General features: G+C 59.4%; 18 protein-coding genes across 18 annotated transcripts in view; 9 read left to right on the plus strand and 9 right to left on the minus strand.

The window, feature by feature from the left end:
• Positions 1-3,197: 3,197 nt before the first annotated feature.
• Positions 3,198-15,735, minus strand: BESB_046480 (uncharacterized protein; the record flags this gene model as incomplete). The annotated part of the gene is made up of 2 exons (XM_029363099.1): positions 3,198-5,994; positions 6,398-15,735. 2 exons carry the CDS (start codon positions 15,733-15,735, stop codon positions 3,198-3,200), a joined length of 12,135 nt encoding a protein of 4,044 aa, XP_029220465.1.
• An 853-nt stretch (positions 15,736-16,588) lies between these two features.
• Positions 16,589-24,326, plus strand: BESB_046490 (Met-10+ like-protein; the record flags this gene model as incomplete). Its single annotated transcript, XM_029363100.1, has 14 exons — positions 16,589-16,663; positions 17,187-17,737; positions 18,336-18,471; positions 18,546-18,696; positions 19,013-19,117; positions 19,502-19,638; positions 20,058-20,165; positions 20,492-20,547; positions 20,866-20,921; positions 21,435-21,562; positions 21,853-22,303; positions 22,858-23,033; positions 23,414-23,467; positions 24,231-24,326. 14 exons carry the CDS (start codon positions 16,589-16,591, stop codon positions 24,324-24,326), a joined length of 2,280 nt encoding a protein of 759 aa, XP_029220466.1.
• A 1,606-nt stretch (positions 24,327-25,932) lies between these two features.
• Positions 25,933-28,337, minus strand: BESB_046500 (uncharacterized protein; the record flags this gene model as incomplete). The annotated part of the gene is made up of 2 exons (XM_029363101.1): positions 25,933-26,396; positions 26,786-28,337. 2 exons carry the CDS (start codon positions 28,335-28,337, stop codon positions 25,933-25,935), a joined length of 2,016 nt encoding a protein of 671 aa, XP_029220467.1.
• Positions 28,338-31,791: 3,454 nt separating this feature from the next.
• Positions 31,792-42,600, minus strand: BESB_046510 (uncharacterized protein; the record flags this gene model as incomplete). The annotated part of the gene is made up of 11 exons (XM_029363102.1): positions 31,792-32,591; positions 33,125-33,261; positions 33,501-33,609; positions 33,920-34,004; positions 34,247-34,707; positions 35,048-35,155; positions 35,369-35,471; positions 35,987-36,103; positions 36,592-36,670; positions 36,912-36,981; positions 37,491-42,600. The coding sequence occupies 11 exons, from the start codon at positions 42,598-42,600 to the stop codon at positions 31,792-31,794; spliced, it is 7,179 nt and encodes a 2,392-aa protein (XP_029220468.1).
• Positions 42,601-45,895: 3,295 nt separating this feature from the next.
• BESB_046520 (uncharacterized protein) lies at positions 45,896-50,400 on the plus strand (the record flags this gene model as incomplete). The annotated part of the gene is made up of 3 exons (XM_029363103.1): positions 45,896-49,640; positions 50,060-50,114; positions 50,382-50,400. 3 exons carry the CDS (start codon positions 45,896-45,898, stop codon positions 50,398-50,400), a joined length of 3,819 nt encoding a protein of 1,272 aa, XP_029220469.1.
• Positions 50,401-55,452: 5,052 nt separating this feature from the next.
• On the plus strand, positions 55,453-64,956 carry BESB_046530 (uncharacterized protein; the record flags this gene model as incomplete). Its single annotated transcript, XM_029363104.1, has 4 exons — positions 55,453-61,599; positions 61,824-62,984; positions 63,745-64,215; positions 64,729-64,956. The coding sequence occupies 4 exons, from the start codon at positions 55,453-55,455 to the stop codon at positions 64,954-64,956; spliced, it is 8,007 nt and encodes a 2,668-aa protein (XP_029220470.1).
• Positions 64,957-65,902: 946 nt separating this feature from the next.
• Positions 65,903-71,898, minus strand: BESB_046540 (atypical MEK-related kinase (incomplete catalytic triad); the record flags this gene model as incomplete). Its single annotated transcript, XM_029363105.1, has 8 exons — positions 65,903-65,984; positions 66,562-66,663; positions 66,897-67,032; positions 67,632-68,693; positions 69,202-69,295; positions 69,832-70,104; positions 70,612-70,695; positions 71,296-71,898. The coding sequence occupies 8 exons, from the start codon at positions 71,896-71,898 to the stop codon at positions 65,903-65,905; spliced, it is 2,436 nt and encodes an 811-aa protein (XP_029220471.1).
• A 1,713-nt stretch (positions 71,899-73,611) lies between these two features.
• On the plus strand, positions 73,612-77,173 carry BESB_046550 (gamma-glutamyl hydrolase; the record flags this gene model as incomplete). Its single annotated transcript, XM_029363106.1, has 5 exons — positions 73,612-74,116; positions 74,484-74,626; positions 74,909-75,064; positions 75,457-76,637; positions 76,837-77,173. 5 exons carry the CDS (start codon positions 73,612-73,614, stop codon positions 77,171-77,173), a joined length of 2,322 nt encoding a protein of 773 aa, XP_029220472.1.
• Positions 77,174-79,001: 1,828 nt separating this feature from the next.
• Positions 79,002-86,984, minus strand: BESB_046560 (uncharacterized protein; the record flags this gene model as incomplete). The annotated part of the gene is made up of 3 exons (XM_029363107.1): positions 79,002-81,847; positions 82,421-84,035; positions 84,558-86,984. 3 exons carry the CDS (start codon positions 86,982-86,984, stop codon positions 79,002-79,004), a joined length of 6,888 nt encoding a protein of 2,295 aa, XP_029220473.1.
• Positions 86,985-93,083: 6,099 nt separating this feature from the next.
• BESB_046570 (uncharacterized protein) lies at positions 93,084-96,730 on the plus strand (the record flags this gene model as incomplete). Its single annotated transcript, XM_029363108.1, has 7 exons — positions 93,084-93,347; positions 93,630-93,717; positions 94,025-94,192; positions 94,468-94,533; positions 95,034-95,230; positions 95,359-95,848; positions 96,051-96,730. 7 exons carry the CDS (start codon positions 93,084-93,086, stop codon positions 96,728-96,730), a joined length of 1,953 nt encoding a protein of 650 aa, XP_029220474.1.
• Positions 96,731-98,498: 1,768 nt separating this feature from the next.
• Positions 98,499-99,611, plus strand: BESB_046580 (uncharacterized protein; the record flags this gene model as incomplete). Its single annotated transcript, XM_029363109.1, has 1 exon — positions 98,499-99,611. One exon carries the CDS (start codon positions 98,499-98,501, stop codon positions 99,609-99,611), a length of 1,113 nt encoding a protein of 370 aa, XP_029220475.1.
• A 2,234-nt stretch (positions 99,612-101,845) lies between these two features.
• On the minus strand, positions 101,846-107,400 carry BESB_046590 (uncharacterized protein; the record flags this gene model as incomplete). The annotated part of the gene is made up of 2 exons (XM_029363110.1): positions 101,846-103,780; positions 103,840-107,400. 2 exons carry the CDS (start codon positions 107,398-107,400, stop codon positions 101,846-101,848), a joined length of 5,496 nt encoding a protein of 1,831 aa, XP_029220476.1.
• Positions 107,401-107,471: 71 nt separating this feature from the next.
• BESB_046600 (uncharacterized protein) lies at positions 107,472-107,819 on the minus strand (the record flags this gene model as incomplete). Its single annotated transcript, XM_029363111.1, has 1 exon — positions 107,472-107,819. One exon carries the CDS (start codon positions 107,817-107,819, stop codon positions 107,472-107,474), a length of 348 nt encoding a protein of 115 aa, XP_029220477.1.
• Positions 107,820-108,604: 785 nt separating this feature from the next.
• BESB_046610 (uncharacterized protein) lies at positions 108,605-110,914 on the plus strand (the record flags this gene model as incomplete). The annotated part of the gene is made up of 3 exons (XM_029363112.1): positions 108,605-108,613; positions 109,041-109,214; positions 109,475-110,914. The coding sequence occupies 3 exons, from the start codon at positions 108,605-108,607 to the stop codon at positions 110,912-110,914; spliced, it is 1,623 nt and encodes a 540-aa protein (XP_029220478.1).
• Positions 110,915-111,234: 320 nt separating this feature from the next.
• BESB_046620 (tetratricopeptide repeat-containing protein) lies at positions 111,235-113,852 on the plus strand (the record flags this gene model as incomplete). The annotated part of the gene is made up of 3 exons (XM_029363113.1): positions 111,235-111,789; positions 112,249-112,383; positions 112,773-113,852. 3 exons carry the CDS (start codon positions 111,235-111,237, stop codon positions 113,850-113,852), a joined length of 1,770 nt encoding a protein of 589 aa, XP_029220479.1.
• A 2,298-nt stretch (positions 113,853-116,150) lies between these two features.
• Positions 116,151-121,235, minus strand: BESB_046630 (OTU family cysteine protease; the record flags this gene model as incomplete). Its single annotated transcript, XM_029363114.1, has 5 exons — positions 116,151-118,358; positions 118,697-118,878; positions 119,156-119,246; positions 119,552-119,608; positions 119,925-121,235. The coding sequence occupies 5 exons, from the start codon at positions 121,233-121,235 to the stop codon at positions 116,151-116,153; spliced, it is 3,849 nt and encodes a 1,282-aa protein (XP_029220480.1).
• A 3,611-nt stretch (positions 121,236-124,846) lies between these two features.
• On the minus strand, positions 124,847-131,276 carry BESB_046640 (histone lysine acetyltransferase GCN5-B; the record flags this gene model as incomplete). The annotated part of the gene is made up of 8 exons (XM_029363115.1): positions 124,847-125,143; positions 125,469-125,825; positions 126,221-126,462; positions 126,832-126,961; positions 127,239-127,523; positions 128,074-128,171; positions 128,732-128,880; positions 129,421-131,276. 8 exons carry the CDS (start codon positions 131,274-131,276, stop codon positions 124,847-124,849), a joined length of 3,414 nt encoding a protein of 1,137 aa, XP_029220481.1.
• Positions 131,277-133,363: 2,087 nt separating this feature from the next.
• Positions 133,364-136,191, plus strand: part of BESB_046650 (putative Ras-related protein Rab2BV) — a gene marked incomplete at both ends in the record, with an annotated part of 3,078 nt that continues 250 nt past the window's right edge. The window contains 5 exons of the mRNA XM_029363116.1: positions 133,364-134,075; positions 134,419-134,601; positions 134,989-135,054; positions 135,620-135,711; positions 136,019-136,191. The exon at positions 136,019-136,191 is cut by the window's right edge and continues 250 nt beyond it. Of these exons, the coding sequence (XP_029220482.1) occupies positions 133,364-134,075; positions 134,419-134,601; positions 134,989-135,054; positions 135,620-135,711; positions 136,019-136,191 (1,226 nt within the window). The remainder of the gene's footprint in view (positions 134,076-134,418; positions 134,602-134,988; positions 135,055-135,619; positions 135,712-136,018) is intronic.

Raw genomic sequence — 136,191 nt, forward strand, 5'->3', positions numbered from 1 at the left:
AAAAGACGCAAGGCAGAGGAAAAAAGAAAACTCATGCAGAAACGGAAAAATCGAGGCTCAGGCTGTTGACCAGCCAACTACCGCTAGACGCGGACACGCTGCGTCAACACGCGCTGCGGCTGCGCGCAGGGTTCGGCTGCCGACACAAGAGAAAAGTCGTGCAGAGACTCGCGAGAAAAGGCCGACTACGAGGGGCCGACAGCTTGAGAGGCCGGAAAAGGCGAGAAAGACCTTCTTCTCCCGTGCAGTCGCGGATCGGATTGCGGTCAGACTTCGAGGGCATTCTTTAGAGTGTAATGCGTCACAGGCAGGGTCAGTCCTGTCCCTCGAGCGCGTCCGTGCTAGACTTCCAGATCGGTGGCGCATCCTTTTTCAGCGCCGTCAGTGTAGTGAATAGTCGGTTTTGACGCAAGACAACTGTTGGAGCGCTAAGACGGGATGATTGAGCACCCGTTTGCCCCCCGCAGGAACCCGTCGGCAGTCCCTTGCCTGGATTCACCGGCCGAGTGAATCCATGGCTTTGCAACGGAGGGGATGTGTTTGCCCCCGGAGCTCTCTCTGGGTATTCAGATCTTCCTGCGTTCTAGAAGCGCCGGCATTCAAGCAGTGAGAAAGACAAGCGAAGCAGGGGTGAAATGCACTCGATGTCTGCTGTTTTCGGCGGTCATTTGCCGACAGTGCCAGTCACTGAGGTTCGAGAGTTTGTCCGGGCCTCTCGTCGTCTTCACGAGGAGGCTGTCTGCCTTGTGGCTTCTGCGTGCTCGTTTTGCGTGTTGAATTGCCTTCTCAGATACCGCTTGCTCAGCGGCCATTCTATTCTTCACAAGCACAGCAGACTGTTGAGAAGAGTCACTTTTGAGAAGCGCGTGGTCTCAGGGGAAGGGCAGGCACAGGTGGCGGCCCTTCCCCGGTGGCGGGTCTTGCAGGTTCTTTCGGCGAGCCTGGAGCAACAAAATTTTGGGTTGAATCTAGTCGGAGTCAAACGCAGAGGCATAGTAGCCCACAGTACACAATCAAATGACTGCAGCGGCTCACAAAGGTCCGTTTCGCAACAAGTTCCATGATCACGCGCACAGGTCACTCAGGCAGCTCAGTCCAGCAGCCGTCGATTTCAGGGACGGAAACTGCGAACCGCAAGTGGATCTACATACTCGTGAATTCCAGCGTCTGACACACTGCGGGACTTCCATGGAACGTCTGTTCACCGATAGTGCTCGTTTAGCCATCTCCGCGATTCACACATTGGCGTAGAACGCACGGGGCGATCAAAACTGCGCACGCCTCCTACAGACTACAGCACAGTGGAAACACAGGAGTGTCAGAGAACCCCGGACTCCATCTCGCGTGCAGTTTGCTTCTTCAGGAGTTCCCCTTCGCGCATTTCGAGCTCTGTATCGGAATCTATCTGTCGCGGGGGGAGGCTGATTGAGCAGCTGGTCGCCACCCAGCAGCGGGTACTTAGACGTGTACGGCTTCAACTGCTTCATGCAGCCTTTGCCTGTGTCGCAGTCGTGCGATACAAACTCGAGGGAGCTCTGCTTTTCTGTGTTCGTATATCTCGTGGATCACTCCAAAGCTTTCCGGCACTACTTACGTGTAAATCATACTGCCGGAGGAGAACGGACACACGTGCGCGCATAAATGCGTCTGGGAGGCTAGTGTGCATATTGCACATGCTCTCAACATCGTGGTGAAATGCAGCGCGTAGATCCCGACTTTCAAGCATCATCAAGAAAAGACATACCTACGAGTGACATACCTACGAGTTTGAGCGGCCTTAGCTGCACACTAAACCCGTGCTGCCGTAGGGGAAACCCCGACCCTTTCAGGCTGGCGCTGGGTATGACTTAGACCTTGGCGCTCGCCGTGGGCGACGGAAGGCTACCTCCGAAGTGAAATGTAAGGTGATTCGCAGAACGTGCCTACAGGCGTTTGTCCGCACATAAAACTCTTGCGTGGACTTCCACTCGGCTGCCTGGAAGCTTGAGAACCACCGTCGGATGAATCCATTTACGTACGCCTTTCAGTACCATGAAAGTTAACCAAGGAATGCGCGCGAGGCGACTTGTCCTGCAGAATAACGCTTGGTATCCATGGACGCCATGGACCTACACATGTGCATGGGGGCAATATCCGCAGCTGCAACTTCGTCGTCCTCTACATCATCACTTCACTGCTTCGCGGAAAGGGTTCGCAGCTATGGACATGATCAGTCCATGTCGACCTCGAGAAAACTGATTGCGGACAGGGTTACCTCCGTGGAGAGGCCAGATGCAACTCTGGAACAGTCCGCACTCCTCACAGATAGCTCTGGAACTTCAGCCGTGTAGAAGAGACACTAAGTCATGAGAACCAATCTGCGCTGACCCAACCAAGGGATTCCGATTTGCAACAGTAGAAGAGAACGGAACACCTCACACCGCAGAGTATAAATCGAACCCAAGTTCAGCTACCGGCGAACGGGCAGCATCACTACAAGTCGGACTACGGTTCCTTTTCCGTTTCTGTCGTAAGTCTAACGAACACACATACATATCTAACTACTGTCGTTGTATATACTCACTTCCCAATACAGACGAGCTTTATCAACAACTGCTCTTAAAAACACCGTACTGGCTCTACGCTGAGCCATAAATGAATCCTCGCTTGCATGCACATACATTAGCAATGTATATACCTACGCAGGCGGATTGTCTGCGGCTGCGCTTCCCCCTTGTCTCCGTTGAGCTCCACAGCACGCGTGGCGGACTCCAAGGCAACTCCGCTGAGCGACCTTCACATCGAGTAGAGAAGACGAATATAACGCGTCTACACAGAGAGTTGACCACGAAGGTCACTAACCTCGGGCTACGCTGTTTGGATCAGTGGCTCGCCGAGAAAGCAAATCTGTATGCACTGGATCCGCACTCAGCGTCGCTCGTTCACAACGAACTTGGGGGCATAAGGCCGTTCTCTTCTTTCTGCAGCGTTCGAACCGTGGAGCGAAAAAGGGTCAGACGCAGCTGGATTTATCCCCCTCATGCATGTGCACAAGATAATACACATAGAGTGGGTATACTTGTATGGAGATATGACCTGTCCTTGTTTCTGTTACACAGAAGAACATGTTGACTTTTCGCGACGAACCATACTCTCTGACTGTATCAAAGGAGAACAGGAACGGGACTAAAAAGCGCGCAAGGAATTCACTCGAGACGTTAGAACTCGCTAACAAAAAATGCCTGTTTTCCCGCACCGACAGCGACTGCGACTCTCGCCCGTGCCGACTGAAGAGCGCGAAAGGCCGCCTGTGCACCTGAGAGCGAATTTCGCTGACCCTCGGTTTCTCCACACACTTCAGTTTCCTCTCTGTCTCGCGCTTCGGCTAGTTTTCGTTTCTTTGGCGCTTCTTCGTACCCGCCTTCGCCTGGTTGATTCAGTCTTGAGTCTCCGAAGGTGCACAGCAACTCCCGAATCTCGTCTCGAATGAATTCGAACGATTTGGTCTTCTCGGCGAACCTCTTGTCTGAGAAGCATGCGCCATCCTTCCACCACAGAGGCAGCGAGTCGCGATCCAGCCGCGCCCTCGCGAGACTCGGGTGCTGCTTTGTCGTTATGCCTTCGCTGAGCTCAAGGCATCTCTTTTTTCCGTCTCCGCCGTCTCCGGGACGCTCGGCCGCGTCCTCAGTCCCTTTTTCTGCATTTTCACGCGGCGCCTCAGTCGCGCATGTCGCGTTTTTCTGCAGGTGTCTGCTTCTGTTTCCGCACGACTGCGTTCCTGGTCTTCGTGCGCTTTCTTCGCGCTTTGTTGCTCCTGAGAGACTGCTCGCCTGCTCGTTTTCCGCATCTTCGGATGCCTCTCCCGCGCCCTTGCTGGCGTCGTTCTCCGCCTGCTTGCGTGCGCTCGCTTCCGCGTTTTGCCTAGGGCGGCGCTCGGGCTTCTTCGCTGTAGGACCTCCCACATCCGCCTGCGCACCTGACTCTCCCGCGCGCCGCTGGCCTCGCACTTCCGCAGTGCGGAGGCTTGCTTTCCACGCGCTGCGGTGCGCTGGCGAAGAAGACGAGAAAGGCGCTCGCGACAGAAAGGGGAGAGAGATAGGCCCGCTCGCGACGTGGAGGAGGCGAGCAGACGCGGAGAAGTTGAAGATGCCGAGAGCGGCGTCATGACTCTCAAACTCAACATTCTGGAAGACCGCCCAGCGCAGAGAGTCCGAGACACTCGGCGCTCGAGCTCTTGCAGCGGCGGCGCCAGACCCTGGCGGACCCGAAGAAGGCGCGCCAGAGGACGACAAGCGCCCAGACGGACTTCTCTCGTCGCTTGCGGGGGTCGCTTCTCTTTCGTCTTCGCTGTCTCCCGCCTGAACCAGCCACCACCTCCGGAGGCCGTCTTCTTCAGTGTGCGCGCCGGGGAGGCCGGTCGCGTCTCCGTGGCGGCGCCCTGCGCGGACTCCCCCCGCCTCTCGCCTTCGGCAAAGATCTGCGCCCAGAAGAATCTGCCGGTACCGCAGCAGCACGCTGCAGCCTTCCCCGCCTCCCTCGCGTATTCCCTCGTCCTCCCCAGCCTCCTCCAGAGCGGGCGCAGAGGCAGTGAGCCTGTGGGCCGGCGCGTTGCGCCAGGCACCACGCGCTGGCCTGATGCGCGCTCGGCACAGGCAGCCTGCAGAAGTCCATAGAAAGGCGACAACTCCGGAGAGCAGCGCGCTTCCCCGGGATCCCCCAGACGCGAGCAACGAAGCAGACGCGGGCATCGAAGGAGGCTGGTGAGCCTCGAGGAGAATGAGGACGCCGACAAGGTCGTACATCATCCCAGGCACCACACCGGAAGGCTCGAGAGGCGGGATACATCGCCCACCAACTGCTACCCACGCGCGCCAAGACGCTGCCTCGCCCTCGGCGGGCATTCCGTCTCCACGCTCCAGCGGCTCATTTGCGGCAGAGTGGACTCCTCCACTTTGCTCTTGCCTTTCTCCCCTTCGCGCCGCTGAGCTGTCTTGTCCCTCGCACGCGTCCAGCTGCCTTTGCCGTCCAGCCTCCCGCACGCTCTTCGCCTGGCGCGCGAGTGCCTCGTCGCCTCTCTCCCGAGACTCGAAGGCACTTTGTTCAGAGTTGAGTAGAAGCGCGAGCCGGTGTGCCTGTGAGAAGAGAGGAAGACGAAACAGTCCGAGGCACACGGGGGCTGGGGTCCAGGCCAGACAGCGGCGAGCCAGCGAAGAGAGGGCCCTTTTCGCGTTGTTCTCTTTCGGCGTCTTCAAAGCGGTCGTCGCGTCACCCGCCTTTCCAAAGGACGGCCTTGAACCGACTTTGTTGAGGCATCCTTCTTCTTCGATACAATCACGTGCAGAACCTGCCGCCGTTTTCATCAGTTCCTTCGCGCCCTTTCCTTCGTCCTCCTGTTCCTTCGCTCTTCCCTCCTCTCTCTTCTCTTCTGTGCTCGCCGCGGCGAGACCCTGAATCATCTCCTCTGTGTCGCGTCCGCCTTCCTCTCGGCATCTCTTCCGAGCATTATCCTTCAAGCTTGCGTCGCCGCTCGATGACTGACTGACGGCCGATTTCCTTCCTCTCGTCTGCCTCACCGGTTGACGCCTTCTTCGCTCTTCTTCACCTTCGTTTTTTACCACCTGCGGGGAGGCGACCCCCGTGCGAGACGCTCCGTGGCGCCCTCGCTGGGACCTGTTCCCGGCGTCTTCTGTCGCTTCAGACTTTTCTGGTTTTCCGTTCTCTTCCTCGATGTCTTCGTCTTCCGCACTCGCTTGCTTCCTACTCTCTAGGAGCGACGCGTGACTCGAAACCGGAGAGCAGCCGCGCACCGAAGGCGGAGGCAGCGAGTGCGGAGTAGCAGCGCGCAGAGGGGAACACCCACTGGCCTGCATCGGCGAAGCTGCAAGCGAGTTAGAGGCGCTAAAGGCGCTAGAGGCACGCGACAGCTGCAGCAAGTGAAGCTCCTCTCGGCAGGCGTTCGCAAGCATCGACAGCGGCAACGCAAATGGAAGCGGGCGAGAGCTTCCCGGCGCCACGCTGCACACCGGAAGCGAATCCGAAAAGGAACAAGAGCGACGACGTGACAGAGGGGAAGACGGCGGAAGAAAAGACGACAACGAAGAGGACGCAGCCGAACGCGAGGGCGCCAGGCGAACGACTTGACATACAGTCCTGGAGAGAAAGCGATCAACGCAAACACCCGAAGAGAAGCTGCAGAGACTGAAGACTCCAGGGCGTCTCGCTTCTCCTGCATCAAATTTCGACCGCGAAAGAGGCCGGCACTGACTACGGCAGATTGCTCAGGACTGCCGTTGCCCGGCAGCAACTCAAGCTACATTTCCAGACTACACAGAGATACAGAGGCAAAGAACACGCGTCTTCCTCGCAGAGCCCATTCTCCTAAACGTCTTTGCCTGACCGCTTGCCCGTCCGCTCTCACCGGTTCGTTCCATACATCCGCAGCAACCGAAACCGCGCGTTGCCAAGCCAAGTAGCTCGCCACCGCTTCTCCTCGTCTTCGGCGGCAGCCACGAGGTCGCCCGGGCTTCGAGCGCTTTGCAGGCCCCCCCGCGCCTGAGCGCCTGAGGCGCAGGAAAGGTTCGACAGCTTGACTCTCTCTCCCTCTTCGAGGTCCCTCAGCGCCGTCTCTTGTTCGTCTTCGGCTCCGCCGGCGTAGAGCGTCAGCACTGCGAGACTCTGAAGGAAGAGTTGCGCGAGAGGCTCCGCGGCCGCCGCGCCTGACGCCGGAAAGACGCACCGCGCAGCCGCCGGGCTACCTGCGCCTTCGCCAGCAGGGGCGCGCTGCGGGAGAGGCCCTAGGAGCGGCAGAGGAGCGTCTGCAGAGTCGCGGCTCGCCTCGAAGTCTGCTTGCCCTCCGGCCTCGAGAGGCGCCGCGCTTCTCCCCGCGGCGGCGCCACCCGCTGCAACTTGCACGTCTTGCTTCGTGGCGTCTTCGGCCTCCACCGCGGACTCGAGGGCACTCTCGATGTCTCGCTGCGAGACAAAGAAAGCGGGCGCGCTTGAATCGACAGGGATGCACGGGGAAAAGGACGCCGACGCAGCAGCACTTCCATCAAAAGCCGAGAAGGCGGCAGAAGAAGAGGACCCGAAGGGAGAACTAGACTGAGGACGAGAAGAGGCAGACTCTGGAGACAAATACGAAGAGACTGCAGCAGGCACGAGTGAAGCCGCGTCAAACGGCGAGGACAAAGGGCGTTTTTCGACAGAAGCCGCGGAAGCAGAGACAGCCGGCCCCTGTGCGCCGTGTGCAGACAGAGAAAGGACGGAAGAGGGAGGAGAAGGCGCGGATGACCCCGGGGCCGCGGGCGACGAGTCCAGGGAGGGAGAGCCACGGGCGGAAAAACTCGACTGGAGCGCGAGGGCGGAAAGCTTGAGAAGAAAAAGAGTGTCGAGAACAAGAAATTCAATTTGCGCTTTGCCCTGATTCAAAACCCCTTGCCGATCCGCTGACCAGGCGTCCGCCAGACGCCGTTCTTGCCTCTCCAAATCTCTCAGTTCCTCTTCGTCTTCGTCCTTCGCGTCGTCTTCAGGTTCCTCAGCTTGCGTGCTTCGTTCAGACTCCATGCTGATCATGCGAGACACCGGCGCCGCGGCGCAGGCGACGCTGTGGGAACTGCCCTCTCTGACTGGCTGGATCCCGTTTGCTACACCGCCAACCAAACCCGCCTGCTCTTCGCGTCGCCGCGCGGCGCAGACCTCTGACCGGGCTTTTTTTCTTTGTCTGCGCTCGTCGAGTTTCATCCTCAGCGCGTCGATGCGCTCTCTGAGGCACTCCCACTCTTCCTGTCGCCTCCGCCCCAGAACGTCTTCTTGCCTTTGCTTCCAGGCGGAGAACTCGGATTCCGTCATCACCACGACTTCTCTCCCTCCACTGCTTTCGCTGCCATCTGCCGCGTCCTCTGCGTCTTTCTCCTCCGTCCCGCGTCGCTTCCCTGAGGCTTCGGGTCGCGCCGGCGCCGAGCAACTCTCTTGTCTTCGGTCTCGCCAGACGCGGTACAGGAGAGGCCCTTTCCGCAGGATAACGACATCAGCCACCGACACCTCGCCGGTCATTCCTCGCCGAAGCGCCTTCAGTGCGTGCGGCACGCCGCGCTCCTCCTCCTCCGCATGCCTCCGCTTCGGACGCGCTTCTTGCTCCCCATGTCCGCCACGCGCTTCTCCTTCCTCGCCTCTCCCCCCGCGCCAGCGACCGAGCGGATAAGCTGCGCGGAGCAAGAGGCCCGCGGACGCGGCGGGCGACAGAGAGAAGGGAGAGTTCAGAAGAAGAGACGCAGAAGAAGAGGCAGCTGACGCTGCCGACAGCAGTGCCGGCGCGGAAGCAGAGACGCCACGAAACAGAGGCTCACGAGACATCAGCCACGGCGGGCACAGTACAGAAGGGGAGGAGGTCACGCACGCGAGAGAAAGAAACGGAAAATACCGGCGAGCAGGAGAAAACAAAGGCCGGCACGTGGAGGCATGGAGAACGAGACAAGCAGACGCCGGCAGCTCCAGAGGGCAGCAGGGCTCCGAGAGCCCTGCGAGCGAAGCACCCTGGACGAAGATGCGATGAAACTTCAGGCGTGGAAACTCGCGCGTCGCCCTGCCATTCCTATCCCCGGCATGCGCAGCAAAGAGGCCTCGCGCGTCTCTGCCGCGCCCGCGAAAGACGCGCGCGAGATAGAACGCGAGGAACGAGTCCGCGACTTTAGCCCGAATGACGTACCGGCCGTCAGACACCAGGAGCGCCAAGTTTTCGTCTGGAGCCGAGGACGGCGGCAAAGGCGCCCGACACGAAGACACAGAAGAGCCGGGAAAGGAAACTTGAAGGACTTCGAGGATCATCGGCGTGGCTGGCGAGAGATCGCCTTCGCAGACTTGACGCAGAATCGAGCTGCGCCCGTTCGCCTCCTCGTCGACGCGCCGCAGGAGCGCGCGGAGGAGACTCAGCGGGCTCGGGGGCCGCGGCGGAGGCGAGCCGGGAGCGAAGACTGACGAAGGAGACGCAGGACGACTCGCCTGTCGCGCGACGCCTTCCGGGTCCGAGCGTGAGTCAGCCATTGCCCGCGCGCATCGTTGGAGCCAGCGCTGCGAGGCGTAGAGCGAAAGTAGCGCGTAGTGGTGGCGAACCCAGGCGCGTGTGAAGCGTCCGCTTTCTGTTTGAGACAAGCCTCGTCGCTGCTGCGCCTTTGAATCGCTCGACGCCGCCCGCGCGTCCCCTGCTCCACAATTAGGGAGAAGCGACAGAGAGGCCAAAAGCGACGACGGGGCGGCTCGAGCGAGCGCAGCCGACAGGAGCGAAGGTAGAGAGCTGCCCTGGCGCTTTGCCTCCCGGCTCGCCTGCAAGTAGGTCTGCACCATGCAGTAGCACTCGTCGGCGCCCGCTACTCGTAGGAGGCCTTCTTCTTCATCGCCGTCGCCGCGTGCTTTACTCGAGTCTGCGGCAGGGACGTCACCCGTCGCTCCCGCGGCGTGCGCAGGAGCCTCACAGGAGAAAACAACAAACGCGCGCGAGGCGTCCAGCGAAGCGCACCGCAGGGGGTCGACGCTGCGGCGAAGAGCCTCGGGGAGACAGAGCAGCCAGCCACCTTGCTGGATGAAGAAAAACGCGAAATCGGCGACGCCGCGACGGAGACCGGAGGAGGACTTGCGCGGCAGAAGCGAAGAACGCGGAGAGGCAGGCGCCGAGGAGAGAGAGGCCGTGTGGGAGTGCGGAGGACGGGATCCTGAAAGGGACGACCGGAGGGCAGACAGAGGAACAAAAGACGAGGAAGCAAAGAGGGCGCGCAGGGCGCAGGGTACGACTACGGTGATGGATCGCGCGTGCTGGCCCCAGAGCCAACGAAGCAGCAGACGATTTTCGCAGAATGAAGAGTCGGCGCAGAGAAGACGCGAACGCGAAGAGGAGGAAGGCACAGCTGGCGAAGAAAGGCCCGAGGGAGAACTTCTAGGTCCCTCGCTGAAGGCCATAAGAGAGCTCGCTGGCTCGAGTCCCTTGCTGACGCAGATATCGTTGGCAGTGCCCGCGAGACTTCCGTTCTCGTCTTCTTGCTCGTGCTGCGGAGTGGCCTTCGGCGCAGAGTCGCCCGGCCTCGCGCCCTGCGCTTTCTCCACCTCCGCTCCGCTCTGCCTCGCTTGCGCGACGTGCTTGCCGCCAGGAGCCGCCCGCTGCGCGTTCCGCCGCGGAGCCTTGAACTGTCTCCTGTCTCTCGGGCTCGCGCCCGAGCGGCCCCCGCCGGCTCCCGCCTCCGCGACGCGCACCAACAGGCCCGAGGCCGGACCGCGCCGGCGCAGGAGTCGCGGCGGCGGCGCATGCAAGCAAGACGATGAAGGCGAAACATAAGAGGGGGGAGAGGACGAGGCTGACGAGGAGGAACAGGAAACGGACTCGTTGTTGCATGCAGGCGCCGACGACGCTGGCGAACCCCTGCATGCGACCGGAGAGTCAGATGAGGTAGCCAGCTCTGCCGAAGAACCAAGACAGGCTTCCGAAGAAGCAGCGACGGGGAGCGAGGGACAACTAGCCACAGAGGGCACAGTCAGAGACACTGCGGGAGGAGGAGACAGGTTGTGGGGCGAATCCACCGACGCGGGCTCTCTTGTCTCCGCGTCGCGACGGCTGCAGCCCGCGACCTCCGCTCCTGCATCGTCGCCGCCCGCCGCCGCAGCTCCTCCAACCCCCAAAGAGAGCGCCGGCCTCGGGGACTCGAAAAAACATGCAAGCTCATCCACCAACTTGTCGTCGATTTGCGATACCACTTCTCCCGCACCCATCCACTTGAACTCCCGCGCATGCCCAGCGGCATGCCCTCCGTCCAGCCCGCTTCCTCCTACGCCACCGCCCTCGCTACTATCGAACTGCAGCAGACGTTTCGCCCGCTCACGCGCCTCCTCGCTAATCGCCACCGACCTCCCTGACGCGAAGCGGAATCCGGCAGACACCGGCGGCGCGTCTCCCTCGCCGGCATCCACCGGCTGCCTCGCTTCCTGCATGCCATTCACGGCGCCCTCTGCGGCAGCCGCTCCTGTCAGGCCACTATCGAACTGCAGCAGACGTTTCGCCCGCTCACGCGCCTCCTCGCTAATCGCCACCGACCTCCCTGACGCGAAGCGGAATCCGGCAGACACCGGCGGCGCGTCTCCCTCGCCGGCATCCACCGGCTGCCTCGCTTCCTGCATGCCATTCACGGCGCCCTCTGCGGCAGCCGCTCCTGTCAGGCCACTATCGAACTGCAGCAGACGTTTCGCCCGCTCACGCGCCTCCTCGCTAATCGCCACCGACCTCCCTGACGCGAAGCGGAATCCGGCAGACACCGGCGGCGCGTCTCCCTCGCCGGCATCCACCGGCTGCCTCGCTTCCTGCATGCCATTCACGGCGCCCTCTGCGGCAGCCGCTCCTGTCAGGCCACTATCGAACTGCAGCAGACGTTTCGCCCGCTCACGCGCCTCCTCGCTAATCGCCACCGACCTCCCTGACGCGAAGCGGAATCCGGCAGACACCGGCGGCGCGTCTCCCTCGCCGGCATCCACCGGCTGCCTCGCTTCCTGCATGCCATTCACGGCGCCCTCTGCGGCAGCCGCTCCTGTCAGGCCACTATCGAACTGCAGCAGACGTTTCGCCCGCTCACGCGCCTCCTCGCTAATCGCCACCGACCTCCCTGACGCGAAGCGGAATCCGGCAGACACCGGCGGCGCGTCTCCCTCGCCGGCATCCACCGGCTGCCTCGCTTCCTGCATGCCATTCACGGCGCCCTCTGCGGCAGCCGCTCCTGTCAGGCCACTATCGAACTGCAGCAGACGTTTCGCCCGCTCACGCGCCTCCTCGCTAATCGCCACCGACCTCCCTGACGCGAAGCGGAATCCGGCAGACACCGGCGGCGCGTCTCCCTCGCCGGCATCCACCGGCTGCCTCGCTTCCTGCATGCCATTCACGGCGCCCTCTGCGGCAGCCGCTCCTGTCAGGCCACTATCGAACTGCAGCAGACGTTTCGCCCGCTCACGCGCCTCCTCGCTAATCGCCACCGACCTCCCTGACGCGAAGCGGAATCCGGCAGACACCGGCGGCGCGTCTCCCTCGCCGGCATCCACCGGCTGCCTCGCTTCCTGCATGCCATTCACGGCGCCCTCTGCGGCAGCCGCTCCTGTCAGGCCACTATCGAACTGCAGCAGACGTTTCGCCCGCTCACGCGCCTCCTCGCTAATCGCCACCGACCTCCCTGACGCGAAGCGGAATCCGGCAGACACCGGCGGCGCGTCTCCCTCGCCGGCATCCACCGGCTGCCTCGCTTCCTGCATGCCATTCACGGCGCCCTCTGCGGCAGCCGCTCCTGTCAGGCCACTATCGAACTGCAGCAGACGTTTCGCCCGCTCACGCGCCTCCTCGCTAATCGCCACCGACCTCCCTGACGCGAAGCGGAATCCGGCAGACACCGGCAGCGCGTCTCCCTCGCCGGCATCCACCGGCTGCCTCGCTTCCTGCATGCCATTCACGGCGCCCTCTGCGGCAGCCGCTCCTGTCAGGCCACTATCGAACTGCAGCAGACGTTTCGCCCGCTCACGCGCCTCCTCGCTAATCGCCACCGACCTCCCTGACGCGAAGCGGAATCCGGCAGACACCGGCGGCGCGTCTCCCTCGCCGGCATCCACCGGCTGCCTCGCTTCCTGCATGCCATTCACGGCGCCCTCTGCGGCAGCCGCTCCTGTCAGGCCACTATCGAACTGCAGCAGACGTTTCGCCCGCTCACGCGCCTCCTCGCTAATCGCCACCGACCTCCCTGACGCGAAGCGGAATCCGGCAGACACCGGCGGCGCGTCTCCCTCGCCGGCATCCACCGGCTGCCTCGCTTCCTGCATGCCATTCACGGCGCCCTCTGCGGCAGCCGCTCCTGTCAGGCCACTATCGAACTGCAGCAGACGTTTCGCCCGCTCACGCGCCTCCTCGCTAATCGCCACCGACCTCCCTGACGCGAAGCGGAATCCGGCAGACACCGGCGGCGCGTCTCCCTCGCCGGCATCCACCGGCTGCCTCGCTTCCTGCATGCCATTCACGGCGCCCTCTGCGGCAGCCGCTCCTGTCAGGCCACTATCGAACTGCAGCAGACGTTTCGCCCGCTCACGCGCCTCCTCGCTAATCGCCACCGACCTCCCTGACGCGAAGCGGAATCCGGCAGACACCGGCGGCGCGTCTCCCTCGCCGGCATCCACCGGCTGCCTCGCTTCCTGCATGCCATTCACGGCGCCCTCTGCGGCAGCCGCTCCTGTCAGGCCACTATCGAACTGCAGCAGACGTTTCGCCCGCTCACGCGCCTCCTCGCTAATCGCCACCGACCTCCCTGACGCGAAGCGGAATCCGGCAGACACCGGCGGCGCGTCTCCCTCGCCGGCATCCACCGGCTGCCTCGCTTCCTGCATGCCATTCACGGCGCCCTCTGCGGCAGCCGCTCCTGTCAGGCCACTATCGAACTGCAGCAGACGTTTCGCCCGCTCACGCGCCTCCTCGCTAATCGCCACCGACCTCCCTGACGCGAAGCGGAATCCGGCAGACACCGGCGGCGCGTCTCCCTCGCCGGCATCCACCGGCTGCCTCGCTTCCTGCATGCCATTCACGGCGCCCTCTGCGGCAGCCGCTCCTGTCAGGCCACTATCGAACTGCAGCAGACGTTTCGCCCGCTCACGCGCCTCCTCGCTAATCGCCACCGACCTCCCTGACGCGAAGCGGAATCCGGCAGACACCGGCGGCGCGTCTCCCTCGCCGGCATCCACTGACCCGTGTGTTTGCGGCTCGCAGGCAGTGAGCGGATTCCGCAACGGCGCGGAGGGACTGACGCGTGCGGCGGGGAGAGAGAAGGACAGCGAATCGTCAAAGAAGGCGAGGAAACGGCGCGGAATGTCCTCCGAGTTCTTGTGCCCGCTTGCCTGAGGGAGGCAGAGACTCCTGGCGCTGCCACTTGGGTTGCCTCCGAGCGGATTCGAGTCGAACAGCTTTCTGTCTACAGCGAGTTCCGCCGCTCTGGCGACGGGGGGGAGAGACGGCGACTGGGCGCCCTCGCCCGACCACCCTCCGCCGCCTACCCGGCATGCGGCGACGGCGTCTGCATCGCTAGGATCCGCTTTCTGCGTCGTCGACTCGTCTGCGATGTTTTGCGCAGCGGCAGAGGAGAGACAATCTGCGCGCGACGCGGGAGACGGCCGAGGCGTCGCGTGGTGCGGCGAAGAGCCTGGAGCCCGCGCATGCAGCGAAACGACAGAAGCACAGGCGGAGGGCTGAGAGAGGACGTCATCGAGATCGTCCAGCTCGAAATCCACGCATGCCTGAGCGTGCAAGTCGCCAGTCTTCTCTGCTTGCGCAACAACGCTGGGGGGCGGAGGAGGGGGGTCAGACTGTCGGCTCGCTGCCGCAGACGCGCGTGAGGCAGCATCAACTGAAGAGGAACGCGGCAGCGAGCTGGGAGACAAACTCGCGAGTGGAGAAGAAAGCATGGGCGGCGTCGCTGCGGAATCGAAAGCAGACAGTGGAGCCCGAGGCGAGCAACAAGCGGCGGCGGACGGAGAAACTGCCGCGCGGGTTTGGCTCCCCCGCGACGGCGTCTGTGCGGCGCGGGATGCCGAAACAGGCGAAGTCAAAGGGCGGGAAGAAACAGGCGCCGCAGCGAGGGAGCAAGATGCCGCGGAGGAGCCCGAAGAGGCAGCCCAGGGGGCGGCCGCATGAGGCGCGCGAGAGGGACTCGCGACAGCAGGAGTCGCGAGAGCCTTTACGGGTGACGGAGTTGCAGACGAGGCATCGGAGGAGAAAGACGATGACAGCCTCCCGCCGAGCCCAGGGCTTTTCTTCGGCGAAGGCGAATTGAACTCGCAGAGGACGCCTCCCTCGAGCAGGTCATCCAGCAGAGAAAACAACTGACTGCAGGGCGACGGGGTCTGAGTCTTTAAAGGCGAGGAGGAGCCCGCAGAGGACGCCGGCGAAGACGCGGAGCCGCTGCAACTGGGAACGCCAGTCACACAAGACAAAGAACGAATCGGGGAGGCGCTGGGCGAGGAGCTCGAAGATCCCGAGAGAGGAAACGCAGAGGGCGCGGACGAGGCCGCAGCTGTAGACCAAGACGAAGAAAGATGCGATGGAAGACCACAGGCCGTACCCGGAGGGACGGCCGATGCATCAGTCTCCTTCGACCGCCACAGCGCCGCTGTGCTGTCGGCGCGGGTCGCCGACGAACAGGGCGTGACGCTGCGGCTCTGGCGGTCGACGAAGGAAGCACGCGAATCGGCGGCAGCGGATGTGGAGGCAGGCACGGGGTCAGAAGGGGGCGATACCGACGTGGCTGGATATTTCGAGACAGGCGAAGAAGCCGCGTGAGAAGGAAGGCTGGAGAAATGCAGGGAGCGGAGAGCAGACAGAGACTGCAGCGGGAGAGGCCGAGGAAAGGGCGAACAGGCAGACGCGAGAAGAGGACTGGAGGCGCGAGGCTCAGCAGGGAGGACACTGGGGCCGCTGGAGTAAGGAGAAGTCGCGGCGGCTCCGCTGCGGGGGAGAGCCTCGCGCGACGCCGCCAGCGTACCGTCGAGCTCGACAGCAGAGGAGAGGGGCTTTGCAGCGCGGCGGGTCGTCTCCTCGCGCACTTCGTGTGGCGGGAGCCACAAAGGAGGAGGCTGCCTCGCGTCTGTGCGAAGCGAAGCGCACGTTAGCAGCTGCGTTTCGAGATCTTCGCCCTCCTCTTCATCCTCCTCTCCGCTGTCCTCCTCCCCCTCCTCGTGCGCCCAGAAGATCTGCAGACCGTCCATGGCGCTTCCGCGCGCGTTCAGAGAGGCTAGCGCCGATAAGCTGCCTGAGGAGACGCGAAACAAGAAGACAGAGACTTAACGAAGGAGGCGAAACCAAGACCTCGAGAACGCAAGGCAACACACCCGCGAGGCAGAAGACCCCACGGAGGCGGAGACGACTCGGAAAAGGCCTCTGCGGGGGAGGAGGGAAGCTCAGAAGGAGAAGACGAAAAGACAACAGAACACAAGAGAAACAGAGGGCAGGAAGCACAGTACGGAGAGTCGCGCGGCAAGCTGTCTCCGATTCAACCCCAGAAAGGGCTCCACAGAGCTACTCGTGCTGCGCCAAGGCGCAGGGATGTGCATTCACGTCTGAATTCAAGCCCACGCGTTTGTTGGCGACGACTCTGAGGCTTTACGAGTTCTCTTGAGAGGAAATTCCGCAAATATGGCGCCCTGTCCTCTCAGGTCTTCGTCCTTCGTCGTGTCTCTCTCTCACGGACTTGCTGTCAGTTCATCGAGGGTAGTCAGGAGCGAATACCGTCCACTAAAACCCAGCATGGTTGAATGCGCAACGAAAAACTTCATTTCGAATTGAGACAATCGAGAGAGAAGAGGAAAGAAAAACACAGTGCGTACAAGACAGACTGCTAACTAGCGCACCATCTCCATCCCCTACAGGGAAGGTGTGCGCGATGTTCGCTCGAAAATCGCCTGCACGCGCATGCGAAGGAGACATTCATCTACGTGACCACGAATGAATGTCTCCTCCGCTGACGTTCCCCGTATTTCTTTCCGTTTCCTTCTCGGCGTACGCTCGGTCTGTGGCTCCTCTGTATTTTTTGCTTTATCTCTTGAGGGCCTCTTTCGGCACATGTGTGAAGATCGCCCGCGCGGGTTAAAAGGCCTTCTTGACAAATCAACTCATTCATTCTCCGATCGCGCCTTGGTCAGGTGACTGGCTCTTCCTTGTGATCTTCATGCATTGCTGTTGTTCTCCTTCTCGTCTCTTCTCCCTCTTTTCCTTCTCTCTCCTGTGTTTCGTCGTCCCTGTCTCTCTCATCTCTCTCTCGACTCCACGCACGATAGAAGCAACGCGGCTTCTAACTCGAAATCCCTCTGCGTTGAATCCGTCGCTGTCTCCCGTCTCTGTTTTGCGGTCTCCTACTCGCACCGCCTTACCTCCACTAGCTGACGGAGAGCCTACACACAGCGGTCGACGACGACTCCCTCGCTCTCTCTTCTCCTCACTCTTTTATGGGCCGTTCCTGCTGACCCGTTTTCGCGATTCGTACCTCTGCAGAGCGAGTCATCCTCGCGGGAGAGTGGCTCGCGCCTGTTTTGGCTTCAAGACCTTCTCCTATCTGTGCGCTTTGCCGTCGTTATGTTTCCCTTCCCCCGTCATCTCTCTTGACTCGTTTGCCGCTCGATCGTTGCCGCCGAGTTCAAAATTCTCAGCTGCGTGTCCGCAGGCCTCCGGCGCGACGCGTTCGTTTTTGCATCCTCCTCGAATCTCGTGTCCTCTTTGTCCTTCCTCTGGGTCCCTCTCTCCTCAAACCTTTCGATCTGGAGGCCTGAGTGCGGCTGTGACCCCTGCACATCTCTCTTCTTCTTCCCCTTCTGCCGTTGCGCGTGGCGGCATCGCGCTCTCGTGCACTCCCGACCCTCTCTGCAGCGAGTGCGAGGGAGAGAGACACTCTCAGGAAGGTAGTAAGAGGTCGTACTTGCAGCAGATTGCGATTTGCGGCGACGAAGACGAAGCTGCCTCACGCGGAGATCCGGCAGGTTGGCAAGGCCATCGCGAAGAAAAAGAGGCGGGATTTCGCAAACCAGTCGCGGAGATCTACAAGAACATGGAGCGCGTTGAGAAGGTCGAGATGACGGAGGAGGAGAGGAAGCGGGAAATTGAGGAGGCGCGAAAACGCGCGGATTTCAATCCAGACGACATCGGCGAAGACCTCGAACTCACCTTCGTCCGCGTGCCGGAGAAACAGCTCCAAGTCGTTATCAAGAAAATCAAAAAGTGAGGTTTGCAACACACGAACGCAGAGTGGCGAGTCGCGCTGGCAGGTGCAGCTTCGGGTCCTGCGTAGTGGAGGCTTCGGTTTTCTGCACTCAGGCTAGAGGCATGTATCCATGCCACACGAATCGCCGAGAGAATCTGACTCTCCGCGCTGCCTCAACCTCACACCTCGCAGGCTTATCTCGCTTCCGGCGACTCAGGCTACTTTCTCTAGAAAGTGTGTGTATAGATTGACTCCATGCCATATTCTATGTCACCCTATATATATATATATATATATTTACATATGCATGTGGGGCGTATCATGATGTATAACGTGTAGGCCTACTATGTGTAAGTATATATATATATATATATACATACTATGTAAGTATATATGTATATGTAAATACTAGCTCATGTACGCCTTCGCATGTGGATGTTGACGAGTAAGTTCTTCCATTTTCCAAGAAGCCCCTCTGGCAATGTGATTTGTCGGCTCGACTGTCCAGCCTGCCTACCGTAAAGCTCGCGTGTTTTTCCGGTTTTTTCCAGGGTAGTTCACCTTTTGACTCTCCCATTTTTTGCCGCTGACCTCCCCGTTTTTCACTTCTCGCAGGTTCCTCTTTCATCGCCGCAACTTCCGCCCGGTTCGAGAGGAGGGCCTTTCGTCTGCGACAGACAACGTCCTTTTAGAGAAGCCAGGGGATAGCTATCCCTTTCCGCCACCTCGGGGCGGCGACCAGCATGCAGCCGCAGACGCCGACTGCGAGAGGAAGAAGCCAAGAGAAAGTAACGGACTTCCTGAGTCCTCCGCGGGGGGCGCGAGCCCAGGAGAAGGCCCAGACGATCAGTCTGCCGCACAGCCAGGCCGAAGGGGGGGGGAAATGAAGACGAACATGCGACGAAGCTGGGAGAGACGAAGGCGAATGGCGCCAGCAAGATGAAGCGAGTCTATCTCTCTGAAGAAGTGGATAAAGGTGGGCTACGCACATCACACAGGCGAGTCTCTTCAGTGCGCGAATGAGGGGGACAGCGGCACAGAGAGAAAACCCGAGACGCGAGTGTCGCCGTTCGACTCGTCTCTGGGGTCTCGTCTCTGCAGCTTTCTCGACTCCGCCATTCCTTCTCTGTGGAAGATTCTCCATGTCGTGTTTTTGTCAAATATCCTTTCTTCGTGGTGGAGGCTCTTGTGTTCAATTCCAAAGGTCGTTCGTACAGAGTTACGGCTCGTTCTTGCGTCTAGGGATAGTGCAACAGGCTTGAGGTGTGCCGGTGTTCCATCTTTTTTTTTAGATCTCTCGCAGCTGCCGGAGACTCTCCGTGCGTGGCTGCTGTCCGAGGAGGATTTCTCTGTGGGCTGCGAGAAAGTGCGACTTTCTTACTCGCAGCTGACGGCAGGTGCGTCTTGGAAGAAACAAGGTTATAGATTCCGAGGACGTTAGCGTCCTCCTCTGCAGCGCACCAGCTGGTTTCAGCCATGACACCAGATGGCTGAGGCCGCACATGAGTTTGGCGGTATTCCGTGGGGTCGATCTCTCTCTTCCGTCCTCGCCTGCGCGCGACCACGCTTGCATTTCAGCGTCGCCCCCCTTCGCGGCGGGCAGCTTCCACCCCTTCCGTTGCTCTACCGCATTCTCCCTGTCTGTTTTTCTCGTGTTTGTCTCATCGAGGCCCCTGGCGTCAGCAGCGCAGTTTCCTCTGGTCTGTCCCCCGCCCTCTGGCCTCGAGCCTCTCACTGCCAGTCTGCGTCGCGCCTTTTCCACTGCTTTTTTATCTCTGTAGAGGAGGCGCTCAAGAGACTCGTTCCTGCCGGCTTCGAGATGCCGCGCCGCTACGAGACCATCGGGCACATTGCGCACCTAAACCTCCGCGACCACCTCCTCCCTTATCGATTCCTCATCGCCCGCATCTTGCTCGATGTAAGATGCGTAGCTTTCCGGGCCCTGTCTTCTTTCTCTTTCTGCGGTTTGGTTACCTGCTGCGCAGCTACTCGCGCTCTGTTCTCTGCTCCATTTCTCTCTCTGGGCTGCTGCCGTTTTGAGGCACTTCTCTCTATCCCAACACGTTTTGCTGCATGCAGCAGCCTCCCGCTACATGCACGGGCGCTCCCCTCTGTGTTTTCTGTCGGCGCGCGTCGGGTTTCGTGTTCCTTTCTCCCTCCGCGTAGCGTCGCGTTTTCTGAACGCCGCCTGATGGCAGCTGTTTCGCGAGTGGAGAGAGACATAAAGGATGAGCAAGAAGAGAGACACGGGCAGGGAGAGAGACAGGGAAAAATCTGAGAGCTGGCTCTTGTATTATGTGTAGTTGTTCCTTTCTTGCTTCTGAGATTGTTGATTAGAAACAACTGGGCTTGAAGACAGTCGTTAACAAAACTGGAATTGCCTCGCAGTGGCGCGAGCTGCAGTTCGAGCTCCTGGGCGGCGAGCCTCGCTACGTGGCACGCTTGGTAAGGATTCCACGCGGCGGAGGATAGCGAGCCGCGCATTTTCTGCCATCACACGCACTCAAAAAAGCAGGCGAGGAGAGGCAGCACGCTTTGAGAATGCCTGCGCGTTGTGTTTTGGTGTCAAGAGTCTCGCTCGCTGACTGAAATGCGTTTTCGTTAGGATCAACGCCGTCGGACCCGAACCGCAGCTGCGCATGCGTTGCTGGGATCGCTGGTCATCGCTTCTTGTTTTTCACGTTATGCCTGCGTGATGAATGGGTTCAGCTGGGCGTGCCTCTTATTTGCGTCCGTTTGTGAATTTTATGTTTGCGCCTTTCCCTCCGCAGAAGGAGAACGATATGCTTTTCGAGATTGACTACGAGCGCGTCTACTGGAACTCTAGGTGAGCACGGGAGGCGAACGCGGGACTCGCCCTCAACCCTAAACCCTGACCTCCTTGAGTCGAGCCGTATTCAGATCGAGTTTTGCAAACGCGGGCTACTTCCCAACTCTCAGCCACAGGAAGTCATGGTTGACTCAGCACACGGCGATCTGTGCAGCGCGGCGAGCGCACGAACCAGACCGAGTCGCCACGCCACTGGGAGCGTGGACTTGGGTGACCGCGGAGAAGTTTCGTTGTGTTGGCTCTAATCGGGCGATGCCTGGAAGGCATTTACTCTGTTAATGACAATCACGTCTGCGAGTGTGTGGTATCTCACAGGCTGGCAGCTGAGCGCGAAAGAATTACGGCTGAGGTTCCGCAAACGTCGATTGTGTGTGAGTCTGCGGGGCCGATGCGCGCTAACTGGCAGATTGACACGCGTCTGCTTGTCTGCTTTTCGCGGCAGTTTCGAGATTTTGTTATCCGGTTCCCGCGCGTCCATCGACGCGAACGAGTGCCGGAAGCCGCGTCAGTTCTGGGCAGTACAGAGTGTTGAGCGCTTCGCAAAGGATTCGATCCTTAGGCTTTCGCGGTCTCCTTTATGCATTTAGAAGAGACGCACTGAACCCTTACCGCTCTCTGGTTTCGACTCGTTTTGCCCGCGTCTTTGCCTGTGTCCCCAACGCGCCCCGCGTAGTCCTTTTGGAGTTCCACTCTGGCGCTCCGCGCAGCGCAGCGCTCCAGCTTATTTCCCTTCTTGCGCCGATTTGCGGCGTCGACGCTGAGATTCGGTTTGCTCTCTTCACGTGCGCTCTTTTTTTCTTCTCGTTCCTTTGGCGCCTTTGTAGGCTCGCGCGGTGACTTGTAGGTCGGAACTTCCGTTGTCTTTTTGTTTCCGTCTTCTGCAGTTGACTGCTTCGCCGGCGCGGGCGCGTTCGCGCTCTTTCTCGCGCAGAGACGCGAGTGTCTCGTCGTCGCAAACGACGGCAACCCCAACGCCGTTGATTGCATGAACAAAAACCTCAGCCTCAACAAGGTAAAGCGAGACCGCGAAGCTGTAGTTCCACGCTTTTTGCCCGGCTAGACTCTCCGCTGCAGGCTGTTACTCGTTAGCAGGCTATCGCTCCGCCGTGGGCAGTCCTGCGGAGCCGCATCGCTTGTCTTTCGAGATCTGCGGCTGTCCTCGGCTGCTAGCTGCTTGTATTCATTTTTCTCTCGTTTCGCCAGGGACCCTGCGGTTGCGCGCCTTCATCCTTACAGCGTTCGGGCCTTTTTCAGGTTCGGACCCACTTTTTCCGATGTGTTTTCTTTTTCCGCGCGTACTAGGTGCCCGAGGCGTTGCTGCAGACCTTCAACCTCGACGCGAGAGCCTTCGTGCGGGAGGCGGCGGGGTCCCCCGAGAAGCTCGCGCGCCTCGTCCGGCTGCGGCGCCAAGTGCTGGCGGAGCGTAGGATGAGGGACACGGAGACTGCGCAGAAAAAGAAGGAGAAACGGCGAGAACAAGAGGCAGCGAAGGCGAAGGCAGAGAGCGACGCGGGTTCCGAATCCAACGTAGAAGGCGCGGCAAAAAAACGCCGTACAGGAGAGGAGGAAAAGGGAGAAGAAGGAGGTGGCGCGAGCGAGGCGCAGGGGGAGGCATCTGACGGAGTCTCAAAGGGAGAACAGAAGGACGGCAGGAAGCACGAGGAAAATCTTCGAAGCGGTGAAGACAACGCAGGCGAGAGAATCGAGGTCCATTACCTCATGAATCTGCCAGAGTTAGCCATCGATTTCCTCGGTACGTGGCTGGCAGCGAAGCCTTTCCGCCGTGGAGTCAACCTCCGCGACGCTTGAAACGCCCCGCTCTCCAGGCTCTATTCTGCTGGACAGCGCTAGTCGCCTTTAAACCCTGCGTGCATATGCATGGTCACCTGTAAACGCGATGTGACTGCATGAGGTTCACACGATATTGCGAAGCTACGTTTGCTGTGGTTGCTTGTATGGGTGGCTTTTTTGCCTCTCAATTCACCTCGCGCGTGAAATGCCGCGTGGAACAGCAGGCACCGCTGTTCGTGTAGCCACGCATCTAGCAAAGCCCGACTCTGTGACTCACCTGTGCGTCTACTAACACACGTGCATCCACCCGTACATGCGTACATAAATGCATGCACACATACATGCAGACGTACATAAATACATGCATTCATACGTGAGCATATACATATATGCCAACAGCCTAGGTCCACAGCAGGCCACTTCAGGATTGTCTCTCCCGGGCGTTGTCTGTCGGGCGGCGTCGTTGCGCTCGCATATATTCCGTCTCTGTGCTGGGGTAAGTGTGCGTTTCACCAGACGTCTTTCCAGGTCTGCTGGCGGACGCCACCGCCCAGGGAGAGGGAAAGCCGGCAGATGTGCCGGACGAGGAACCGCTGACTGCGGAGGAAATCAAATCAGCCACAGAGCGTCTGCGCCACCGCGTCCACTGCTACGGCTTTTCGCGCTCGTCGCCTCCGGAAGTCGAGCTCAAGGTATGTGGAGATTTATCCGCTGGCGTCCCATATCTCTGCATACTTTTTTGAACGCACCTGTGCATGCATGTGTGTCTTTCACTAACATCGTCTGTTCAGTCCACCTTTGAAATTTGTGAGAACTTGCTTCTTTCCGCGTGCAGCAGCTCGGGTCCGAATATGCTCGTTTAAGAGACGCCGTCGCACGCCTGTCTGTGCATTTAGTGCGCTGTGCAGAAATATGGGATGCGCGAAAGGAATCTCTCTCGTCGAGGCACCCACAACAGACGCAAGGCACATGCCTACTAAAATATATATACATATATCTGTATGTATTCAGGGGCACCGACAAAAACCCTCTGTGGCTCAGAATAACAGATTGCTTGTTTGTGTGCGCGCAGCCGCGGGTGGAGAAGGCCCTGGGTTTCTGGCCGGCTGATATCGAAATCCGAGAAGTGAGTCAAGAGTCTACAAAAAACTGGCGCCTGGGTGCTTTCGGAACGCGAAAAATATCCCCTTTACGCAGAAAGACCACTACTTCGTGTACTATTTTAGTAGACTGCGGCAAGACGTGATACTCATAGGTGTTGAGCAGGACATGTTGGAAGGATCTCCTTCTTTGAGCGCCTGTATTGCATGCAGCTTCAAAAAGGTAGCTAACAGAAGTTTTGCAGAAAAACAGGTTGAGGAAGTCCTTCCCTGCTTGATACGCGTAGCTGCGGCGGGAGCCAAATACTGCTACACTCTCTCGCTGTCGATGCTGGTCTTAGCCTCGACGCACCAAGTCTTTTTTTCTGCCTCAGTGTGGTTAGGTTGTACCACCCTGAATTAATGATGCTAGATCTTCCCTACGCCCTCCGCTTTTCGTGTCTCGCACGAGCTGTCCATCGTGTTCTACTGTTCTCTTTCTCTCTCTCCATTCTCTCTCTCTCTCTCTCTCTCTCTCTCTCTATATATATATATATATATATATATATATATATATATATATATATATATATATATATATATATATATATATATATATATATATATTGTGATGTGGGCATGCGCATTTCCAGCTCTTTCTCGGCTCGCCTTCCTCTGCAGCGACGCTAGATGAAATAGCGTGGCTTCGTGGGTGTCTGCATGCGCATATGCCTACATGCGTAGGTCGCTTGGCTGTCGGCGTTCCTCTTCATTGCTTTATTTTTTATCTTTGTTTTCTTTCCTCTGCAGGTTCGTGATGTTGCACCGAACAAGCGTATGTACTGCCTCACGTTCGATCTGCCCCCTTCTTTCTTGCTGACTTCGCCTTCGTCTACCTCTCCCTAGAAGTCGCCGCTACGGTAGCGGCAGAGGGGACCCGTGACATTCCGTTATTTGCTCAAAATGCTATTGGGCACTGGAGCCGTCGTCGTTGCTGCGGTGTGAATAGCTGGATTGCCGGTTTGCCTCGGTGCACTTTATTTTCTTCCCATTTTCGCGTCGCTTCTCTGCCTTGCCGTCGTCCCAGTTTTTCTCGCCTCGTCGTGTCCCCTTGTTCACGGCGCTGCCTCTCTCGCGGCGTTGCCGCCCAGTCAGGTGAACAAAGGAAAAATCTAAATCAAGCTACAGCACGTTCGAACTCGTTCGCTTTTCGCTTGGGTCGCATTCCGGAGCCACACAACGTCATTTCCTACCTCCGCCGCGTTCGCAGGTACACTTGGATATATATCTATATGTATGTAGATTTATCTTTACAATAGTAAAAAACTATATAATATACATAAATATCGTAGTATTTTATACATGTAGAATCTACAACTCGCGCTACATAACGTGGTAATACCCCTACAACCGCTACGTTTGGAGTCATAAAAACCTTATCGGCATGCTGTAGGAAAAGCGCATTTTTCATAAGCTCAGCTGGATCAGTCCGGAGGGACTAATCAAAGGCTTCACATATATCTGAGCTCAACTTCAGTAGCGTACGTCGCGTCCTCTGCCGCAATAAAAATAACGACCCGTCATATAAATATATATATATATATATATATATATATTCAGTTTTTCCGTGACCAGGCCAGCAACCTCAAACCAGTCGGACAGTGAGTAGCTGTCCGTCGCCTCGTCTGGGCGAGCTGAACGAAGACAGACAGACAAGCCCTGTTTATTCATTCATGTAGGGTTGAGGGATTACATTCCTGATAGAAATGCGACTTGGATGCTAGGGTGCGTCCCAGAAAGCAGGCAAAGGACCGAAGTTCCTCTGCAAATGATCCTCTGTCCCTGTTTGAAGACTTAGTCACCTTTTGTCGCGGATTTATCTACGGCGAGGGGGCGAGGCACCCCAGACGGCCCGCCGGGCCCAACAGGGGACTCTTCGAAGGCAGCAGGAGAGCCGTGAGGGGATATCTTGGATTCTGAAGCCTGTGTGTTTTTTCGCTGCGTGGCTTCGGCCTAAGCCTGCCCTCATTCCGAACGTTTTCCCGCTCAAGAGCCGGTGCTGAATCGCACTAAGAGTGGAGCTTCTGTTTCTCCCTCCCGCTAATCCATTTCGCCTTGAACCCGCCGCCTCGTGGTAACACTGCATCCGTTCGGCGCGAAGGCTAGCAGCACCGGAAGCGAAAACTTGCACGCCATCGTTTTCCCGCGGAAACGCACGCTCGGCAGAGAGTCCGTTGCGGTCCCCACAAGCCTAGGTGTTTCGTTTCGCGACTTCGCCTGTCTCCTTGAGGGCGCGGCAGGCGTCTGTTGTTTTTTCACATCCACAGAGCGAGTTGGAGCGGCATGGCGCCGAAGAGAAACACCACGTTTTCTCTTCCGGGCTGCACGACAACGCGCGGCGCGCTTCGTCGCATCTGTCTCCGGCAGAGAACAAGAAAAAACTCATAAGTCACTCCCCTCAAGGCTTTGCGTTCGATCTCTCGCGGCTGCCTTTCAGCCATCCCGCCCTCTCTCAAGACGACCAGATGCACGGGACGACTGTCTCAATCACCTCCTGAGCTTTATTCCGCAGGCCCTCCTCCTTAGAGCACCGGCTCAGCAAGGTCAAGCCATCCAGCCGCAGAAGGCTGTTGCAGCACCGAATCATGCAGGTGATGTAGCCCGGGCGCGATCCGCTGAAGTCTCGCTCGATGTCCTTCAGCATCAGCGCCAGCTTCGTGAGGATCTCCTCGATCTCTTTCTTGCTGCCGTTCGCGACCTCGCTTGCGCCCTTCGCGTCGGAGCCCGTCGCCTTCACCGCCTCCTCCGCGCCGTCGCCCTCTGCCTTGTTCTGCGCCGCGAGATCCTCCTCCTGAAGCAACTCCCCCAGCCTCTGAAAGAGCGAGCTGCAGAGGTCCTCGTAGCGCTGCTGCTTCTCCGCGACATGCGGAGAAGGCTGCGGCACCTGCCGCGTGGAAGCTGAGGAGGCGAGAGACTCTGCAGAGACGCATGCGAAAGACAACCCAAGCGGCGAATAAACTGCGAGAGAGACCCCGCTTGCCCACCACAGGATGCATACGCTACAGAACAAAGAGAGAGAACAAAGGAGAGCCTGCTGGAATGAATGCCGGAGGTACAAGCACGATGGAAGAAGATGAGACACGAATAGAAACACGCCCTGGAAAGCTCGCAGAGAACCCCCCCGAAAAAATAGCGACGCGAGAGAAGAGAGTGGGTCACAGGGAGCAGCTGGAGCATGCCCGGTCAAATACACAAAAGGAAAGGATCAAAGCTGGAAGGCAACAGGGCTGCAGCGCCACTCGTGAGCCCATGAGCTACGGGACAGCAGGTCTTTAAAAGCACGGAAACCTCAGAGAGGGATTTACCTGAGCTGTCGCCTCGCTGTCCAAAGACCTGGCGCGCTGTGTGGTTGATCACTCGGGCGCCCTCCGCCTCGTCTCCGGAGAACTCCGACCCAGACGGCGACGAGACGTCCATCAGACTCTTCTCTTGCGGGCACACATTCCGGTTTCTTCCGCAGTCTACCGAGTCTCGTCTGGCTTCCATTCCATGCACGCAAGCCGCCTCTTCGTCTTCATCGATCTCTTCAAGGCGCCCGTGGCTCTTCCCCTCTCGCCACTGTCGCGCTGCGCTGCTGTAGGCGCACTGGACCGCCCTGCGGGAGCTGAGCCCCCTGCCTTCGTCCTGTTCATCCCTCCGTGCGCTGTGCCTCGCGCCGTCTTTGAGCGGCCTTCTCCGCAGCGCGTGGTCACGCGACGATCCGCAGGAGCTCGAGAAGCTCGGCTCGCGCGCGGCGTCCTCTGTCTGCCGGTAGGCGCTCGCCCCAGAGACGTGGCGGACTCTCTCAGGCGCCGCGGCGTCGCCCTCGCAGCAGTCCCCCGCGCGCGCGCGGCCACGCCCTGGAGCGAGGAGTCTCTTGTTCCCTTCGCGCACCGTTTCCGCCTTTCCTGATCGGACCATGGAGTTCGTCTGGACGCGAAGGATGACGAACAAGACGAGGAGAGAGATGACTGTGCAGACGACGGTAGTCACCACCACAGTCAAGTGGCTGGTCGCCGGCTTCCGCTCCTCTCTTCGCGCTCGCTCGTCCTCGCTTCTCCGAAAGGACGCGAAATCGTGGGAAGAAGACCCGGCAAGGCTCGATTCCGCACTTTCGCGAGGTCGGTACGTCTCCCCAGCTCCACTGCCCTGGACGGCAGACGAACCCAGCGGAGGTAGCGACCGCTTCAGAGCCTCCTGCACGCCTTGCAGTTCGCGCAAAAGCGACGCCAGGGCCTGGGGATCCCGCGCGAGTGAGCCGCCGCTCTGCTGCGCCAGGCGGTAAGCCGACAAAGCCTCCAGAAGATGCAGGTCTGCGACAGAAGGCGGTGGCGTTGCCTCCCGCCCGTGGTGGTCGGGAGACGCGGGTGAAGACGCGGAAGGAGGCGTTGGACGCAGGAGCCTTTCGAGGTCTTGGAGGACGCGATTCAGCTCGCGCTCTTTGTCTGACGACGACAGAGTGCTGGGCTCCGCAGCGCGAGCGGAGAAAAGAGGCTGACGAGGCGATGGGAGCTGCTCGCACCCGAGGGCTACCAAGAGAAGGGCAAGACACAGAAAGGTGCCAGACCCGCGAGGACGCCGGCAACATCCACGCGGAACAGCCCCCGTCGAGAGAGATCCACACACTGGCGGGGAAGCAGAGGCGAATTTACAAGGAGACGGCATCGCGCGGCAATCCCTCTGAGAAGCGCCAAGCGAGTCAGACGAACCCGCCGCGGATAACGCACCCTGGCAGAGCGAAGGAAGACATGACGCAGAAAGAAGCGAGGGCGAGACCGACCACGAAGAAGCTCGCAGACGCCCCTCCGCGTTTCGGCGGTGAGAGTCAGAGGGAGGCCCCAGTGTGGATTCCGCACACACCCTGGTCGGCGGCTCCATCGCGGGAAAAGCGAGTTGCCAAGAAAAGATTCATGCAGGGACTCTCAAGAACCATAACCGTAGCGGCCGCACAGCCGATGCGAGCACGCCACGGAGCCACGGAACCGACAAGGAGCGGAACGGATACGAAATCGCGGGAAAAGATGGAATAATGCACTAGAAGGGCAGCGAGAGCGAGCCGGGTACGTGAACGCCAAAATTTACTCCTTGCGGGCGCCAGCCTGGGAGACGAGATCCAATACAAGAAACAATACGTTTGTACGGCGAGAACAGCACGGTGGTGTATCGGCAGAAGCGGGGGAGAAAAAGAAAACAACGGAGGAAAAACTCGCGTGAAAGTGATGATGACGCGAGAGCGGCAAGAGGACCAGGGCAGCACTACAACAGTGGATATGCAGATCGGGAAGGCGGACGCTGAAGGCCACCGCGGAAATGACAACAGCGGGAAGAAGGGAAAATTAGGGGCGAACGCGGGGAAAATGTGAGAGAGCAAGACATGAAGCACCGCGGTCGCGAGCGGCGCACAGCAGGAGACGAGGGCAAGGGACGGAAACGAGGGAGCGGGGATGCAGAGAATGAAGCAAATGTCAGAGCCAGGAAAGGCAAACGACAGAGAAGTGAATCGGGGAACTGGCGGGAGGACAAAGGGAAAAAGGAGAGAAGAAGGATGTGCGTGAGCAACAATCGGCGAACGCGTGGCAGGCCACCGCGCCGACTGGAGAGGTAGAGCTTCGATGCACGGACTCGCGGACCTCTGCTGTGCTAACCGTTGACACTTCCACAACGATTGTTTCTCCTGAGAAGAGGAAAGTAAAATAAGCACAACAGGGCTGCTTCTTTCCAAGAGAGGTGCCTAAAGTCGGGATCGGCCGCTGGCTTCTGTCTGGCTCGGCGATTCGCGTGCGACCTCGCGGTGGGGTTGCGCTGTACCTACAGCCCCGCGTGGTGTCAGCTCCAGAGGGCAAGCGGAGGAGAAATGAAAAAAGGGAAAACGACTCAACCGGTCGTCGCCCAACCACACAATCTGCGTGCAACTTAATGAAAATTCTCACCAGGATCGTCGGGAACCTCAAACTTCGCGGCGGACGGGAGGCTTCGCAGCCGCAGCTGGGGAGGCGAAGGCAGCTCGACGCTCGTAGGGCGCTCGCTCTACCCTACCCAGAAGTGACCTACATGCGCGCTAGTTAGCGCAAAACAATGCCCAGCCCATTTCCTGCTGTTGTACTTCGACGGGAAAACGAAGAACATCGACGGGGGAGCACAAAGAGCCGAAGTTGTGCCTGCCTGCGGTCCCCAGTGCCCAAGTATTCCGAGTCACTAGTGACGGGCAATCATACTGAGCGGAGACAGGATCGTCGCACCACGCAGCAGGGGTTGCACACACTGAGCGTTTGCTAAAGCATAGTGTTGAACGGACTGAGAATCCATTGCGTCCCGGGTGTGCGCACAGGCCACAAGCTCAGTGAGAGGACTGACGGTCGTCCGACATTATACAGGGACACATGCTTCGCGCCTCGTCGCGACACACCGTCACGTGTGCAACTGCGTTCCGCAGCAATACTTTTCCATCGCAGCAGCCTGCGGTTTGGGTGACTTCTTGAACAGGAGTTGACTCCTTGGTGTCCTGTGTTGCCTGGTGTGCATTATGCGTCACTGGATTCATCCACAAACGAGCTTTTCTGTGTTCAGAGCCGCAGCTAGGCGACGAGTTACACACCTCTGTACACAGGAAGACTGAAGAATTAGGAGAAATACCTTCTCTAGCCTGGTAACAACGCAGATGGTGGCAAAAAAAGGAGTCAGCCGCGAGGCTCCGGGACATTCACTTCACGACATGCAGAGACGTGCACGTACATACGCATTTAGCCTGCGGGCATCGCTGGGCACATGCCCAGTGCCGGCTGTCAGTTGCGAGACTACAGGAGCAAAGCGTTCATTCGCTCTCGTCCATGGGAACTCTAGACAGTCACCGAAGACAGCAGAGGCTTCAGCAATTTTGTTCGCAGGCTGGTGGCTCTCTTTCTGACTGGACTAGACCCGCCATCCGCATTCTAGCACTGCACTACCACACGCGGTCCTCGGCAGAAAAATTTCGAAATCAACAACGGATTGGGGCGGCCGAGGCGACTCTCCGATTCACAAGCGCTCGTACAAGAGAGCAATTGAACCAGAATAACGCAGCCCGAACGGGCTCGACGGCTCCAATCGCCTTGCCAGCACTACGTGTTCTGCACAGTAGGCCTCTCTCCGCCTCAGGCAGCCTCTTCTCCTCTGAGTCTCTGCTTCGAGTTCTGTACAGACGCACGCGAGTGAGATGGGGAGTCTGAACGTAACTGCGCCCAGCATCACGTTTCAACCAAAGAGGGCATGCGCGAAGGAGACAAGCGACAGAGGAGGGTCCAAAGAGAGTGAAAAAAAAAACGCCTCCCAGTGGGCACTGTGCAGGCGGGAGAGGCAAGAGACGAAGAACGCTCGTGGCTGCTCAGGTTGTGGCAGGCGACAACCGAGCGGAAGGTAGGCTTATTTCGACTCCTCACGCGCAGCGAATGGCGCCGCTGTACACGGAAGACTCGAGGACGCCACAGGCGACGAGCGTGGGAGCAGGAGGAGAAGCCAGGCGACAAGCCTCAAGAGAATGACGCGGAGTATGCGAAAGAGGTCGCTGAGTCGAAGATTTGAACGCAGGACGCCAGCTCCACCGAGAGAAGAAGAAAATGAAGGTAACGAAGAGACGCTAACAGGGGGGAGCACGTCGTCTCTTGCCTGGAGAGCGACATAGACGCTTCTCCGAGCCAATCGGGAGCTTGGTCAGCTTCGATTCCGTTAGTCTCGAAACCGCAGCAGTGTCTCCCACGAAGCGGCTCTCCAGCATCGTCCGTCGTAATACCGTTTTCATCCATTTCCCCGCCAAGGAAATTCATTCTCCCTCGATTGTCTCGTGTCCCTTCTGCGTCCGTCCGGCAGGCACGCTGTTGCTCCGTCTCGGTTTGGGTCCCTGCCTCGTTGGCGTCCCCATGGAAGAGATGGAAGCGCAGGTCTCCATGTCCTTCACTGAATATTCGCGCGCTCAGTTGCCGCGTTTGCCTGTTCCCGTCGGTGCGGTTCTCGCAGTCTCGGCTCTCGCCAGAGTCCTCTGTTTCCGTCTCATGCGCCTTCTGGGAATTGTCACAGCATCTGCCTCTCGCCGAGTCTTCTGTCCATTCTTCTTAGGTCCAAATTGCCTACGTCGCTCGCTTCCCCGTCCTGTCGCTTCTCGTCTGAGATGCCTCCAGTCTTCCGCACATCGCACGCCGTCTGCCCTCCAGCGTGCCGAGCCGGTGTCGGCGACTTCACCTGAAACAATGCGTAGAGAGTCTTCTGCTCAGCCGAGGGATCCTCCGCTTCCCGCAGCGACTTTCGCTTCAGCGTGAGCAGCAGACGCGTTTCTCTCCAAGTCGCGTTTAAGCTTCTCTTATCAGTGTCCCAGCATGCCATCGGCGAACCAGATTCCATTTACGGTGAACACGCAATCCTCCTCCAGCGCTGCGCATCGCGTGAGCGCTGCGTCGCTCTTGAGCTGCGTCTGCTCCGCCCCGCCTGACGCGACGCTCTCCACTGCGCGCCTCCACAGGAGCCGCGCGCGACACTCCCGCGCGCGGAGGGCCTGTTCGCAGACGGGTGTAGGGGAAGCTGCCCAGGCGGCTGCGGTCAGCGGGCTGGATCTCTGCTTGGGACGCGCCGAGGCGGAGGACGACGCAGACTCCCACGAACGACGCAGCAACCGTGCGCCACAGGGAGGGTCGAGGGGACCTGGTGAACACGAAGGCGAAAGCGGGCGAGCCGCCAGGAAGGGAGAAAGCGCCCTAGAACAAGACACGCGTTCTGCAGGAAGCTCCCAGAGGCGTGGCTGCGGGGGGGAGCACGGGGCGAAGCGCGCAAGAGCGGAAGACGCGGATGACAGGGACGCAGATGAAGAATCCGAGAGAGTAGCCGAAGGCGCCGCGCAGAAAAGCAGCGAGCGACCAGAACCAGACGCGGATGTGAGGGCAGAATGCGAAGCGCGCGGCGACGCAGAAGACGAGGCGCGGGCAGAGGCTGTGTGGGGACATTCAGAAGAGCGACGGCAAGGCCTCTCCGCAGCACAGGAAGCGTTGGGCGCGAACAAGCGCCCAACGCTGGCCTGACGAGAAATCGGCCCTGCAGCGAAGGAAGGCGGCACGTAGTAGGGATACCGACGACAAGACACCGGAAAGAGCGAAGAGACTGCAGGTTCATCTGCAAAGACCACCAAACGACAAAAACAACACCACCGTGATCTGGCGATCGCGGTGCAGCACCGGGACGAGCGACATACGAATCAACGAACGTCGCGCTGGAGAGACATCCGTTAGAATGAATACGCCGCCAACAACCGTAGAGTGCGCAGCGCGGCTGCGAGAGGGGTTACGTTTCAGCGAGCCGCCAGCCAACTGCGCGTGCATCTCGAAGAGACAGTGAACTTGCGCTGGAGCTATGCCACGAGACAGGATTACTAGGAGGAACGAAGACGCGGATATGAGGCCGTATATTCATGCCCTTTCGAGTGGGTTAGCGCCTTCCTCCGCGACCGACCCCATGTCGGTGCGCGACACTTCGGAAATCGTACTCTTGTTCTTCCAAGCACGCCCGAGCGCAGGTTTGCACGCGCGCTCACATAAACAGACGTCTATTTGCCCGGATACACTATAGATCCGCATCAACAATCGCGGCGACAGATGCATCGCTCGCGCCTTGCGCAGCTGTCTAATTCTTCGACTGCGACTCCTTACGGGAGAGGAAAGCGCACGAGTGCGGCGGGGTGTGAGGAGTGAAGCAAAGCCTGAATTTCTCTGCTCCCTGGAACGCGCCCATTCTGGCGTACTGCATCCCGAAGCTACGCGCCTCGCCGGTTGCAGAGAGATGCATGCTGAACGAGTTGTAACGGAAAGGAGACACCACCACACACAATACCGAAAAGGCTATCCGCCGCCCCATCAACAACACAGATATCCATTCATACAGATATATGCATCGAGATATCTACGCGTTATAGATGGGTTAACCAGCGCACGACGCTACCTGTGCGGGACGCTGTGCTCACGACAGAGTTCACGAGGGCAGTCGAGACGCTCGAAACCGGGTAGGATGGAGAGTGAACGAGCTTACGAAGGCTGAAGATGGAGGCAAGCAGTCGCAGCGTGATCGCCCACATCGAAGTAGGACGCGCCTGCCGGTAGGGTCTGGAGTGCTGTTAGAAGTCGATGCGTTAACCAGCCTGAGCGCGCGCGCGGACAGACAGCCATAAGGGTACGAAAAACTCGGTGCGAATCGTCTCCTCTGCGCTTCGCCTTCGTGGTGTGCGTCTAGAGTATCCTCCACGGCGCGTGCCCCCTTCATGTATGTCGGAGGTTTGGCCGCCCGCCTGCGTCAGCCGATCTCTTTTGTTCGCTGCTCCGTGCGCCTGCTTGCCGACAGACTCCCGCCTCCCGCTGCTGCATGGCGAGAACCGAGTTTTTTATGTGGCGCTGCGCGCACTGCGCGGGCTTCGATTCCAGTCGTTCGCTCGCCGCCGCTCTCGAACGCACCTGTCGGCCTTTCGGCTCCACGCAGCAGGACCTCAGCCGCCGGCGTCTGTTCATCGGGGATGAAGGCGAAGACTGACGCTGTGCTCTGCACGAGCACCGGCAAACGGAAAACAAAGGGAGCTCCGATGCATCGAGCGTGCTGCTCTCCTCTGAAGTGCGTCCACAACTCGTTGTGAAATGGGGCCTTTCCGCTTCCACGGAATTCGCGTTCGTGCGGATCCCCGGTGACTGCCGCGTCTCTGCTGCCACCGCAGCTCACTGGGAAGGCAACCAATTGATGAAGGCAGGTGATGTTGGGGTGACACTTTTAGCGAGTCAGGGCCTTACTGAATCCTTGGTGTCGGCCTGCGCTGACCCCAATGCCTCGGAAAACCTCTTCGCCGAAAGCAAAAGCGAAGGGACAGCCTCTCCAGCCAGCGCGTGGAGCGGCCGACCTTGACCTTCAGAAGAACGCGGCAAGGGGCTGCAAGGAAAGACGCCTGCACTCTTGAATCGCGGACGATACTGTAGCCCGCGGGCTGCAGGCGGCGGAAGGCCTCTATGTGGCGGGCGCGCCGAGCCCGCCGGAAACGCCGACGACGAGGCGAACGGTCCAGAGGCAGCGAACAAGAGGGACGAGCCAGCTGCATTCGAATCCGGCCGAGAAAACGCAGACGACGAAAGCAGGGTGGACGCCTGAGAAGCAGCCGCGGATAAATCGTTACGGACGTCCTGAGCCGCATTCCCACTGGAAAAATCCGTTTCCGTGCCCGTCCGGTCAAGCTGCGGGAAGGCGCCAGCTGGCCTCTCTGCAACAACACGACAAAGCGTAGACAGGTGAGAGGGGGCAAGCCATGGCACGCGGCATCTGGAGGCGCCTAGACATTTACTCTGCGAGTTCGTCTCTTTCTCCGCTTGCCAGGCGCTGCGAGGAGAGTGCGGAGAAGAAGTTCAAGGCGCGAGCGGAGCGCCGAGAGCGACGCAGCACAGCGACCACCACCGCGCAGAAGACTAGTCTGATCAGTGGTATCGTCCTTGAAGTGAGCATCTATAAGACAGGATGCGCCATCGGCCTTTTCTGGAGAGTATATACGACGAATTGGACTACTGGTTTAGACCTTCCATGGAGAACATGCAAAGTCGGCGTACCTTGAGCCGCTTGCGGCGATAGGCTCTCGGCCGAGAAGTAGCAGGACGCGAGGGACGGCAGCAGCAGGTGCGCTTGACCGCAGTCGAGAATCAGACACACCTGAACCCCTGAAGACGCAAGGCACGCAAGGGTACACAGACACAACACTCAAGAAACCGAGTTTAGCTGCAGTTAGACTACGAGGGCTTCGTGGTCCATACGAGCAGCCCACCGCGCTCAAGGCTGCGAACACGCGGCTGTACGCATGCGCCGCATCAGGGCCTCTGCAGAGACCAGCGAGTGGACGTTCGGCTCTGTCCCTGTTTGTCTGCAGACCTCACCAGGAGCGACTGCGGAAATGAGATGCCTCAACTCGGCGCCCGCCAGAAGGCGCTTCGCAGAACCTCTGTCGGCGCAAAAGTCCTCAGGCAGCAGAGCCGCCTCCTAAGAAAACGCGAAAGAGGAGAGCGAAGCGTTACAAATGAGCACTTTGCGTCGGCAACGTTATCACAGCAGTGCATGTGCATGCACATATTTAGATATACTCGGGTTGGATCTGTTGACCCCACGCACTGCGGCTGGGCGCACGCACACCTGGAAGCATTCATCATCCGTTTAGACTCGCAAAGCCTCGCTTCCTTCTCGGCATAGTAACGCTGCGAGCAGAGGCGCCACGGGGCGTCTGCAGCCCGTCGCGCGCGGCACACCTTCGCTTAATGAAAGCAAGACGCCGCGTCGCCTGTCCGCCTTTTGAACACCGCGGGAGAAACTCGGGAACGAGACGACTCTGCGCCTGCGCTGCGACTTGGTCATCGGCGTAATGGGAGCGGTCACGAGTTCGCGCGCGTGCCTGCCTATGCCTAAACCCTAAACGCGGAGAGGGACACGTGGCGTCTTTGCTACAGACGCACAGCGAATAAAGCGGCGATGCGAGCGAGCCAAACACGACACTTGCTTACGGGGAAATGCGGGGCGAAGTACGGATGCTCGGGCGCCAATTGCACTCCGCAGCCGGAGAAGAAAAACACCAGCACGTCGCCGGCTCGGCCGTTCTCGACGAGCGCTGAAAGGTGCTTCTGAGACGACATAGCGGACGCAACGCATCTGCGGAGTCTAGAGAGTCACCTCTGCTCGACACAAAAGTGTGGGCGGAACGACACACCGCGGAGACGTAAAGCTGCATCGAAAAGGGTTCCTTTCAGCCGCAATTCCCATACACATATGCATTTACATATACCAGAGTTCGTGTGTGAAAACCCCCCGCCACACGAGTGCATAGAGAACGCTTCCTGCGCCGCCGCGGCAGACGGGTGCGGAGACGACGGGAATTCACCCACCAGGCATGCATGCATATCACTTTCTCAAATGAAACGCCGAGGATACATGCTCGCGCACAGTTACTGGCCGGTTCGTGCGCGTCGTGCTCCGCCGTCCGCTGCTGCTTTGGCTCGCTCGTGTGAGTCGCTGCATGCTGCATCCATCCGCCGCTGGCGGGCACTGGGCGCGGGCGCGTCGCCCATGCCCAGTGCCCGCCAACAGCATCGCACTCAGGGACGTTTCTCACGAGGATATTGGTCTTTGTTGGAGAGTGAAGTGTCTCCTCCGCCACTGCCGCCCCTGCGCGCGTCTCGGTGTAGAGGCACCTGAGCCACACAGCCGCAACCGCTCGTCGTCGCAAGAGGCGAAGTCGAAGATTGCTCACTTTATTCCCGAGCCCACAACACAGGAGAGACATATTCGCAAATGAACGAAAGGAAAACTGCTCCAGTAGACGCCCATGCAGCAGCGCCGCGAGGGAGACGCCGATCGTGCCCGTTGCGTTCTAGACGAGATCGTCTTTGGATCCCTGTTCCTTTCGCACATCCACTCGCCCTCCCAGTTTACCTGACGATGTCGAACCCGAGGCTGTAGCGAAGCACATCCGCGAAGGCGAGGCAGTCTGCGACGGCCCCCTCTGCGAGAAAGAACGAATAAGAAATCACCAAAATTGGGGGCGAAGGCTTAAGGACGTCTGGAGTTAGCTCGTCCCCTATCTACCATATTAACCGATAGGTTTATTTTTTACGACGCAGTCCCGCCCGAGGAGGGTCCGACGGGCCTCAGCGGCTACAGAGACGATTAGGCGACGAGACCTGCAACAGCTCTCCTGCTCGACGCAACTGTTTTTGAAGCGAGAACAAGACATGCACCACCAGCAGTCGCTCTACGGGACGTGCCTCTTCAGTGACCCTTCTTCTGGCATGTATCTGCGCCTCCCTTGCGCCTCGCTGCAGGCCCCCCGCAAACCCTCGGCGATTAGAAGGGAGCGCGTGCACTCTCAGGGACAGCCGCCTTGCATAAGGTCATGTCGCTGTCCACAGACCAGTATTCTATAGATCGTGGAAAGCGCTTGCAGAGATGGGAAGCGAAGGTACCGGAGAGGCGTGCGCGGTGCGGCGATGTGGAGTTTGTGGCGTTCCTCACCGAGTTCACAGAACGTCCCGATATAGCTACAGCCGACACACAGGGCACTCTTTCTGGGGGGTCTGTCGGCGTCTTCGTCGGCGCCTGCGCCAGCACCAAACCAGCTCGAACTCTCCACTCTTCCGCTCTTTTCCCTGCCTGAAACCTCGTAGCGAGACGTACGCGCAGGCCCCCCGCCGTCCGCGACGGCCGCAGCGGGCGGTTTCGTCAAGAGTGAGAACTCCAGGCGCTCGATATCCGGCACATCCCTTCCTCTTTCGCTCAATGAGAAATCATGCAGGATAGCGCTCGAAAAAGCTCTCCGCGGCGTGGTGTTCCCCTGCGGAAGCTGCGTCTCTCCGCGCGCGCGTCGCCTCTCCAGGCTTCTCTCGAATGGAGCGAATGCCGAGGCGAATGTGCAAAGTTCACCCGTAAGCGATACAGCCTCACTTTGGATTTTCAAGGAAGCCAAGTGTGCCCCGCTTGCTGTGTGTGTGCTATGTCGTATCTCAGAAGACGCAAGCGAAGACGCGAGAGAGGCCTCGCAGCCGTAGTTCTCTTGCAGTGTGTTGACGCGCACGCCAGCCGACGCACACACGGAGCTCGATGAAGCGGAGGACCCGCAGAGAAACCCACGAAAGCCTGGCTGCGAAGGCGCGGTTTTCGCGACCTCAGACAAAGGCGAGTCGCCTGTAAAAGACGACGAGGGTAGTGGAGACCGCGCGTCTCGAGCCTCGAGCGAAGGCCACGAAGGCCGGCAGCACCAGGGCGACTCATGCGATGGCAAGCAGGAGCGCGGAGAAGCAAGTTTTTTTGTGCTTCGTGTGCCCGTCCAGGAGCCTTTCTCTGTGAAGAAAAAGTGCGCGGGATCCGCGTACTCTCCGCTCGGAGTTGACGAGTGCGGATTCGACGCCGCGACCAGAAAGTCGGTCTCCTCTCCTGTGTTGTCCGCCTCCGACGTCGATGAAGCAAGACGAAACTGCAAGGTGCCTGATGCGACCTGCCTCACGTGTTCTGCCTGCGCCCCCGCTCGAGGCCTCGCGCCCTGTTCGCCGGGGGGTCTGGAACCCCCCCTTTCGGCACTCCCTCCCTCGAGCCTTTGTCCTTTCTCGCTGGTTTTGTCTACTGCGGATTCTCGCGTCTCCATCGTCTGGTCACGCTCGCTGCCTACGCTCGCCGGCGGCTTCAGGTCACACGCTAGACGATCTGCGCTAGGGACGACTCCACTCACGCGGAAGGCGGACGGTGACAGAAGATGTGGAAGGCTTCCGGCCGGTTCCTCCTCTCGCCCTGGATCAAACACATCCAGTCTGTCTTTCTGCATCGCGCCTTTTTCTCCCCTACGCACTTGGCACGACGCAAACGCATCGAAAAATGCGCCTTCGCGCCCCAATTCTTCTCTTCTGCCTGGCGCGCTGTTTCCCTCTCTCGGTGCCCCTCTAGACGCCACATCAGCTCTCCGCGCTCCGCGCGCCGCTCCCCCTGTGTTTGGCGACGGGTCCTCCGCAGCCTGGTTCGTCGCCGCTGCTGGGCTTGTAGGCCCCAGCCGGATATCAGTGTAGTCGGGTTCTCCGCAATGCCCACACTGCCGCGAGACAGACGCGGCAGGCCTCGCAGAGGAACGACTGGAGCGCCGCGGCGGAGCTCGCGCGCGAGGACGCGGCTCGACGTAACGCTCTGGGTCGCTGGGCTCCGATGCTGCCTCATCGAGTCCTCGCTTGCGCGGCGTTGGCGACGAGGGCCCCCACGTCCACTGCGAGTCGGGCGAGGTGGCGGGTCTGCAGCCCGCCGCGAGGAACGATGGAAGACGAAACAGGTGAATCGAACCCGCACTGTCGCGGAGGAGTATTTCCTGCTCCCTTGCGCTCGCGCCTTCGGAGCCCCGCGCCTTGGCTTCTTCTGCGCCTTCTTCCCACTGCTCAGGAGTCGTCGGCGTGAAGGACCGGCGCGCCGACGGCGGAAGAAGGCTGAACGAAGGATACGGAGTGACAGAGAGACAGGGCGAAGACGTGACGCAGGATGGGTGCGACGCAAAAGACTCGAACACCGGTCGCCGCTGACGCCCGCGAGGGCCCCACGCAGAAGGCGGAGGAGCGGAAGCCAAGGAAGCAGAAGACAGATGAGGCAGATCAAAGGAGGCAGCTGGGGTCGCTGATTTTGACGCCGTCGTCATTTTCGTTTCTGCGCAGACCGTCCGCGTCTCCACAGATGCGTCGCCTAGCTCCTGTATTCTCAGCTGCTGCACCATTCGTTGTTTTTCTACGTCGCCTGGAGACTCCTCTGGAGTTGAGAAGACGCCAGGCCTGCTTTGTTCTCCAGGAAGTAGCCCGTCGCTCCACAGCATTTCCTGACACTCCGACGAGGTCAAAACCCGCGACAAATCCGAGCCGGGGCTCTCTCGGTCAACTGCGTGTTTCTCCTGCGCAGTGTCTGTACCCGCGGCGACGCGCCCGTCGCCACGTCGGAGCGACTCACGACGCCCAGGTGCTGCCTTGAGGGTAGTCGCTGCTGCATCGAGTCGAGGGTCAGCTGCAGAATCTGAACTCAGTCCTGACCGGCGGGTCCCAACGTTTCGCGGCTGTCTCCAGTCTCCCGGTCGATCGGTTCCGGGAGCGACAGAGGCAGAGTCTACCTCGACGCTCTGCGCGTCTCGTCCTCCTCTGGCGCCTCCTTCGCATCCGTCGTTCTTCCCCTTATGCCTCTCACGTCCACTATCCTGCGCGAGCCGTTCCCGCTGCCTCTCGTTCAAATCCAAGGCGCTCGGCATGCGCGCCGCTGTGCCTTCTGCGAGGCCTGGACGCTTCCTTGCTTCGGCTCCCGAGTCGAGCTCTGCCGCCGACTGCGGACTCGCAGGCGCCGCACAAGGTGTCGCACTGGTGAGGACACTTTCACGTTGTGTACTCGTCGTCTCCTCCGTCGCGCCGCAGATCCGTGTCAGGCTGCGTCGCTCGTCTGTAGTCACCCCTGCCCTTGCCACGCATCGGCCCACTTTCGCTAGCCCCAGGCCTCGCGTTTTGGCGGCTGCGGGGGCGTCACCTGACCGCCCGCGCCAACCAGTCGACGGCAGCAAAGGCCCTCGTGTGCGAGTTCGTCCTCGCTCGGTTCGCGTGTCGGCTAAGCGCTCTCTGAGCTCCTGCGCGCTTGCCTGAAGGTCGGCTGCCGCGTTCTGTGTTTCCTCCAGGTTCTTTTGACTGCCACCTTGCCGCCAGACAGGGGCCTCGCGTGTCTCCGGGGGGCACCTTGTGCATGCCCTCAGTTCGTTTCCATTGCGCGTCAGGCCTTCCTGCGGCCCTGCGCTGCGTGTCCACGGTGTTGGTCTCTGACCGTCTTGACGGTGGTTCTCCATCCACTCTCGTCGACTTGCAGAGGTAGGCTCCTTGGGTCTGCCGGGTTTACCAGGGTCGCGCCGCGCGTCGGCATCAGCACTCGTCCCGTTACGGCGCTGCCGCGGCTGAGGCCGAGTCGCCGCCGGCTGTGAAACGAGCGCAGGCGCGGAAGAGTGCGACCGAGCGTGTGGGGGGCCCGCGGAGACACCAGCGTAGGAGCTGAGGGACAGCGAGCGAAACCGCGGCGGTGAGTGGAGACATGCGTCTGCCTGCGCTGTCTGGCCTTTTGTCGTCGCCCTGGCGCGTTGCTTCTGCTCAGCAAGGACGGCCTCCTGCGCGCGGGGGGCTGCGCCTTGCCGGCCGACTGTGGTCTCGCGGGACCGACACGGAGCGGTCGCTGCTGTCTCTCTCGGTGCCTGCCCGCCATCCAGAGAGCGAGGAGGCGCAGGCGTGTCCGCGAGTAATACGTGGGCGTTCCGGAGAGGCGGAAGATGCGGCGCAGAAGAACGAGCGCCGGCAGAGGATGAAAGACGGGAGCTGGTTGCTGAGGGTTTTCCTGAAGGTTTCACAGGGCGCAGCCCCGGGAGGCCGTGGTTCGCAGGCGTTCGGGCGTCTCCTCGGGTGGGGAGCGCGCTCGGCTTCTTGGCAGCAGTTCCGTGAGCAAGCGCAGCACGCGGTCGCCCAGACGAAGCGCGGGCATAGGCCCCGAGCGCTTTCGGCGCCGCTGAAAGCGCCTGCGAGGAAGTAGCGGCGGGTGGGGCTGCTGGACCCTGCGAATCGGGTGGCAAAGAGGCACAGATGCAAGGAGACGCAGGATCCGAAGACGATGAGCAAGGCGAAAGCCGGGCGGATACAGGCGAGCACACGTGGGGGGGCATACGAGGCCCGGCCGTCGGCGAGGTCACAGCGAGCGGCGCTTGAGCCAGCGCCGCGCGTTCCGCCTGCGACACCTTCGTCGCGGGTGCAGAGTCGTCACGAGCTTCTCGCGACGAGAGAGGAGCATGTGTATCCGGCCAAGGCCACAGAGACTGGCGTAGATTGAACCGTTTCGGGTTTCCCAAGACGGTAGACGCAGAGGGGTAGATAGCCTTTGATCCCAAGGGACGGTCTGACGAATTGGCTCGCAATCGCGCCTCCCCGCTTCTGTCGTCGTAGAGCTGCTGTCTCCGCTCTGGCTGGTGCGCGGCCTCCTCGCGGGCAAGTGGGCCGGAAGATATCGAAATCTGGGAGCTCTCGCTGAGCTGCTCGCCGCCGAGTTGTTTCCGCACACGCACACCCGAGCCGCAGGCGCACAGCAAGGCCGCTCTCTGCTCACAGGAAGGGTTTCTATTTTCGCGCAGTGAGATATGCAGATGACTATCAGGCGCCCGATTGCGCTCCGGGAAGCAGTCTGGTTGGCAAGGGCGAGAGGCTCCGTGGAGCGCAGGACAGGTTGGAGGCTCGCGCGTTTGGCTGCTTTCCTCTGTTGACGTCGGGCAGCTTTCCGCCACCGCAGGGGAGGCGACGACGCAGGGCTCCTCCACGACGCGGACTTTCCGAATTCCAAAAGCCGCGGCAGTATCGGGTTGGAGTGAGCCAGGAGGCGTCCTCACCTGGGGCGACGCATTCGAGGGGCGTGGCAGTGGGCGCCAGCAGGCGTGAGGCGACAAGTGGATAACTGGAGGCGTTCCAATCGATCGAAAGGGCGCGCCTGGTGCCTGCGAAGTTGCAGGTGAGGCGTGGAACAGGTTCCCGCCATGGCCTGGTGTAGGGACGCCCAACTGTTCCCCGTCGCCAAAAATGGCCGCAGTCAGGCGCGCCAGCATGTCGAGCCCGCGCGAGCAGAAACCGCCTGCGGCGCCTTCTCAGCAGAGCCCCGAGTGATGGAGAAGGAGCGCAGCAGCAAAATATCGAGTTGCAAGCCATCCGTGCAGCGGCAGCACTTCGCGGAAGCCGAGCGTCTTGGGAACTCTTGTGGTTTAAATTCACTCCGCCGCCCTCTACGGCATCCTTGACACTCCACACGGACTCCGGTGACTCGGCTGTACCGAACAAAAGGAGGGAAACAGACCAGAAGGATGCGGGCTCAGAGGGACCCGAAAGGGGACGCGGCTCAGGATGGGGCCAAGAAGGAGTCAAAAAGTCTCTGTTCCTGCACAGCGACCGCGGCGCCGGTCTCGTGCTAACGCACACTGCGTGGCGGACGCTGGCCTTCCGCGTCCGCCTGGTTCCGAGGAGAGTCGGCAGACCAGAAGCGCGCAAGGCTACTGAATCGAAAGAGATCCCTGAAGAGCGCTTCAGGGTCACTTTGCAGGATTTGCAAGTGAAGAGAGTGGGGTCGGAGTCCAAGGTCTTCTATGCTTCGGGCCATCCTGCCGCCGGCAAAAAAAAGCTGCGGAGGGAAAAGAAGCAGGCGGACGCATTGCCGGGCAGGCCCACAAGGTCCCTCCACGAGTGAAATCCCAAACCGCAGAAACGTGGTCATTCGACCTCTGTGTGTAGGGAACCCGTAAGTTGGACGAGAGACCGTCGTCACGGACAGACTCCGCGGATTTCGCGGCCTGCAGAGGACTCGAGGCGCTGTTCCCCCATCTGGTCACCCGGGAGTGTGACGTCCCTCTTCGAGGAGGTCACTGCGACCGCGCCGAGGACCGGTTTTGCCCAAGCGGCAGCAACACACGAGAAGCAGTGAAGAACAGGTTTCCATTTGGCCAGAAACAGCAGACACCGCAGCCCGGAAGCACCCCGTGACCTTCCAACCGTGCGAATGGCGCCACATGCACCGGGTCACTGCAGTACCTCTGCGAAACGCGTCGACTGTGGAGCAACACCCCGGGGACATACCTCGCACGATGCTCGTTCGCCGCCAGATATTTATACGCGTGTCGCCACGGACAGGCAGCGCACACACCTCTGTCCTTATCAAAGATACCTCTGACCCTTTCGTCGTCGCCTGTTTGACACGCACGTCCTGTCGCTACAGAGGATACCCGCATGAGGCGTTCATTCGAGGCCGCGCCTACTATAGACTAGAGCCGTTATCAAGATAAATTACCAAGATTAGAGGAAGAAAGATCATTTCTAAAGCATGAGCGGTATGCGGTGGATTTCTCATCGCCGGTCGGAGTCTACCCGAGAGACCCCCCCTTCTACGTTGCCGTTCTGGCTCGACGCTCCGCGTGGGAATCCATCGGGTCATGGACAGTGCCCTCAAACTTACATGTTGCTGTTGGAGAACAGAGTATATGTCACGCAGGTTAGGGGAGACGCTCTCAGAGAAGGAGAAGCAGCTGCCGATGTGGGTACGCAGCTAAGCGCGTTTTCTTCGGCAGCATACGCAACTGTGGACAGCAGGAGCCTAGTGTGCCGAGAGGATGTATGGGCTGTAGAATCGCAGCACGCCGTGTGAGTGACGGCTGTGCCTTTTTAAGCAAGCCCAGCTGTACTCGTCCTCTCACTTCGAAGGCAACAACTGGTCTGATTCTGGAGGCCTTCGTACTAATGTGGCGCGCGGCGAAATGAAGCACTGCTTGCTGCGCACGAGAAAGCAAAAGATGCACAGGGAATCTTCCCAAGGCAAAGCTATATACGGGCTCTGCTCGTAAGGCACACGGCCAGGTATCTCGCTGGTCGCCTACCGGCGCTCAGATTCCATCTCATTCTACTCAGTCCTCTTTGTGAAGTCCTCTGCTGTGCGGTGGTGGGATACGACCCTTGTGCGTCGAGGACTGTCCGTCGGCAAGCACAAGGACAGTCGCCCCACGAAGTGTCAAGGGACTCATGTGTGTTACTGGGATCAGGAAGGCCTTCCAGAACATAGAGGTCTACTTCCCATACCAGGAGCCGCCCTCTACAGTTCCATTGCGAACCAATACCGGGTTCATGGACACTGAAGCTGCCATCCACGCCTGGGTGGCACATTAGAGTTAAGGACGTTCGTAATCACAAATGTCTTTCGATGGCCGCTACAGCATGTTTTATGTAGACCACCTCATGTCGCAGTTTATACTCTAGCAGTGTTTTTAGTCAGATTGGTTACCGTCTACTAGGATACTCGCTGAATCCACGCGAATCACCTTCTGGATGGAGAGACTGAAAAGGCAGCGTCAGAACACAGCGGTAAAGCGCTATGCCGGGCAGTGACCACATATTTGTGTGTTTCGGCTTATAGTCCGTGGCAGATGTTGCCAGTGACTAGGAAACAAATCTCTTCTCTCGACTCTCGCTGCCGGGTAGCCTGCAAGTATGCGCGTTATGGTTTGCCGTAACGCAGTGGTCCTTCCGAGCTAGTCCGCCGATCGCTAAAAATCAAGCATTTTTTTCTTGCATTCAAGCTCTCTGCCTGCTTTTGCGCGGTGACCTCTTTTTGCTTAGTTGCGCGGGACAGGCGTTGCTGTCCGTTTTGCTGCATGTGATGCTCGCTAAAATCTTTCCGTATTTCCACGGGATACTCCGGTGGAACTGGACAAGTGACTAAATCAGTGCTTCGTCGTTTCAGGCGCTTCAGTGAACTCTGATTTTTCGCCGTTTTTTGCCGGGCGATTCCATGGAGAAATGGTCAACGGCGGGTGCGCCAGCTTTAGAGAGCGAACGGAACAACTTCCAAGTAAAACCGAGCGGCTACATGCGCTGCAGAAAATGAAGTGTGACAACGATTCCCAGCTTGTGCAACTCGTCTTCTTTCCAACATGCTGCTTTGGTTGTCAATGACATTCCGGTTCTCGTTCCCTGTGTTGCCGTATTCGCATCGCAGGACTGCCGCCCCGCGCTCTTTCCCGTTCTCCAACGGTGAATATAGGACTGGCTGAAGCCGTGCGCATTTTTGCATGCCCGAAAGTCTTCCTCGAGGCCACCTCCGACGGAAGTGTTACTAAACGTCCATCTCAGGCGTCACGTGAGTCCTTTCTGTACGGAAACCTCCCGTGTGTCGACGCTTGGGCGGAAGGAAGGAGGCGGTCCGCGTTCGGACGCAGCTGGCGTGTGTGTTTTTCGGGGGGCTCCCTCGTTCTGCCTGTCCTTCTGCGGACTTGTGCAACGCAGACAAAGGCTGCATGTGCATGCGCACCTCTTCTGTGCCATTTTTTGAGCCGTTGCGCCCCGCGATTCTCTAGCATCCGCCCGATGCCTTGCAGCAGCAACGATACGGGAGCGGGAGGCAGCTGGGTGGAGACTTGCTCGCCAGCCGCGTTTCTGATCTCCCCCGTACCTCCTCACAGCTCCAGCAGCAGAGAGCGCCCGGGTTCGTCTTTAAGAAGCGTGCCTGGGGACGGTCGGCGCTCTTCCGCGCGTAGCTCCATATTTCTCTCCCGGGTAATTTCCTCGCAGCCCGCGCCGTCTTCACCTCCTGCGGGCGCGCCTTCTCAGATCGCTGCGTATTCGCAGCCAAGTCAGCACTTCCCCTCTCGTCCTCATTCGGCGTTGGGGAAGGCGGGTCTTCCTTCACAGACGGGCGCCAGCTCTGCGCCTGGGCAGCAGTCCTCCTTACAGAATGCTGGAGCCGCAGGAAGATCCCTGGATGTGTATTCAGCAGCCCCGGCGGGTGGCGAATCTGCCTTACTCATGAGCCGAGAGCGCGGAGAGCGAGACGGTTCTGCTTCCGGGGGCAGTGCAAGGGTGAGAGATGGAGGCAGAGCCATGCAAAGTGACTCTTCTCAAGAGGTTGTGCCTTCCGGCCGTAGCCTCATGCAGGCGCCCTCCGAGGTCCGCGGCGTGTCGTCGACCGGCCTCTGGGCCTCCACACAGTTCGAGGAGTCCGCAGCTTCCCCGACTCGGCGGCCAGCAAGGAGAGACGGCAGTGCCGATGCGGGGAGGGACGGAGGCGAGACGGAGGGCGAAGCGGCAGGAGTGGTGTTTTACACGCCTCTTTCGTCGCCGCTCAAAGTCTATTCGGCCTCGTCGTCGCGCGACCATACTTTTGTTCTCTCTCCGCGGGAGCCCCCGACAGACCAGGCGGTGAGCGCGGCGGCGGCGGCGCCCGGAGCGCCCGCGGCGGAGGCACAGCGGGAGTATTCGAGGGAGTCGAGTGCGGGATCGGTCGACTGGAGCGCGATGTGCAGCCGAACATACACGCCGAAGCTCGGGCTTCTTCAGAGGTGCTACGAGGAGACAGATGCGCGACAGGACGAAGAAAACGACGATGATTCAGACGTGTCCATTTCCTCGTTGCCCGCCTCGAGCAGTGATGCTGCTTTCGCCTCCAGACCTGCCGTGCCCTCTACGTCTGCGCCCAGTGCCTGCCGCCTGCGCGGCAGGCACGCCCGCGGCGACGAGGGCGGCCAGGTGTACAGACAGTTGCCCACGGGCACCTCGAGTCGACCAGTCCTCCGCCACCCTTGCCAGCGTCCTCTCTGCTGGAAGCGAACGCGGAGACTCGAGGAGAGGCCTCGGGACGTCTGTCCCGTTGACGACTCGTCGGCGGTGCCTTTTGAAGAGAAGAGGCGGTCTCTGGGGCGGCGGGGGTTCCAGGAAGGAGTGCGGTGGGCAGCGAGTCGCGCGGGATACGGGGACGGTGGTGGAGACGGACGAGATGAGCAGAGTGCGAGAAACGCAGTGAGCGGGCGGGCGAGAGCAGAGACAGGCGCAAGCGACCTGTCTGTCACCTCTGCAGGTCGTGATATTCGGGGACGGCCAGCAAGGGCAGGTCGTTCTTCAAGCGCCTCCAAGCAGCTCCAACGGCGCGTTGTCGGCGAACCGTGGTCGGAGAACAGGCATTCGTCTGCGGACGCCGATGCGTTTTCCTGCGAAGAAGGTTCCCCGCTGTTTGTATCTCCCGTTGGCGATGGCGCTCTACAGGAACCGGATGAAGGCACAAGCCGCGGGCTCCCTACGCTAGGGGCCGCGTTCCCCACTGGTGACGCTTCTGCTCTCCTGGCTTCAACCTCAGCCTCTGCGGGAGAGGACGCTGTCTGCTTGCCGGGCAGAGCTGAGGAGACGTCGCGCGGAGGCGAGATGGAAAACGCCTCTTCTCCAAGAGGCAACACGGTCGCGCGGCCTCTGCGGACCGGCGTGGCGTGTGACTTCTTCACACCGGGCGACCAGGAGGAAGAGAGGGAGAGCAGGAGGCGCGTTTCTGCGAGGAGACTGCATCCCGAAAGCGGCCGGACGGAGGGAGGCGCTGAAGAGTCCCGCCGCAGAAGGTCGCTGGGGCCCGAAGGCTGGGACAGCTTCGACGACGAGGACAGCGAAGCGTCCGAGTCTTCTTACCGGAGAAGGCCTGGATGGCAACGCCGTCTTCCTGCGCGAGAGACAGGTGACACTGCGGCCAAGAGGGGCCCTGAGGCGCTTCAGGCCGGTCCCTTTCGGACTCGAAGGGACGGGAAGCCTCTACGGCAGACGTCGCCGAGTCGGTACTCGTGGGTGGAGGCGGCGTCTGAGGACGAAATTGACTACGAGGATAGGCGGCTTCCGAAGCGACGTCGTTTCTCGCTGTCGACTCTGGAGCCTCAAAGCTCGTTCGAAGAAGACATGCCACCCGCCGACGCGGCGTCGCTGCCCTTGCCTTCGGCCTCTGGCCCTGCAGAGACAGTCTGCTCTTCTGAGTCCTCGTCAGCACCTGCGGCTCTGCTGCACGTAGCTTCTTCCTTGCCGCTCCCTGAGCCTTCGCTTTCGTCTTGCTCGGTGTCTCCTGCCTCAGCGACCAGCAGCAGCCTCCACACCGCCAAGGCGGACTCTGCCGTCGCGGCGTTGCTGGCGGCCCCCCCGCCGCCGCCGTCGCGTCTGCTGCGCAAGAGAAAGAGACAGAGCGCAGGGGGCGTCGCGAGGCGCATGCTGCTCCACGGTCCGGGCTTCGCGGGCGCCCGGTTTCCGTCCGCAGACGAGGCGACTTTGGTGAACAGTCTGGGCACCGCTTTGACGGCGGAGGAGACCCTCGAGCTTCGTCAGCGAGAAGAACAAGAGCGTCTGAGGCGGCAGATGCTGGAGAGGAAACGAAAAGAGGAAGAAGAATGGGCGGCTGCAGAGCTTGCGCGACTGCAGCAGCAGAGGCGGGAGGAAGAGAAGAAGGCAGCTGCGCTGGCTGCCGCGGGAGCTGCGAAGGCGCGGGATGCAGGAGCAGCGGCGGCCGCCGGGACTTCATCTGCCTCGCCTCAGTTTGTCTTCGGTGCGCGCCGGCCGGAGGCGGACAAAGCCTCCGCCGATTCGAAAGCGTCTGCAGCTCTGTCTGGGCTTTCTATGGGGAACGGGCTCGCGGGTGCGTCTCCAAAGAGTTCCAACCTCCCCATTCTCACGTTGTCGAGCAAGGCCCTGTCGGCGCCTGCTGGTGGGCAGACCTCATCCGCTTCGCCTGCCAATGGCCTCGCGTCATCTGTAGAGAAACCGGCCGCCCCCACCACGGCAGGGAGCACAGGCACGGGGAATATTTCCATCCCAGTTCTCGCTCCGGGGCAAAGGAGACCTCGACTGACAATCATTCGTTCCTCAGCGAGCAGCGGAAACCAGAGTGCAGCTGCGGGAGGAACCAGTGGCGCGCCTGCCGCTGCGGCCGGGCCTGAGGGAGGCGTGGTTTCCACCTCTTCCAACAGCCGCGCTCCGGTCTTTGGCAACGTGGGCGCAAATTCCTCCGTGGCGCTGCCCGCCAAGCCTGCGTCGGGGGCGGACGCGGGATCTCTCTTTGGCGCGGCTGGCGCAGGTGTCTCTGCAGCAGCCCACCGCCAAGCGTCGCCTCTGTGGGGGGGGAGCGGCGACCCGGGCGGACAGCCTGCTGCATCGGCGGGGGCCGCTCCCCCAGCGGACGGTCTTCTGCCCGGCTTTGGGACGGCAGGCCTGGGAGTTGCCGGCGGCATCGCTGCGCCAGGAGCCGCAGCCCCCTTCGGAGGGGGGCTCGGAGGCGGATTCCAAGACGGTGGACTGGCGCCTGCTGCTGGAGGCGGTGAGCAGAGAAAACGCGCAGTCAGGGACACAAAAACAGGAACAGTGGTCTATCAAGTTAGCGTGCACATGTCAAGTTCTCACTGGCGAAAGGGGTTGATGTGTTCAAACACGGGCACTGATGGAGCAGGGAGTAGCGAGTGTCCTGGGATTTCGTCTCGTACCTCATGTATAGAACTGATACATCGACGTACCGCACAACCCGGTAGCTGCATAGTTCGAGCCGCCGGGGTTTGCGTAGGGGTTTTGTGTTACGCGTGCATCCATCCCGCCGCGGTTTCTTCGTGGAACTGCCCGCGCCATGTTTTGAATGTTTTTCCAGTGACTGTCGTGTGATGGTAAGTGGCAATGAAGATATCAGCTGCGTGGGCACAGCAGGTTTTCACGTCGTCCTGTTTGTGCCCTGGTGGTGGTGTGCAGCAAATCCCTTCGCTTTTCAGCGCGGCGGCCGAGGAGGTCGGGGCGGCCGAGGCAGGTGAGTCTGCAGATTCAGAGTTGCGTTTCTCAAGATGAATTCGATGCTCACAGCGTGTGTGGCTCTCGATGGGCGCTACCTGTCAATTCGCGCGTACGTGGTGCTGGCTGCCGGTCGGTGAAGACGCATCCTTCAGTGTTTCAAGGGTGTTGATCAGATGGCGCCGTGTTTTGTCGTCAATTCCTAAAGCGGTAGAGTGTCGCTCGCTAGGAATCGTTGAGTTTGGTGCACGATGCATCAACGTGTGGCGCGTGTTTTTGTTTTCAGAGGAGGCCGGAGGCGGTGAAGCGAGGCGAAGGCTCTGGACTGTGCACGACCTTGTGTGGCGGGTGTTTTCTTCTCTCAAGGTTTTCTGCGTTTCGTCAAGTTTCCCCTGTTATCCATTTTCGTTTCATTCCTGGCACTCCTCTAGCACGATGTTCATCTGCTTGTTGAGCACGAGTTTTCCTGATGGAGCGTGGAGCGTTCTTCAGGAAGATCCAACGGAGTCATTCACATGTATCTCGCACTGCACAATAGTTGTGCCACTGTAATGAGAAGAACACGATGAAAGCAGTGACATATTTTCCTGCGAAGAACAGGCTGTCTAGGAACTGCACCCACGACTGCGGCGATGTGTTGTCACAAGCTTCATGAGCTCGCCCCTTCACTGCAGCGGCTCCACTGACAGACGGTGACACGCTCTGCACTAAGTTTATCAAGAAGGAAATATCTGAGAAGACATGGAACGTATCTCAGCACTTCACATTGTTTTACGCCACTTCCCCAAGCCTGGCAAAGTGGAACTGCAGCGTTGGTTCAGCTTTGTGAAATGCGTGTTGAGAGAGCGCTACAAGTAACATAGATGAGCTGCAAAAAAGAGCACCTCAGCACCTAAAGTTATGCAGCGCTTCGGTTGTCTATCCAGTCACAGCCCCTGTCGGGTGGTTAATGATGACGTCCAGAGCATGGTGCTGAGATCCCAGCTCTAGTTTTCACCGCAGGACTGAACGGTATACAGTGCCGTATGGGAGGTGGGTACCCTGGCTCTGTTGTCATGGTCTCCTGCTATGTAGTGAAGCACACAAAGTGGCGTCAAGGGGCTCGGAAACCACCCACGTTCTGTTGCCCAGGCTGGCTGTTGAAATGGTGGTGTCTTATGTTGCCACCGGCACGACAGTTCAGCACGCAAGCGTGTCAACCCGTGGTCAGTCGAGAGGGAGACGGCTCCAGGGTCACACACTTTATCGAATCACTTTCCTCATTGTTACTCCGCAACTGAACTATCATATCCGTTGAGCAACTGCATGTGCCGGTTCATCTGACTATGTTTCGGGGCGGTCGCAGGCTTCGTGAAGTCCCAAAACCAAACTAGCTGAGCCCTGAGGACGACCAGTTGCCGTTTCGTCTCGACGTTACCGCGGAAGTTTGCTGACACTCCATACAGGAAAGTGGAACCCGATCGGCTGCGGCAATGTTGCGCGTACGGATGATCAGATAGAAGAGCACGTGGTTGGTATCTCATTTCGTTTCATAAGCCGTTATTTCTCCGCACCTGGAGCAGACCTATTGAGCGTGAGGGTTACTGTCGTGCAAACTCTCACCTCAGAATAGAGCAAACTCAGGATCAAAAATATGTGAGTTTTGCCACAAACATCCTCTGGCCAATTTCTCTTTTGAGCACTTGACTCCGCGCACCTGCATAGAGGGCGACAGCATTGTAGACGAGCATAAATTGAGCTGTGGCAAGGAGGCCAGCGCCGAACGCCGTTGTGACGTAGTCGACGATGTAGCGAGCGGCAACCATGGTGGCGGTTAGCCGTCTACATGCAGCCACAAGAGGGTCAACTTTCACAGCACCCCTGTTGCTACGGGGCTGTCTAATTCTCAAGTTAGAAACTTCGCCATTTCCAATTCTGTCGACCAATCGCACGCTAACACATACACGCTGGATGAAGAAACAATGCACCTATCGTGGGCTTCCGAGTCGCCAGTCGGCTTCGTCAGGAAGCACCTCCTGTTATCTGCCATCCTGACTCGCCTACCACTGTAGGACCTCCCACGCTTGCTACAGTTAAAAATTCGTTCTCTCTAAGAGTATCTTCTTCTTACAAGAGTTTCTAAAGAATAAGTCAAGTCACACAAGAGCCGGCGTGTCCCATTCAGACGCCCGAGGTATGGAGCCGCCAGAGCGTGCCAACCCATGGGGAGCTATCGTCGTACCCTATCCTCAATGCAGTTCGCCCATATTTACAGCCCTGTCGTCTATCTGGAATCAAGAGGAAGTAGAATCTCATTGGAGCAATACTCAAAACCACTCCAGTGAAATGCAAAGCGTGGCGGCGGCAAGCGGCTCACACGGTTGGTGCCTCAGATGCGCCTCGTCCGGTGATGGTCTAGTTCCGCCATTTAGAAGAGCTAGGCCTCCTCCAAGATATATCTGGGAGAGAAGCTTGAAAAGAACAAACAGTAGCGGAGCAAGCTCGCTATGCGACTCGAGCTGGCATGGGAAAGATGGCACTTTATGGGAGGGAGTCCACAAAGATGGAAGGGAGCGCTGGAGAGTACCTGCGCCTAGTCGTACGCCAGATCCGTCACACCGTAGGGACATATGTTCAAGGAGGAAGATGAGATATGCTACACCAACAGAACAGATTCCTTCGTTCAGTTCATTGTTAGGTGAGTCGGGAGACGTGCCGGAACCATTTCAAGCTCGTAGAAGCGAGCGCGGTGCGCGGAGGCTGCGGCTGTACTTAGGGCCTATAAGCCGACGCCCGCCACTCTACGATGAGCGAAAGCTCATCAAACTTAGATGGTCGCTAGCCAAGGACAATCCATGGCGCACGAGCCAATGGGTCGACGAAGGGCACGAATCCTGCGAAAACCCATACAGTATCCCCACATAGAGACCGGCACGCTTCTGTCAACTGTGTCATCCGTTTTCGGCGTGGGTGGCCATTTTGAATATTCAGCTCGTGAGCGAGTGTCCGAATGTATGTATTAAGACTCCCCAGCAGTGCAGTGTCTGAAGCCAAAGAATCTTGCCTACATCGATTGGAGTCCTACTGATCCACGTTTAAAGCTCCTCATACGCTAGTGCTCCGAAAAATCTCTTCAGTAGAATCCATGCAGCAGACATGGCGGACATGGAATCTACTGACGGGATTTTTCGGAGCACTAGCGTATGAGGAGCTTTAACCGTGGATCAGTAGGACAGGCACAGGCTTTGCGGGACTGTGGGATGCATCACATCCGCGCACATATTATTTGCCGCGGGCGTCCAACGGAGCGAAGCAACCACACCCGAGGTCCGACTAGGGCAGCTGCCTCGGATTTTGGTTGGTCGGCGTAGGTAGCCAGACCCTCCCTACATCTCATCGCCGGCACATGTCCCAGTATGAGTATGGTCAGTTTGCCGAGAACATGTAGAGCGCCTAACACGACTTGCTCAACACAACTGCTCTTTTGACCGCACCCCACCTGAAGCCAGCGGCGACGTTATTGCCTCCCCTACATGCTCAGCCGTCGTGTACAGAGGCCCTGCAAAGCGACACCACCAGAGTGACAGTGCCCTTCTCTGCCTGGCTCAGATCTTGTACCACTTTGGAAAACATGTTGGGCGGGCGATGGTTTTCGGCATCAGAGCCCGCCTTGTCGCTGCAGAGTGTTCTGCCTCCCTCTCAGCTTTTTGGCATAAAGATGCCCATTGCACACCCTAAACCCTATGTTTCTAAAACTAAGGTATATCAGCCGTCTTTGCGCTACTCGTCTCACGTTGGGCACCACAGTCCTCCTCTCCGCGGGCAAACCGCTCAATAGAAACTGCCGCTGACAAATTTAATGCCTGCATGCGAGCCTGAAGGGAGAGGAATTATCGGATGCTTTGTTTAAGGCATGCGGTCCGTGGCGGGACACGAACCATGGACAGACTTGCCGTTTCTGTCATCGTGGTCTGAGATCCCTTCCCGTCAAAAACTGGAGCGCATTTTTATTGGGTGAGTAATCGGAAGGCAGGCCTGCCCGGCGATGCGCTCCAGTTATGTAGAGTTCCGTGGAACTTCCTGCATGCCTTGTGTAGGCGTTTCTTCGAGGAAGAGCACATCTATTGGTTGTTTTCAACACTAGTAGGCACTATGAGCGTGAAATTGAGATTTCCTTCTATGCTGAGTGCGTGTGCGCCCTGTGAGAAGTGGCTGCGGTAACGAGAATCTTCCAACAGGTTTCCCTGGACGTGTGAGGAGTATGCGGAAGGTCCACGAGTAGGTCTTAAAGTAAAGGAGAAAGTGTGAAGCTCACAACGGTCTACTGAAGATATCTGTGCGAGAAGCCCTGATATACGCAAATGTGTATGCATATCAAACAAATGCGAAGTCACCCCACAACGTTTCGCATGCGCTAAATTTGTCCCGTGTCACCAAGGAGAAATGTGTGCCTTTCAGCAATTCAGTGGTCGATCATCGCAAACACCAGGATTTTGAGAACTTAACTCTCCGTTTGCCGCGCAAATAAACTTCAGCGGCCCTTAAAATGATCATACCTACCGATTTCAATTTTGCAGAAAAACAGTCGGTTGCAGGCAGCATCTAGTTTGGTCATCCGATCTCAAGACCCGTGGTCGCAAGTAGAAGGAAGCTGATGTTTTTAGGCAAGACACGATTTTGGTGATCAAGAGTGAGACTAAGGGCGACCACGGAGGTTATGGGCATTCCTATCTGAGATCTCCCCGTCAATCCAATTACCCTAGGTCGCAAGGCGCTGAACTGGTTGTTGCAGTTTCCCAACCCCCCCCCTCTAATAGTTCACGGATTGTCGTAGTGATGCTTGTGCTCTAGGATTTCGGCTGTGAAAGGCATCTGCCAGGCTTCAGTGGCTCCGTTACATTACAGCTCTCACCTGCTGCCCTAGTAGTGGACTTTCCAGAGCCACAGCGCGCACAGAAGGTTGGCACCCGGTTGTCACTTTCGGATGAGAAGAATGCGTTTATTCGTTTGACAAGTTCAAGAGTCACGGCGGTATTGCTTGCTCCAAGGCCGGTTGGAAGTCAACAACGGCTCACCAGCCTACTGCAAGGAAGCGACTGATTTGAGACAGCTTTCTCAAAATCAACCTATGTTTTCGTATGAAGGCCGCGGCCATTTCGAGCACACACGACTCTCGCCAGACGACTCGGCCGCGTGCGCCTGGATCGCCTCGACCGATCCTCAACAAATGTTCACGCAGGTGCCCCGCTGCACCCGTGTCCATGCTGTGGGTTCAGACGCGTGAGAAGCTGACAGACAAGGGCTGTCGAGCCCGCGCTCAAGCCGACGTAGATCGTTCGTCTGCCTCAGGCAGGCCTCCAGCCTGAGGTGCTTGCACTATGAATCACCTTCAGCCAAGGACCACGGGCACCGCCTCAACGGAGTTATTGTGGCAGCCCTCCTCCTCACGCAGCGCCATTGAACGGACTCAGAGCAAGCCGCACGCTATTGTGCCTCCTCTCAACATATCAGGTCTGCAGTCATCACCTGGTACCTCAGGTGTTTCATGTCGGCCGCATACTGCTGCGACGCCGAAACGGGGCACAAGTCGTGACTCTCCGGTGTATAGACGTGTCGTAGCTCGGATCGCGGCAAGCGCGCAGGCGGAACAAGCGGAGGATCATTTCTCTGCTTGTTCCCCGGTCGGGCCTATCTCGGCTGGGTGTGGTATCAAACAAGCGCCGGAGGCGAGTCGACGCCTTTCACAGTGCCCACGTACTTTCGTCAGCGCTTGCTCTGCGAAGCTGCAGCCTGAGGCTGTCTCTCGCTGCCCGATTCGCGCTCTGCCCTCAGACCCCACGTTTACTTCTGGTACGGGTATCGATGGTGTGCCGCTCTGTTCGTCCTCTGGGCACAAGGAAGACAGTTATGCTGTGGCGCTCGCTTCCTCGCCGCAACAGGCAGGGGGTCCATCTCTCCACGCAGGCGGCCAATGTGCTGACAGCCCTGTCACGAAGCTCCCGCCGAGGAGTCGCCGAGCTCGAAGGCTCAATGCATTCTCGACACCAATGGGGTCGAGCCCAACCACTCCGCTGGTTTCAGTTCAGTCCACTCCGTGCTCTGCTCTCGTAGGAAAGAGGCTCGAGTCTTCGAGGCGCGCAGCAGTCCCGGTGTCTGCAAGGTCGCAAACGCCTTCTGTGCCGTCTTGGCATGCTCCCGACTCGACGTCGCCTTCGTGTTTTTTGCCTCGCGCGTCTGCGCGAAGTTCAGAGTTCAGTGACGTGACCCCGTGCAAGGGTCATAACCCCCGTGCCCTCTATGTGCGTAAGATTCGTAGAAGCTCGACACACATCTGTGACTCCGCTGCGTTGCCCTACGCGAGAGATACAAGAACGTCGATTCTACGCCATCGGCGGGGCGGCGACGAGCGAAGCCTCTCATCCGCTTGTTTGTCTCCTGGCGAGGCAAAACCACGCTTTCCGGGGCCGTTTGGGCATGGCGGAAACGCCTCAAGAAGAGACAGTCCAGCGGGGAAAAGTGGGAAGCTAGTCGACCCTGCGACGTACACGCGTCTCCCGCCTGCAGTGTGGGTTTACAAGTATCAGCCGCCCATCGAGAGTCCTCATGACTCAAGCTCGCCATGTGCGGCGGCGAAACCACGAGAGCAGACCTCACAAGACTGCGGTGCAGTGAGCGAACGCGGCGAGGGCAGCTACGATGCAGCCGAGGATCCTGTCGGGTCTGCCTCCGCTAGGGGGGCTCGTGGGGAGGCCGGCCATATAGGAAAACAGATTGCATTTCCCCTCGAAAATCCCCATGGGCACCAACAAGCCGAGTTCCTTTGCTCCTCCATCCCCCTTCTTCTGCAAACGTACGAGGTCCCGACGCTGTTCAGACTCAAAAATGGGATTGCCGACGATTCCAAGCCTTTCGCATGGCCTCCTGCCCTGCTGGGTCCGGACGGCGCGGGTGTGGCAGCATCGGCGAAGAGTCTGGGGCCAGCATGTGCTTCCGGCCTTCAAAGCACTACGACTGACGACACCACACGTAGAGATGAACAGCACGCCAGTGGACGATGCCAGAGTGATCAGAGCGTGCCTTTGCAACGAAACCGTGAAGCGCACAGCAAACTGTCTTCGCCTCGACATGCCCCGGTTTTTGCGCGTCGAAAGACTGACGGCGTCTTTGGGAGAGAAGGCTCGAGTTGCGAAACAGGGAGAAATCCAGGAACACAAGCGGGCGGTGAGGCGAGTGGCGAAACTACCTCGAGACTAGGATACTCCTCCGTTGAACATCCCCCCTTTTGTGGGCTGCTCGCAACAGGTCTCCAGGCTGTTCACCAGTGTCAACTGTACCAGGACTGGTGGCGCGGCCTCATGCAAACGATGGATGTAGCGCTATCTGAGCTGTGCCGGCAGCTGAAGCTGTTCGCCCCGTTCCACGCTCGTTGTGTGGAGAAGTTACGCCAGCTCTTGGTTGCCTATGCAGAGAGCCACGACGCAACGCTGGTGAAAAACCTTGCGGACATTCAGGTCTCGCTCCTCAAACTGTACGAGAATGTGACAGTTTTGCGGCAAAAAAAACGCGACCTGGCGCGGCGCATGGAGACCTTGGAGGAGAGGAGTCAGCAAGCAGACCAACTCAAGCGGATGCTGGAGATCCACACACTCCTCTTTGGTCTGCAGGAACTGGAGGTCCTCGCAGTGCGGCAGTCTGAAGAAGAATCCACTGCAGCGGACGCACAGTGGCAACATCTGCTGGAGCACCTCGAGGCGATTCGCCTTAATAGAGAAGGAACAGCCAGACAGCAGACATGGGTCACACGTGCGACGGGTGAATGGAAAGGCCGCGAGCTCGCTGACCAGTCTCAGGAGCCCATAAGGGCGGTCTTCCCCGTTTCTGCGTCACTGCTTCCTCATCAGACCTTCTTCAGGGGAGCACTCGCGTTAGGGCACGTGAAGCTGCTTCGCGTGGATATTCCCCCTGGGCGGTGGAGTATGGGCCTCGCCGTGACGTGCACGGCTCCCCTCGACGTGTCCCTCTTGATGCTTTCCGCCCGCCGCCGCCTGCTAGCTGAGCAGCGCGAAGGCGATGGGGGACAGGGACAGCAGAGCGGACAAGGCGCACACGTGCAGGAGGGCAGTGACTTCCTCATCTGCTTTGAGAGGGCAGCTGGTTCGGGGCTCCGGCGAGACGAAGCCCCCCAGTCGAATGCGGCCCCTGGCGAAAGCCCTGGGTCTCCCGCGCTCCCCTTCTTGACCTTGGATCCGTCGCTGGCCCTGGTGAGCGCCTCAGCCCCAGAGAGGAACTCGTTTGCGGCGTTTCGAGTTCATCCCGAGGAACCCCAGATTCTTCACGTCCGTACACCGCCAAATGGCACGACGCACGGAGCGTGGCTGCTGGTGCGCCTGCAGCCCGCGAACGGCTTCACTCGGGCGCGCTCAGACCGGGCCTTGGCGAGCTGCTCCAGTGCTCTTAACGCACCTAGGCTCTCCGCACTCGAGGGCGAGGAGTGTTTCCCTAAGGCCGCCTCAGCGGCCTCCAGGCAGGATCACGCAGGCCTCTGCGTTCCGCTGTGCGGCACACGCGGCAGTTCGTTGCCGACGCAATGCGCGTCAGGAGCTTCGACCCATGACTCCACTCAGACCCCGGGGGGGGAGCGCGCGGTGCCGCGGCTGCTTCTTGACGGGCCCAAAGCGGACTCGCCGACCGGCTTCGACGAGAGCCTCAAGTTTTCCATCGGCCTTCATTCTGTATTTCTTCACCCGTCCGCGGCGCGCAAAGAACCGTCGGGGCAAGGCGAGGTGCGACAGCAGCGCGTCAGCAGCGGGGGCAAGAGGCACGACGGAAGCACGAATACACTCGTGGTCGACAGCTCTGGCGGAGAGGTGGATGCAGCTGAACGAGACGCGGAGCGCCGAGTCGACGTCGCTAATCTCCACGCCTCCGCGTATGCTGGGTGGGCTTCCCCTCAAGGCCTTTCTGGTGTCGTCCCGCGTTTCGCTGTCCGCAGAAATGCTTGTGTGCAGACGACAAAATCGAGCCTTCTGCGAGGCCGGCTTCGTGCTCTTCACGAGGGGTCGCGTCCACCCCCTATTCCGCAGTTCTGCGTCTGTGGCTACGCTGACGCGCCTTCCGCAGACCTCTCTCCATCTTCCGGGGCAATGGAAAGAAGCCGCGACCACGCTTCACTGCCCCGAAAGGATTTCGCGCCTGCCTCTTCTTCGTCTCCCAACTCTTCTCTCCCGTCTTCTTCCTTGCCTTCATTCTCTTCTCCTCCTCGGGCGTCTGCTTCTGAGCTAGATCGTTCCTCGTCTGCCGAGCCCGCGCCGCCCTGCCGGGGGCGGTCTATCGACGCACCGCCGTTCTACGCTCCATCCTTCCCGCTGCTGAAACTACTTCTAGATGAAACGCCCGTTCACCTCGGGGACTTTTCCGCCCTCCTCCACCCTCCTTCTTGCGAACACGGCGGGCAAGGGGCGGCCGCCACGCCGTACGGGGTTCTCTCGGGCAGCCGCTTCGTCCGCTGGCCTCCGCAGTTGCTAGTGGAGACAGCTTGGATTCTTCTTCTGCAGCGGGCGCGGGAGCGGCGCTGGGCGCGAGAGCGCAGGGAAGCCCGCGAGCACCGGCGGAAGGTGTTGTGGGCCTCTTCTGCGCACGCGACGGGCTGCACGACGCGTCAGGACCTTCAGGCCGACAGGCGCGCCTACGCAAGGGATCCCAGCCAACGAAGACGACGCGCCGCGCGCCTAAACCCTAAACCCTCTCCACGTGAGATCGACGCGAGAGTGGCATGCGGTGCGAGAGACAATGCGGCAAGGGAGTCTCCGGTGCCCGGCTCTCCGATGCGGGTCGCTAAATGGAGGCCCAGTCCAGGAAGCGGCAGCGGGGGGACGCCGCGCGCCGGCAATCGGGGCAGTCCTTCGCGAGGAGAAGACTCGGGAAGCGAGCGCGGAGGACGAACGCGGGCGGAAGAGGGAGACGTCGGGCGCGAGGAAGCCGCCTCCAGCCCCCGGATCTGCCACTCGTGCTCAGTGGGGGAGGGTCTCGACGGCGTGTCGCGCCAGACGGGCGCGGAAAATGGACGCGTACGTTCCTTGAGTAAGGGAGAGGATACGGCCGGGAGCAATGTGGGCAGTGGAGGGCCCCCCGTATCTCCGGCGTTCTGTCGGGCGCTCTCTGCCGATCTGGAAAGCTCTCTTGCGAAAGAGAGCCAGGAGGAGTCCCTTGCCAGCTTCACGTTTACCTTCTTTCTCCGTCGCTTCGGAGTTGCCTTCCTTGCGCAGCGGGCTATGCATTCCTTTCTCCTCTCTCTCCTCTACTACGCTCCTCTCCTGACAGCTGTATCGCCCCTGCAGCAGCGTGACGCTGCATGCGGGCGCAACACGTATCCATGCCATGCCTCAGTTTTCGAATTTGAGCGCCTGTCTCACTCGACTTCAAAGGCACGTGCGCAACCGCCAGGCCCGCCAGGTGTCTCAGGGTCTTCCGGTTTCCCTAGCTACCTCTACGACTTTCCTTTTGTCTCGAGTTTTGAGCAGCGACAGCAGGTGCGAATCGGCTCAAGAATCCGCGGAATGCTGCCTTTATTTTCGGCTCGCCTGTTTGGTCGATTAACGGGCCTTCTGGCCTCTTCAAGCGACACGGCGCCCTTCCGTCGTTCCCTGGAGGAATTCCTCTGTCTTACGCTGGAGGCTCTCATAGATCAGATAGGGGCTGACCAAGCCACAGCTCGGGCGCGGGTAAAGGCCGCAGAAGAACGCGAAACCGCAAGACGGGCGTTGCTCTTGAGTGCTACAGCGTCGTTATTTCCTAGCAGGATTAACGGCTCTCGAACTGAGCGGCTGGCGGCTTCCCACCCTCAGGCGGGTGAAACTGGCGAAATTAAGCCCAGACGCCTGCAGGCGCCAGAGCCCTCTGTCGACAAGGAAGAGGGCCTCTGCCTTGCCGTTTCGCACGCAGCCGCGGCAAAGATCGTAAATCGCGTATTCCATATCGAGGGGACTGCGGAGTACCGCCTAGCAGCGCTCGAGGCCATAGACACCCATCGGCAAGCCGCTGTCAGCGCCTTGCGGGTTTCGCGTCAGCCTCGCCTTCGGGCGCGTTGGGCGCGGGGCCTCATGGTGATCACGGGGCGAGAGAGGATTGCGAACGTGCCGGAATGGATCGAAAGGGAGACAGGCGCTTTGCTGAGAGGGACGCCGATGGGGTCCGAGGACGAATCGAGCTCGAAAGACGCTAGACAAACAGCGACGCAAAGAGAAATCCGCGCAGGGGGCAGGCCTGGTGCGTGCGACGGAAGCGCAATCGAAGGAAGCGACGGAGATGGAGACACGCATGTCAGAGGCAGCAACGAGAAAGAAGTGGATCCGCACAAAACGACGAGAAGGAAGCAACGCGGAGTGACACAGAGACGAAAGAGGCGAGAGGAAGGCTGGGACCTCCTTGTTCCTGCCGATTTACTCATCCAGACCCTCATCCAGCAGTGGGAGGTGATGTACGTGCATCTGCAGCAGGCCATGGAGATGGTCCTCTATTCAGAGTCCGTAAGCAGCGCAGAAAACACTGAAAAGACAGAGTCCGCGGTAGATCCCCTCTGTCCAGGCGCTTGACGAATCGCGAGTGGGGGGAGGGGGGAGCTGGGGCAAACGAAGCGGTAGGGCGTGACACGCAAACCGGCGAACCGCGCTGACGCTGTGAAAGACAAATGCCGCCGTGGTGCATTGACTGTTTTCTTCACCACTGTGTGCATCTTTGCGTCTTTCTTCAGCTCTCCCTGAAGCGCCCCCTGCATCCTCTTCTGTCCTTTAACGAGTTCTCTGACTTCCTTCTCCGCCTCGACTCGCGCAACGCAGATACCGCCGAGCAGCGGCTAGCTCTCTATCGCCACGCTCTCTTTGCGGCAGCGTCGCGCCTTCATCCCCTGGGCTCTTCGCTCGACTCTTCCTCTCTGGCTGCGCTCCTTCTGCATCAATCCCAGATTCTGGCCTTCCCGCTACCGTTTCCGGCCTCGCCTTTCGTGTCTCTTGGCCCAGCGCCCGGACCGGAGACAGCGTCTGAAGACGCGTCGGGGGACGAAACAGGCAGCAGTCGCTCGCAGATGTCGAGAGGAAGGCCCGTTTCTGCAGGGAACGAGGGAACAGTGTCAGAGTCTAGACCGAATCCCTCGCTGTCGCAGTCCCGCGAGGCTCCTTACGCCTCTTGGGCTCTTTCGGATTCGCCTCCACCCAGTGTCTCCTCGCCGTCCTACGAGTGCCGACTGGCGGCCTTCGTTGTGGACGGGCTGGTCCTCTTCCTCTGCACCGAGGCCCGAGATCTCCTTCAGGCGGTTGAGAGAGACTTCCGGCGAGGACGGGGCCTTTCAATTTCTCAGCGAAAGGGTGAGGAGCGGAAAACACAAGAGAGCCCCGAGGCGACCCTCGCGGCCCTGGCGGCAGAACACAAGAGGAAGATTAGCAGCAAACAGTCTCCTTGCGTGCTTGGAAGCCAGGCCGACACGGAGGGGGACGAAGAAGAAAGCGCAAGCGAGAAGAAGAAAGAAGGAAAGAACTGGGGCCTGACAGACGGGCAGGGAGAGACTGAGATTTACGCTGAAGCCGCTTCCGCGCAGCGTCGAAAGTCCCTCTTCTCCGCGGCCGTTGTGTCTCCGAACCGCATAACGGGAGCGGAAGGGCGCGGCCTGCACGGCGTGTTCCACCTGATAAAATCCTGGTGCGCTTCTGCAGAAGGGTATCGGCCGCTGTACGCACAGGATGCCAGGTTGCTTCAGCAGAGATGGAAATTGGAAGCAGCTGACTTGACGGCAGGTCCCAGTGCCTCCGCCATCCTTAAAGACTTCGCCGCCCGCGCTCCGATCAAGAACTTCAACTATCTTAATCGCAGGGAAGTGCTTGCAGCTGCCAAAGACCTAGACGTCTCCGCGACAGAACAGGTGATTGCGCCGAATCCGAGTATCCGTCATGTAGGCAGCACCGCGGAAATGAACAATCTCCTAAAATTTATATACTGATGTCAAATACAGACCTTCGACCGGAAAAAAGTTTGATCGCCGGGGGGAGGGAAGGGGGCGGGACGGACAGAAACCTCCACCTGAAGATCTGCCTGGTCGCGGATTAGGTCGTGCCTCGTTTGAAGTTGACTGAATAATCACAGACGGTTCAAGCAGTGCCCGTCCCACATCACTTGACACACTCGAAGTCAATAGTACGCACAGGGCATACGCAAACATATCGAGGCATGCGCTCGTGGTCCTGTATTAATCAAAAATCATCGATGAGACAGCAGCCCATGCGCGGTCATAAATGGGTGATTGGTTGGCGGCATATGCGTCTCACACACAGGTATTCGCTTCTTCACCGTCATGCAGATTCACATCTTGTGCATGTCGTTATACATAACTGTTCATTTTTTTACCGCGGCAGCCGCTGCCACCTCATCAAGCGGCTCTGCACAGCTGTGAGTCTCGCCTCGCGTAGAAGCACAGCGGCGTCGGCACTCGCACTCTGTCGACTCGGAGACAGCTCGCGACGCGCGGCTCCTTTACGTGCTGCTGGCTACGGAATGCCGCGGAAGACTGTCGTTTCCGGCGGTCTGAGCATCCTTCCATCTGCGGTCCGCTGGCTTTGCCTGTCTCCGGAGTGGCTCGCGTCCCTCAGTCTGTCTTCTTGCGGCTTTTCCGTCCTGTACACCAGAACGCTTCAGCAGCGATTCTGCTCGCCAAGACTTATCTGCTGCTCAGAGACCTCTTCGGGGTGTTTGGCGAGGCCCCGCTGCCAGAGGCCTTCTGCTACACGGTAGCGCATGAGAGCGCGCTCGGCGCTGGCTGCGCGACCGCGGCCCTCGCCTCGCCCTGTTGGAGACAACAGGGGGCGACGCCCGCCTGGACTGCGGCTACGGCGCTTTTCACGCCTCGCAGGGGTCGGCTGTCCCTCCGCACGCGCGACCAGAGAGAGGAGGAATTCCTGGTCGATCCTCTAGATGACGAAACACTCCAGAGCGTCGTGCGCAGCGTCTGGGCTGCAGTGGAGAGAGCCAGTGCCTTGGCCGTCGAGCACATGGAGCGGACTCGCGCGAAGATGCACGACGCTGCGTTCGCGAGACTCAGAAACCGCGCCGCGACTAAAGAGGCCTTGGGCGAACTAGCCCGACTCTACAGAGAGCAGGTAGAGTGTGTAATACCTCCCATGTCCTGCTGACGCCAGTCGTCGACTATACTTACATGTGTGGAATCACAAGCTAATTCGGAGAGAGGGAGGCAGAGAGTGAATATGGGAGGGACGTACAGGGACCCCCAGGCGTTCGGGTACGTTCGAACACACACCGCCGTGGGACTGAGTTCATTCCTCACACTTGCCTGGCAGGCAGACAGAGGCTGATTCTCTCACTGCAAGCAGAGGATATCCATGTATGGAGGTGCCTCTCGCCGCGGTGTATGAATCGCCCACGAACTGCGAATGCAGGGACTAAACGTGTGTTGGCGTGGCTGGCATCTGTCGCCGGTCTCACTGCCTGAATTGCGCCGACTCCGCAGCGCGGAGGCCTGGCGAGGAGGCAGCATCCTTAGAGTCCAGTGGAACTCAAGGTCGCGGTGAGGCAGCTCTGTTTCATCTGTTTTCGGTGTATTGACGCTCAGCGCAGACTCTCCGTTTTTATGCGGATTTGTGCCCCGGGCTCAGGTGGACAGGCTCTTGATTCTCAGCGTCGGAAGTGACGCCTTCAGTGAAGCCCTCGAGCAGCCAGACGTGCGCAAACGGCTTCTGCTCGTCCATCAAAGAGCGCATGAGCTGGAGGGGGAACAGTTCGAGCTTCAAGCGGGGCTGCATGCCGCCGCGGAAGCAGCTCAGAAAAAAAGGGAGGACGAAGAGAGAAGGACAGAAGATGACGCGAACCAACACCGAGAGTAGACGGGAGCTCAACTGCTCGCGTCGACCGAGAGCCAAAGGCAGCCCGACAGGAACGCGAAGCTAGCGCGTGCATCGCCATCTTCGAGACGAAGCAACTCCCGTCATTGTGCTTCGAGCTCGGAGCGCAGTGAAACGGGTGCGTGGCTGCCTGGGTAGCGATGAGGAGCTGTAGTAATCCGTGTGGCGAAGTCAAAAGCTAGTGGAGAGAACCCGCACTGCCGCGAGATGTCTGAGCTATGAGAAGGATATCAGGCGACAACAGGAAAAGACTCCGTCGCACCCGGAATGCGCTTTAGGTGCTATGAGGTCTGAGTAGAGAAGATGCTTCTTGTTTGACGCAAATGAAGTCGAGCAGAGCGCGAGAGGCTTGGGCGTCTCGTGCGCCTGCGTATGCTTTTGCTTGCCGCGCTTGTCTCCGCCTCTCTCTTTTCCATAGTGTCTGGAACATGGGACCCACGGCACAGAGGCGCCACAGCCTCAGAAATCCGGGCTGGCTCGTTTCACGCCCGATCCATGCATGTGATGCGCTTTATTCCACAACGCAAAGCGTCTCACCCCCGCCACCCACAGGCGAAGACAGCTTTGACTACGCATGCTCGGCAGCGGAGGAGTTTCAGCACAAATCAGCCAAAACACATCACAAAAGATAGCTCTCTGGAAATATTCAAATTAACGAGTGCGGAAGGTCCGCAAAGCTGCATACTTGCTAGCGTCGTATTGTGGAGGCGGTTCGCGCGGCTGCGGCAGCCCGTCCCCAACTCAAAAACAAGATTTTCAACCTCATCCCACGATCCCTGACGAGGAGCGGTGCAGAGGTAGATCACAGGCAAGAGACCAAAAACACATGTTGCATCCTTTCCGCTTCTGAAGCAACGCCTGTGATGTAACGAGGCACATCCACCAAGACGGGCACACAGATGCGAAGACGACACTCTCGATGCGAGGTTCATCGACTCATCATCATCCACGGATGTGCGCGAGCTTGTTCGGAGGTCAGACGCGTGCGCGGATCCTTGGAGAGAAGGCCCCTACGAATAACATGAGAGAAGAAAAGGAGCCGTTATGTGCATCGACACACGAAACTTGCAACGTAGATTGTCCAGAATGTGAAATTAGTGGAAACCGGCAAGTCCACCCAAGGAGTTATTCTGTACGATTAGGCATACCGCTTGTCGGCAGCGAAGCCACAAGGTACATATATATAAACTGAGAAGCAGAAAGAGGAAGGGTGTATGGTGGCATACAGACGCATGCAGCAGTGGAGCACTGCGTGTGCATAGGCAGCCAAACAGAAGTGCGTTTGTAGGCTAGCGCGCTCGGACGTCGCCACTCGCGGACGTGCAAAAAGGTGCTTTTCAGTCTTCACACGCACGTCAGACCACATCGATTTAAGCCTGCCTCGGCTACACTTTCATCTCAGATTTCGAGTGCAGCCACATAGTACGCATGCAAAACGACTGGCTAAATAAATATTTGAAATAGACTTAGTTGCACGACCTACAGGCGAAGAGGCAACGTTCGACACACCGATTCATCCATAGGCGCAGACAAGAAAAAACGGAGATGGACCCCTCAGTGCCTCGTGTTGTAAAAGCTGAAACTCACCGCAAGAGATCCTTCACATCTTCGCTGACGTGTCTGTACTCAGGGAAGACGATATCCTCGGACATTATCGCTGCCACTAGCGCCAGTCCGGTGTCTCCTCCTCTGAAGGCCGCGAACCAGCAGTGACATACGTAAACGACTAGCAGGCGCACTGACAGGACAGGTTGGACGGCAGCTCCCGCATACATGAGTCTGCCTTGAAGCAAGAAAAACGCGCCTCTGACGAATCTCAGTACACTGCCTGGAGTCCCCGCGTTTGTGAGTGTGCGTCTCGCCACGTGTATGGAGAGTACGATGCTGCCGCCTCATTTCCCGGGAGAGGGCATGCAGCTTACGCGTAGAAAGGAGGGCGCCCGAGGAGAAGACAATACAGGCACACTCCGAGGCTCCAGAGATCTCGACTGCGACCATCGCAGCCTCCGTCCTGCGCGACCCCGAGGCACTCAGGGGGGGTGAACAACCGCGTGCCTTCTGGGCGCATGAAAGACACAGCGCAGTGGGGGAGCAGCAAGTTCGGGAACGGAGGAGAATCTCCCGCCCACCGAAACCTACGCAGGGAAATCCGTGCCTCGGTGCTAGTGGAGACAGATCTGGTTCTCTCTCTCCCGTACCAAGGGGGAGCTTAAAAAGCAAAATCAACGGGACGAAGAAAAGATGACCACAGCCCCTCACAAAGAGATCCACTCGTGCAGATGCGGCTGCGACCCGACTCTGAGCTGCGGCAGAAGAGCCGATTCTGCTGCCTTCTCCTGAGTCACTTGCTTGCACTTCCGCTGAGCCGACTATACCAGAGAGAATCAGCCGCTGCATCTCCAATTGCGATCCTTGTCTTGCGGGTCTATCCTACGCATCGTTCCCCTGGTGACATGCGCGACTCTGAAATGCATTTGGTAATGGACTCTTCATCCTAACTGGTATACCTTTCAGCCATGTTTTTGTTGGAGCTATCCGTGTAGCGGATACGTGTTGTCAGACGATGGAACGCCGTTTCTCCACACTCGCTGCTCCTCCGTTCGTGCGGCTTCTCCCCTTCTGTCCTCCACAGCTTGGAGCACAGCCACCGAACTCACCTGAGTCCCAGATGGAGACCCGCTCTCCGGTAGCGACTGTAGCGCTATTGAAGTCCACGAGCTTCCACACACACTTCGTCCGTTCTGCTTCCAAGTCAACTGTGCCGTTCCAACTGAGGAAGTCTCGGTAATCAGAGAGGTCGGCGAACATCGCGGCGCTTTGTCCACGCTCAGCGGCACGCCACACGCTTTCGCTGGACGGGTCCGTGCCTGCCTCACCGGTTGCGAGCGGCTTTCCTCCATCTTGAAGGTGTTCCTTGCCACCAAGGGAAGGAGAGGAAGCTGTCTGCGTCTGCGGACCGGTGTTCGCCGACGCGTCATCGCGCACAGGCTCGACCGGGATGCTTTTCGCTTGTCCGCGAGTACGCAGAAGTGCAGCCTCCTCGCCGAGGAAGACAGCAGCCGCAAGTGAGCATGTGGTGTCGCAGCTTCCCACAGTTCTTTTGAAAATATCCCTCCCCTGAGAGAGGAGGGAACAAGCGCGCTCGTCACACGCGCTGCCACTGCGGCGCTTCCGCGGACGCGTGGGCGACGAGGAAGACAAAGAAGACTCGGGGGGCACGGCTCCTCCATCGCAGACAGAGGAGGACGAGGGCGCGGCAGCAACAAGCCGCGACAAGCAGGCAGAGGACGGGGAGGAACTACAGCAGCGAGGAGAGAGTGTGGAGGCAGCCGCAGACGTGGAATTGCCAGGAGAGGACTGCTGGAGAGAGCACGCCTCTTCTTCGTGGCTATGGCATCCCCCTCCGGAGGTTGCAGAGCAGCACGAGAGCCGGCGTCGAGCGGTCTGGGAAGCATACGCTTCATACGGAGCGAGTCGCCCGGCTGCAGCGTCCGCAGCCGCGGCGAAGGCCGGCGAAAACGCAACAGCCGATTGCTCGTCGTCCTCAAAAAAGTCTTCATCGTCCAGCTCCTCGTCGTCGCTGGCAAACGAAGAGGAGCGGAGGAGACCGTCGTCCTCTTCACGATCTCCGCCAGGCCCCGGGACCCCCACGAGCCCGGCGCTCTGCGGCCGGCCAGACGCCGGCGCGCCAGGAGGGAGCGAAAGAGAGACTAGCCACTCTGAAGAGAGCAGGAGGCCGCACAAGACGACGAGTGCATCCAGACAGGTGGGGCGCACGCAGGCATCGATCGAAGATCTGCTGAACAGATAGAATGGACGCCCTCCAGCGCGAGCCAGTGGACGCAGTCGAGGCACGCCTGTCGGCGGAACTTCATAAGACTACGAATAGAAACACGGGTACCGTCGCAATGCATTAGAATGGTGCAAAGCCATCTGACGCCATGACGGGAACGGAAGCGCAGCCGAAAGGGACAGAGGGTCGCCATACGCAAGCTGAACAAACGCCAAAAGGGGAAGGCCCCCGGTCGCGCAGACGAAACCGCACATACGGGCACTCGCTTTGAAACTAACTTCAGGGAGCCTCACACTCTGAAAGGGCCGTCGAGACGACGGCTGGCATTCGCTGGACGGCAAAGCTGGATACCAGGCGCGAACGCTGGTGAGTGAAGACGGCTCACGAGAGTGAGAATGCGGTGATCGATAAAACGACTGCCGCGCGAGACTGACCTGACGGCGGAGGCGAGACGGCAAGGATGTTCTGAGGTTTGATGTCCTTATGCACAACACCCAGCGAATGGAGATAGTCGACTGCGTCGAGCAGCTGCGCGAACAGACACCCAGAAGTCAATGGGGCAGTGAACACCTACAACGAGACAAGGCCTTCATCACCGAAGAGAGAAGTTGCCTAGGAAAACAGGCGAGGAGAATTCCGGAGCGAAGTCGACACCCACGCGCCGCGTTCATGGAGCAGCACACACTTACACAGGCAGGTGTCGACTGCGAATTATGCAAACAAGCACAGATGTGCGCTTTGAGCCCTTCGTGTGCCACCGCTTGTTTCCCGAATCCCTTCTAGCCCCATGCCACCCTCCTGCTGCCCGCCCCCCTGGTGGTCCTGCGTCAGCTCCCTTGCGTCAAGTGCCGGTGCAGATTCGCCAGGCTTGGAGTTATGATGTCAGCTGAATGCGGAAAAGCATGTGGTTAGGTACAGAAGACGCCAACTGAGCGCCCCGTGAACCGGGCCAATATAACCTCTATCGCCCTTCAGGCGCCCACGGTGCGCGAGGGCAAGGCCAAGGCCGCTGCTCTCCCTGCCAGCGTGCCCCCTGAGACGGTGCCCTCAGGGCTCTAACCGACCTGGGCGAAGACCTCTCGCGCGGCATCCTCCGTATACACCGTGATCTCTCTCTCCGCAGTTTCTTTGGCTAGCGCCCGCGCGTGACGGGTGGTTGCATCTCCCGGCGAAACGACGTGAAACGCCTGAGCTGTCTCGCTCCACGTCATCAAAGCATGCGGAAGGAACTGAAGCAGAAGACGAAATTCCCCGCGCTCTGTGTCGTCGACGACGCCGTACAGTGGGCAGATGTGGCGGTGGCGCAGCGAGGACTGGACGAGCAGCTCGGCTCGAACCTGCATAATGAAGGGAAAACCGAAAAGAAAGGGAAAGGCAGGGTCAGAGCAGGAGCTCAGCGACGCCATTGCGCGCGGGCCTCGAAAACTGAGGCAGCTGACGCAGACGGCGCCGCCAGACTGGCGGACGATCGCCCTCGCGTGCCGGTAGCGTGAAGCCGGACAGGTATGAAGACCGGTATCTCTTCTGGCGAAGCAACTACAAGAGAGAGTGAATTCGCCTCGCCTGCCACGGCGTGGATCAGCTGCAGACTTGCATGCGTCACGGCACCCGACAGCATCTCCCTGAGCGGCGCTACGCAGAGGCGTATCCATGGATCGCCAAGGCGGCGCCTCGCAGCACTTCACGGCCGGAGATCGCTACCGAGAACGCTTGGGGAGGGAGCGAAGAGGCAACTCGTTCCAAAGATCAGAAACGCCGCCCGCTGCCGCGCATCTTCGCCTGGCCAAACACACAACGCCTGAAGCAGGGGGAGAACCGAAAGGAGACAGTTCGCAGACTCGTACCTTATCCCATTCGGTGAGGAAGCGAGGCCCGTTTGGACCGAACGCCGCGGTGCGCGAGCGCCGCAGAGCCTCGGGAAAGTAGGTCTGCAAGACGCAGCAAAGGGCAGACGACGGCGGCAGAAACAAGGATCAATGGCTCGAGCAAGGCGATAGATGAGAAACGCGCACACATGATGCAGACAGGATGCACATGGATATACACAGCAGACCCTTTCACAAGCGTGACCAGTTAGTGGGCGCCCGCCGCCGTCAAAACCCTCCTCCTTCGGCGCGACGCCGCTCCGCGGAGGACTACCGAGAAAGAGAGCTAGACTAGCGATCGAAGACCTTTTTTCGTCCGCCCCTCGTCGCCCGCGTATTTTGTCCATCCAGAACTGGGATGTGTTATGGCCGCGAAAACCACGACACACAGTTGTCTAAGTATCATGGAGAGGCGCATAAATGCATTCGGTGGTACTCAAGTCAGCAGTGTGATCGATGCTCTGTCTGTCCCTCGTGTGAATTCAACGCACGGCCCCACCGAACTGGCAGGCGCACGACGACTCTCAAGGTCTATGCGCGCCTCTTTGTTCTGGTCACACAAAACACTGAAAGCCTTCAAAGAGGCTGTCTTGTGGCCGTCTCCGTGAGTCTCTGCATGCGGGTTTCGCCTGCCTCCGAGGCACCGCGCCGGGCGGGACTGACCTTTACTGCAAGCGGGCGGAGGTTGTCGGCGAGATCGAGTGCCGCAGTGACCTTCCCGTAAGTTCCGCGTCCGTACACGCGCCGAAGAAGCACCAGGTGGTTGACGCACTTCAGCGAGAGTGCGTCCTCTCCGTTAGAAGATGGCGACGAGTCCTCCGTCATCTGAGCGCTTCTGCGTTTCTTCGCGCTCCCTCCAGTCTCCCCGTTCCGCGCGCACGTCGCCGACCAGCGAACGGCGCCGGAGCTCCAGAAAGACCCTCCCTCCTCTGTGCCTCGCCGCAGCAGAGCGCGTGCAGCTTCGGCCTCAAACGGGAGAGGCTGAGCGGGCAACGCAGAGCAGGAGGAGAGAGCGGTAGAGGCGGGAGAGGCAAGAGCGGAGGGATCGGAGGCAGACTGCGGAGCGGAAATGATGGAACACGGCGACCTGAGACAGCCGGACTCAGAGAGAGGAGAGGCTGCCCTCCCCCTTCCTCGCTGTTCAGCTCCAGACATATTCGAACAAAGGGGCGCGCGCTCCTTGCTGAGGCACCCTGCGGGAAGAGGCTCGCCCGAATCGTCGCATGAGGGAGGACCACGCGGAGCCGATCCCTCTTTCTGACTCATGATGCAGACACCCCAAGAGGCAACTGAGATCCCACAACATATCCGGGGGGAAAGTGGAGCTCTCCTTGTGTCTCCTCAGAGAGGAGCTGAGACGTTTGTGTGACCCGTAGCCAGAAAGGTGACGCTTCAGGCTCTCATCGGCGACGCGTGCGGGTGTGTGGGCCCTGGAGAGCGCCGCCGGGTGAAGCCGCGGTGACAGCCGCAGAGGGCGAGCGAAGAACAAAAAGAACTGCTACGACCTCAAAGGTACCTCCGCAAGGCGGCTAGAGAACGCCGGTGCGGGAGAAAGGGCGAGAAGCAGGAAGAGAGTGAGCATTGGCAAAGACTATTCTGAACAGGAAGCTTGAAAGCAGCGGTTCAGCAAGCCTACATCAGCTGAAGTTCTCGGCAATACCAGCGTAGAAATGTCAACATCGACGGCCGCGTGGCGAAAAGTCTCTCTACGAAGAGGCTCCGCAACATAAAATAGAACCGAATCAGGAAACGATATCGACAAGTGCTGGAGTGCCTCCCTGTCACGACCGAAGATGAGAACGGCCAATAAATGAAAGAGAAACGGAGAGTGACAGCCCGAGATGGAGGAAAGATTACGTGCCGAACCTCGCATGCCCGCCACAATTTCCCGGTGTCTGGCGAGATGTCGCAAGTGTGTAGCTGTATTCTATAGAAGGAAGAAGAATGCAACGATATGAGCTTTAATTTCGATACAGCGTGGAATCTCGAAGCATTTTACGCGATTCTCCAGGGACGCTCCTCCAGTTCGCGGCAAAGACCCGCGGCAGTGCAAGGAAGGGCCGAGGTTTTTTTCGCGGATTTCTCCGCCGGAGTAGTTCACAAGATAGTGTGCAGCAGCGTGGAACCGGCGAGTCCGCTAAATGTCTAGTAGCCGTTTCTCACGGCTAGAGTTCAAATAGTCTAGTGGTTTGGCGTTTGCTGAGGACAATAGATCATATTTCGTGTTGTCATGCGCGCGTGTCTCGCGTCGGAAATTCCGCAGCGTGCGCGGAATTTCGAGGTCCCGGATGTGACTTGCAAGCGCTCTGGCGACCTCAACTTTTGGTGGTTCGCAGTCTTGGTTCGAAAGAGACTGCAGCACAGTCCTGCCTGCTGCGTAGAGCCTGTCGATTCGTTTCACGAGGAAGAGTTTCCTCGATGCTTCTTGCATTGCACACGAAAAGCACGAAAGGCGCGAAATTCGCGGTAGCTAGCCGCCTTTTCTCCCGTCCGGCGGTCTGGACGGCTATCGACAGCCTCGTGGTTTTTTCCCTTTTCCGCTCGCCGAGTTTTCTTCAAGACCTTTCGTCGAAGGCACAGTTTGCTCCCTTTTTGGGCGGAGCGTCAATCGCTGCAGTGTCTGGACGCAGAGTTTTCTTGCCATCTGCGCCAGGTTTGCGTCGTGTGCGAGTCTCACGCCTGCTGCAGAGGACCTCTCCCTGCCCCCCCCGAAGTCGATCCCCTGTGTTCCCTCGGTTTGCTCTATCACGAGCACGCGAGTTACATGCGTTCCCTGTCGTTTCGCGCGTTTTATCCTCAGTCTGTGGGTAGCTAAATCAGCGCTCTCACGCGCGGCCTCTGCAGCAGTCGACCTTCCTCGTCAGTGTGCGGGAGCCGGTGGGAGCTGGTCGGGAAGGTTTTCAGGTTGAGTGCTCAGCTGTGACGCGATGTGTTTCGTCTAGGGGCAGGCATCTCTCGTCTTTCCTCCCCTCCTTCGAAATGCCTCGCTCAGGCGGATCTTTCGGGAAGGCGTCCTACCTTGCCGGTGAGGGGGGCCTCTTGGACACGTGCCGCGCCGGCAGTCAGCGTCGTGGCGGCCATTTTCTGCGATGCTCTCGCGCGTGGGCGCCGAGAAGGCTCGCTTCGCTGCTCCAGCTTTCTGTAGCCGCCTTAATTCTCAGCACATGCGTATTCGATCGTGTCCCGGTCGTAGCAGTCGGAGGAAAAGCCGCCACGCGGGTGTCCGTGCACACGGCCGCGGCACACCCTACAGAGAGCCCAGACAAGGAATTCGAGCGCGAGTTCAATGGGCTTATCTCCAGCGATCAGCATCCCGACCGTCGACAGCCTCACAAGGCTGAGTTCAAGCGGGGGAAGGGAGTGTCTGTGGAACGCGCGGAGCAACTCTGTGCAAAGGCTCCAGATGCGGCGGCATGCATCGCGCAGCAGACCAAAGAACCGGTGCTTCCGACGACCACCCGCCGCAGAGCAGCTCTGATCGGAGGTGGGGCTTGTTAATCAGAACAGGCGCGCGCTCCCTATCGGCTAGATACCCTATTCGCGAAGATGCGCGTGTAAACATATATATATATATATATATATATATATATATATATATATATATATATATATATATATAGCAGGTGGACAGGGGTAGTTAGCGCGGTGTGAATGTGCGGCTTGTTCACTGTGTGCGACAGTGCATCGTGTTTGAGGTGCTTAGGCGTGCCTGCTTCTATACCGATGCATCCCTGGGGTTCGCAAGGAAGCGGTCGCGTGATCGCAGAGGAGATATTTCCAGTTTCATCTGGCGATCTTCGTCTAAGCGTCAGCGCGGGGTTTCTTTCTGGCTCTTGGGATCCTCTCTGCAGTCCTCGCTCAAGGGCCTGTTTTGCCTTTCGTTAAGGGCACGTATCGGCATTTGTTACGCGACGAAGAGCTGCTGCCTGAGGACGGCGGCCCTTCGTATGTCAGCGCCTCCTACGTCAAGTTCATCGGAGCTAGTGGAAGCAAAGTGAGTTGAGTCGGCGGGATATATATCTATATATAACTACGTGTTTGTGCATGATTCTTTTAACTGTCTTATTTGTATGCCTTGAGATGAAACAGATAATCGAGGGCGCGTTTCCTTGAGAATGCGCAGTTCCACGTTCGCGGGTCCGCGTGTATATGCGTTAGGGCGTAGAGATGGGCTCTCTCGCCTGCTTGCTAGTCGCTGTATGAATATAACAAGCGGCTCTGTCTGCGGCCCTATGGTCGGCGTCGTATTCCCGTCTTAACGGCGTTTGTACTTCAGGCTGTGCCCGTGCCTGCGTTCGCGTCGGATGCGGAGTACCGGGAACTGTTTGAAGCACTCGACGGTCTTATTCTTCCTGGAGGAGAGGCTGCCATCAACGAACCGAGCGCAGCTTACTACCGAGCAGCCCGTCTCTTTCTCGACTGGGCAAAAGAGGTACGTCGCGATCGCGCAGCCTTGCGGCGCTCCTGCGCACTGTCACGCAGTCCGCATAGTTAAGAGGAAAATTATGTGGGTATAAATCCAGGTGAACGCCATGCATTAATATACCAAAGATTATCGGGACAAACAGGTACTCTGGGCATCGCGTTGTGAGAGTGCTCGTCCTGTAAAACGTCGCGGCCGGCTGCGCACGCACACGAGCGGCGCTGTCGTCGTAACGCCTGGGAACGGCTGGTCGACTCCCTACATTGTTCTCCTGATGGGAGTGTGTCGTTACACGCGCTGGCGGTCGTCGCAGGCGTGGCGCGCTCCTTTACCTTCCCTGCGCTGCGTCGTCTCTGTGACCACTCGGCTGCTCTCCCACGCACCCGGTGTCTCGCCTGCAGGCGAACGACTCGGGGCGCTACTTTCCTGTTTTCGGCATTTGCCTGGGCTTTGAGGCCATGCTCATCTGGGGCAGTGGCGGCCGCTTCGACTACTTTACTACCGACGACTACCGAAACCTGGATCGCAGTCGGCGCCTGACGCTTCTTCCTGGCGCCTTAGAGGCTCGCTTCTTCGGCGGCCGGGGGTTTTCTTCTTCCGAGGCGGGCGACTTCGACTCCTCGTCTGACGGTCGCTTATCTGGCGATCGCGACGCGCGGCCGAGTCCGCCAGGCGCCTCCGCTGCTCTCCCGCACGCGAGATCCGCAGAAGAAGATGTGTCTCCGGGGCTCCTGGGGGACATCGAGGCGCCGGCTGCTGCTGGCAACGACCTGGGGGAGCTAGACGACACACCAGGCCGCGGATCTGCTCAGGAGGCGCTCGAGGTTCAAGAGCCCGCGCCTGGTCGCAGGCTGCTTCTCCTGCAGAGGGGGGCGAGTCTAGGCGTGCCGCCCGGTACGCGAAGCGGAGGCGACGGCGGAACGGGAATGGCGTCGGCTCGCGTAACCTTGGTGCAGCCTCTGCTTGACGGAAGGAAACGGTCTGTCGCTGCGGTCTCCTTCTCTGCGGCCGTCTCTCCGTCCGCAGCACCCGTGCCGCGACGCGCGCGGACTTCTCAAGAAGGGGGGAAGCCACGCCGATCGCCTGCCGAAGACCTGCGGGATTCGGGCGCGTCGCCGGAGAGCCAGACAGCGCGGACGCACAGACACGAGACGGAGGACGCGAACTCGACAGGTAGCCCCTTTTTCGTCCTCAGTCGTGAGCGGGAAGCGGACGTGAAGGAGGTTGACGATCTGCAGATCGACGACCTGGACGGTGCGGGTGCGGCGGGGTCGGCGGACGACGATCTGCACCTCGTCACAGAAGAACCAACTGGCGTGTCGCCAAGCCTGGAAGGAGCCGAAGACCTATTTGAGGGAGGTGGAGACGCGCTGCAGAATGTCACGAGGGCCGAAGCGATCGCTGCACTGCTCCAGGAACAGCCGTCGTCATACTTCCATCATCACCGCCGGATGACGCGTGTCGAGTTCGAAAGCGACCCGCACCTGACGAAGAACTTCCAACTGGTCGCCACCGCGCGTGTGGGAGACGGCTCAAATCCAGACGGAAGCGACGAGATTGTCGCCATCGTGGAGGCCAAAGGGTAGGCGCATCGAGCGGGAAGAGGGGCGCGATCGAAGCCTGCTCAAGATGCCGCTAACTCTTGACCGCTGCTGATCGACAAATCCCACAGCGGGCGCCCAGCGGCCGCGTCGCCTGTTCGCCTGCGTAATGGAGAGCCGAGCGTGAGCGGCTTTTTTGACGTGATGTCTGTGTGTGTCTGTGTATCTTTCGCGGCACAGATATCCTTTTTACGGCTTCCAGCACCACCCGGAGAAGCCTCTTTTCGAGCACTGCCCTGTGGCGCAGATTCCGCACGACATGGTGTCGCGGATGATCTCGCTGTACACTGCGGCGTTCGTTGGAAGCGAGGCGAACAAGTCGCCGCGCGCAGCGGAGCGATTCGACAAGGAGTGGACCCGTCTGTTTGAGCGCCGCACGCCGTTCAGCACTTCGTCGCCAGACAAACCTTACGTTTTTGAGCAAGTATACTTCTTCTCGGGCTCCGAGGCTGCACTCCGCAGTGGCGAGCGCAAGGAAGAGACACGCGGAAACCGCCTGCAGAGGCTGACGAGCTAGGACGAGCGTGTCTGCCTCCCGTGTCTGCCTCGATTTGAGCACCGCAGACCAGACGGGGGACTGCGCGTGCGGAGAATGCGAGTTTGCGGCTGTCAAAAAGGCTTCGGAAGCTGGTCAGTCGGCGCGATTGCCGGCACGGCGCCTCATGGTTTTCCCCTGCTCTTGGATGCAGGTTGTTCGGTTTCCGCAGGCCCCTCGCCAGAGGGCTGAAGAGGATTCTGTGAGTTGCCTTACGTGAGCAATCGCGTGTGCGTCAAAGCAGTCTGGACGCGGCTCGGGGGCCTTCTTCCGCCCTGCCTGCTCACGCTGGTGATTTCTGACCTTGGCCCGAAGGCCGTGAATCAGGTGTGTCATTTCTCCAGCCAGCAGGTGTGTGTGTGCTGCGTCTGCTGAGTTTGCTTTGATTTGTTTGTGTAACCCACGTGGTGTAAAAGAGGCACAGAAAACGTGGGGTGTGCGGTGGAGGTGTTGATTCGTGTCTTCGTGATCACCGCGAGCTCGGGGAAGGCGACGCCCTCTCGCTGGAGAGCGGGTGGACTCGAAACCCTCTCTGCGTTGCAAAGTTCCCCTGGGAAGAGAGGACGAGCCCGCACGCTTGCAGCCGATGCCCTGCCGCGCGCTGTCGAGTGTATCTCCACGCGGGGTGTAACTGCAGGGATTGTCGGTCGCTGCCTTTGGCAGGCGCCCTCGGCGCGTTTCGCGTGTGTGGTCCTGCGTGAGTCTTCTGCGAGGTACGAGTGGCCTGTGGGCAATTGAAAGAGCCGTGCTAAGTCTACGCGATCGGCGGAGTTCCTCTGTTAAACTATTTCACAAACCAAAGAGACACTTCACCGTCCCACCTGCAGAGGCGCACGCCAGTCAAGCAGCAGGTGGTGTCACGCGCTCGGGCTGCGGCTTTGCGGTGGACGCAATTCGCGCGCAGAGTCTACCAGAAAGCAGCACTTCGCAGCAGACATATCCCAGGTTTCCAGCGCCACAGTTCGCAAAAGGTGCATAGAAGAATAGCTCCGTATCATCTCTCAACGGGGCGGCTTCGCCCTCTTTTTGATGGGTGCCTTGATTCATTTACGGGACACTCACTAGCATGTTGCACCTGGCAACCTCCCGACACTCGGCTTTGGTTGCATACCCCCGCATTCCATCTTTGCGTTGGCTAGTAAATCCCCTCCGTGGAGGGGCCGACGACAGAGCGGGGCTTGATCTTCCCGGGTGCTGAACTGTAGCTTTCGCGAGCGTTGGTCTCCATCTCTGCTCTACCCGCGTGTGCTTCACTCGCCCTTGAGCCCAGGACGTTCAGCCAGCAGTCGGGCGCCACAGTTTTCAAGGTGTGTTTTCGCTATACCGGTAGCAGGAGTTGGGTCGTCCCTAGGCCGCCAGGGGTCTTCGAAATGCACTGACGTGTATGATCTAGGACCTCTGCCGATGCACACCCCTCAGTATCTTGCTTCCAGTTTGCCTGCATGCGGCGTTTGGGCTCGCACGCACGCCAGACGAGGGTCGACCTCCTTCAGCTTCGTCCTGATTATTCGTGCCGCGCTAGCGCGCGAAGCATGTGAAATGAACACGTCAAGTCGACATGCGGATCGGGTGGTCACACTGCCGATGTGCCGCGCTGCTATCCCCGTTGAGCGAGGTGGAAGGCGGACGATGGATGCCCGCCTCAGTCCTCGTAGAAAGGTCGTCGACAAAGTGCGGACCCTGAGCTCTCTCACGTAGACCCTCGGCCTCGAATCCAGATGCGCGGAGACTCCCGATGCCTCACCTTCAACAAACCGAAGCAGGGAAGTCGCGGCTGGATCCTGCGCTGGCTTGGGAGCTGTGGAGGCGTTTAACGACTGCGAGGGCCGAACCCGGCACGCGGCTGCATGAACCCTTCGGACGGGCCTCGCCCTTCAGGGACCTCTGCGGGCGCAGTGGAGACCAGGGGTCTCACCCTGCCTGCCGCGCTGTCCTCCGTGCGCAGCAGCTGCCTCTGGAGCTCGCCCTGCCTCGCCTTCAGCGCGGAAAGGGCTCTCAAGGCCTCTTCGCGCACCTGCAGGTCTCGGCTGGCGGCGTCCCTCGCGACCACGCACTCGCCTCTCTCTGCAAGCGCGCGCGGCGGCATCGCCCAAGGCGCCTCTGATTTCTGTGTTTCCTCTGCGTGGTGGTGGTGTTTGAGGCCGCTGAGCGTGCTGGAGGCGTGCTGCGTGCCAAGAAGTAAACGGCTGTCAGACCGCACAACAGCGTCTTCCACTGCGGGTTCTGTCTGCACCTCTCGCGCGGGCACGCAAAGCTCGCGTCCGCCACTAGGTGAAACTTGCAGTGCTTCTCTGGCGGAAATTTCTCCGCGCGTCGCGCCTCCCACATCTCGCTGAGAATAAGGGGTACATGCCTCTAGTGGGGCTGAGTGATATCGGTTTTCAAATTCTTCTAACACGCGAGGATATGTCTCTGTGGGCGTGTGGGCAGGCGCTCTCGGCAAGGCGGATCTTTCGAAAGGTCCCACGCGGAGAAGAGAGGGCGCATGCAGCATCGGAGTCCGATGAAGACCGAAAACCGAGCTCGGTTTGGCTGTCTCGGTTGGCAAAGAAAGCGACCGCCTCGACGCCACTGGAGCAGTCGTCGTCTGCGTGGGGTCGGAAGCGTCATCACCGCGGGTGCAAATGTGCACACCTGTTGGGTCTCCATTCCTGCCATGCCTAAGCGGCGCCGTCTCGTTTTTGATCTGATCGAGTCGCTTTTCTGCCTGGTGCTGCTGCCTGTGGAGGATATCTGCGAGTTCTCCACGCAGGGCGTCACGAAGCAGCTGTTGCTCGTGAATCTTCCGCTGAAGAAGATGGACCAAAGAAGTCGCCTCAGCGACTCCACCGCGCTGCCCGTCCGTTCTAAGTGGATTGACTGCGCGCGGCCTCCCCACGACGGTCGCGACGGAGGCCTGGGTTCTCCTGTCTGGCTCCCCGTCCCCTTTCGACACCGGCGAGAGCTGAAGCGGCACGAAGTCAAGTTCTGCGTCTTGAGACTTTTCGGAGGTTTTCCGTTCGCCGCCCGCTGCGCCTTCGAACACGTCTGAGGGCATCGAGAAAAACCCATCCGTGGATCGTTTTGGAAGATGCTGCCCTCTCTGCGTTGCTGTCGGAGGGCAGGAATGACCTCTGTTTGCTTCCCCAGCTCTCCAGACCAGTCCTGTCTTCTCTGGCTTTTCGCAAGGAGCGAAGTTTACGTGAGTCTTTGCCTGCAGCTGCCCATTCGGCTCAGTCACTCGGGTCTTTCTCAAATGACTTCGCGGAAGGCTGCCAGCAGATCCGCACGGGCTTTCTTCTCCGGGGTGGGGGACGTGCTGCCGTGTCGCGAGGGCTGTCGCTTCCCCTTGGACGCGCGCTTCGTTGACGCTCCCAGGTTGGTGGCTAGAGGCACTTTTTGAGCAATCGTTACGGCAAGGTGCGTCTTGTCTAAAAATAAGCCGCGGTAGCGTCTGCGGCTTTGCGATGCTTTCGAGCTCGGTTTCAGCGGTATACAGCCCAGGCCGAATCTCTCTGCGATTTTCGGTGGAGGCTTTCTCTGCCGGGGGTGCGGTTGCTGCACGGGTTGTTTTCGCCGGTATGCCCTCGGCAATACTTGGTTCCGAGGCGCGCGTGCGGCAGTCCAGGCCCCGCGATGGAGTCCGTAATGACGGCGCACGTGGGCGGCTAGCCGTTTCGCTGGTCGACTGGGCGAATAGCCTTGGGAGGGCACTTCGCGGAGAGGCGAGGGCTCTGCGCTTCGCCGCATCCGCGTCTGGCGCCACGGCCGCAACTACCGCGCGGCCCCCAGGAGCCCGAATGCCGTTGCGCTCCTTCCCAGGCACGCTCGTCGTCGACCCGCCGCACTTGTCTGCCCTCGGGGGCCCCGCGCAAGTTACACGCGGCGGGGGCTTGGCGCTTAGTGGTTGCGAGGCGCAAGCCTGGTTTACTGCCCGCGAAAACGTCGAGGACGAACTTGCGTCCAGCGACTTCACCACTCTCTCTGCTCTCTCGCGCAGCTGCTGCAATGCCGTCCGGTCTCTTTGTTCCTGCTCCTGCTTCGCGCCTCCTTGGATGCGAGTCGCACCCAGGCTCTCAGCCTTTCTCAGACTACAGGCGACAAGAAGTGGCTCCGTGGTGCCTTCTCCAAAGGCGCTAGGGCTACCGTACAGACTGCCTGGAGCTTCTCGGCTCACTGGGTTCTGTGCGAGAACGGCGGCATCACCTCTGCAGGGCGCTGCCCCGGGGCGGAGATGGGGGGGCTGCAGACTCGACGGAAGCAGACTCGAAGCTCTCCAGACCTCCGCAGTGCCTTTTGAGGCAACCCCTGTCTCTCTGTCGCTTCGTTGGATCGTCGCCCACATCTGCTTCTGCCTGAGAAATCGTTTGCGATAGCCCTCACCCGCAGCTTCTTCGAGCCTGCTTCTCGCGACCTTGGCGTCATCCAAGCTGCGAGGCCGCCGAAGTGACAGTTGAGCGTTTTCACTGCACGTCTCAGCGAGACTGAACGCCTTCCTGGCACGAGGCTTGCATGAGGAAACCTCCGAGCAAGCGGGGTTTCCTGCTGGAGCCCCTGGGGCCCCTGAAGGTACCCACTCCATGCTCCCGGGTGGGCTGTCTCTACAGAAGATGCGCCCAGGTATCCTCGGACTGGAAAGCGAGGATAGGGCAGAGCTTTGGTGGACTTCGGCATTTGCTGGGGAATTTGAAACATTTGAAGCAGACACGCAAGCGGAGTCGAGGCAAGCGCCACTGGCCTCTGGCAACGAGGAACGATGAGAAGGCGAATCATGCAGAGAGGGAGGAGAGAGACGATTGCAGCGCTGCGCTGTCCACGGGCCCCCCTGTGCGTGTGGAGGCCTGCCGACACCGGCCGCAACCTGCGGCGAGGGACGCGAGCCCTTCCATCTCGGCGCTTCCCTCGAGCATTTAAAGATACCCGAATGGGTAGGCCGCCATTGTCTCTGCTGTTTTTGTCTTGCCTCCTCAAGCTGGCGTAGCTGTTCCCGAATGATAGAGACCTCGTTCTCCAATTTCCAGCGGCCGCAGTGGTCAGTCAAACCTTCAAAGATATGTTGGATTCGATGAACGGGTCTTTGGTCTCCCTGTTTCGCGCGAGAGTCTTCCCGCCCCCTTTCTCCGCACCCGCCGTGAAGGGGTCGCGGACTCCATGCCCTCCGGCTAGCACTGGAAACGCTTTTTCCAACTCGTGGAGGGTGCGGGACAGGCTCCAGCCTTTCCAGCCGCCTGTCACGCGGTCGCCTCTCACAGCTGCTGGAAGGTCCTGAGGGGACTGGACCGCGGGCTGCAGCTTCAGGGTGGTACGCAGCCGCCAGCGACGTGTGAGGCAAGTCGCCTCTGTTAAAAACTGCGACGTCTACGCTGTCCGTGAGAAAGACTGAACTGTGGAAGGTCTCCTCGGTCAGTGCCGAGGCGCTGAGTGTTTGGCTCGTGACCAGCGAGGGGGGGCAGCCTGCGGCCGTCGACCCCGTCACGCTGGGCGTTCCTGCAGACTTCGGCTCAGGCGCCGAGATTCTTGGCAATTCGCTCTGCGTGGGGGGACTTCTGGGCCCGGAGATTCGAGGGCGCCCACACGTAGGAAGTCCCTCGCCTTGGGGCATCGCTGGCGAGTGGCTCGGGCTCTTGACCTCAGCGCTCCCTTGCGGCTGTCTGCTTTCCAGCACGGAGGGAACGCGGGCGCTGGAGGGGCATGAACGCTTCCTCCTCCTGCCTTTGGCAGCGTTCGCGTCTCTTGTGGCCGCTGGCTCCCCACAGACCGACGAAGCAGGGGGGCTTGCAGTCTCCCTCGGGGAAGGCGAGGCGGAAGTCGCTTGCGCACGCTGACTGCCGAAGCAGCCAGGTCGCGTCCCCCCCGGCAGTCGATCCGCCGTCGGAGTTGGAGCTCTGCTCGTCTGAACAGCAAGAAGGAGGACGCCAGCGCCCACAGGCGCCGCCGCCGCAGACGGATCTTCCCTGGACACAGGCAGACCCAGAAGCACGAGTTGCGCGGCAGACTGAGTCTCATCCAGCAGACGCGGAACGCAGAAAGGCTGCAACTGTGCGAAATCCTGCCCCGCGGCCTCCTCCTTGTTGGGCCGCTCCCCCGCTGCAGCCGCAGCGGATGAGAAGGCAAGGCCGTCGTGCAGTGCCTGCGCGCACGCCAGACGCGTTGCTTCGTCGCGAGCGCATCCTCGGAGTCTGTCAAGAGCATGGCGGGGAACCCCCGGCGTCGATGCCGCGGCGCCGTCGTCCGCTGCGGTGCTGGGAGTCTCTCTCTGGAGCAAGTCGCCAGGGTACTCGACGAGGCCCGTCCTCGATGGCGCCGGCGCTGCTGCATGGGCTGTCGGGGTGCCAGGGGGCATCCCCGCGACGCACATCGCGGGGTGCGCCGCGGCTTCGCGTGCTTCGTGGTGCCGGCTTCTCTCCACGCTCTGACGTTCCCTCCTGTCGACGACTCGTGAGCCGCCCTGCTCTTTTGTTCCCGAATCGACTGCATGCAGTGGACACCCCTCCGGCGGCCCGCTAGACAACAACAGGGCGTCTGCTCTCTGCAGCTCCAACTTTTCCCTCTCTATACGCAGCAGCTTCTGCTGCTGCCGAAGGAGCGCCTGCTGCAGCATCAGCTGGCGGCGGAAGCAGTCGCGATAGTTCAGTTTAGTGCAGACTTCGTTCTTCAGCTGCGTCTCGAGGTCGCCAATCCGCTTCGCCATGGAGAGCTGGCACTGCCGCTCGTCTGGTGCCTGGAGTCCGAGACAGAGCGCAACATGGGCCGCCGTGAAGGGGGCTGGGGGGGGATGCGGCTCTTCAGGACGGTGGACGCATGTGTCATCACCCCTGCGTGCTGAAATGTCGGTAGTGAAGTGCACAGCAGAACGAAAAGGAAACTGAAGCCTGTAGCACCGAAACCAAGCACATGTGCTCCATTGATGGGGTACGCGGGGGGGGAGAGGGGGGGCAAGCCTTACTGGAGAATATGTCTTTCTTTTCCAATCTATGATGAAGTCGAAGCAGGTCCTGAGCCTAAACGCGTCCCTCTATCGGGTGCTGCCTGGATCACCCAGGCTCATTTGCAGCGGCAGGTGACTCTCTGGAATAGGAGTCCTTGCAGCCACGATGGTGAAACACAACGTCAAAGTGAATTCCGCAAGCAGACTATCCTGGCCCCGGCTGAAGCAAGTTTTCTGTGCTCCATATGTTGCCTAGTCCGCATCGGTGTGAGCAACGTGGACACCGATATTCAGGTTGCGTATGGACAGAGTTCGGGCGCGACTGTCCCCCCGTTTCTGCTGACGGCCCTTTTGCCGGCAGACACAGTTACGGCGAAGCATCTCCCAGTGGTTGATGATTCTCCTCGTCGTTCACGCCCTCCCCGTCCGCGGTTGGAAAAGCGTAGGCAGTTTCCTCACCTTCGAAAGCCAGTCAAAGCCTGTCTTGCTGCTTGCTAGCTCCTGCTTCTCTCCTTCCGACAGTCGAGCTGGCGCGCGTTCTTCCTGGGGCTCCCCAGGCTTTTCCTCAAGTCTCCCGCCTTGTGTTGAAGGGCTTTCATCTTCGACAGCCCGCTTCCGCTCGACAAGTCCTCGCACACAGTCTTCTGGGCATTCACGGCTGCCGCTGGCATTCGCGCACGTCTGCGTGAGCCTTGCACTCTGTCTCTGCTGGTTCACCTCCTGTCTCTCCTCTCCGCCTCCGCAACTATAGCCCGCGTTCTTGGAGCCCCGGGCAGTTCCCCCTGGCGTTCCCTGGCTGTCTCCAGCCGCGCCTAGGAAGTTTGCTCTCCGGTTCTCTCGAGCTAACATGGCTAGCGGGGCGACGTCCGCGTCGCCTGCGTCTGGAAACCCGAGTGCTGACCGCGGCAGAGACTCTGTAGCGGCCGAGCGTGCAGCGGCGCGTGGTTCCTGTTTAGCCGTTGGCTCGTGTGTAGTCGTCGATTGAACGGCGCGCGAAAGACCTGCTTCCACAGGAGACTCTCTCAAGGCGCATCGGCTGCGTCCACTGGAGCCCAAGGCGCTGAGCCGTCGGGCTTCGTCGCCCGAGTTCGATCTCCACGCACACGTGCTTCCTCTCAAGCTGCGAGCCGCCTCAGGGCAGAGCTTTGAGTCTTCGCGGATTCTCTCCGGAAGCATACGAGAGACTGTTCGTCCGCCTGGATGAACAAGCGTCGCCTCCTGCCCCCGGTCGGCGCTCCTTTTGACTTTAGAGCTGCGTCTTACTCTTTCCTCGCTCTCCGCGCCGCTGAGGCACTGCTCCAGTGCAGGCACAGCGTCTGGTTCCCGAGTTTCAGTGCGGGGCCCACTCAGAGCCTCGCAAGGCTCCCCGTGCTCCGGACCGTGCCGCGGCAGCGTGTTGACGCCTCCGCATGTGAGCTCGCCGACGTCTGTCGAGGTCGTCGGCCCCCCGCATCCCTCCCTCGCATGTGCGACAGCGAGGGCCTTGCAGAGGGTCGACGCGGCAGCTGAGTACCGACGTGGAGTTGAGGACGTAGCGCTGTCTTTCGCTTCGTCACTGTCCTCTACGACGCCTCTGGGCTCCGGCAGTGCGCTCCAAGTTCTGCGGGAGTCCTCTTCGTGCTGGAGATAACGTGTGTAGGTCTGCGGCAAAGGCACAGCTTCGTCTCGCGCCTGGACAGGGACTCTGCAGTCGAGGCTCGCCACAGGGCTGCTTGCCGCATAGTCCTGCTGGAGAGGATCTCTTATCACGTCCGCGCATGAGCAGCTTCCTGAGCTTCGGCAACTTGTGTTGCCTTTGGCCGGAATGCGCCTCCCTCGTCTGCCATATCGGCGCTCCTGCGGTTGACCCTGGCGTGCCTGGGAGTTTTGGAGAGTTTCCGCTTCCCCAGGTGGGCCGATCTGGCGCGGCGGCGCAGAGCCGGCTGCGGAGTCGTCGCTGGGGAGGCCTTGCGGGGCTGAGGCCGGAAGAAAGACTGGAAGACGTGCCGCTGGCGCACGCGACGTCTGGTGTGGTTCGTGACTCGGCAGCAAGCCCCACGTTCCCCAATTCACCATACTGCTCGCCTCGATTGTGGCGCGGGCAGCCGCAACTGCGATCGCAGCGGCAGCGCGAGCTTCTTGTATCGCCCTTCCTGCAGCGTCGTTAGTGTAGGAGGCGGTCTCGGCAGATGATCGAGCGTCTTCCCCCTTTCTGAGGTCTGTAGTCCTCTCGACGCTCCCTGCATGGTTCCTCTCCTGTCTCTCTGATGTCGTTTCTGACTGGATGTGTGAGTGAGTGGAGGCTGTGGTTGCTGTGGAACACGCCAGAGCGTCTGCCTGTGTCGCGGGTGGGGGTCCTCCGCCCCTTATGCTAACGGAGTCAGCTCCTGAGTTGTTTCCGGCGCCCTGAGTGCCCCGGAGGAGATTCGCTAGGTCCCGCCTCCCCGCAGCTTCTTCTCCGGTTGCCTGGTTGCTTGCAGACGCCGCCGAACGAGCCTGATGCGGCCGCGACAGAGGGAGTAGCCTAGTCGGTAAGGAAGGCAGTTTCAACAGCACTGAGGAATCTAGCGCTGCAGACCATTTCTGGCGGGATTGGGTTCGATGGTTGCCTCGGTCGGGGGCTCTCGTTTCTTCTGCGGCACTGTCAATAGACTCCCTCCCTACGTTAGTGAAGCTTAGCAGCGGTGATGCGCCACTGTCGCACTTGGCGCCATGAGGCAGTCGAGGACAGATCGGGGGCGCAGGCTGATGCTGAGCCGCTGCAGTTTTAGGGCGCCCACGCCGTGAACCAGCCTGCGAACTCATCTGCCCTCCTGACGGCTGCCGGCGGCACTCCTGCTGGGGTTGACTCGCCGGCGCGCGTACCCGTTGAAAGGCAGGAAACCGTGCTACGGCGGCAGCTCTCATGTTGTGCGCTACAGCCTCTGTTTCACAGTGACCCTCGGCGGAGGGTACTGTGGACCCCCCCTCGGAATAGCTGGCCTCCTCAGGGCACGAGCCCACAGGCGAGCAGCGAATGCGCGCAGCCGGATGTGCAGAAGATGCGACCGTGGATGCGGCACAAGGAGGATGGGTCGGCACCTGTCGAGTCGACCTGGGAGCCCGAAGTGGGGAAGGAAGGGGACGGGACGCAGAAGCAGGAGAATCAGGCAGGGGGGCGCGCGGGTGTCGGGGGGGGGATGCACAGAGGTGGGATGGGAAAAGCGCGTACGAATATGAAGGCCCAGACGACAGCCAAAATACACGACGACTCCGAGAAGAACCGGACAACAAGGCATGAACGTCGCACGCTGCGCCAGACATGGCAAAAAGCCTGGGGGACAAATTCAGTCTGTGTGGTGCAGCATCGTGAAGTGTATTCTTTGCGCACGAGGGTGCCGGTGCAGACCCGAGCGAACAGGGAGCAGCATGGGAAGGTGGAGAGAAGAGCAGCTCGTGTGGCAGCGGATGCGAAGGCGAAAATGGTGACAGCCGCGGATCAGGGACCTCGAGCGGGACACCTGGGCGAGGATGACCTGCTCCAGCCGGCCAAGCAGACACAGATGTAGAGTTCTGGGATGCTGGGTTCATGGGGGCGAGACACCCAGTGGGAGAGGGAGACCCACGAGGTAAGCGTGACAACACGGGAGAAGATGGAGGAGGTTGATTCGGTACGGCGCTGCAGGGCGCATTGGAGTCGGCCTCAGGCATGTGAAAGCAACCTCGCAAACGCGATGGACAAGGTAAGCACGAATTCGGCAGCTGCGCTGGTGCGGTGCGTGTCTTTTTCTCTGGATGAATCGATGGCACAGGTGAGACGGCAAACGGCGAACCCAGAAGCGGAACTTCCAGGTCGAAGGTCTCTACGAGAGAAGGATTACAGATGGTGACGGTCGGTGGAGACCAATTGGAGCACCGCCGGGATCCTTGGCCGCGCTCCTCATTCCCGCGGGCAGAAGAGGGCTGTGAGACAGAACACGACGACGAAAATGACGAAGGACAGAGGGGCTCACGTGGTGTACCTGAAGGCGGCAGTGACCGTGCCTTTCGTGAGCGGGGGCGTCGAATGGAGGGGACATGATGCGGAAGTTGCTTTCCTGTCGAGAGCCGCCCCTTATATTCAGTACCCACGTTGGCGTTTCCGCACTCGTGTGAAGAAACACAGAGGTCCTCTCGCGAGTTGTCCTGTGAAATGTCACAGGAAGCTTGTCTTTCCGAGGGGATGCTCGCGCCTGCGGAATATGGAATTGACTTGTCTGTTCTCGTCGCCTGAGTGTTGCATTCACTGAGCGGCTGGGCATTTGGAAGAGGAGACGTGTGTTCCGGTTGCTCATTCACATGTCTTTGCGCACAGCTCGGAGAACGGTGTGTCGGATGATGAAGTAGAGATAGCCCGACGTTTTTAGCGCGTGCACCGCTACCCTCTGCGAACTCCCGCTGTAGGTTCTTTCGACTGCACGTCCCACACTCCAAACTATAGGAGGGTCCCTGACTTTCCAGCGGCAGCAGGACACGTGAAGAGACTGGCGCGTCCCGCTCGCGCTTCTCAGACGCGCTACCGGAATTCCTCCTCCCCCTAGGAGATGCCGTCACAATGGCATTGACCGGACTCCATAACATACTAGTGGAAGGCAGGAAACGCGGAGCTGCGGGCATGGCCGTCGAAGCGCTGCGGGCTACCAGACTTTCCCCAGACTGTGGCAGTTCAGAGAGTGTAACGTACGGGGCCAGTATACGCTCTTTGGAGACGAATGGTGCAGAAACCATCTTCGCGCGGAGAAGACAGTATCCAGCAGGATCGACGGGCGTGCGGGCTCCCCGTTTATTGCGTGCCATTGTATCGCTTGCTTGTTGGGAGATCACAATCGAGTCATTAACTAGCACAGGCGTCGGTTGGCGGCGCACGCATACCGGCTTGCACACGCCAGTGTGTGTGCTCGGCATTCTCGTTTTACATGTGTAGCACAAGGCAGCCGAAAGCGAAGAACCTGGCCCATATATGGGAACTATTGAGCCTCTCCCAATCTCTCCGATTAGATAGGGGTGCTGTGCCGGTGCGACAGAGAGCAAGGGATTGCTACATACGTCACCCTGTGGAAAGCCTCTGCTTCGACGTACCACACGTCGTGGCCAAAATGACGGAGCATGATGATACGGGTAACGCAGTAACCACGGAGTGGAAGATGAGGATGAATCTTTTAGTGGCTCGCTCACACTGGAAACGGCCGCAGTCCGTCGTAAGGTTGCTCCCGTGTGGAATGTTTGGTGAGGATGGAAAGACGACCATGATACAGCTGAAGGCACAACGCGACCCGCACACGCGTGCATTGAAATCTTCTCTCCATCGTGGCCCCAGCGGCATGACGTGAAAGCTCGGCTTTTGGCATGGGGTTTTGTTGGCTGACTTGCTGCCCTGTGTTGAAATTCTTGGTGGGCTGTACGGAGAGTGGGCTCACAGCCTACACTAACGGTTCGTCGTCGCCTCCCAGTCCTCGTCTCGCACGACCGGCGAGGCATGTAAGCCGGCCAATCCGCCGATGAGCGACTGATCCGATCGTCCATAGTTAGGAAATAGCACTCCAACAATACAGAAAAACGTAGGAAACCGTCTTTGTAAGAGTGGCTCCACCACTTGAACATGCATCCAGGTTACGGCGTGCAGTTCCAGGACTTCGGCCGGCGCGAGGCCACTAAACGCCGACTCTGGCAAGAGCGCTGTAGTACTCCGCCGTGTTTGCAGTGCGAATTTCGAAAAGCATCACATGAGCCGGATACGGAAATTAACCTAGCGAGTTTCGCTACTTCCAGGTCGCGTGCTATTGCGTTTCTCATCTCCGTGAGAGCGGCTCTGAGCACATGCTTGGCCTCGCAGCAAACAGCGTTTCTATTCCCACTTCACTTGTACCAAGACGCTTCAAGTAGTCGAAAACTTGCGAGTGGCAACCTTTGATGAAGTAGTTGGTGTCCGCAAGCTGAGTGCAGACAGGGGTGACCGTGGACCAAATTGCGCAGCGGCGTCGAACATCAGCAACCGAAGTAGAGCCTAATAAATCTGCTCAAGAGACTGAATTTCGTAACTCCAGGCATCCATTCGTTCATGCAGCTCCCTTCTAAATCACAGAACCCCGTGGAACCTTAAGACCCATTGACTGCAAATAAAGTCGATGCTCGTACCGTCGACTTATCTACACTCCTTAGCTTCTGCATCTTTTATCGTTCCAGGGGTAATTTCGCACGATTAACGAGAGTTATCAAGCGGTAGACGGCAGTTCCAGACTGTTGGAGCGTTTTGTTTGAGATGAGCAAATGAAATTTACGTACATCGAGCCCTCTGCATGGAGGCTTGACGGGACATCTACGTGCCGTTTACCGCACTGGTCCGATATTTCATAACAGCGCGTGAGTGGGCTTACACTACCCCTCGACGTGCCCTACCCTGCTTATGCACGACTGATGACTTTGCACAGCACCTGCATGCGCCTGCACATCTGAAACAGGGAGTTGAGACGGACTACCAGCAATGGTGTTTTGCCTTGTTTCCAGCGTGACACTGGAAGTGCATGAAAGCGTTCCGTGGATAAATGTAAGCCTCCCTAGAGCAGGCGCCGCAGCTGTTCGGGCCCGGTGATTGGATGTAAAACGCCTCCAAGGACGTGACCAGAATAGACGCGTAAATCGCCTCTCGCGGACTTGCGGTCGACGGTGTGCTGCATACTAAATGATTCCATGGGGAAAATATGGGTTAGCTCTCAGTATCACCAATAACGAGTCCCCACCGGGGGATGCGAGCAGATGAACGCTGAGCAACTCATGTGACGAACACTCCGAAGGAGCGCTTCTAGATCAGGGCCTCTTTTTTGCTCGCGCCCTCTCCCCCTCCGGGGTACTGCGGCTAATCGCCCCTTTGCGCAGATTGAGGTATTGAAGAGGAACGATATACCGCATTGGTGTAGTAGCATCTTGCGAGAGGTGGTACTCCCTCGGATGTAGGGGGATGTACTCTCGGGCAAGGAAGGGCGGGGCGTGGCTAGTACCTCGTCCCAGTACCTCTTGAGAATGATGCGTGACCGCCGCTTTGGCGTGCAGCAGCGGGCGTCCACGTCCAAAGCCGTGCAATCGTGATCTGCCTGCTACAACAAGGGTGGCAGGATCGTGACTCAAGAGTAGTTGCGAGAAACGTTGCATACAGTCCGCCCATCGCCAGCAGCAATGTTGCTCGTCCGTCCGCGCAGTACCTGCTGAACGGGCTGTAGTCGCCACAGCAAGCGGGCTCTGAAGAATGGCGACCTCACGTTGTCTACTCGTTTCTAGTAAATGGTAAACTCTGCAGCAGGTTCCGGCCGGAGCTCTGCCTTTCTATAACTCAAGCACACTCGGCCAACTCCAATTAAGTAGTCACTCTACCCACCGGAAGCAGTCCCCTGTTTCCGATAGTAACTGATAGATTGCTGCTGGGCCCATGGCTTGCTTTTATCTGTATCTGACAGCATTGAGCATAATCACAAACTGCCATTGCCACAGTGTTTACCGGGCGCGTGCTATTGCTGGTGCTCGGGGGCTAGTTTCACCCTACAGTACCAAGACGGGCGCCCCAGACCCTCAGGGCAGAACATAGGTCGATTGTGCATGTGCAGTAGACCGTCACCTGAGAGACTGTGCCCTGCGTTGGAATCCGAAGAGGGTGAAGGAGTCTGCTCTTCTTGTGTTCACCGAGAAGCACAAGTTGCCGCTGCGGCCACACTTAGGTGCTTGAATAGAATCCCTGCAAAATGCAAGGCGCCGTTTCTTGCAGCTGCTTGGCGTAGGGACAACAGCGCAGACTCAGCAGGAACATAGAGTCCCACCTACTGTCTGTCTATGATCAGTCGGGAACTGCGCTCTTCAGGCGCACAAACTGCCCCAACAACCGATTTCTTTCGGGCGCAGAGAGACGAGACGCGGTTCGGAGAAACAGCATCATCGGCTTCCCGCAGTGAGCGTTCGATGAACTTTCAGCGTCGTCCCCGTCCTGGCCGTGGGCTTTTATGGAAACACCGGTGCCGCGGAAGGCACCAGTCGTCATACCCAGCGCATCGTGGCTGACCTAGCCTCCACCCTCCTGATGCTATTGTAAACATGTTATTCCGGAGAAGAAAAAATATAGGGTACCACATAGGTGCATGTGTCCGCCCTTCGAGCGAACAACTTGTCTTCAGTGTTGAGCACGCCATCATGGTTCGGTGGGAAACAGTACGAACCGGATGGCGGTTCCTCGAGTGGGCTCGGGGATGCGTCTTGGCTCGCGGCGTCCTCGCCTGGCCGCCGTGTGTCTTCATCACTATTGTTCTATCAGCTGTCGGCGATGCTTGTTCCTACAGCATCGCGACTCCCGACCCGGGAAATGCTGTTTCGAGGCAACCTATGGAGAATCGCCAAATCTCTTTCTAACCAGATAGTTTTTCCTCGAAGAGCCTTCCAAGGTGGAGGGAACGCTACAGACACCATAGCTGCTTGCCAGCGCAGCTATACACTGTTGCACGCTTTCACTCTACTTCGGGGTAGTAGTGACGTGATTATTCATCTTCTCATTCTCGTCCTTGCCCCACAGGAGCAAGATGAAGGATTTCCGACGAGTTTCAAGCCTTACTCTAATGCTCCTTGGAGCTATTTGCGCGTTGTCTGCTTCGTCCGGTCGGGCGTTGGCAACCAGGCTCGAGCGGGGACAGGAGGAGGGTAGGCGCCCAGGCTTTTCGCAAACATTGTCTTATTTGACAAATCACGCATATGAGCTGCTGGAGAGGGCTTTCATGTACCAGTAGCGCCTCAGGCCGCCTACTTTCGCAGCGCGCACTGTCCTGCGCGTATGCCCCTATTCTCATGGGGCGGCGCGACAAATCCGTGCTCCCTTCGCTCAGAACAATGCTAGCTACCCGAGGAATGAGGCACTCGGGATATCTCGTAGCCGGGCGTCGTCGGAGCGTGCTAAAAACACCTCTGAAGACACAGAGGCTGTCATCGCCGACTCAGTACTGTCAATGACTTCGGTGAATGACAACTGGATTGCAATCGTCATTCAATGGGCTCGCTTTGGATGATGAAGAGGCCTCTTCCTCATTTTTCCTTGCAGAACCACTGATAACCTCAGAACCTGAAGCCGACACAGACCCGAGATTGTTAGGCGATGACGTCACTGGCCAAAATGGCGCTGACAGAGACACGTCTGCAAGCAATACCTCAGGAGGGAAGAGGTGGTTTAGATTCCAGAGTTTTCGTCGAAAAGGACCGCCTGATGGAACAGGCGGTATCGGCAGGGTAGGTGGCCTACCCAGGAAAATTGGTCTCGAATTTTCTTCACAAGAGCGTTTTGGCGTTCCGGCAGCTAATGCGACATAGCGTTGCAACATTTCAATCAGTCCAGTACTTTTGGAAGCCGATCTGAAATATCACTTCGTTCCAGGGTCCAACAAGCACGAAGAAGCCATTTGCTCATTGTTTTTCCTCCTCGACATAAGCGTTCTGAATATACTGGATATCCGCGTGCCACGGCGTTGGATAACCCCATGGCAGTCCTTCGTCTGCTGGTTTCGTTTCCAGGAGTTGACGAAACGAGCTCACGAGGGCGATGAGGCTGCAACTGCGGGCATGAAGGCCCTGAATCTGCTGGAGCAGGGAGAGTACGATGGTAAGTCGACTAAGGGACGCAGATGGATACTGCAGCATTCCGACTTGCGCACGGTAGTCGATGATGCGGAACGGGCGTAAACGGGGCACTGCCGAGTTTCAGTGACAGATGACACAGGCAGTCCAACATGGCAGGCGCCGGCGTCGCATAAATAGTGCGTAGGCGCTCAGGAAGTTCGCGGGAAGAAAGATGCGGCATGCCAGCATACCACGAACGTGCATCAATCGCCGGCGACATCGGTACTACAGCCCTCCCCCCGGTGGGGGAGTATCGTGCTCGCTCTCCCGTATGCTCTTGCGTTCTTCAGATGACCTCCTCGACTGCGTACAGCTTTCGCGGGACCTCGATGTTGCGATGCGTTTGTTTTGCCACCACTTTCCTGACAACGATCTGAGACGCGTTGTCTGTGGTGACAAGCGGAAGCACCTTGTTCGACTCCTAAATCCTCTCCGGCAAAAGTTTGGAACTGCCCAAAGTGAGTGGTCAGTTCAGCGAGTCGCACAGGTATTTGCTTCGTTGTAATCTTCGACTGTTTGGTGCTTTCGTCAGATGGCATGGAGCACCTTCCTTTATTCGTGACTTCCTCATCACAGCAGACACTCCATCCCCAGCAGGAACGTATTTTTCTTCAAGATATCAGCTCCAAGCACGGGCAGCACGGCGAGGCCTGTTAACGCAAAGCACAATGCTCTCGGCAAGTAGGCATGAATGTCGGTTTGCACTCCTTGATTGCCTGGTCCTGTCGCGCAGCCTTTTTGAGGCGCCTGACAATCCCGCTTTCCCACCCTGTTTTCGTCAACAGTGCCCGTTCGCCCAGTAAGTTCACGCCCGCCCCGTCAAATGCTAAATTTGCCATGCAGAACGCTTCTCCTCAATATCTACCTGCGAACGTTCTGTGCGCCGTCCGACGGTCAGAGAGCAGTCCGATCTCGATGTTGTGCTTCCGCGATCTACTACCATCGTCGTTGCCATCGTTTGGTAGAAACTGGCGAACCGTCCTGCCGGTGGGACAGGGCTCAACGGGACTGGCAGCAGCACCTATTGTGTCGATCCGCGGGGCTGTATATGTTCTCGATCTCCGAATTCTTTGGTATCGCATCAGTGGAGCCAGTTTCTGTGCACGAATAGCCCGGTGCTTGCGTCACCGAGCACGCAGGCGAGCACCTCTTCTCGCATGTAAACGGCGTCGGTCGCTTGCGAATCCACCGCGTCCACTGGTGACTCGAGACCGAATCCTTACGGCGAACCAGACAGATCGGATGTTAAGGCAAAAATGACAATGCTTCTGATATCTGCCTTGCCTCATTGTCATTCAGTGTCTGAAGTCGATCTACAGCCGCTGACAATTATGCTCGCAAACGCCGTCAAACGCAACCCCGACATGACGCCAGCGTACTCCATCTTCGATGCGGAATCAGGCCGGAGTTGCGTGGCAACGGAATTGTCCCACATCTACAGGGAACCTCCCCGTCTGAATCCGAGGAAACTTGAAAAATCGTTATCGAAGAGAAAGGTAAAGCAATTGGAAAACGTGTTTTCCACAGTGCTGCTATTCTTCGCCATGGTCTGGTCCATCTCACAATTCATCCTGCGCCACTATGTCGCCCCTGTGCGCGTTTTGTTTCGGTACGTTTCTGCCAGGAATGGAGACTGCGACAAGTGGCTGCTGCCGCATACCCTGCGCACGCGGATGCTATGGAAATTGCTCTCGTCCTCAGTGCGCTCGATTTTTCGGGTTGCAGGGAACGCTGGATCAAGGAACCCTACGTGACACTGGGGAACGTGGCAGCTGGGGCTACCGTCCAGCTTTCCAGAAAGCTGGCGACAGAACTTTTAGTGTCCTTTCTCATTGCCATGGCGTATAGCGCAAACGACAGTGAAGCGGGTTCTTGTTCGGCAAGCGGATCTGTGTCGGAAGTTCGTGCCTCGTGCAGGCGACTGAAGATAAACCTTCAGCTGCAAGCGGAAATTCAAAAAATCTACAATTCGGTTGCAGATAACAATCTTAGTACAGCAGAAGAACGCGTCAACAAACTCCGGAACAGTTACAAAACTGTTACATTGGACGAAGAATTTGTGCGGAGAGGAAACGGCTTCGCGGTTCTGAATGCATTCGCAGACACGTACATGTGTAAGTGTTTTACAGCGGGAAATTGCACATGCAGCGGTTTCTGGTTTGTATCTCGGCGTGCCGCTTTTTTACTGTAACGTCCACACAGGTCGGGGAGCTCGGTTACACAAATTCGTTATTTTTTTGCCACCGAAGGGAACTGATAAGTCGCCTTGACAAGCCTTGCCTCTCAGATGTGGTGTTTCGTGTCTTTTTCCCGCAGTTTTGCAGCAAGTGGACATGACGACTAAAGGAGCCCGTTTTCTGCGCTTTCTGAATAGTATGGGGCTGAAGCGCGCGCTTCAGTGGTACCTCACGAGGGTCTTCCGCAAACTTGCTGCAGGGTACAGGAATCAAGGGGCATCCGCGCTGCTGCCCAGCTCCGTTCAGGCTCCACAGCCCTTTAAAAACGTCATGGCAGCCTCATCTGGGGCGCACACTGTATGTGGGATCGGCAGTCGATGGCTGCAGAAGTTTGTTACTGGACTGGTTGAGGTAACTTTATCGGACTCTAGCCAGGCGGCGGGCACCGCGGAGCTGGACGCTCCCGGCGCACCGGCGGATTCCGCTGTGTCGCAGCGAGGCCCCGAGGGAACCGCGTCTGCAGCAGGCCTCGGTTCTGGAGGCATCACAAACGAAGGCTTCGATTCTACTGAAACACCGTATCAGGAGCCTCTTCAGGGTCAGGCTTCAGTTTTGTCGCCGTCCGCTCCAAGCGCATCGCCCGTCGTACTATCTTTCGCAGCAGGAACAAGCGGAGCCGACGCAGTTATCGGATTCACGCGAAGAGCAAAAAGTATTGGGAGAATCTTGCGAACAGTTGTGGCGGCGGCGCTCGCGGCAGATCTCGCTTTTGGTTTGTGGTTCCCAGGACCTGTGCTGCCGTTAGTCCCAAGATCGTAGGCGGCGGTTGCACGGAGGGTGCTTCCGTGTGTCGCACGCGAGCGAATTTTGTTTTCTGCTGCATGCTGCCCCTCAGATCGAAGGTTCACGACACAGCCTCATTTTCCGTCGAATTTCCTTTGCGCCGGACGGCGATTTTGTGTTTGAAGTTGTGTGTGCAAGGATGCTGTTCATTCTTGTGGTCCCGCCTGTACGACCGACAAATTCCGATCGGCATTTGGTGGTTTCTCCTGGCCACCTTGAGAACAGGGATGCTGCAGAGACTGAAGTTAACGGTTTAAATCTAAAACAACTGTTTGTTTGTGCCGCACGAGGACGTGGTTCCTCGTTATCGTGATATGTGGCTGCCAAATCATGAAGTGTGGATAGGGAACGCACTCTCTCGGCGGGCACGAAATCGAGCCACTTCGCTGCGAAACGCCCCAAGCCAGCAACTTTTGCGCATGCCGACCTCTCGAGGCCTCGCGTGTCATACGAGCGCAGCACATGCGACTGGAGCTAGTCATTCTCCAGAGACACGATTGCGAAAACAAAAGACCTTTGCCCCGCGTCCAACTGAATACAACACCATCTTCCGCAGCGCGTAGAATACTGGATCAGCTCCTTGCCTTGCATCCCAGATGCTGTGAACATCGGAGGAAACTGCTTTACCATGCGTACACGCCCGCAGATAATCCACAGTTTGACTACGGCACACAGTTGTTCAAAGGCCCCGCTCACGAGAGAGAGAGTGGGTGCTTCGTCGCCAGTCAGCCGGTGCCGTGCGGGTCGAACTATCTTCAGAAGGGCGACACGGTGGTGAGGTCACCGCGGTCTGCTGTGTACGCTCTCACAACGACGGCGAAGACACCAGCGGGTCCTTCGCGCCAGCCGGTATTTTGTCGACCGGGGTAACGCCCCGAGCCCGTGAGGTATGTGCTGGAGGCCAATTGGACGTCCGTTTCGGCAACAAACAGTGACGAGAGCCAGAGCTTTTGTTAGATTTGCAAACCCATGCTCAGGTGCAGACTGTATACGCGTAACTTCTGGATTCAGACGTCAGGGCGCCGCGGACGAAGCGTCGGTCTGAGGGAACCCCCTTCCTGACTTTCTACTTCGGGATCCTTCGCGCAGTTCCGTCCGGAATCGAACATTGACCGCTCTTGACTCACATGCACTAGTTTTTCGAATGGGAACCTCATCGTGGCACAAAACCGTGGCGGAAGAAACCGGCCAGACAAACGCATGCACTAGGGATGCCGCCCGGGACAGGAGACAAGAACAGAAACCGTGATTCGTCGTATACTTCTCTGCTGCATGGAGACAGATTTCTGCTGTCTGTCTCGTAAAACGAGTTCCCCAGTACTTGAGAAGTTGGGCGGTTGCGAGATACGCCCATATGCGTATTATTTGTGGACTCTTTTCGCTTGACCAGAACGTGGCCGCGTAGACCGCGTAGTTTTTCCTCGTTTGTTTTCGCAGAAACCTCAGATGTGCGTAACACTACTCCACCACTGTACAATGTAATCGTTTGCGTTGCTGTCGTGTGATTGTCTCTTCTTTTCTTTGGAGGAAAACAGTGTTTCCCTTCCTGTCCGCAGGCGCGACCTCTGGACTGGCACACGGAGGCACCTCGCCTTTCGTCACCGTATCGATGCAACATCCGCGCTAGCGTGATGTGCATGTCCTGCGACGATTCACCGATTCACGCCTCTGCCGTCACTTCTTGCCTTCTGCTCACATTCGGTACTTTCTTTCGTGTGCACAGTCTCTTGTTTTTTCTTTAATCATGTTGCAGCAGGGGCCGTTCGCCCGTCCTGCGTGCGGCGCGGCGCCTCGTCACGTCGCGGCGCTTCCTCAAGGTGCGGGTGCCTTGAATTTGCATCCCAGTCCGCAGATGTGGCTGTCTTTTTGTAGGTATCAAACGCGATCTGCTTCCGCGCGGATGTTGAGGGCGGCAACCGCGGAAGCGCACGAAGCCTGCACCGCTTGTCACACGCCAAGTCAAGCTACCCAGCCACGTTCGCCTTTACGGATATCGGGATCCTCTTCATGGGTATTGTTCGCAGTCACGTTCTTCATGTCTCTTGCCTCTGGTGATGCCACGGGCGCTTCTTATGCCCAAGCCGTGTCTCCGCCGTCTTCTCGCGCCACTGAGACTGTCGCCGCTGCTCCCTCGTCTCTGGTTTCTGGGCGTGTGTTTGTCCCGCCCCACCTGCTCTCTGGCGTCCGCATTTCCGTAAATGGCGATCTCTTGTCTCTCAGTCCTTCTTCATCGGGGGATTTTGTCCTCCCCCGTCTCCCCGTGGGCTCCTACGTCGTCCAACCCTCGCACCCGCTGCTGGCCTTTCCCTCGTATCTCCTCACTGTCTCTTCCGCCTCTGAGTCACTGGCGGCTGCTCCAGCTGGTGACCAAGCTGCATCTGCGCCCAAGGCGAGTGTGTACCTTCTCGGGGAGAGTTTCCGTCCGCTGACGCCTGAGGCGCCTCTGCCGCTGCCCTTGCGCGTCCTCCCCACATCCGGCCCCCCTGCGTACTTCGTCGTCAAGCCTCCGTTTAGTCTGCTCTTTCTTCTGCAGCAGCCTCTTCTGCTCGTCGCAGCTGCGTGCTTCGGCCTCATGTGGTGTCTGCCGAAGCTCCAGAAGTACCAGGAAGAGGAGGAGAGACGGCAGAATCTCATCGCGCAGCAACACCAGCAGGCGCTGCACGGGGCCCGTGGGGGGGGTCATGAAGGCGCGACCGCGGTCGCGCGCCGAAGCGGCGCCTCTGGAGGCGCTTCCGCGAATCTCTACGCGGACAGGACAGCTGTCGAGGGGGGACGAGGCGCGGGCGACGAAGACTGCTCGGCTTTTCTGAGAGGTCTCACAACTCTTCGTGAAGACAGACGAGCCGTGAGACACTGAGGCCCCCCGCCCTCCGCACCGTGACCTGTCCCTCTTCTGATGTAGCCCCTTGGAAGAAGAGTCTTCAGGGATCAGTGCCTGGCGCGCTTCCCACGTGGCGGCCGAGGACGGCGCTCCGAGGCATTGCGGGAGCGTCGCCATTCATCCGCGCACAGACTGGGAACAGAGTAGTGTCTCTTCCCTCTCCAGGGTTTCGTGTTGCCGTCCAAGACAGGCAACGGTCCGAGGCAGGGCGGCGCCAGTACCAAAATGGGCTCCCTCCGGTGCACGGTCTCTTTTCACGAAAAGAAAAACACGCTGTCTCTTGCTGGGCTTCGTATGGCATGGCTGAAAGAAATATACTGCACAGCCGGGCGGAGAGGGAGCAGAACTCAATGACCTCACAGCATGGAGAACATTCCGTAAAGCTCCTGCAGTATAATGTGTTTTTTCCTCTGTCAGCTGCTCGTTTGAGCCGGTCTGGCTCCCACTTACGAACGCGTCTTAAGCCTCGTGTCTCCTCTGCTTCATCTCTAACTTATTCATCACTCGCAACTAAGACTTTCGCTCCTCAGAAAGCGGCTGTGGGAGGAGGTTTACGCTTTCCAGTGCACCTGCTTCACCAACCAGCGTGGCGGAGTGTCGGCACTCACCTGTCACGTTTGCTTAGGAACGCTGCCTCCGTGTGGCGGGCATGGACTGGACTGAAGGCGTCACACACCCTCATTCTCACTTCTATTCTTGGCACCCGCGTTCATGTCCCTTCAAACACTTCTCCGCCATCTTTCTCATACGAGACGCTACAGCGGGAAAACGCAGCGCAAGACATCCGCAATATGCTCGCATACGCTGCATCGCGTCTTCACAGTCTCATTCTGGTTGAGGAGCTCGTGCGGGCTGCGGATCCTGCAACCTTGTGTAGCGACGCACGAACCGCTATCAGCAGCGAAAGCAATGGCGACGGCCTTCTCTAACTGGGATATTATACCCATTATGCCTCGCGTGGGCAGTTGAGGGGGAGGCAAGAGGTTGGCTTTCAGAAGTGAGTAGCTGTGCTGGGGTAGTCCAAGTCCCGTGCAGCTGACTGAGTGGGCATGCGCAGAAAGGTCAATGAAGAAACGAAGGAAGGCACACTGGTGGCTTCGGCAGTTGGCGGCGGTTGACGTATTCACCACTCGAGCGGCCCAGACAATGAAAGACCGATGAGCGCTCAGGAGCGTTTCTTGCGAGTCAAAGAGTCTGCTCTAGTCGCCTCGTGCTCAGAGAGGACACGTGAAACAGAGTAAGCTCTGTGAAGCAGCTACCGCTGGCTGGGCGCATTCACGTGCAGCTCCGTGTTCGATAAAGCCAACCTCTGTAGAATGAGCCGGTCGGAACAGAGTAAAGCCGGTGAACGACAGGGTGTGCACTGGGCCTCTGAAGACACTGCGCCCGCTCATTCTCGAGCGCATACGCCTCAAACACCTTCATGTACTCTATACGCGCGTAGTTGGGCGAGCGGGGGAACACGCCGGTGTTCTGTTATCTGCTTTTTGAGTAACACAAATGTGTATACCTGGCACACAGCATAGAACCGATTGCTAAACCGCTTGAACCGCTGCAAAGTGAAAAAAACGGTGCTTCACCGCTCTCATGAAACTATCAAACGTAGATATAGGCCGAGTTGTGAGAACTGCTCAAGCGCGATTCTCGTCCGGAGCAAATAAATATCACAGCGGCGCGGCCTGCTTACAGTTTCGTTGCACTTCGATGGAAGGAGCTTCTGCTGTGTTTGCCTGCTGATGCTCGCGAAGGTGTTTCGAGCCATGTATTCACCACACTTTTACCAGGGAGTCACCGATAGGGGAGTGTGATACCAGGAGAGCTTCTTCTGGAAGCCGAAGAACATCAGTCAGCAAACGGCATACTGTTCCACATTGGAAGCTGCGCACGCAACAACAGCAGGTCGAAAAGGGGAAGGGCTGCGAAGCGTATCAACACAGAGATGAGCAGCACCACTTTCTGCGTGGGCTAGACTCGAAAAGAGCGCACATGAGGGCAGCGAGGATGGGCTGTTGTGATTTACCCAAATATGGCTGGAGAGAGAACGAGACTGATGCATACCAATACACTCCTCTCGTTTCTTGAGGCCGTCGCCGCCCCCCCCGATACCTTGTGCTCCGGTTACGCTTTTCTGTATCTGCTTCTTTTAGCCCTCACACCTCCCTCCGCCGCCCGCTCCTCCCCATCCCCCCACTTCGCGACGAATTGGGTCGTCATTGGACAGGAGGTAGAAGCCAGAGCTTGACGACGCCCGCCTTGTCAACACTCATCATCATGTCTTCTTCCTCCATCATCCACAAATCGACGATACCCTCCGCATGAGCTCGCCACACACACACCATCCCCCCGTAAAACCCCACATTTCGCTCTGGCGCCTCCTTCTCTCCCGACACGGGAAGCCGCGGTCTGGCGTCAGATGCTCTCCGTGCCTTAACTTCCATCGAGTCATCTACAGGACAATGTTCGCTATCCTCGCTCCACCCGGCGTGTCCCCAGTCCCGGTCGGGCGGCTGCCACAAGCCAGATAGCGGCGAACGCGCTCTCCGGGGCTGTGTACCTCCTCTGAGACCGCGCGGCGGATCCGCTCCCAACGCGACAAACGAAATCATACCTCCCATCCCATCGTTTCTGCCGCCTGGGCGATCCACAGTTGAGAGGAAACCCGAGCGAAGAAGGCCTCGCCTCCTTTCCGTGCTCGCAACAGCGAGCACACTTCCCTTTACCCACCAGGCCAGCGCGCCCACCCGGCTCTTCGCAGGTATGCAATCGAGGCGCCCTAGAAGCTCGAGCCGAACGAGACTTTCCTGAAACAGACTCCAGAATCTGTCCTCACGGTTAGCACGTGGCGGCGTCCCACCGGATGATGCCTCCTCGCTTCTGCGTTGGAAGAAGGCCCCCGCCACCTCTGCGTCCGTCGAACCGTCTGAGCCGTTGGACGCGTTGGGCTGGGGGAAGACCCCCGTGACGAGAGCATGCGCAGGCCTGTCTGCAGATTCTGCCGACAGCACCGGCACCGATGAGCGCTCTGGGAGTTCGACCGAGTCCCTCCAAAAATGCCCAGGAGACGCTGGGGACTGGCGCAGACGCGAAAGGGCCGCATGCGTGGAGGGCGAGCGACTCGCGGCAGGCGGAAAGGACAGCGGCGTCTGGGCGTTGTCGCCCACGGGCTCGGTCGACAGAGTCCCCGAGGGCGATTCTGGACGAGGAGAAGGACAGGCCGACGAATCGAGGTGGTACCTCCACACGTGAACCCATCCCTCGCTTGCTGCCGTGAAGAGCAGCTGCCTTTCCGGCGCGAGGCACATCGCCTCTATGTCTCGACAGTGTGTCCGGGTTTGATCAGGCGACCCTCGTCGGGGAGATGGAGAGCACGAGCAACTGTGCAAAGTGTCAGGAGCAGCAGGTGGACTGCCACCCCCAGAGTGTACTTTTACGCCTGGTTTCATCTGCCGCCCGCGGCGTCCATCGACGCCGCTCCCGCAGCTAGACGACGCTAGGCCCTCCGGCGCGGGGTTCGGAGAGCCTCCGCCGGCGACCGAGACAACGACGAGACGCACGCGACAGAGCGGGTCACTCTTCCCGCTGGAGCCCTCTCTAACTGCAGGGCGCTTTGGGCTGCCGAGAGCGTTGGAACGGGACAGTGAGGGAGGAAGAAGAACGAGGCGGTAGACACACAGACTCCCGTCATCGCAGCCGAAGAACAACAGCCGGAGAAGCTCGTCTGCGCGCGCCACGCGGGGAGCCCCCCTCGTGGCAATCTCTTGCCGACAAAGCAACTCGCCTGTCGCCGCCAGGTGGACGCAGAGCTGGCGATCGCGCGCGGCCGATACCAACAAAGTGACAGTCTCCTCCGGCCTCCCGAGCGGGACATCCAGCGTCAAGAGGACGGCGACGCTGCCACGGTGTGGCTGGAACGACGGGATGCGCCTGGCTGAAAGGCCGTGTGCAGGCGCAGAAGCATGAACCGCAGGTGGCGCGACGAGGCCACCACGGAGCCCAAAAAGAGAACGCGAAGGGCCCCCTGCGGGCTGCCTCTCGGACGGAACATCGCCGCGATGCGTGCCGCAAGATGCGTGGACTGCGCAGTGCCGATTCGAGACTCCAGACGGACCAACGCTGGACTGAGGAGGCAGGCTGTCACTCCGCGCCTGTGACAGTCCAGCGTATCGGCCTTCCGAGGTCATCCCGAGACGATCCCGGGATTCACTCGTGCTGGGCGGAGTCGCACAAGCAGCTTCATCCGCGAGAGCCCCCCCACGCGGTCGTCTTTTCTGAGCAAAGCCAAGTCGGGTGAGAAGGCCAACGGACGACGACGGTGCGCCGACGTCAGATACCGCTGCTGCACCTGCTCCAGGCCCCCAACCTCGTCATTCGTGGTCTGAGCAAACGTGGCAGACGGCAGAATCCTGAGAGGCAGACTCGACGCGGAGAACGACGCACGGGCAGAGACTGCCCGAGCAGCACGAGACCGGGATCCGCCCGCACCTGACCATCTTCCCTGCGGACCACTCAGTCCCGTCAGGGCTGCCGCAGCCCCGGCAACGTCGTCGTCGTCGTCGTGTCGCTCACAGTTTGCAACATCGCGGCATCCTGCGTCCGACCAGCGCAGCGTTGGCTGAGAAATTCGCTCGTTCGAAAGCGGACGACCAGCAGAAGGAGCCCGCGGAGAAGCACGCGCCGCGGGCGACGAAGAACACAGCGCAGGGAGAGCCGGGGGGAAGACCGCACCGCAGGCGATCGTGCCGCTGGAAAGCCCAATAAACAGAAGACGCAGAAGTGGGGAGAAGCAGCAGCTTGACGCGCGGCGAGGCAGGTAGCCTGCGCATTCTTGACGGAACTGCCGAAACTGATTGAGGAGCTCCTGCTGTGCAGGCCGCAAGCAACTCCAGCAAGCCGAGGAACTCTCAGACGCCTGCGCAGTGGAGTTCCCCAGAGCCGACTCTAGACGCCCAGCGCCAGACGCACAGGCAGACGAAGCAGCGGATCCGGGACAAGAGAACGAAAAGATTTGAGCAGGGGAGGAAGAAGGACTGCTTGAAGCAGAACCCAGGGACGACCGCAAGCCTGATGGGATGGGCGAGCTGGCCCCGCCCGCCTCCTCCCCCGCAAAAGCCTGGCTCACCCTCCTGCCCGCAGACGAAGAGGCGACAGCGTCGCGTTCGTTTTTCCCGCGGTCACTTGTGGAACCCGAGACCGCAGCAGGAGTGGGAGCCTCGTCCTCCCTCTCGCTCTGCACGCTTGTGCCTTCGCTGCTCGTGTCCAGCTCCGAGGTGCCTTCCGTGTGGCCTCCGTAGCCCAACAGCAGAGCCCGTCGCCCGCTCGGGGGGGCTGTGACGTGCGCAGTTGGCAAACCAGGCGCAGTGAAGGGAAGACTCAGAAGGGCATGCGGCGCCTGGAGAAACAAGGAAGAACTGAAGGTCACGGTCACCACTGAAGACCGCTTGAAAGACTGCGCCGCGGAGCTCTTGAAGATCCGCTTCGGGTGAGACGAGCTTCTCCCCGCAGGCAGGCGCGCGCTGGCTTCAAGCTCTCCGCGCCTGTTGGGCCGCGCGCCGGCGTCCCCAGCCATCACCTCCTCCTGAAGCCTCAAAGGAGACACCGCTGCGGAGGCGCGGTGTTGCAACCGAGCGGCGATTCGGGAGAAGAAGGAAGACGACGTGCGATGGAGAAGAAAGAGGAAGCGAAGCTCAGGGCTTCTGACAGCCCTCGCAGCCTCGTTTGAACTGGGTAGAACGGCAACTTGCGCGGCACCATGGCGATCCTGTCGCCGCGTCCTCCTCCGGCCTCCCGCATCCCCGGTGACGCTCCTGCGAGGCTGACTCACTGCCTCGCCTCTGTCAGCCGCAGATCCAGCGAGTGTAGCCCAAACTCCGCCGGTCGCCCGGCAGGCCCCCCCGCGGAACTGGAGAAGCAGAAATGGCCGCAGCGGATGGAAGGAGCTGAGGCGCAGGGCGCAGTCGCGACAGCGAGTCGCATGGACGCGGGCGGCCGAAGGCGTCTCGCCTGACTCCGGCGGGAGCACGTTGAAGAACGCAAGCACTTGAGGATCTCCCATGATGTCGGTGCGCTGCAGCAGAGCGGAGATATAGCCCACGAGTTGGCGCTGCCGCTGCTGAACGAGCTGGAGCGCCAGTCGGCTGCTGCTGGTGCTCAGGCGGCGCCGAGGGGGGGTCACCACCACCGGGGGCGGGAACAGGGAAAACAGAGGAAGATCCGATGCAGAAGGCGAGAGAGAATAAGAAGCCGACGACTTGTGAGCCTCCGCAGAGCGGAGCCGAGGCGCAGGTGACGCGGCGTCATTTTGTGACGACGTGCCGTTGCCTCCTACCCCCCTAGAGAGCGACGCGAGTGCCCGCGGATCCTCGGTCCAAAAAGGTGGGCGTGACTGAACGTGCGCAGTGAGAAGAGGCAGGAGGGGAAGCTTAGGCGGCAGGGGCGGCACGCGAGGGTAGATCGAGACTAGGTACCTATGGAGTGAGACAAACGACTGAAACCGCCGCCGCACCTCAATCGGCGGCGGATTCGCTGCTTCATCGCTCGCCGATGCATCGGCAGCCGACAGCGGCGCCCGCGCCGATGGGTCCCCAACCTCTGGCACTCGCCCGCCAGTCGCACGCGCTGTCTGGGCCTCCGCGCGAGGTCGTCGCTCTGCTGTGTCGCTCTCTTCTTCTGTCGGTTCAGCTGCGCCGCAAGGCTGCCCACCACGCGTCAGGCCAGCTGCCTCGCCGGAGCAGCAGGAAGAGGTTCCGCGTCCCTCAACTTCTCCCGGTTCGGCCGAGGACGCAGCCTGCCAGGTTGCCTCAGTCGGGATCTGCCCAGCCCCGCTCTCTCCGTTTCCTCCATCGTTCGTCCGTCCTCCAGCAGGCGCCGCAGGAGGCGGCCTCCGCTGCGCCTCCCGCCGCGCGACTGGCGGGAAGAGGAGCTGCGTGTGGCTGGGAAAGCGCAGCGCGTCAAGCATATCCGAGCAGCGGGGCCTCCCTGGCTGCTCGAGCTCGCCAACAAAATCCCCGCTTTCGCCGGAGCGGACAAACACCACGTCCAGAGAAGGCGGAAGGACAGCGAGCTCGAGTTCCTGACGCACCAGCGGGAAGAGATCTGCAGAGTGAGGGAGCGACGCTGACGCGAAGCGCGGAGTGAGGCCGCGGCCTGAGGAGGCGCGCAACGAAGCGGATCCCCCTCCGCTCTGAACGACGCCGCCCGCGCAACGTCTCCACGCACTCGCGCGTGGCGACCCCGGCGACGAGGCAGGTCTGCCCGCGCTCCCTGAGGTGCAGACTGGACTGCCGCTGGCATCGCCTGCATGTCGAGGGTGAAGGCCGGCACGACGCGTGCCATGAGGAGAAGAGACACTGCCAGTGTGGCTCAAGAGAAAACTGTACTCCACATAAAACTCGCCGTTTCCGCGGCAGCGCTCAAAGCCCACCGCCTCAATACACAAATCCGTGACAGGTGCAACACACGCCCCCGCGGCCGTCGTCGAGTGCCCACGCGAACGTGGCGCCTGCGCCGAAGATGGTGAGGGCGCGCCGCTGGGCACGAACTCGTGAGGGGAAGACGGAGGGAAGAAAGGCGAAGCAGCAGGGCACGTCCCTGCGGAAAACGCAGCGCCATGGGGACGGCGAAACGCGGCCGTGCTGCCGTGCGCGTCCGTGCTAGTCGAAAGAAAAAGCGTCGCCTGCTCTGTGCCCACTCTGCCGTGGGTAGGCGCTGCTGGCTCTTGTGCAGGGCCTGGCAGCCCGGAGGTGATATGAGAAGCTTCGTGGATCATCCCGCGCTCCGCCGGCGTCGTTTGCGCACCGAGCGGTCTACGGCAGTGTGGGTCGGAGACAGGCGCCTCGCTCACAAATGGCCTTCTGCTCGCCAGCCCGCCGCCGACCGAGCTACCCACAGGCTCACCACTCGTCTCTGTCTCCTCCATCCTGCCTCCAGGCGGGGAGTCTCCTCCGTCCTCCGGCGTCGGAGCGCACGCCCTTCCGCGTCGGCTCGGTTGTCTCCGGCCTGCCCCCCTGCGCCTCCAGACTCCGGAGCGCGTAGGCCGGTCCCGCCGCGGAAGGGCTCGCCCAGAGAGTCGGCGCCAGGCGTGCCTCCAGAAAGGGCCTCTCGGACGTGGGCTCCGGAGAAGAACAAAGGGAACGAATCCCGTTCCCGGCCTGGCTCTCCTCGGCTCGAGTGTGCGGGCGCCGCCATCGTGTCGAGAGCCAAGAAGCGGGAAAACGACCCAGGTTGCGTGCGCCAAGCTCCAGCCACATGCGGAAGCCGCGGCGCCCGACCTCACTGCCGCGCGGCAGCCTAGACGACACGCTGCGACCGCAGAGACATCTGGCCTCCAGCGCACCCGACAAAAGCTCTGCCTTTTGCGAGTACCGAGCGGAAGAACGCAATGCAGAGACTGCGGGAACGCAAGCCCCTGCAGAGGCCGACTGAAACACAAAAGTGCGACAGCCAACCGGGTCGCCGCGAAGAGGATGAGGAGCTAAAGCAACTAAAAGGAAACTGCAAATCCGGCAGGATGCGAGACAACGCGCCCAGAGACGACAAAGAGGCGGCCTAAAAGGCAAGCGCCCCTGCTGCTGACGTATCCCCTGTTGGTCGCCCCTCGCAAACGGTTGACGCCCGCAGGCGAGAGCGGAGGCAAGCGCGCGCGGTACGCGAGCGCCTGCGGGAAAATTGAATAAGGGGCGAAGCCGTAACAAGAGGCCTGACCGAGCGGCAGCCACGAGAGTGACATTTGGACATAAACACGACGTGAGGACGAAAGGCATTCAAAGCAGGCTGCGAGCTGGACTGTGTTAGAGCCGGCGAAGAGCGCTGCCAGGCTGGCGACGTGGCGAGCGGACGGCGCGAATCACGCACAGACCCGAGAAAAAACCAGACGCACACATCCGTCTTTCGACGCGGAACTGCGCTTGAACACACGCGAGTATATGCTCGCATTCGAATTGTCTCTGAATACGAAAAAAGAGTCAACGCATATGCTGCACGTGAGCCGCGGCACACCCGGCGCGAAGACTTCGTCCAGAGTGCGACGAGCCGCGAGATGATGAGCGACCGCAATCGTAGAGCCGCATATTTCCCGTCGGCTTTCAGAAAGACTAGACCTGAAGCAAGCCCGGAAAGGCCGGTCTATGCATATGTTTTAGAGGGGAAAAGAGGTGCAGAGAACGCGTCACGTTCGAAAATCGACACGCGCCTGCACGCGCCTTCTCACAGGCTTTTTTCACGCAGTCAGCGCCTGCATCTGGGCGCCTTTTGACTCATTCTGACAACTCCCGCTCGATATCGTCCAGCCTCTCGCCGCAGGGGACCCTCTAAAGAAGGCTGGAGCCCAGAAAGACGCCGAAACTGTCTGAGGCAGCAGGTCGAGTGCAGCACGCCTAGAAGGTGTTGCATCGCCGAGTGACTTCGCAGGTAACCCTGCCGCCGCGGGTTCAGCGGCGCTTGCCGTTCCAGGCAGGCGGGCGAGTTCTCGGGGAGGCTGAGTACAAGAACATGCGCGCGCGCGCCTGCTGTCGACCTGCAGATTTTAACGCGTGTCTCTTCTCGGCAAGAGCTTCGCCTTTCACCAAGAGAAGAGGGACAAACGTGAGGACGCAGCGCATGCGTGTCTTCTTTATCCTCGCGTCCCGAGCACCTCCTCAGCACCGGCCGCATTCGCGTTTCTTTCCCTGCGCCGAAAAAAGATCTCCCTTTGCTCGTGGCGCGGTCTACAGAGATCTTCCGCCCTTTCTACGCGGTCCCTTTTTTTTTCCTCCCAAACTGCTCCTCTGTTTTCCCCGATCTCCTGTCGTCTTTCCGTTCGCTGTGGGCGATTCGCTGCGGCTTCTCCGTGTCTCGCGGTGCAGGTCGCCCCGCGGCGTGTCTCTGCTCCCGCCGCGCTCGCCCTCAGGGACATCGACTGCGGCGGAGAAGGCCGTGGAGCCCGAGGAGACGGAAACGAGGAAAGTTGCAGCCGTCGGGTCGCGGAGGCGTGTGCAGGGGATTCGCGAACAAGGCGCAGGCCGCGAGGGGAGACGGCGCGCGTGTCCCCCCTGCCTGTGGAGAGTGAGAGCCGAGCTGCGCTGGATGAGATCGCCATGGAAAAGGCAAGAGAAACGTCACATGAGCATCTTCTTCTCTCGCATTTGTCAAGCGAACGCACTGCCGAGCAGCGCAGTTCCGAGGTAGCTGCTGGACCTTCATCGCCGCTGGAAAGCCCCGCGCCCCTGGCCGCCTCTGCCGCTTCAAACTCCCAGGCACCTGCTTCGGAACCCGCAGGCGCATCCGCCTCCGCTCCAGACACAGCGCATGGTGAAGGACAAGCTTCAGGCTGTGCTGCCTCAGAGCCTGCGTCTCCTCCGCGGACGGAGTCTTTCCTTCGACAGCGACGACCCCCTTCCCTGCGGCTCCTGTTGCTCGTGTTCTGCTGTGGCAGCCTCGCTGCGTTTTCCTCCGTCCTGGGCAAGCTCGCTCTGGATTTCCACTCTGACGCTCCGCTCGTTCGCGCCTCTCTTTTCCTCACCACTTTCCTCGCGCCTTCGCTCACGCCGCCCCCCGCCGAGCGGGTCTCGCGCGCGTTCCCTGCGCCAGGAGACAGCGAGGGCTCCCCAAAGGCCGGAGACCTGACGCGAGAAGACGGTCCCTTCAGCGGCGCCGAACGGCAGACGCACTCTGTTGGAGCGGAGGGCCCTGCAGGTTCCGCTGCGCTGCCAGAGGAGGAGGCCGGCGAAGGTGACGCGTTTTCTCGCGCGCGCCTTCCTTCGTCTCTCCTCTCTCTCCTGCACGCGGTTGCCACGAACTGCGTGTTTGGAGGGTGTGGGAAGCGCGACTGGCAGGCAGGGGTCAAGACGCCGCTTGACGCTGCCGCCCGGGACACGGCATCTTTTTCTTTTTTGCGCTTCTCCTTCCCTGCCGGCATTTCGCAGTTTTTCTCGGCGCCCTGCGAAGGCGTTCTGCGGCTGCCTTGCGGCCTGCTGCTGCTTCTCGCCGCCCTGCGCCTGGGTACGCTTCTGGTCATGGTTTTCTCCAACACACTGCTTCTGCACTGTCACTTTCTGGCGCTGTTTGAGTCGTCCAACGCGTTCATTCCCTCCGTCCTGACCTTCGTGTTCAACTTCCTGCTCTCGGGCCTCTTTTCGCTCCTCGTCTTCCGTGAGGCCCTCTCCGTGCGCTGGCTGGCGGGCGCGCTATCCATGCTTACTGGCGTCGTTCTCTTGATGAGTGGAAACCGTGAGAACAGCGAATCCGCGCTCCAGAGACGAAACTCTCAAGACGTGATTGACGCGTCCGAAAAGAAAGATCAGTGACAGGCAAACAGGCAACGCGACCGCAAGGGGGAGAGTGAGGGGACGATCTCCAACGAGATAGCGGGTGGCGGAGGTCTGGAAGAAGGAGGTCAAGTCCCACAGGACGGCCGCGTGAACTTCTCTGGCTTTCGACTGACCCATAGAAGCCCGACGAGTTTAAGGGGGGAGGGGCGAGCTGAACTTCTTACGCCTCTCGTCCCGACGTGCCGCGCGTGTCCCGCTTTTCTTTGGCGTGGTAACCTCGGGTGTGAATCGGCTTCTGCTGTAGTTGTCTCTTGGATCTCGCTCTTTTAAGTTTCATTTGCTTTCCTGCGCGCATCATGACGGGGCTTGGTGACCGGGAGGCTGTCAAGGCAGCCGGAGGCGACGCAGATCTTCCGCGTGGCGGCTCTTTGCCAAAGGCAGACGAGGAAGCGGAAAACGAGAGGCTGAGTGTGTTGGGCACAGCGAGCTCTCAGAACTCGCTGTCGCCTTCCGCGGCGACGCCGCCTGCCTCATCGCGTCCCACAGGCGAGGCCGCTGCGACCGAGCTTTCGAAACCCAGCTCAACCTCAAGCACTCCTTCTGAAGAAACGCGGCTGCATGTCCCATACACGGAGACCCGTGCAGACCCTGAGGCCGAACACGAGCCGGAGGGACGCGGAGCGGAAGACACAGAGGGAGAGGCCTCGGAGACCGAAGGGAGCAGCGAGGAGGAGGGCGACGAGCTGAGCGACGAGGATGACGAGGGAGACCTGAAACAGAAAGGCCTCTCCCTATTCGAAAAAGGGGATTTCGAGGGTGCCATTGACTGCTGGAAACGAGGACTACGCGCAGTGAACTTCGTGCTCTCGAAAGACTTGGACGAACCCGAGAAAGTAAAGGAATTCGAGCAGGTGAGGTGTGTCCCCAGACGAGATGGAACTTCATCGCTGGGGTATGCGGCCTCTGAAAGCTGGGCGTCTGTTCTGTGTGACTGGTGCGTGTATTCACGCTGGGCGTGCCTCGGCGCCTGCCACAGGCCGTAGTCGCACATTCTGCTCTCGAGGCGTCTTGGCCGCCGAAGGGGAACTCTGCACGGAGGCCGCGGGATGCGACTAGCACCTTCCTGACTTGGGCGGACTGCTGGACAGTAGCACCGCTGTGAAGCGTGACGGCCATCTGGAGCATCAAGCCACCCACGGAACAGTTTCCTGACTCTCCCGTACACGTGTGTCCGTGCGTCTTCAACTTGTCTTTCTTGCCGCGCGGCAGCGAAGCCGCCAGGGATGCGTTCCGCTCTCCCGCGGGCCGTGCTGGGGGATCGTCCACGGCGTCTGTGCACGTCTAGTTTTCTGCGTGTGGCTGTGCTGCAGATGAGGATGTCTTATCGTCTGAATCTGTCGCTCGGCTCTCTGAAGGCTGGGCACTTCGGCGCCTGCGTCACCTACTGCGACGACGTCTTGGACGTCGACCCGTTCCACCTCAAGGCTCTTTTCCGCAAGGCGCAAGTGAGGTAGCGGACGAAAGTCGTGGGCAGTTCGCGCTCTCCTGGAAGACACTCAACGCTGTCACGGCCGCGCAGCGAGCAGCGAGCAACCCCGAGAGCCGAGGGGCGTGGCATGTATCCAGGCTCACGCAGGCGTGCATACAGGTTGATCAGTTCCTTTCCCCTTTGGCTCGCCTTTGAAGGCCCCGGAGCGCACGTGTGGGCACATGCAAGACTGCTTGCCGTTGCGTCGAAAAAGTGCAGGACAAATAAGCTCTGCGTCTAGCCGTCTCAGGTGTTCCAAAGTCCGCTGCTGCGGCGTCGGTGCCCTGGAGCGTCTGTCTCGCGCCTCCGCACTCCCCCTTGTCTGTTCTAGCTTGCAGCATGTCTGGCGGGCGTGTGCAACTGCAGGCTTTGCATAGCTTGGGTCGGCTCGAGGACGCCCTGGCGATTGTCGACAGCTTGCTGGAGGCGCATCCGAACAATCCGGCGGCTGTGGAGCTTCAGCGCAAGCTGAAACGCGAAGTGTACGCCTACCGGAAGAAGGAGCGCGAAATGGCGAAGGCGATGCTGCATCGCGTCGATGCCGATCCTCGCTCCGTGGCGCGCGGCTCTGCTCCCGAGGCCAACTTGGAGAATGAAGGACTTTTCGGCCGCATGAAGAAGGCGTTTGGGTTCTTCAAGAGCATTTCCGCGGACGCGGACGCTGCGGCGCGGCGCCAAGCTTCCTCTGCTGTTCCGGGGAGCAGTTTCGCCTCGAACCCCCCGCCGTTTCCGCCTTCGCCCTTCGGCGCGGTTCCGCCAGGCGCTTCCGCTGCGTTGGCTGAGGAAATGCGACAGTTTGGCGGCTGCGGCAGCGACGCGAACCCTTTCGCGTCTCTCTATGGAGACGCGTCGCCCTTTGTGTCTGGCGCGCCCGGGGACAGTGCGCAGTTTGAGCAGAATATGCGAGACTTGCAGAGGCTCCTGGAGCTCAACCAGCGGCTGATGGAGAGTCCACAAGATGCCGGGTTTCTTCAGAAACTCCGGCTGGCCTGGGCCTTTTGCTCATTCGCGGGTCGCGCGCTCTTCGAACGCGGCTGGAGCTTCTGCAAACGCAGGTGCCGGGAGACATGCAGCCGAAGGCGGCCCCAGGCTCCACAGCCACTCTCCACGGCGTCGCCGTCTCCACAGATGTTCTCCGCATCGCCGTCTCTTTCGCAGGGCGCGAGCCCGTTTGAGCGTCGTGGGGGCGAAGAGGCAGCCTCCGAAAGGATCGGCCTTTTTGGCGCCAAAGCCTGGGAGAAGAAGGACGGAGGCAAAAGCGGCGTCGGGCGGGCAGCCGCCAGGCGCGGAGGACGCTTTGCGACGACTCGCAGGGCGCCTGAGGAGAAGCACGTCCCGCGTTTTGAGGAAGTAGACGACGACGCCAACCCGGAAGGGGAACGTGCGGCTGGGCACGAGCCGAGGGACCCAAGTGCGTCGAACGGCCAAGGCACACCCCAGGAGTGAGCAGCAGAACGAGGTGTCGGGGGAGAGAGCAGGGAAGGCGCGGCATCGGCGTGGTTACCGCCACGCCTAAGACGAGCTTCAGAGATACAGAGAACTTCAGTCAGTGTCAAACTTCAGGCGCCGCAGCAGCGTGAAGGCCACAGGGTACAGGGGAAAGTGGCTGGCGCCTTTGCTGTCGGCATAATCTGCGGATCGATCTGCCGAAGGAAGCAGCGGCGTCCAACAGTGGCTGCGTTGTGCATGGTGTGTGTGCGTTTCTCCCGTGTTTCCATCGGACGCCTCTCCCTCTTAACTGCCTCGCCGGCTGCTTCTCATGTAGGCCTGCTGAAGGAGCCCGCGTCCTCTTGCCGTTGGCATCGATCTGACGCAATGCCCGTCCTCTCTGGACACAGAGTCCCTTGATCTGACTTGAAAGCATAACAAATACCCATGCGTGAGGATGGTGCTTTTTCTCGCTCGCGGCACGCCGCTGCCTGTCGCTGTGTATCGCGCTGCCCCTGCGCTGTAAAGCCTGACCCTTCAGCTGCTTGTTTCTGCCGGATTCTGCCAGCAGCGCGGGGTCCGCGCCCTCAGATGGAATATAGTGACAGAGCTGCTATATGAACGCCAGCGGAAGCCCGGCGCAGCACGCCGTCAGCGCGCGATATTTGCCGGTGGCTGCCGACATTTCGCTGTCTCCTCGCCCCGGCTACCTTGTTCCGTATCATCAGCCAGGCTAGTCACGGGCATGCTTGTTTGTAACAGAAGAGAGGGAGTTCGATAGATGCTGCGCACGTGCCATAGGGCTTCACAGTAGGTAACCTTTCGACTCTAGATCCACAGTCTGCGATTTGAGGACGATGCGCGCGTGCAGCGCCCAGCCCGCCGAAGGCGCACCGCGCACCCCCGACTCTGCTGCGCTGGTCAGAACGCCAGAAGCGCATGCTGAGTTCTTGCCTCTAGCAGGACGTGACATCTAGTGTGTTGTGTGGAGTGCAAGTGTGGATTCGCGATGAGAGGCCGTAGCAGCCGAACGTGCTGACGAGAGGTGCTTCACACGACTCGCCCCGGCTTCCTCTATTCAGAATTCAGGATCGGTCGGGACAGCGGTGGTACTGAGTGAGAGAAATGTTTGTTCGAGGAATCATCAAAGCAGGTTGTTCGGGATCACCGGGAAAACAGATACGCGAAATACCGCCAGCAAACAGTCTTGCTTTAGGGGTGGAGCCAAAGCGGAAAAAACCTCATATTCGAGAAGCCGCCAAACACTTGCAACTTCCTCGCGATGCCAACGTCGCCGGCCTGCTTACTTCGGTGGCAGACTAGTAAGCTCACTTAGTACGATGCAACATGGAGAAAACCGTCCTGAACGAACAACCCACGAGACCTGCCTCTTCCCTCACTTGCCAATGGTCACGAAGAGAATCCAAATCGTTGACTACGGAAGCACGTAAGACTACGAGACGCGACGGGTTTATTCACGTGACTAACGGAATCCTACAAGCAAATACGCAAGACAAAAAGCTCACTTCGTGCATGTGGCCGCTCTGGGAGGAGCAAGGCGTCTCAAAAGGACTTCACGGACCGGCAACCAGTGTCAACGTATCCTGCCCTCTTTGCTGCCTGACCTTGAGCTTGACACGCACATGCGCCCACCGGAGCCATTTTCAAAATATGATCTGCTCGACGTAACGAGCCTGTACTGCCCCTCTTTCTGTCTCCCCCCCCCCCCCCCCAGAGGGTTGCCCCACAAAGCAAATATATCGGCAGTGAGATGCTATGCCGACCTTATCGCGTTCCGCACGAGACGCCCGCTTCACTCCCTTCGCGCACGAGCCAGGAGACGACGCGTTCTCGACACGTCCCAACCTTCTGTTGCATATTACAACCCGCCGAGGAAGGGCTGCCGCCATCGTGCCGCACACACATTTCTACTATCGACGTCCCACGATACGGCGCGGCATTCGAGCGCAGCAGGGAAGTCACTGAACCAGCCCCTGCTAGAGTTTTTTATAAGATGATTCAAACACCACGAAAGTCGCACATTCAAGAAAACACTGTGCTGACTCTGCATGTTTGCAGAAAAGATAAGAAAACCTTGCCGCCTGGTCGACACTGAGCACACCACACATACGCTCATGGCTCGCGCACTGCGTGACTGAGAACGGCGCTCAACCGCGTCCCACTTTCTCCACGGCAGCCCTTCTTTGCCTTCCTCAGCCGGCCTGGCCGATGCTCATAGTTTCTAGCTCTTGACCATCGTGGGGGCGGCAGGACAGCGCCCTTCCACCCCGCAAGACTGGCTTTCCCCTCGTCTCCTTATCTGCTGCTGGCAGCGTTACTACTTCTCAACCAACTCCCAAACCAACTGCCACTGGACGTCACACTCCTCGGAGTTGCATCTGAGCTGACGAGGCTGCCCATCGCCGTGCTTCGCTCCGAAGCGTTGTCGCTGCCGGGTGAACTCCCTTTCCTCAAAACGCCTGCAGCCCCTGGAGCCCCTACCCCTTGATGAGGAAATCTCGCATATAGACCATCGGCCGCCGCTTGCGCTCCAAGGGACGCCACCCCCCCGGCGAGGGTGTAACCGGAGCTGGTGACTGTCGGGTATGCTGCAAGCAATTTCGTCGGGTCGACCTCAACATACGAACCATTTGCGCGACGTATGTAATGTTTCACATTCGGCTCAGGATTGGCCTTGAGCTTCCAGGGAGCAAAAGGGGCTGACGCATTGTTTCCTGCATGCGGGGGTCGAGTGAAGACCTGCTGTCGAGCCGTGGAACCCTTTCCGGCCGCCGTGGCTGCTGTGGATGCCGTCGACGGCGGGCGCTGGGCGCCTGTCAATCCGTGCGCCACCAGAGCGTTTGCCACACCCTTTCCCCCCTCCACCGTCGACGGCGAAGCCGTTCCATGAGCTGCAGCCTTCTGCGACGTAGCACTGGTGAGCCCGACGGCATTGCCTAGGCGCGATGCCCCTCCCGACACTTCGCTGCCATCTCCGGGTGGGAGAGGACGACTCCCGCCTATGATGTCTTCAATATTCGCCCCGCCTGCGCTCGCGTGGTTGGCGGCTGTCAAAGACGACAGAGCCGACACCGTCGGAGAAATCCCTGGGGATGTGTCCGAAATGCTCGACCCAAGCGGAGAGCCTGATGGATCGCCGGATGACGCGACAGGCCCAGGCCCAAAAAACCCCAACACCTTGTCTTCATTGTATTTACAGCCGTGCTGTGAACAATGAGGGGACCCCGGGGCAGCGGACGCAGTCGTCGATGTCGCGGAAACTTGGCGCGACGCAGGCGACCCAGGGAAGCCTGTCGCCGCGGCGAATGCATGACCAACCGAGAGCACCTGTCTAGTGGAAGCGGTCCCGGAAACAGCTGACCCCGAGGCTAGATCAAGCGGATGCCCTAAGGCCTGACCAGCGACCTTCGCGTCTCCTACCGGTTGCTTCAGTTTCTGCTGAGCTTCGTACTGCCGGCGGAGCCGCTCCTGCTCTTGCATGTAGGCCTGCTGCGCTGACGTCCAAGGCAGCGCCCCTCTATTGACGGCGCCGGCGGCCGGGCTCTCCACAGTTCCCGCGGCTCCAACGTAAGGCAAGAGATTTCCCACCTGAGGCGCGAAGAAAGGTGACGCCGTAATGCTCGCACTCACACCGGAACCGGCACCAGCTGCTGTCCTCCCGTCCGCGCCCAAATGGTGCGCACGCGAGGAACTTACGCCTCCTGTCTCTCCTGAGGGCATCCGGTTGACCTGCCGTGGCAGCTCCCCAGGCCGTGTTTGAGAACATTCGCCGGTCGGCATGACGAGCCTCGGGGGCCGAGAGTTCGAAATAAGGCCCATGGTGGACGGCAGCCCGCTTGCAGGCACGCGCGCGCCATTCACATCCCGTGCCACGCGTGGGCTGCTCCCCGCGTAGTACGCGGGCGCCGCTCGCCAGGCCTCTCCGGCGACACACGCCGGCGGTCCAGCCCCTCTGCCCGCTTCAGTTTTGAGACTTCCTGCCGACTTATGAGGCAGCTGCGCGGCGCCGTGGCGCGCGAGACCCAGCCGCGCACGTGTGGTAGGGAGCGCGTACACCGTTAACGGAGCGGTCCTTGTCGGAGCGGCGCCAGACGCCTTTGGATCCCCAGCTCTGACACGGCAGCCGACCTGCCCTGCGGCTGCCTGCTGCACAGCTCGTTCCCGTTGAACCGCCGTGGCTGCCACCCGCGCTGCCTCAAAAACGTCCCAGATTCGTTTGCAGATTTCATGAGCCTTCTTCTGAGGCGTGTTCTGCTGCCTCTCCGCCGCCGTCGCTTCTGCCAGAAGCTGACGCTGCTGCTCAGCCAGTTGCTGGAACTCCTTCGGATCCAAGCCCCACTCCGCGGCGAGCCTTTTCTGCTCCGCTTCGTCCAGCTGTGTGACGGAGTCTTCCTGTTCCAGCTGCTGCTCCTCCAGCTGAAGCAGCCGGCAAAGACCACGGCACTCTAGCGTCCCTATTGGATTATCTCCAGAGAGCGGAAAGGCTGCAGAGCGTCGATGAACCTACGGAGGTTACACAGCACTCGCACAACGTCCACGCACCTGAGAACTCACAAAGACTGTCAAGCGCCAGACGCCGCGGCTCACGATTAACGCAGTCAAACACATGCATCAGCAACCAACATACACACATGTACCTGCCCCCAGCCTTCATCCGCCCGCCAGCAACTCCGCAATTACACGACGCATGTGACGAAGGCATTCCCCTTGCGGGCATCAACTGTCAGGAGATCCGTGACGCGCAGCGGCCGGCGTGCTGCCGCTTCGCCTCTGAATTTGGTCCTTCCCCCGCCTCTGAATTTGATCCTTCCCCCTTTCCACCTTCCAGCGAGATCACTTACCGACGAGTAGTGGCCAGGAGTAGCGCTCCAGATGAGGCGAACAGTGCGCTTCTGCCCGCCCGCGTCTTTTTCTCTCTCTTCTTCGTAGAAAGTCTTTCGAACGTGGAAGTTATCGTCATAGATTTCGATAGAGAAGTCGTAGAGCATGGACAGCGCTCGGAGCTCGCGGTCGTCAGCCCATTCTGCGAGCAGGAGAGAAAAAAACACACTCTGTGGAGACTTCGACGGGGGAATGCCCGCGAGACCACGTTCGGATACAGCCCAGCGAGGCGACTGGTGACACATTCTCGTCCGCCCCCCCAAACGTTTAGGGTTTAGGACATGTGTCACCACTCAACCAACGAGTGAGCCGCTGCAGCATCCAGCTCCGCCACTTCCTCTCGGGAGACGTATCGCGGCCGACTCTGCTTCCGACTCGACTCCGTTCCACGAACCCGATATGGTTCTGGTATGCCTCACCTCCAGCTGTGGCGATTTTCTCCAGATACGCGTCAAAGTTGGGCCCGTCAGCTTCATCAACGAACGGCTCGAATTCGCGTCGGCGGATGCGCTGATTACCAGACACAGAGGACAGGCGGGGGCGGCGTGCTGCCATCCACTCCCGGTCACATATACGCTGGCGGCACGAATCAGCGGATTCCCCACCACGGCTACTGAGAGACTGACAAGAGGGGCGTCCGCGGAATAGGAGGGACGGAATCCAGCAGCAAACAGCTGAAGCTGCACGATAGGCATCCCTGACGGGGGGGTAAGGAGCTTCTCACTGCTGCACCACAGACCCGCACGCGCCATTCGAGTCATTACGAGTCATTACACACACCCGCTCGAGCCACTCGCTCCAGATCCCGTTCTCACCATTACTTCGACGGCCATCCTGCGAAGATAAAAGTGGTAGTCCTGGGTGCCGTAGAGCTGAAAACACCGACACAGCGAGCAGGCAGAAGCCGTGATCAACCACAGAACAAGCCGCTGCATTAAAGTTGCACGGCTACGGCCAGTTCCCCCCCAGTTGTGTCGAGCCCACACAAAACCACTTTTTCTCCACAGTCAAACGAGAGCGTCTCTTCTTCTCGCTGCGTTGCCAGTTCGACAACGCCACCGCATTCACTCCGCAACACATCCACTGCACCCTCGGTCTGGGCTGCCGAGGGAGCAAAACTGCAACATCGACCGCAGACGCTTCCGGCCGCTGCCCAGTGCCCCGCCGTCAGTTCGGCTCGACTCCTACCTGGTCAGAGAAGGCTCTGAACATGCAGTTTCCGTCACCCTCAACGTGTCGCTTCGTGAGTTCCTGCCACCACGGAGGCCTGGCTTTGAGACCTTTCAAGTCGAAGTCCTTGGAAACCGAACACGTTGTGCTGGCAGAAGCACAACTCGTGCTGCTGCTGACGCTTGACGCGCTGCCCGATCGCGACCGAAGCAGGTCATCGTCCAGCTCGTCAGCAGTTTCCGACTTATCTGAACCCTTGCGGCGGATCGCGTCGGCGTTTTTGACGGCTCGATATGCGGGGCCCGCAGGACACAGGTGCTTTCTTGACCTCGTCTCGGGCGCCCTTGGGGTCGCGGCCGGATTCCCTTTGGGCGACACAGTGCCGCAGGGCCGCGTGCCGATGCTCGTCGGCGCCAGATGTGCAGGAGTCGTCGACGCGTTCGTCATGGGGCTTGACTCCTGGGCCTGCTTTTTTCCCGTTCCACAGACTACCTCAGGCTCGGCTCGGCTTTCCTTCTCTGCAGGACAAATCGACCGTGCGTCAGCTGCTTCCTGCCCTCCATCAGCCGCAACCAGATCGTCCGCCGTTAGGTCAGCAGTGGGCGCGGAAGCCACAATCACCGGAGTCTCCTGCCCCCTGCGCTCCCGGTCTACCTCGCCAGTGCTGGTCGAGCCACGACTGCCGATGCGCGCTGACCGGCCTGTGGACTCCTTCTGGCTCGACTTGACGTTTCTGTGGGCGATGTCCGCCGCCTGCGCAGGTTCCGCGGCGATGGCCTTCTCAGCGCCGGAGTCCTCCAGTGGCCCGACCGCCGCGGGGCGACTGTGCGCGGTCGTACTCGGCGTCCCGGGGCCAGAGGAGGGGGGCGCCGCGATGGAACACGGCGGGGACGGGGCCGGGCGCGTGGGCGTCAACACAGAGGGAGGCGTGGCCTGCTGGTTGCTGCACGCCTTGGAGACCGCTGACAAGGGAGTCGGCGCCGAGTCCGACTGGAGTGTCTGAGGACTCTGCAGTTCCCCTGCAGCTTCCTCGTCTCGGTGGACGTCTTCCGACACCAACCTCGCGGGCTCCACTGGTGATTCCAGCGAGTCAGCAGCTCCACCACCTGGGAGACTGTCGCTGAGATGGCTGCCATTCTCGCTGGCCGCGCCAGACGCCCCGAGAGGAGGCCCTGACACAATGGGTCCGTCTGAACCCGCAGGCGGAAGGTCGTCCCGGTTCAGCAGCCCCGGCTCACCTGGAGCCAGCGACAGAGACACATCGAGTTGACAGGCCTCCGCGCTGGCCGCGTTGGTCAGCCAGGCCTCTGCTGGGCTCTCGTCCGCCATTGCAGCCCAAGCGAAAAGACCTCGAAAAACGATTTACGGAACAGTGCACGAATGAGAACCCCTTGACTGCCCACCTAGCGTGAAAGAATTCAAGGGGGGAGGGGGGGGGTCCCTCGATACACCGTGAATACCAGATGAATACGAAATCATGCGAGTACAAAGCCCGTCTACACGGACGGCGAGTCCGCGCAGGCGGGAGACACACGAGGTGGATAAATGAAAAGATTCGCGAAAGAAGAATGTCAAGTGGAGAGAAAAGACATGGCAAAGACGGCTCGTGTACGAGATGCACGTCGAGGTGAGACCAGCACACCGCAACGACCGCAAACTGACACGCTGGGGAGACGGTTGCCCTGTCGAAGCAAAGACTCTAAGACAACCTGGATCGAATTACAGATTGAACGTGCGAGGAGAAAAGACAGTGAGTGAGCCCCGTACACAATACAGGAAGCCACATAATCGCGTTTGCCACACATCGGTCGAGGTAACGCGACGGGCTCCTTTCTCCTGCGTCCACGCGGCGGCGAGGATTCAAAAGATGTCACAAAGTGTTCTGTCCTGAGGCGCATAACTTGAACGACGCAGCGCTCAACGGATCAGGAAGGCGGGTTCGCAGAAAGCGAAGCTTCCTTGGGTTGCCGAAGGCACGAACCAGGTCGCCGAGGCTCTGGCGAGACACAAGCCCCGAGTGCCTCGGACGCCCTTTCCACCGCCGGTGCGGCGGGAGCACGTGACGAAAGATGGAAAGACGCAGATGCTTTGGCTCAACAGACGAGCTCAAACGCAAGACGTCCCATCAAATGAAGCTGTAAGCCAAAGGACGCCTGCTTTTTTCCGGCGACGCGCCGCGCACCGTGCTTCTGCGTTTGTCCGTAGGACGTAGCTACCTCCTCCTCAGCACCAGAGGGGCCGCAGCCACCATCACTGCGTTACTCCCAAAACGGCATGCATGGAAAAAGTCCTTTCCCGGACACCGTATAGCCTAACAGGCTCGAAAAAGAAATACAGCCAAGCGCACCTGCGGCCACACCTAGATCTCGCCGCGCAAATGGGGCTGAGACCAGACCGCGTGGATCGACCCGCCACTTGCGCCCGTCACGGCCGCCACTGGCGGCACAACTTCTCTCGCCGGAGGAAGGGTGCGCGCCGATTTCAAACGGGGAGAAGTTCGCGCTCCTCGCCTCGGTCGCCCGATTTCCACTCCAAGCAGATACGCGTTGTACTGACCCGTGAAGACTGCAGAGCATTGCAAGTTCTGCGCACTGCCATATTTCGCTAGGCCACCTGCCAGCACAGTGGCGCTCGCGCTCCTCGCTTTTTCTCGAACCACGGCGGCGCGCGTCCGAATCTCGCGCAGGCGCGTCAGTTCCTCGGAAACAACACGCATCAAAACACAGCAGACCCCGCGTCTACAGCAGCCAGGAAGCATACCCAAGGATACCTGAAAACGGAGCGCGGCGTATGCATGGAAAAACAACGCAACGAGGTCGAAAGACTGCAACAGCAGCCTCCCCTCTAGGCAGCGCGAGGCAACGAACCGAATCCATCCACCCCTGCTGCACAGCAGCGCAAGAAGCCACGGCCTGCAGATCCGCCCCTCCACGCCTAAGAGGACGACCGACCCCCCCCCCAACTGTGTGTTGTTGCTCGCTCGTCGATAAACCCGCCGTCTCTGCTCTTCCAGCCACAAACGCGTGTTCGCGCGTTGCTCACAGGGATTTGCGCAAAAAAGCCCCTGATGTAAATACAGAGCTAGCGTTCCAGAGGACGTCGCCTTGAACCCACAAACGAGTAAAGGCCTGCGCTGCAGAAGCGACCGCGTAAAGGCAGCGGCCAGACCCTCTTCCAAAGTTATCTTGGCTGTTTCTGGACGCGTGAATCCGCCAGAGTGCGAGAAATCCAGCGGCAGCCCTAAATCAACACTGGGACGACGAAATCACCAGTGTCTGTTTGAGGGCGTCTCCACGTCAAGAAATTCAACGCGCTAGAGGGGCCTGAATTTTCCAACCAAAAACAAGCAACGCCGCCTTGGATGTCCTATTGTAGCAAGCACGTCCCTTCGGTTTCTCTGAAGGGGTTGCGCGAGGACGTTGACTCTCTGAGCTACCCTGGGGACTGAGTTTCTTTTTTTTCACTGAGAACGCTTTTCGGTTCCCTGGTGGGCGAACGAAGCCTGCCGAAGGCCCTGCACGTGGTGAGAGCCACGGGGCTGCCCGGCAGGCTAACCACAAAGTTTCTTTCGAATCGAAATGAAGCCAGCGCATGAGACAGGCACTCTGAGACGGCACGTGGTATTCGAAACTGACCACACAGAGCATCGGTGTAAGGGCCTTACAGACAGCACGACACTTTCAGTCCCCTATGAAGCTCGAACAAACAGGAGATATTCGCTGCACCTGTCTGCGTAGGGTATCACATCTGTGTTTTGCTATCCTTCCATCGAGGGGGAAGATGCGGTTCAGAAGTCTCCAAGGACCTCGCACGAAACAATGGAGGAACGTCTAGTCGACAGGCGCTTCAGGGCGCGCCACCCAGTGATGCAGAACTCGGCACAATTCGTCAAGTATTGTGTTGCGCATCCGTTCTAGACCAGAAAAGCGCCTGGCAGACGTGCCGCGGCTCGCCACAGCCACGTTTCACTATTGCCGCGGCTCGCCACAGCCACGTTTCACTATTGCCGCGGCTCGGCGCGCGCCTCGCCAAAAGTATAGGCAGCCTGGGACAGCAGCAGCAGGAGGCATGCGGCTGCCGCCCAATGTGCCGGCGGCGTTGTGCTTCCTACGCCGCGACAGATGTGTGCGAGCAACGCCGGCGCGTTCGCAGACGCTTCGATTCACCGATGACGTATCAGCCAGCAGGCCGAGTAAGTGTTAAAAAAGAAAAAAAAAAATCTTCGAGCCTTCAACTCATACGCTGCGTGGCTGCTGCAGAATGTGTAGAGCTCAAGTAGGAAGCTCCGCCCCGGCCGGGCGTCAAAGCCGGCGGGAGACAATACCTACAGACGGTGGTGCAGGGAAGATGAAGACTATGTAGGATTCTGTGTTTTGAGATTCCAGCGGTGAGAAAAACACATGCGAACATGCACGTGACAAGTGAGCAATGCCACAAGACTTCCACTCAGTACCGCCCCACAGGCGACCTATGGAACAGATACGAGACGGCGGTCGCTGACGCAGTTCCGGGGGCAGATCAAACTGAATCTGCCAGCCGGGAATCTCACGAAGACAGCAAGTCTCCTAGTCCTCGCCCAAGACGAAAGAGAAAACGCGTGGACAGATGTGCAGAAGGGCGGCCTCTGCGTGATATCCACGATCGCGCGCCTATTCCGCGCGACGCTCCCCTGCCTCTAGCCCATTCTTGACCTCGCTTTGCCCTTCTGTCCTCCCCGGCGGAGCCGTAGCGGCATCGACGCCTGTAGCTCGGCCGCGCGCGCCAGCCTGCACCGCGATCTCTCGCTTCCGCCCGTTGCGCTAGGCCCTCATTCCACCGTGCCTCTCGCGCGCCGCCGGCTCCCTTCTGCCTGTTCCGCTCCATGGTTGGGGGCGTCCCGTCGTCCTCGCTCGGTGGGTTCTTCGCGCCTGCGGCTGCACGCATGGCGGCGCGGCAACCAATTAGAATGCCAAGTGCTTGCTGGGTGCCCCCGTGGCCTCCTCGCCGTGGAGGCTCTGAGTCTTCATCGGCTGCGGAGCGGCGTTTCGAGAGTTCCGATTTGCCGGGGGGGCGGCTCCAGCGAGCTGTTTCTGCTGCTGCTGGAAGGCCTGCTTGAGGGCTTGGATTTTGGGAGTGACGAATTTATCGAGCTCGTTGGCATACTTGTAGTAAATCGTCTGCTGGTGGTTATACTGCCGGCAGTTCTTGAACATCAACTGCACCTCGTCCGCGAACATCTGCGCGCTCGTGTAGTGCTTCTGAAAAAAATGCCGCGAGGCCAAAAGAGAATGGAGACAAATCCGACAGACGCTCGTGAGGCAGGGCCTCACACGCGACACGCCCTCGACCCCGAGGGCCTGTGAGGCGAGCGAACGAGCTGACCAAGCCGCATCGCAAGCCACGAGCCGCAGAAATGAAACAAGCCCGAGGTCGAGCGCTGCGACTTGCCCTCTGACTCCCCCTCCCCAGTAAGCCCTGCCCTCCGTAAGGCACAACCAGGAGCCTGTTTCCTGCAGCGCGTCGCTCTGCTGCGTACCCCCCCTCCTGCTGCTGCATGCTGCAAACCTGCGCGCGAGCGCCTACCTTCTTGCACTTTTTCTTCATCGTGGAGATATCTGTTGGCTGCTGGATAACGTCGTAGTAGTCCGGAGCCTCCTCGCGGCTGACGGGCTTCAGGAACGGCCAGGCCGAGTGGTGCTTCCCCAAAGCGTCCAAAATGTCCATGATTTGGTCGTGCAGCGGGCGCATGTAGCCCTGGTGCCCGAGACCCGCGCCGCTGACCCCTTCGCCGCCGGCGCTGGAGCCCACGAAGCCCGCGCCTTCCGGCCCAGCTGTCGCCTTCCCGTCTGTGGCCGCGCGAGGCGCACCCTCGCCTGGATGCCAGCCGCACTGAAGCAGCCCGGGGATTTGCGAAGGTGACAGCGTCTGCCCCGGGTTCTTCTGAAGACACGCGACAGGAACGGGAACGGAAAAAGACCGAACTGAACGTCAAAACCGACACTCCTCGCGCTCGACCCGCTGCGCCTTCCGGCTACGAGAACGAAGCCCCTCCCTCCTCCTCGACGGCGCACAGGCCTCCAGCGCCATGCACTTCTGTGTCTCACTCCTGGCAAATGCTCCTCTCTAGCTGCTCGTGCGTCGAGGAAGATAACGGATCTCACACGCTAGGTTACTTCCCTTCGACTTGCAGAGCTATATCGGCGGCGGACCGCCTTCAGCACCCGGGAATGCAATCGCGGAGGCATCCAGCAGACGGCTCTGCCGAGCCCGGATCTCTTGCGTCCTCAGCAACGCGCTTAGAAGCCTAGGACTCCATCGACAGTCTGCCCCCTCACCTTCCAGAAGTCCAGGCCCTGGTAGACGACGAGCGGCTTGAGGGCGAGCGTCGCCCGCTTAATGACTTGCTGCTGGTCGTGGAGCATCTCCGAGAGACGGAGATAATTGATGCGCGGATTGATGTGACACTCCATCAGCGTCCCTCCTTCGTAGTCCTTGATGTAGCCATACCAGCGCTCGCGCGGCATCGAGATCTTCTGCGTGAAGCCTTGCTTCCTGAAGTACCCGACGGCGAAGTTATCTGCAAAACCGACAAACAACGCGCGAAAGCGACTCGAGGTGAGCACGAAAATGAGCGTTCACCAATGGATGGATGCTAAACTGCAAGAGTGCGGCACATGACATCTCATATATAAAGGCATCCCCCCCTTCCCCCAAAAAAACATACACACATATACAAACATAAATGTATATATTTATATGTAGACAAATATATCTTGAGGGAGAGGCTCTTGGTGGTGTCCGCTCGTACAGACAGATAGGCGGCATTACGGAGAGTATGCTACTTGTGGATGACTCTTCAGCTGCTGTATCCACGAATATTCGCGCACACCGTCTGTGGACATGCGATTACATCGCACCTAGATCTCCACGCAGCTCCGGCTTTTACCTGCATACGTCAGGAAATATTCAATTCCGGACTTCTTCACGTGCTCCTTGAGGTGATTCATCAGTCGCGTGCCGTAGCCCTTGACCTGTTCGGTCGATGTCACCGCGAGAAAAGCGATTTCGGCGAATTTCTGAGAAGTCACAGAAACAGAAGCCTTTCTTCGAGCGCTGCCTCCACCTCCAGATACCCAGCTCCTCTCTCTGGAAAGCTGCTGGCCAGCGAACCACGCGGGAACTGAGAAGGAAATCCACCCGTGGAGAAAGGCATGCCAGGGGCCGAAGAGACTGCTGAGACGGAGTCTCTCCTTCACCCATTCTAGCGAAAATACGTTGGCACGCAACACGTGCATTTACACGGAAGAATCACGCCAAGTTCTGCTGGCAAGGCGGCTTGTTCCTGTTTTTTACCTGCTGGAAATACGGCCGGAAGCAGCATCCGCCGATGATCGTGTCTTCCTTGTTGAGACAAAAGGTGTAGTGATTGCGGTCAAAGACGAGGCGCACGATGTACTCCCTCGGCATCTTGGGCAGCTGGCGGGAAAAGATGTTTTTCACCGTCACCAGGGCCCTGCTAGAGAACGGCTGCCGGTCATTCGTCACGCACTTAAACGTGATCAGGCCTGCTTCTTCTTCCTTCGCAGAACCCAAGTCTCGACGCAAAAATCCCAGTCCGCTCTCGCTCACCAACCGAGACTGCGAAAACAAACAGCGCGTAAACAAAACGAGAAAAACTCACGTCATCTCCACGCAGAAAAGAGGCACACGAACACATGTGGATATGCGAAAATACATATGCACATACATACATATATACATGCAAAAACATACATAGAGACACACATCCAAACATACCTACATTCATATGCATACATACAGAGACACATACATAGAGACACATACAATCATACATAGATACATACATACTCTCATAAACCGCAAACAAGCGCAGCATACGCGTGCAGTCGCAAGCCCAACCAGAGACGACTACAGATAGATACGTATTTTTTATTGGCTATTGAGTGACTACATGCAAGTCGAGACAACGCTGAGCATCTCTGCGCAAGGCGCTGCGGGTGCCTCGGGGGTCGCGAAGGCGGGGAAAGACCCCACTGCCGACGGCCGCAAGACCTCGAGGCCGGAGGCCGCGCCGCCGGAGACAGTGCGGCGCTGACGGTGGCGGAGAGACAGCGGAGAACGGAGAGCTCCTGGCGCCGAGCTTCGGACTCTGCGGCGAAACGCCTACCTTCATTTCAGGCTGAGAAGAAGCAACAGTTCGCCACAGCACGTGCCGCGTCTCGGGTTCGATTCCCACTTCCTCGCAGAGACGGAAGAACAGGATTCCTGTGCGCCAAGCAGAGAGCACAACCGCGGCAAAAGTGGGATAAATGCCGAAAAAAAGAGCATAACCGGAAATCGACCGCAACGCGGCGTTTCCGGTCCTGCTACCCCCCACAGACTGCCTCCGCGACAAGGACCTGCCCTCGCCCTGCTCGTTGGGCGAAATCGAATAACTCTTCCATTCGCATCGCCTCCGCGTTGCCTTGGCTCGTGGGTCCTCTCTACCCTGGGTCTCCGCGTAGCCAATCTTCATTTCTTAGTGTCTGTTTCGTTTGCTATCTACCCGAACACATCGATCTGCATTGCACGCATTTCTGAGGCACGCGCCTTTGTTTCCTTCTGCCCTGATCTTTTGGTGTGCCTCCCTTCCGAGTTTTAGAATACGCATCACCAAATCCGCGACCGTGTACCAGATTCCCGCATACGCCGCCACGGCCAGGATCGTGCTTCGCGCCTGGGCGTGCGTGAGCAACTATGCTTGATTTGCTCAAAACGAGGTCAGAGAGTGGCTCGCAGGGGGTGTCTCTCCGTGTGCGCTGAAGGTTTTTTGCGCTGAGTCTCACCTGCTGCGAAGCTAATGGGCGTTCGGTGCAGATCCTTCGCAATCGTCCCCGGCGTCGCCAGCAGAAGCGACCGCAAGAGACTCCGGCCGAAAGTCCGCGACACCGAGGCGCCAGTTGGAGCCTTGTCAAGCAGAAATTGCCGCCACTCCCTGACAGACAAAAACCACACAGTGCAAACTCACTCTCAGCCGCAGACGAAACCTGGGACGCGAGCTCAATGAAAATCGATCACGAATCCGAAGAACGACTCCGACATGTGCAACTGCAAAGGGGCAACAGTCAACACATCTATACGCGGATCCAATGGAACAGTTGCTAGTCGTGGCGCGCGACGAAGACCGCAGAAGAAGTGACATAGCCAGAGTGCATTGACACCCTTGTATCCCTCTGTGCCTCTATCTATATCTATCTGTCCATGTCTATCTATCTATATCTATCTATCTATCTGTCTATCAACCTATCTAATCTATAGAAATATCTAATCGATCTATCTATATCGACCTATCGATATCCATGTCTATATATACCTATCAGTATCTATCTACCGTATATATATATATATATATATATATATATGCGATAAGAGGTGATGTAAAAGGATGGACGCAGTACTTCGTTCTCTGCATTCACGCTTATAGTATATGGGTATACGATGCATGCATTGCCCGTGGGGACAGTGGATTTCGGACCAGTAGTTTTGTGCGTAGAATTCGTCCGGCACGGTAAGGGCCTCGCGTCTGTCTTCGACTGTGTCCATCTGGATGGTGTTGAAGATGGCTTCCAGACTCTCTGTAACCTCTTCCACGAGCTCCCATCCAACTCGCGCGTGGTCGGGGAAGCCTTTTACGAGGTCTTCTCCGTCGCCCTGAGTCTTGGTTCTTGGCTCTCCAAATTTGAGGAAGAAATGCGTGCTGTCGTCGCCCGTCGGTTTGTCGCCCGCGCTGCCCTCCTTGCCGTCCGACGTGCCTTTCTCGCCCTCGCCGCGCTCGTCTGATGCAAAGTCGACGCCGAGCCCCGCAAAGGGCCCGAGGCCCCTGGCCGCCCCGCACCCGGGCCCGCCGCCCCCGGGGGAATCGGCGGACGCGGAGAGGAAGAGACAGAGGTAGCGAGTGTCGATGAGTTTCGGGGGCGGCACGCTCGAGTAGGGGAAAAAGAGACACATCTGGCGGAGGTTGTCCTGGAAAGGCGGCGGGCTCGGCGCCAAGGCCCGCGACGCCCCCGGCGCAGGCCCTGCACGCTCGGCGGCTCCATTCGCTTGCGCCACGCGGACCTTGTGCCCGAACGACGGGGCCCGCGCGTTGCCGTTTCTGTCCCCTGCCGCGTCGCCCTCTTGCAGCGAAGATGCGTCCTCGCTCTCGCGCGACCGCTTCCGGCGGCCCTCGCCCTGCACGGGCCCCGCCTGACCAGCCCGGTCCTGGAGCCCCGCGTGCGAGTGCGCCGGCAGCGGAGGCGCGAACGCGGCACAGACGCACGGCGCCGAAACGCAGTAGAAGCAGGAGCCCGCTGTCCCCATTTCGGCGTAGTTTTCAAGCAGCGAGGAGACGTACCCGGGGGGCAGCGACAGCGGCGACAGCTCGAGACCCTTCGCCATACCGTTGGAGGTGAAGCGGAACGGAGACGGCGGATCTACCGCGATGTCTCGCGCCAAAACGGGCTGCAGGATTTCCTTCACGAGTCGCAACACAATGTCGCCGATGGTCGCGTTCAGCGGCAGACACGACTCAAGCATCGGGCACAGACTGGTCGGCGGCGGCGGCGACCCCAGGGGCAACGGGGGACTCGACCCTGCGGCGGGACCCTGCGGGCCGGGAAACCCGATGGGGCCAGCCCGCAGCGGGGCACTTGCCCCCGGCGGAACAGGGCACGATGGCAAGGTAGGCGCGCCGGAGGAGGAGGAGGACGCCGACACAGACTCAGAAGACGGAGTGGGTTCTGCATGAGGCAACGACTCTTTTACAGGGCGCGCGCCACCACCATTCTGCGCGTGAGACTCCGCGGCCACGGAAGACGAAGCCGCGTCGGGTCGCTGTGCGTCAGCCACAGCGACACGAGAGGACTCCTCTGCGTCTCCCTCCATCGCACTCACGCGCGCAGCCTCCTTCGGCTCTACAGTTGAGGATTCGGGAAGCCGGGTGCGGCCGGCCTCTTCGCTCTTGACCGGAGAACGAGCTTTCGCGTCCATCCACGACCCTTCTCGCCCTTCTTGGTTCCCTCCGCCGCGCCTGTCGCCTTCGGCCGTGCCCGCCTCTGCAGCGGAAGACGCGCCACCGCTCTCTGAAGCCTCGGCGGAGGGCGCGAATCTGCGAGAAGCAGGCGATACAGACGATGAAGACGGACCACAATCAGGCTTGGATGAAGGACGCGTCTCGCCGTTGGCTGGCGACGCGGTTATGGACCGGGCTCGCGGCGGCGTGTCGGACGAAGAGGCATCTGAGGAGGCGGCGGAACCTGAGGCCTGCGCCTGATCCTCTGTCGAATGTGCAGGCGTTCCCCCGGTCCCTGAGAACTCCTGTGGTGCAGTCCGGGGAGACTCTGAAGGGGTCATCGTGGTCGCCGCGGACGTGTTTCAAACGAGTGCTTGGCTTCGAGGCGCCCGTTGAGTCTCGCGCCTATGAGACAGACGCTTCCGCGCCTGTGCGACGACCTGGCGTCGGCGCTTCGACTCCTCTCCCTGTCGATCGTCGCTTCGCGTCTGCTCCTTTTTCAGTCTGTGGCCGTGACCCGCTAAGGGGCTTTCTGGACTCGCTTAGCAGCGGGCACCTCGGGGGGCAGGTCCGCTCTTGAGGGATGAACTGGGAAAAAGGGGAAAATTGAAGACAGACACAGCACGGGTACGCGCGCGCATAGCGCCCTCTGCTTGATTCCGGAGAGACAGGCGGATAATCCCGTTGACAAGCGCCGGCGAAACCGCCCGCAGGGGGCAGCGACGTAGTAGAGTAAGCAGACGAAAACTGACTGCACAGAGCAGACAGAGGTGTGTGAGCAAGGAAACGCGGGTCAGGACAAAGGGAGATCAAGCGACACGCGCCAGAGAGACCCCTGCCAACGAAAACAAATGCAGACAAAGAGCGAAGCCCAGCCACACGGAGCACCCGTGAATATTGGCCCGGAAGCATTCACCTTTTGAGAAGAAAAAACCCATGGAAGACCAGCAGGCAGAGAGCCCCCGATATCCGCGTACCAGAGAAGAGGAGAGCAAAGTGAAACACTGAACTTCTTCGAACCTCTGCCCCTCTTTCCGCGTACTGAGCTTCGTAGGCTCCGCTCCACGAAACGCTGGCAAGAACACATACAAGAAAAACCCTTTTTCTACTCAGGAGACACCCTTTCCGAGAGGGAACCCTAACCAGCTGAAAACAACGAGGGCCACTGCAGAAAAAAGCCAATATTCCGCTGATCGGTAGAGAAAACGGAGCCGGAGAAAAGAGGGAGACAGGGCGGATGCTGAAGGGAAGAAAGAGAGAACGCCGCCCTCACAAGTTCACTTTGCGTCCCTCGCTCCTTTCAACTTCCACCAAGAAAAAACAGAAAAATGTCTACAATTTGCGGCGAGTAGCAGAACATGCAGTTTCATGCGGCCGGCGGGAGAATTCCGCATCCGCAATTCTCCTATTCGGGGAAAACCCGCCCGCGCCGTTCTCTGCAGCGAGTGCCTCGACGGCAGAGGAGGATGTTGCAAAAAGTGAACCGCCGGCGATGGATAGAAGACGGATTCAGATTCTGAGAACGGCTTCCATTTGCGCTCTCGGATTATCCAATACAGGAGAAAGCGAGTGAAATGCCGATTTTGTGGTGTTGGAGGGATCTATCCGTTGGGCCAGCGAAAAGAGGCTGTTCGACTCTACAGACAGAAAGCTGAGCCGAAACAAACACCTGAGGTGTACGTACACCTCTAGATACCATTTTTCAACAGCCGCTGGTGTGTCGTTCTTGCTTCTCACGACGGGAAAGTATCGTTTCTTCTCGCCTTCGAGTCTGAACGTGTGTCTCTCTGTTTGCACACATGTTGCGAAGTTCGTCGCTTTGGCTTTATCCCGAAAGCACATGGAAAGAACTTGGTTCTTTATTTTTCTCGACGACCGCTCCAGTTTTACACGCTTGCAGGCATCGCTGACCAAAGCCTCTCCTCAGAGAAAGTTTGTGTTTCTCTTGCGACTTAGAGCTCACACTCGACCCAATCGGAGGTATCAACATTCGCACGGCGCCGTGAACTTTGAGAGGCCTCTCAAGCCTGCTCCGCCGCCTCCTCTGGCCTGAGATTCGATCATTTTCACGTTTCGTTCGAGCACTGTCCTCCTTGCAAGCCAGTGACTCTTCTAGGGACCGCTCGTTCGTGTCCTCGTCGTGTCTCACTCCAGCCACAGATCGTTCCTGCTTCTTTGTGTGACCCGCCGTACACGACACGCGGACGTTCTATTTCGTCGTCGGTCAGCTTTCTACAAGGATCTACTACTTTCGTTGCATTGCCCAGTCTGTGGCGCGGGCTCTGGACGGCGCTAATCTCGCCTGTTGTCCTTCTTCCTCATGGGGCCAGCGACTAGACCCCTTGTCTGGCACCGCTCGCCTGCATGAGGAGTTCTGCGGGTCTCCTCACTATATTCCTGCGAGCCCAGTGATCTCTACGCAGTCACCATGCACATGCCGGTTCCTGTCGGCGGCCTCCCGCCATTGAGTGGCTCGCTGGGCCCGTCAAACGTATCGTCTTCTCCTCCGCTTTTCTCTGCTTCAGCGGCTCTCGAGTCCTCTCTTTCTTCCTCCTCCTCGTCAACCTGCTCGTCTCCTCCGCCATGTCCTGTGACCTCTCCCTGCTCCGGTCCCATGCCCTCCGGCTCGCCGGAAGCTGGCCGCCCGCCTTACTGGGCTGCCTTCCCTCTGCTCCCTCCGCCTTCTTCGTCATCCTCTGCGTCTGACGAGACCTCGTTCTCGCAGTCTTCTTCTTTGCTTTCTTCTGCCTTCCCGTCGTCTTCGGGTCTACGGTCCTCTGACAGTGCCGCCTCCTTCTCGGCGCCGTTGCTTTCGTCGTCGCTGCCTCGTGCGCCTCCACCGTCGCTTGCAGAGAGTTTCCGTGCGCAGGCCGCGTCGCTGCTGATTCAGGGGAGCTTCTCCAAGTCCGGTTGCGCGGAGGCGCGGCCGGCGGAGGGAGACCGAGTGCTCCTTGCGGCTGGAAACTCGCTCGTGTCTGTCGGCGACGCCGCGTCTCTGCGAAAAGACAGCAGCTTCCAGTCCTTCGTGCCCGACAGGCAAGAGAGCTCGTTTGTGAATGATATCTGGCAGTACGTCCTCGGCCGCGAAGAGCGGAAGACCTCCCTTGGCTACGACTATCTAGTCAAACTCGTCATCGTAGGTAAGTCAGCGTCGACCGCGCCTCTGTCTCTCGGCTGTGGCACGTTCCTTTCCTTCTCAGCGGGGCTGCGCTCCCCAACTTCCTTCTGTATCGCCGACCCGATCAGCTGTGGCTGAGTACGGAGGAGGTAGTCGCGTCTTTGCATCCATATATCTTGGTGGCTTGGAGGTCCGTTTTTCAGAGCCAACGCGAGCTTCACTTTGTCGGTAGTTGTGAATCTGCCCGCAGGGGTGCGGGATGTTCACATCTGTGTCTGCACAGTTTGCGCCTTTTCCTGCGGTGTTCGACGTCTCTTGGTCGTCAAACAGACGTGCTCCTCTGCTGGGCTTCGGGTCCTCCGCAGGCGACAGCTCGGTCGGCAAGAGCTGCTTGCTTTCGCGGTTCGCCAAGGGTCGCTTCGTCGCCCGCCAGCGCACCACGCTCGGCGTCGACTTCGAGACGCGCACGCTGGACATCGACGGCACGAAAGTGAAAATCCAACTCTGGGATACCGCTGGCCACGAGCGCTTCCGGAGCGTCACTCTCTGTAAGTTCTGCTTTCTACAAAGGCTCAGATGTGGATGTATGTATGTATATATATATATATATATATATATATATACATATATATAAGCAAACATGTATGTACCTGCATCAGCTCTACATATATATATATATATGTATGTATATGAGTATAGATACATAGGTATGTGTATGTATCTATATTTGTATGTGTGTGGATGGGAATGAATGTGAAGACGTTGCGTGCTGGACGCCTCGCGGGCGCAGCTTGTCCACACCGGAGCAGATCCGTGGAGGTAACAACGGTCGATCCTAAGCCCTGAAGATCGGATTTCTGTAGCACATGAGAGGGGTTCAAAGCCTGTTTCTCGTGTCTGACACTTGGATCTTTTCTCTGTTGTATGTGTCCCAGCGTACTACCGGTCCGCGATGGGCGCTTTGGTGGTATTCGACGTCACGAAGCGCGAATCGTTCGAATGTAAGGCTCTCGCTCTGGTTTTTTCGCGTGTTTGTCTATTGGTGCTGTCTCTCTGTTGCGACAGCATTCATGTCTTCTTTTGCGTCCTTGCGTGTTCGTCTCTGGCGCCTCCATCGTTCAATTCCAGTAGGGTTTGAGTGACTCTGCTGAATCCGTCTCCGCCCGTTTTCTCGCTTTGGGGGAGGGCGTCTATTCTTTGCAGCAGGAGGCTGTCGTCTCGCGCCTGATAGTGCTTGTGCCTCCCGCGCGGCGTATTCGACGGCCGCGTCTGCGTGTTTTTTCTCTGGCTCTCTTTGCCTTGCGATAGTGCCGGGGGCCGTGAATGATAATTATATTAATGCTGTACCAGTCAAGGCGTGTAGCTTCTCCTACGCTCCAGGCTTAGAAAGCGTTCATCCAGTTATCAAGCAGGCGCCGGGCCAACAAGAATTCGATCCATGTATTCCGTGCAGGCTAACGTCGCATGGGTTAGGTTGTAGGCGCAGTATATGGAGTCTCCCGGATCCAAGTTCTCTTGTGCTTCCGGTTGAGTCGCTCTCTCTCTCTTTCTCTTGTGTTTTCTCAGCGGTTCGCTCCTGGCTCCACGAACTCGACGAGCGCGCGCCGCAGAACGTCCAGCGGATTCTCGTGGGAAACAAGGCTGATCTCGAAGAGCGAGTAAGCTGGAGCCCTACACCGTAGTTCCAGTCTCTTCGTCTGCTCTTTCGTCCGATGCCCCTCTCTCTTCACGGCTTCGCCGCCTCGCGTCCTGTGTATCGTGGCCGCCACTGGCGTGAAAAACTATTGCACGCCTCTATATTTATTTATATATTACAAGTAGAAAGGGGACTTAGTGCTGCGTGAGTCGCGCTGGGAAGGTGTGCGTGGCTGCCAGCGAGTGCGCGTGTGCGTCGAGTTCTGTCTAGCATTTGCGGTTCGCCGGCATGCGACGGCGGTTTGGCAGCCTATCGATGTGTTGCCACAGGCTGTCTCGCGAGAAGAGTCGCGGCGTCTGGCTGCGGAGTTCAATCTACGCTACATCGAGACGAGCGCGAAGACCGGTCAACACGTCCGCGCCGCCTTCGTGGAGCTGACGCTGCTGGTGGTGCGCCGCCTACGGCAACTCGAGATGCAATGCACAGACGCCTGTGCGCGAGA

This window comes from Besnoitia besnoiti, chromosome III (genome assembly GCF_002563875.1).
Source record: "Besnoitia besnoiti strain Bb-Ger1 chromosome III, whole genome shotgun sequence".
NCBI lineage: Eukaryota > Apicomplexa > Conoidasida > Eucoccidiorida > Sarcocystidae > Besnoitia > Besnoitia besnoiti.